Source organism: Zingiber officinale, chromosome 2A (assembly GCF_018446385.1).
Source record: "Zingiber officinale cultivar Zhangliang chromosome 2A, Zo_v1.1, whole genome shotgun sequence".
NCBI lineage: Eukaryota > Viridiplantae > Streptophyta > Magnoliopsida > Zingiberales > Zingiberaceae > Zingiber > Zingiber officinale.
Window position 1 is genome coordinate 154839820 of NC_055988.1, and position 140657 is coordinate 154980476.

The following is a 140657-nucleotide window of genomic DNA, read 5'->3' on the forward strand; positions in this document are numbered from 1 at the left end:
TAAGAATTTAGCATTTGATTGCCACCAGGAAGTATTTGGTTGCAAATCTGGTTATATTCGTGGATTAGGATTATGACCCAAACCGTCACGAAAGACATACAAGACTTTGACATCTGCTATTTCTACATCATCTGGTACACAAATAGAGATGGATGTTATGCGAGAAACAATTGATATCTGAACTGAAGGCGCAACAAGTCCAGACATAAAAAATATTACAACAGCTATGTACACGACAAGAAGTTGTTGATTACTGGAACAGTCTGAGTCTACTCCCATCATGAAAAAGAAGATTATCTAAATATTTGATGCTCTAATTAGATATTTTATTGTAGCAACTTTTATCAGTTACTTTGCCATTTGCTCTCTTTTTAAATTTTTAGATAATTTACTAGTATGGTAAAATTTATCTTTTTATAAGTTATTTAATTAGTGTTTTAAATTTTTTCAATTATTATTTTGTGGAAACAATTCGATAAAAATGATTTATTTTTTCTTTAAATTTAGCAATCAAATGTATTTTTTACTGGTAACTGAATTGAAAATACTGACCAATTAGTTGATAATTTTTTAATATGTTACCAGCTATATATATTTGGTAGTTATTTAAAAAAAATTAATGGCCATTTATTTCAAAAAAGTTGTCGGATAAATTTGTATTTAGCCAATAGTTTTTAAATTTTACATTAAAAAAATTTACCAACCATATGTTTGGGTAAAAAATCTAACCAAATATATATTTAACATTTTAAAAAAAATACTGACCATTTGTTTGGACAAAAATACCACCCAAATATATATTTGGATGTTATTTTTGAAAATGTTTATCGGCCATTTGTTTGGCCGATAATTGTTTGAAAAAATATCGACCAACATAATGGTCAAGTACCCCTATTTAACAACCATGAATTACTGGCCAAGCCCCGGTGAAATATATTTGGAGTAATCCATATTACCGACCAAAATACTATGATTACCATCCATTTTATCTCATCGATAAACCCAACTTTTTCCACATGCCATCTCCTCTCTTGAGCACTCGAAGTCTACTCTCAAACACTTTCTAACTCCAAGCTCGATCAGTCAACGACCCACTCGGACCCGGCTTCCAACTTTGCACTTGAGCACACAATCTGCACTTGGGCGGAAATCGACAGTCAGGCACTTGGTTTCCCGACTTGCATCCCTTTCCTGACTCAACACTTGACATTCCACACAGACTCGAGAAACTATAGTACTCTAGATGTTATATTACCCACAAAGTTACGGTATTCAGGATGCTTAAGTACCCGCGAAGCTATGGTACTCGAGAAAGCCATTCTGGGTCTATTCTCCCGAGCACTTGACATTCATCTAGCTATTTTCCATTCGGACTCGGGAAACCCAAAAACTCAAAGACAACCTCCAACAACTCCCAGCGGCCCAACAACTTGTCTGCCAACGACCTGATAATGTCGGTATACAGTCTAAGGATTGTCTCCCTTGATCCACCAACAACCCGACAATGTGATGTACTACGTGGAGATTCCCTTCAGTTGGTTATATAAGGATCGAAGGATGTAAGTAAAGGAAGATGATTTTCTTCTCACATGTGGAGACAACTCTTCTCCACTAAGCTTTGTCTGTAACCGCTTCTAATTTATTTTCTTTCTTTTGCACATCTCTGTGAGTCCCCTCTTTCGACTCGATTATGATTTGAACGTCAGAATGACCACGTTAGAAATGTTGGCCAACCCTAATATGATTTGCCTCACATGCCACCAAATTTTAACCAACTAGGAGACAAACATAATCTCGACCCAAAAGTAGTTTGTGGGAGGAATCCGAGCCCGAGCAAGCAAAAAGAACACCATCTCTCACCAATGTCAACTATTCTCTCACAGTCCTAACTGAGGGTCGAGCACCAAAGGCAATAATACGAGAAGGTTGATGGTGGCAGCAAAGCAACAATGATATTAGGATGCGCGCACGCTCGTATGTAGAACTCACATCCTAGTGTTTAAATTTTTACTCTTCTTTTGATTTATCTATGTTCATATTGCTCCAATCTATTTGATAGATTCTCTTTCTAAAGCTAACATTTCAACTATTGAAGATTGATTCTCTTCCTTCAACAATGTTGAGTCTTCGTCGCCTTTAATTTTCTGGAGATCGCTTACATCCATATTGTAAAATATAACAATAAATAAAAATTTAATAATAAGGTTTAATAGCCGAATAATTTTATTGGAATTCTTAGGAATTTTTAGAAATTTTCTAAGAATTTTTCGAAACTCGTATGACGAATTTAAGGGGATCAATTATTAGATCACAGGAAAATCTATTTAAGCTACACATTTTAAATGAGGAAAAATTTTATTATTCTTCTCCCATCGTCGTGTCGTGCCCCATTTCTTCTCCCCTCTTCTCTTCCTCTTCGCTGCCGCCCCTTTCTCTCCCTCTCCCTCTCGTGACACTGAGCAACGTGGCGCCGGCCACTGCTTTACCTTCCCCAACCGTCGCCGCGCCGCCTTGTTCCTCCTCGCGTCTCTGCCCTAGAGCGATCGTCACCGATCCTCCCTTCCCTCTGTGTTGCCGCCGACCATCCATCTCCTCCTTTCCGATCAGCTAAGCGTCAACAGGAGCTTTGGTTTTGGAAGATCAACAGCAGCTGGTCTTCCAGCAGTTGTCTCCGGTAGTAGGGTAAGGGATCTTTGGTTTAGGGTAAGAAATGCTTGGCTTCAATCTGATTTCATATTGCAATTTTGAGATATTGAGGTTAGTTGTCTGATCCAGCCATTGTAGCTCCGGTTGTGAGCAACAGCACGACCGAATTAGCTTTGGTTGGCCGTGCTGTTAAGGAGGTTTTTCCAACAGTGGGCTGCTTCAGGAACAAACGGATTTGGGTAAGTTGTGCTTGTATTTATTAGGGTGAAATCGGTTTAACTCTAGTTGAGATGGGTAATCAGTAATCGTATTCGATTATAGTTATCCTAAATAGGTTTTGGTATGTGAATTTAGCTAAATAAAATATATACATATTGATTGATGCAGGACTCTGATTAGAGACGGGCGTCTCGACGTCGGATTGGTTTGATACGATCTCCATTTTTGAGGCGGGTACCATTAACTTATCTTTTGATATTGTCATTCTTATATGCTTAGTAGGTTATAACTTACAGTAATAGTTATGTTGATTTCTGTTTGGTATGTCATTACATGATACCTATTGCATGCTTTTTATCTGTTCTTATTTATGTTTTATACCCTCTTGATTATTGTCATGTGTATTTATGTTCATGGAGGTAGTGACATACCATGTCTTATTGTGTACCGGACTAGTTATTTGTCATACTATTTACCTTTTTGTACATACTTTATGGATGTGGATATGGTCAAGATTTACATGCTTAGTGTCATGCACCATCTTGCATGATTGCATGCTGAGCAATTGGTAGCTCCATTATTGTTGAGCTCATCGCCAGTTACATGGATCAGCACACACAACCACTCATGGGTTAGTGGTACATCAGGCAGGGTGTGTGGCAGTTTGCTCTGTCAGTGCTCCATTGGTCCACTCATGGATACCGTAACGCAGCGTGGTAGCACGACAGGGGTCCCTCCTCTGGATTGCCTCAGGGAGATGAGAGCATTGAGCTCCCCCACTTATGATTTGGGATAGGAGGATAGGTATACTCCGACAACATCCTGTCCACTCGGTCACTTATCAGGAGCAGTGATGGCAAAATGCACAGTTGTCATAACTTTACCCACTCGGTCTCACCATCATGTGTGAGATGGTTGACTGGCGTCAAGGTGACCAAGACATGTCATTTGCATCATATGCATAATTGCATTTATTGCTTGTATTTGCTGCACTATGTTTACTACATATTTGGTGGATGCATATGATTGACATGCATACATGTGACATTTTGTATTTGGTCTGACGACCCTTATTATCTTGATAGGAGGTCTCGGTGAGTACAGTTTCTCCCATTTCCTTCAGTTTTACATTTTTCATTATTCCAAGAGACTGTAAACATAACTGTTACTATTGATTATTTCTACTATACATGTCAGCTTGGGTATCCGCTGAGTGTTGGACTCACCCCGTTGATATATTTTTTATTTCAGGTTGATGATGTCAGGAGATTTCAGTCCCTAGTCCCCATCCTGAGTCACGACGATTTTCTATCTTTGAATTTTTGGTTTCCTTGTTATGTTTCTACATACTTATGATGTGTGGTTGTACTCGAGGATTTTTATATCGAGTTTTGGTCTACTACCTTTGTTTTTCTGTTGCGATGGTTTTCCGTTGTGGATTGTGTTTTCCTCAAGTAGTGGTATAGGTTTATTAAACTGCGTGGTTGTGAATTGTTGTGTAGTCGAAGGCTGAATTATATAAACTGCGTGGTTGTTTAAATATTTTATTGTATATGTTCCAGCAGTGTTGACCGAGGTTTGTGTAACCCTAAGGGCTTTGTAGATGAGTTCCATATTGTCACCCGTACAGAGGAGATGTTGTAGAAATTTTTTCGGACGGAGACTCCCCAGGACGTGACAGATATCATTTCCTGCCCCCATTTAATGGCAGGGGTAGGAGAAGTTGAATGAAAGCTGACACAAAGATGGTGAGAGGTTGGAGAGGCACAATGGTTGAACCTTTTCCCAAGATCAGCATGATCAAAAATGTCATCGACCTAAATTAGGCAATTTATGGAGTCATATTTTAAAAAAAACAAAACAAAACAAAATAAACTTCTTTCTCATTATTTCTTGAGTGTTGAACAGTCAGTCTAACAATATTCTCTGTTGGCACATTCAAAATTTTCAAGACCTGTAAGCTCAAAATTTATATTTGCCGTGCCTACAAAAGATGAAGGCAAACCATGTGTCCCATAAAATTATGGTGAAACCCCACCAAGATGTAATTGAAATTGAGAAGGAATTCGTAGGCTTGGAGTTCTAATATTCTTGTTCCAATTTTGCCAAGGTTCGACTGATCACAGAGCAAAGATAATCACATGTTGCACAACTGCATGATGCAAGCTCAATGAAACTCTGGCATCAAAGGCTCTCATCGCTCATTAATATCCATACACAAAGCAAATCCCGTTGTTTCAAATAAACTGGAGGTATTCAAAGAAAAATCACAACCTTAACCATCCAGATATATTGATAGATCTCGTGGCCAATACAACTATTGAAAATAATTTAGTTAATGCAGTCACAGACCACAACTTGGTGCATCACTAAAAACATCTCTCTTAAGTTGTCAGGCCGTCCGCAAAGGTGGAGAAACTAAAATAACTCCATCACCTCGAACAAAGAGAAATGGCACCGTTCGCCTGGTTGTCTGTTTTTAACAAAAAGGTAAAAAGTTAATTTTAAGGTTCATAGTGCCTTGGCCTCATCAAAAGTAACAGCATTTACGACACATAATAATGCAACATGGATTATTTCAGAAAGTCGAACCTACATGATCCATGACAGTCCAGAATTACTATGTATAATATACACTACAGACAGAAGAAGACAGAAGAGAAAACTAATAAAGGAATTATAATTAACTTGAGCAGTTGAACTTGTATTTCCAATTCAAAATTTGGCCTCCTGAATAAGAAGGCAGTTCTTTTATTTGGACTGGCTGTTGTATACATCTAGTCTTGAACACGAGTTGGTGTTCCAATTAGAAGAGCTGCTTGTTATGATGAAGCCACCGTTGAATAGAGTTTCTTATTCCTACAATTAGGAATAATTATGTGCCACACTATATGAATGGAACTTTGTATTCATAGAGATGCCAACCAATGTTTCAAGTGAGGAAATTGTAATGACCCAGTTTTCAGTTATGAGTATTTATGTATTTCCTCTACCCATATTTAATACCAATGTTCTAAATGCCTAAGCAGCCGCCAGCCACACCAGAAAGGTGGAAGGTGGCTAGCCTAGACGGCTTGGGCGCTGCTAGGCGCATCACGGTACACTACGTGTTTTGGGCTTTTAAATTTAAAAGTCTGATATCACTAAAGTCATAAATCATTAATTGATCTGCCTTTTCATTTTCTCACCGCCATGGAAGGTCTGCATCTTTGTCTTCTCACCGCGGCGGAAGGTCTGCATTCACCTATTCGTCTCTAACTGGTAAGTTTTTTTTTTAGTTTTCTGACATCCCGGATGTTGTGGGGCATCTCTAGCAGCGCCGGACGCGTCACAAGAGGAGTCTGCAGCCGCCAGAAGCATCACAGGACATGTCCGCAGCCACCGGAAGCATCGCAAGACACGTCCGGCGACATCGGACGCGTCTCGCGACAATTCCGACACCACCAGAAGCTTCACAGGACATCAACGGACTCGTCCGACGCCACTTCCAGTGCGGCCGAACGCCTCCCGTGACACGTCCGCAACCGCCGGTGGCATAGGGTTTACTCGAAGCTGCCAATCGATCCAGCTTTTCCCTAATCAATTGTCACGTCAGCATTCGACCGTTCACCTGCAAACAACTCTTTTTCCCCTAATCGATTAATGAACCATACCAATCGATTCGGCAAAGCCTTAATTGATTACCCAATCGATTCCCAATCTTTCTATTTCGTGTAAAACAGCTCCCAATCAATCACCTGATTGATTGGCTTTCGGCTGAATCGATTATTTAATCGATTCACCAACTTTTGTTTTTGTGAGGAACCTCCCAATTGATCAGCTATCTATTCTCGCGAAGAGGGCTTCTCAATCAAGCAGTCAATCGATCTAAGAATCTTCTGTTTTCGCGAAAAAGCCTAATTGATTCACTAAGCCTTTCGCGACAAACCTCCCAATCAATTGGGCACCTTCCCAATCGATTAGCCCAACCTTGTCTCACTTATCCAAGTCTAGTGTTCCCTTAGCCCAACAACTAATCAACCATGATCTGTCGGGTCTTCCCTTTTCTCGTGACTTTCATTTGTCTAACCTCTAGTTAGAACTTCTCTTTGCTAACTTGCAATCCTTCTTGATCCACTTAGACTTTCATTTGCCTAATTGCAGTTAGGGCTTCTATTGCCTAGCACCGCTAGGACTTTCACACCAAGTATCCGATTTTCCTTAACCTACTTGTATTTTCCGCATGTCAACCTTTCTGTTAGACTTCCCCTTGCTTAACACTCGAATTAGGACTTCACCATGCCTAACCTCCAATTAAGAATTTGTCAGTCAAGTCTCCAATCAACCTTGACATCATTGATTTCTCATTCATACATATTGTCCAAACATCAAAACTTAAGCTCAAGTCAACTCGAGCTTAGTCAACCTTGACCAAAAATAGATCGCGCTAACAATCTCCCCCTTTTCGATTGATAATATGTTTAAGTTAGGCAAACTCATTAGCCCAACTTTCATCTTCATCTCATATCAAAGCATAAATGAGAGTTTTTAACTTAAACCCCATGTTTTCTCCCCCTTTAACACTCATCAAAAACTCTCACCGAGAGTCGATTTATTCAAAGGGACCCAATAAAAGTCTCACACCTTTCATTGTATCCTATACTTAACCTTAAGCATATAATCCGTTACAATAAAGGTTTCAAACATTCATTTGTCTACTAATTCTTAAAAAAATTATGTCTTTTAGGAATACCTCTCCCTTAGAGCATACTTTAACTTCCATCATTACACCAAGAATAATTTTGAGTTCCTACATCTTAAGGAAAACTCAACACCAAGTCATGAGATTTAAACATTCAATCTTAAATCTAAACCTCCCTTTAACTCCACATATTTCACCATAAACCTCCCCCTTTTCATTTTCACCAAGAAAATTACCCTAATATACTTATAGAAATATTTTAGAGAGTTAGGGAATGTCAGGTTAACTAAACATGGGTTAATGCACTGAAAGCAGACTATTTCAGTCGAAAATAACATTGTCAATCGATTGGTTTCAGATACCAATCAATTACAGTCATGCTAATTGATTGGAGTTGGGTTCCAATCGATTATGCCCCTCTCAATCAATCAACTAATCCAGCGAGTTTCGGTGAGTCAAAAATCCATTATCAATTGATCACCCAATCGATTAAACCATGTCCGAAGAACTTGATCGATTTAAGTTTCTGATTTTCTAAATTCAATTTCATATTCAATTACAGAAACTCACAAATAATTCTACGATTTTCGAAAAGACAAAATGTTACGTAGACACTACTTATGTTGAGGAAAATAATTTTTTATGAAAACATATCTCATTTTCAAAGATTGACACAAAATTGGAAACTATTGAAACCTTAATGTTTCACTCTGAATTAGTGTCCACTTAATCAATGGTAACTCCTATCAAAAGATAGACTTCATCAAGATTTTCCAAAATGATTTTGAAATGATTTGAAAATAATTTTCTAACCATGATCTTTGGGCTAAATACACATGACTTGTATGCTTTTCCCAAGATTTAACTTTACATAATCATTTGTTTTGTGATACTAAAACTTAAATAGATGCACCAAATTAACATCTTAAATTTTGTTCATCTTATGAGCATCTCACTTATATCTAATGTGTCTCAAAAACACATTAAAGTCAAGTATATAGTCTTGTGAGATGTAGAATAGTTTTTCCCTAAAACTAAAAGATCATGCATATCTAACTAGGCAATTTAGCTTTGATCATCCTACCGAGGATGTCAATTAATGTAATTGTCCTTTATTGCAAGGAATTAAAAATAATACGTGATAATGATCATAACATACATTAAATATATATTTTCAAAAAGAAATCTATCATATCTTTGACCTAAATGATGTATAAATGATATGTATCATTTTCCATGCAAGATATATGAAATGATGACATGGCAAGTTTAGCATAAAAAAATACCTAGATTTTCTAAGTATCATTATTTAATAGCTAAGTTAAAAATAACCTAAGTTATCCTCATCTTCAAAAAAAAAATGTCAAAATCTCAACTTTACATTTCTTTGAATTCAATATTATTTGTGTCAATTTAATCAAGCTCAATTCTTCAAATTTTATTGACACTTTCTTACTCTTTTAAGAGAAAATCTACTTCTCATTTTTAAAGTGTCGCAATACCTTGAAAATTCCCGAAAGTGTCAACTTTACCGTGGTTGAGTTAATTACCCTTCCAATTAGAGTTGGCACACTCTAAACTCATCTAGGGTGAACACACTCATAAGAACCCAAAATCTATTGGCGCTCCTTGGATGTTCTAGGTATTTATTTGAGATAACTTTCCTTGATACCTTCCTAATGACTTTCCTTGATACCTTCCTAATGACTTTCCTAGACTTCTTCTAGAACACACACGTAAGAACTCAAAATCAATTAGTGCTCCTTGGATGTTCTAGGTATTCATTTGAGATAACTTCCCTAATACCTTCCTAATAACTTTCCTAGACTTCTTAGAAGTGTTAGTCACACTAATGTCCTCTAGGTCAACTCTTGGGATAACTTCCCACTTTCATAGGCTTCTTAAAAGCCTTAATCATGTTAGTCTTCTCAAGGTTAACTTTAGGATAACTTCCCTTGAAATCTTGACATGACTCCTAAACCTTAAGTTGGTTCCATAACTATATGGAACTCTATGGTATGAGAGCACATTCTCCTTGGCTTTTGGTTTGTATCACAAATCTCTCTGGCGATTGAAGAACTCGTCTATTTTGGCGTAGGTTTTGCTTCTTTGATCCTATAACTTTATTTGTCATTTTCTTAAGAGTTTTCTCTAATTTATCAAGTCTTGATGTTCTATCCTTAAACCTTCAAATTTGGATTTTTTTTTTTATTTTTGCCATAGATATGTCCTTTTAGGTATATATATAGATTATTTTGGTTTCTTACCTAAACCATTTTCTACCTTCCTATTCTTGGGTAAGATGGTTCTAGCATGAAATACTTTGTAATTTTCCCTAGGATGATTATGCTTCCTATTTTCATGGTAACATGTTCTAAAATCTTAAAATTTATTTCTAGCATGCTTGTTATATTGAAATGAAGAATTACCATTAACTAATGGTACCTTAATTCTACTTATAGAAGCTCCCTTTTGATTTGAGCTTCCTCCCTTGTTAAGCCTTCGCTTTGGACATTGATTCTAGTAATGCTCTTTAGTTGCATGTGAAGCATACAATGTGCTCCTTGCCTTTGCATATCAAGATTAAGGCTTCCTTTGGCTTCTCCCTTCAATTTGGGTGTCACTTGAATCTTCTTCTTCTCCAATTTAGAACACTTGCTCTTATAGTGTCTTTTTTCTCAACACTCAACAAATAATATAATTTTTACTTTTAATGTACAAAATTGATATACCTTCACAATTTATGCTTTCTTGACTTGCAGAGATGGCACCATCATCTTTCACATTGATTACGAATGATTAGGCTTCTTCTTGTTCTTGTCCCGATGTCAAAAATCTCTCCCCCTCAATCCTTGAGGTGGATGTTTCTTCAATTTCCTCCTCGGATATTAAGCACCTCTTAACCTCCAAATCCTCTTGTATTTGAAACAAAAAGTTTCTCTCTTTGTCTTTCTCGTTACATTCCATTGAAGATGGATCTTCATGGAATTAGTGTTCCATAATTTGTTTGCACTCTTGTAATCTCCTATTTTGCACAAGATATTGTTAGACAATAAATTACCTAAAATTTTAATTACCTTATCATTAGCCTCAGATTTTTTTAGTTGCTCCTTGGCTTGGTCCAATTGCTTTTATTGAGGAGCTTCCCTTTGCTATTCGTTGGAGTTTGAAATTCCTCTATTAGAACAAATCATTGCTCTATCTCCATCATGAAAAAATTTTCAACCCTTGATTTCCAAAGGTCGAAACTTACAATTCCGAATGGTGGAGGTGCTCTGATGTCGTATCTGAATCAATCTCTAAACTCCATTTTGAACTTGAATTCCCTTGATGATTAGTCTTTTAACTCGTTGAAATTAGGGCTTAAATCTTTAACTTCTTCTTCCTCTAGTTCTTTGTTCCTTTTAGCGATTAGTCCAAATAAGAAAGGTCTCGCTCTAATACCACTTGTTAGGACATGTAGAGAACTAGAAGGGGAGTGATTAACTTTAATCGCTTCGCTGATGATTTGTTATAGTGGAAAACTCGAAGCAATGTTAATACCTTCGTTTTACTTGGTATCCACCTCCTTGAGGTGAATAATCCAAAGATCCACTCCTCACACTCAGCTCCTTGAGGTGAATACCTCCTTGGAGGCAGAAAGCCTCATACAAGCACAAATACGAGAATACACCAAGAGAAGAAGCAAATACTGATCCTGTCCGAACCAGGCTCAATGGACGCTGGGGATGTGACGCTCCATGCTGGATCCTTGAGTGCTCCGGCGAACCTGCAACAAAACCGAGCCGGGGGGGGTGTCCCGGCGACGGCTCTCCGACGCTCAAGTTAGGCGAAGGAATAAGAAAGTGGCTGAGAAAATGGAGACTTGTGTACCTCTGGTTGAAGAAATGGAGGCCTTATATAGACCTCTCGAAGGAGCCTGGGCACACCAATCGAAGCGATCACCTGCTTTCGACCATGCCTAGGGGTGGGCTTGTCAGAAGGGCATCCATAAGACCATACTTCTACTTAATCACCGCTTTCGACCATGCCTAGGTGTGGGCCTCCCGGAAGGGCATCCATAAGACCATATTGCTCTGTATCAACCTTTCCGTGACGTGAAGGTGGGGCCTTTAATAGTGTCATCTTGCGTACAGTCTAATCATCACGCCTTTGCTGACATATCATATCCCGAGCCGAGCGAATAGCCGCTCGGCTCTGCTCCCTCACCACGATTCCGACCGAGCGGACACCCCGCCGGCCATTCTGTCCTCCCGACGGACACCTCCGCCGCCACTGGCCCGGTTCTTACCGCTGGCGTAAACCCAAACCTTTGGTGGGTAATCTCTTCACGGACGGAACCCCATCTCGGGTCCCCATTCTTACCGCGGATCACTTGCCTCCCTTCAAGTCTAGTCAAGGAGGAGTCCGACCGATCGTGTCCGAGCGGTCGCCGCCTTTATCGCCGACATCCTTGAGTCGCTCGCCCTCATGCAAATTTAGCCGGCTCTTCGCTTTGTATGCCTTGGCGCCCAACGTGGATGTTTGCTTGTCTAAATCCTCTCGAAAATCGTGCAAGTCTTTTTCATTAAGCCGAAGCATGCGCGGTATGGGCGCATTAATTGCGCTTGGTGACAGAGCGCCACGTGGCTTGTCTCTAGTGGCGGTGACGTTCCGTACGATGGGACGCCCTTTGTTTTGAAATAAACGGCTAGATGATAACCTCGTCTCTGGTGCCCTTCATCCGACGGACGAGGCTGAGCGGTTTCGATTGTATAAAGCCCTCGTTGTGGCCTTCACGCCGCACTTTCTGTTTCATCGCGCGTCCTCTGTGCCTGCTGCTAGCTTACTCCGGCGACTCCCAGTGCTTGCTTTCCGGTGGTTTTCGAGTTCCTGGGCTTCTTTCCTTTGATCTTCCCTAAGTAAGCTTCTTCTCTTCTCTCGTCCCCTTGCTTCCGAGTATTGCTAGGCTTCCTTCCCTTCTTTAGTCATGGCGAGCACTTCTGCACCCGCTACCGAGGTTTACGGTCCGTGGTATATGAGTATGGAGAGTAGGTTAGATGAGGAGCACGCCCGGTGCGTTGTTAGGACCTACGGGATCCCGCACGACCATGAAATAGTTATAGCCGGCTCGACCGACCGGCCCCATAACCCGCCGATCAGTACTATTTGTTTTTTTCTGGACCAATTCCAGGGCGGCCTTAGATTTCCTACTCATCCATTTATTTTGGAAGTTTGTAATTATTTCCGCATCCCGCTCGGCCAACTTGTGCCGAATTCCTTTAGGCTACTGAGCGAGATTGTCGTCCTCTTTAGGCTGCACAGTATCTCACTTGACCCCAGAATATTCCACTACTTCTTCTACCCCAAACAATCCGAGTTGGGTACTTTTATTTTCCAAAGTAGAATAGGCTTCAAATTTTTTGAGAACATGCCGACCTCCAACAAGCACTGGAGGGAGTTCTTCTTCTATATACGGCTTCCCGAGCGGCCAGATTCGAGACGAATGGCGGATCAGGCCGACCAAATGAGCTCAAATTGAATCTGTACAATCCTACCTTCATGCGGCAAATTGCTTGTCCGGTCAGCGGTACAAAATCGACCATTGCTTCTCAAGGGGTGTTGTACATTTTGGATTATCTCCCGTTCGGGTCAATCTCCCCACCGCACGGGTAAAGACTCTTTACTCCCTTCGCCTTTTTGTCTAACTGATTTTAATTTCTTCCACTGCAGCTGAAGTCATGTGGCGCCAAGGCTACCAATCATCTGAAATCAAGGCCGTGGAAATCGAGGCGGCTACGAAAAGAACTCACGAGCGGGTCTTATCCCCACCGCCCTGAGATACAGAGAGGGGACGCATCGCCAAACAGCAGTTACCCAACCCGCCTAACGGAGGTTGAGGCGGATCATGTTTCTCGGCCCCCGCCGAGCTGGGAGTCCCCCAGGTCGAGGATCCACCACTGGAACTTCGGCCGACCTCAGAGGGCGAACCGCAGCGCCGATCGAGATCGCTTCTCCAGATCGCACGCAGATCAGGACCCCGTGGCCTCGCCCACCGCATGCACCTCGGCTCTCCTCCGAGGACTCGTCGTCGCCACGACGGTCAAACTTCAACCATGGGGAGTCCCTGCCAGCGATCGGGCCGAGGAAGTGTTTACTACCACCCGACCATCAAGACTACCCTTCGATTCCCGTCGGAGGAATATTTATTGTCTGCCGATCGGCCATCAAGCCCCGTTCATGAAATAACCTCGACGGGTCCGCCCGCCAAACTTTTCGAGGACGCCCAGATTGGTGGCCTCACGACGCCCAAGCTCGGCGATAATCACACGCAGCAGCCACCGGTGGGTTCATTTTCTTCCCGCCACGCCACCTCTGTTCTGATTTTATTATTTCCCTTACAAGATCAATGAGCAATCTAGCAATGTGCTGGCCGAGCTGGAGGATCTTATGGAAAAGCTCCAAGTCTCGGGGTCCATCGGCCGAGCGGGAGAAACAAGCCCGCGAGGCCGAGCAGATGAAGGCCGCCGACCTGGCTTGAAGGCGTGGTGAAGAAGCGCGACGAAGACGTGAAGCGCGCCAGTGGCCGGAAGAAGAGGGCGATCGCGATCGGACAAGATGAAAGTTGAAGTCCGAGCCCTAGATCAGCGATCTAAGGAGCTAGAAGCCCAACTAACTACCGAACGGGATGGGCGCTCAGCTGAACGCACTAAAGCGGAGGTGGACCAGAAAGTTCTTCAAGATTCACTAATTGCCTCCCGGGCGGCGCTCAGAAAGTACAAGGAAGGGGAGCCGAGTCGTCTGGCTGCTGCACGTCAAGATTACCTCCGCTCGGAGAGGTTCGGCACGAAATTTGGCGGCAGCGTCTCTTCAACCTTTGCCGAGGCCGTTAAGGTCACTATGGCCTACTTAAAGAAGGGTGGCCACCTTCCTGCGGGAATGCACATTCTCGCCTCCGATCTGGCGGCCATGACAGACGACATTCCGGACAGTTTCTTCAACTTCGAAGACCCCGAGTGAATAGTGTTCCTCGTCTCTATCTTGTTTTTGCGTTTCTTACGCCCAGCGCAACTTTTTGTACTTGCCGTCCGGCATGCTTTCCCTTTAATGTAATTATGTCTTTGCTTGCGTCTTTCTGATCATTATCCATAATATTCTTCTGTTTGCTTAATGTTTATGCTTAGAGTCAGTCATGCTCTAAGTGTTCTTCGTCACGCAGCCAATCAGCTTAACCCATTAAACAAAGTCCGAGCGGGAGGGCCTACTCACTCTGCACGTATCTATCCTGTGTGAAGTCAACAAACGCCAAGTATCGAAGGATCAACGCCTGAGCGGGCCTTAATGTTTTAATACTTGTGGTTTCCGCGGTTTCTTATTCTCTGATATTCGTTCGTCCGCCCGGGGTATTTATAGTCGCCGGACCGACTCTCGATCTTTAACGACAGAGCTCGTCGGCGCGGATATTTATAGCCGGTCGGCGCGGCTCTCGATCTTTAACGACGGAGCTCGTCGGCGCGGATATTTATAGCCGGTCGGCGCGGCTCTCGATCTTTAACGACGGAGCTCGTCGGCGCGGATATTTAGTGATCCGGCGCTGAAATCTCTTCTCCTTTGTTTTACTGGCCGAGCGTCCGGCCGAACGTGAAGCTTATGTTGGGCTATGCTAGGGGAGACACCGGGCAGCTCATGCGTCGACCAAGCGAAGACGTCATGATGCATCTGGAGGCATTTGACCACTTCTTCTTTCTGTTCGTCCTCCAGGTCGGCGGCAATAAAGGTGGTAGCCTCCGATCGGCTCGGATGGATCTGAACCTCCTCCTTTTCATCATAAATTAAAGCAGGAGGTTTCTCGGTTATGGCGTGTACCTCGATCCGTGGAGCCTTTCGCGCGACGCTGGATTCGGCTCGGACCATTTCCACATAGCATTTCCGAGCGGCTAACTGATCTCCTCGTACTTCACCGATTTTGTCCTCGACCGGGAATTTGATCTTCTGATAGAACGTCGACACAGCAGCTCGGAATTCGCTTAACGCCGGTCGCCCCAGTATCACGTTGTAGGATGAAGGGGAGTCGACCACCACAAAGTTTGTTGTCCTCGTTCTCCGGAGCGGTTCTTCCCCTAAGGAGATAGCCAGTCTTACCTGTCCGACCGGAAGAACCTCATTGCCCGTAAACCCGTAGAGGGGGGTTGTCATGGGCAGCAGCTCGGCTTGATCGATTTGTAGTTGATCAAAGGCCTTTCTGAAGATGATGTTGACCGAGCTGCCAGTGTCAATGAAGATACGGTGGATGGTGTAGTTGGCTATCACCGCTTTGATGATAAGGGCATCCTCATGCGGCACTTCAACTCCCTCAAGATTCTTGGTCCCGAAACTGGTCTCGGGTCCGCTCGCCTTTTCTTGGCTGCAACCCACCTCATGGATTCTGAGCTGCCGGGCGCTTGCCTTTCTCGCCCTGTGTGAATCTCCTCCGGTCGGCCCACCCGTAATAATATTGATTTCTCCCCGGGATGTGTTGTTTCTGTTCTCTTCCCGAGCGGACTGCCTAGGTCGCTCATTGGACCTTCGAGAGCGATCTTCATGCCTTGGAGGAAAACGCTGTTCGGGAGATCTTCTATATGTTCGCCGACCGGACTCTTGATGTCGCTGCCATCGGCCGGGTGAAGGCGATCGACGAGGGCCACCCCGTCGTACGGAATGGGTGATTGAAGGCAGGCCCCGACAGTCGTCAGTATTATGGAAAGAGCAAAACATTGGGGTCCATACCCTCTTTTTCTTCATCTTAGACCGCTCGGCTGCTACCTCTTGGACCACCGGGGACTTCGCATGATGTGCCCGGGATGCCTCAACTCTTGGTCCTCTTGGTGGCTGATGGGCAGCGAGCTGCTTCCGTTCGGCATAGGCCGGACGTTCGGCATGAGTTTCCTTCTGTCGGGCAGTCTCCGCCTCTTCCACATTTATATACTCATTCGCCCGGTGTAGCATGTGGTCGTAGTCTCTGGGCGGTTTGCGAATGAGCGCGCGGAAGAAGTCCCCTTCCGCGAGGCCTTGCGTGAAGGCGTTTACCATTGTCTCCGAGGTGGCTGTGGGGATATCCATCGCTACCTGATTAAATCGCTGTATATACGCCCGGAGAGATTCTCTTGGTTCTTGTTTGATGGTAAACAGGTTGACGCTTGTCCTTTGATAACGTCGGCTGCTCGCAAAGTGATGAAGAAATGCCTTTCGGAACTCCTAGAAACTAGTGATAGAGTCGTCCAGCAGCCTCCGAAACCACCTATGTGCAGATTCCGATAGAGTGGTGAGAAATACCCGGCACTTTACGCCATCGGAGTACTGATGCAAGGTGGCGATGCTGTCGAACTTCCCCAAATGATCGTCGGGGTCGGTCGTCCCATTGTAAGCTCCGATCGGCGGTGGTGTATAGTATTTTGGTAACGGATCCCGATGTATGGCGTCGAGGCGCCGTGGTGAACACCTCGAGCGGTGCGTTAGCAGGGAGCTTGCCCATGATCGAACGGAGGCTCGTCGGATGAAGATCCTTGCTCCCGTGCGGGCGCGATTATGGGGAGTACGGAAGAGTGCCTCAGAACCCTCTGTTGAAACATATTCCGGCGGTGCACTTGCCTACCGCCGAGGTTGTTTCTTTGTCGCTCGCTCGACTGTGCTTTCTCCTTTGCGCCATTGTCTTAGCTGCCCTCGCCTCGACTATAGCGTCAAACTCTTCTTGTGAGAGTGCCACGGTATGTAGTCTTCCAGCCTCTCCGTCTCGGATGTAGGTGCGTTCACAGACGGCGCCAACTGAAACCTGAGCTCGATGGACGCTGGGATGTGGCGCTCCTGCTGGATCCTCGAGTGCTCCGAACTCGCCAAAACCGAGCGGGGGTGTCCGGCTGACGCCCTCCGACGCCAAGTTAGGCGAAGGAATAAGAAAGTGGCTGAGAAAATGGAGACTTGTGTACCTCTGGTTGAAGAAATGGAGGCCTTATATAGACCTCTCGAAGGAGCCTGGGCACACCAATCGAAGCGATCACCTGCTTTCGACCATGCCTAGGTGTGGGCCTGTCAGAAGGGCATCCATAAGACCATACTGTTGATACAATCACCTGCTTTCGACCATGCCTAGGTGTGGGCCTGTCAGAAGGGCATCCATAAGACCATACTGTTGATACAATCACCTGCTTTCGACCATGCCTAGGTGTGGGCCTGTCAGAAGGGCATCCATAAGACCATACTGCTACTGTATCAACCTTTCTGTGACGTGAAGGTGGGGCCTTTAATAGTGACATCTTGCGTACAGTCTAATCATCATGCCTTTGCTGACATATCATATCCCGAGCCGAGCGAATAGGCCGCTCGGCTAACCACTGTTCCCTCGCCACGATTCCGGCCGAGCGGACACCCCCGCTCGGCCATTCTGTCCTCGGCCGAGCGGACACCTCCGCTCGGCCACTCGGCTCCGGTTCTTCTGCTTTGGCGTCGGAAACCCAAACCTTTGGCTGGGTAATCTCTGGTTCCGCTCGGATGGGACCCCATCTGTGGGTCCCCCATTCTTACCAGATCCACTCCTCACACTCAGCTCCTTGAGGTGAATACCTCCTTGGAGGCAGAAAGCCTCATACAAGCACAAATACGAGAATACACCAAGAGAAGAAGCAAATACAAATCAAAATCAAAAATGATTTTACAATACTTGAATCTTGCTTTGCTTGCTTTCTTGCGTGAAAAATACTTATGGAAAATGTCACTTAATGCCTTGAAAATGCAACAACACTTATCTCCGAGAGCTCAAGAACTGGTAGTCAAGAATCGTGTTTCAATCCTTCGCAAAAAACCTTTTCTAGGATTTGCTCAACGCCGCCAATAGATCCAACGTTTCCCCAATCAATTGTCACGTCAGTATCCAATCGTTCACCTACAAAATGACTCTTTCAAACCCCGAATTGATTGGTGAGTCATACCAATCGATTCGACAAAATTTTAATTGATTACCCAATCGATTCCCAACCTTTCTATTTCGCAAAAATAGCTCTCAGTCGATTACCTAATCAATTGGCTTCCAGCTAAATCAATTACTTAATCGATTCACCAAGCTATGTTTTCACGAGGAACCTCCTATTCGATCAGCTTCTCCCAATCGATTCACCAAGCCTTTCATGACAAACCTCCCAATCGATTAGCCACCTTCCCAATCACTTGGCTTAGGACCAGCCCTAGCTCACTTATGCAAGTCTAAGGTTCCCTTAGCCTAGCATTTGATCAACCATGACCTGCCGAGACTTCTCATTGCCTAACATCCGGTCAACCTTGACCTGCTAAGACTTCTTTACCAAGTGTCCGGTCAACCCTTGACTAACTTGGACTTTCCCTTGCCTAGTTCACAACTAGGTTTGACAAGTCCCACTAGGACTTCACTTATGTCAAGTGTTTAGCTTCTAGCTAACCCACCTTCGACTTAACTTAGTTCCGAACTAAGTTTGCTTCCAACTCCACTTATGTGAAGCAAGTGGAGCGGATGAAAATCTATAATCCAAAGAAGCTCTAGAGTGAAAGAACTTCACAAGAATAATTTTGCATTCGAAGAAGAGGATCACAATGATAATATTAAGTTTGTCCGATGAAGAACAAATTGTTGAAAATTATGGAAAAGAAGTAGAATAAATATGTGATGTTTTATTGGTTGTGTAAATTTGAACTCATTTTAAATTTGATGCTATTGTGTTGGAATTATAGTATATGATTTATTATGTAATTTATGTTGATGATGTGGAATCCGCCTAGTGGAATTATTGTGTTGATATTGATTTCTCCACATATCCAACAGCATGTCTTGATTGACCACTGAAAGTTGAATTTGAACTGGCACCACTGGAATTGGAACTGGTACCGACATAGGATAAGAATAAACATACGTCCCTGAACTCTGATATGATGGATCACCATATGATGCATCAGAAGTAAATAAGAAGGTTGAGAGTATAATAAACTTCGATCAAAATCAATCTCAGATAAACTCTCTCGCATATCTTGATAATTATGAGCTTTCTTTTGTTTGTCACCCTTAAATCGATGTTGATGCTGAGTTTTAATAATTCTACCTCCATGATCATCATCTTGGGTTGTATGTGTGTAATCTTTCTCACATGTCCAAGGCTCCGGTACAGGAGTAGGGGGAACATAAGTGCTACAACCACCAGATGCATCACTACTGCCATCACTTCCATTAGTAATTGCACTGCTATTGACATCACTATCATCATTTCGAACTTCTCATCGGACTATAATGTCAGAAGGTGGTGATATTTCATCACTATCATCATATTCTTGCTCATCGATTGCATTGAGTGGTTTTAACTTTTCATTTCTATTTAGTAAAAATTGCAAGAGTTTTACCTTTGTCTTATCTACGGACTTTAGTTGAGTTTGAGGTTAAGATGTTTGAGAACGTCACGATCGTGATCCGGAAAATCGAAATTCTTGGTCAAAAACCTCATCATTATATTCTTCACTTGACATCTCCTCTAGCTTATATTTTTTCAATCTCTTGAGTAAGAAATTGAGATGGTTGTGGTGGATCTCTAGTTTCATCAAAGGATTGTCAGCCTCAACGGCGCTCCACCAATCAATCATTGGATCATTCTCAATTTGGACAAATCCAATATCAAATGGATCTACATCACTAAACTCTTGTTTTTCCTGTTCTTGTTCTTCGCTTTTAATTGAAGACACATATTATAATGAATGTAGACCATCTTCTCCAAGCAACAATAAGAAAGACAATTGCGTACTTTTGTATGAATGAGAGAAAGTTGACTCATTTCTTTCACAACCACTTGAAGACGTCTGTGAGAGAATTTGTACTTGCAATCTTTTTTAAATTTGGGGTTGATCCTCCATATTATAATCATCACTCAACTGTAAGATAAATAAGAATAAAATTAAAATAGTATTTATATTTGTTGATAATAATTAGTAAAAAAAATTTCTATATTTACTTGTATCCATTTTACATCTGCATGACATTGCAAAAGAATCGCTAAAAGAATCATATCCCTCTCGAAATAATCAACTTTCATTAATAGCCTCAACAGCTAATTCTCTATTTTTTTTTAATCTTGATATTACATTTCTGAGGGCTACTAATAGATCTTCATTTGTGGCAAGATTATAACAATATTGATATGTTGGATTGAGATAATAACCTAAAACAATTAAGCATATATAATTATTAATAACAATATTAAAAATTCTTTATCATAAAAAATACGCACCTGCCAAATAAATGTTTCCCCATTTGGTTGTCCCATCTTGTAGTGACTATATCAATATAATATTAAGGATTGATAATTGTAGACTCCTCTTAATTTCCTCTTTTGCTTCATGAATTAGACGGTAGACGTTACCCATTTATAGCTTCCTGTCCATATCGACTTTCCGTAGAACGACATACAAGGGTTCTACTACTATAAGAATATCTTAAATATAGTCCCAAAATCTAGCTGATATAATAATTTTTTATACCTCCCTTTGGTAGAACTAGAGTATCGAGAGGTTTCCCAATCTTTAAAAGTGAACATGGCCTTCAATCCGACTTTTTTCTGAAACAATGATTTTAATAGGAGAAAGTAAGTTACAAACCTAGTTGCTCCTGGTTGTAAAATCTCCCCATTAATAAATTTCCTCATTGATCCATGAACTTAATGATGATTATAAAGAAATTTTGTTAACAATTGACGTTTTTTTGCTACCTTCTTTACTATATTGAGTTTACAAATATCTGTCATCATCAAATCAATAGTGTGTTACACATGGTGTCCAAAATAATGTTCAATATTATTGCTCAAATGATTTTCCAGCCCTTTTGAAGTTGACATCATTGTTTGTAATTACCTACACTATATAATTTGCACCTATCTCTTGAACTACGTTATTCATTAAATGATATATATAAGATGCATCATGATAATCTGTAGTTACGTCAACATATTTATGAAAAATCACCTTTCTATTGCAGTATAGCAGAAAATTAAAAATGTTTATCCGTGTAGGTCTTGTCCAACCATCACACATTAATATAACCCCACATAAGCTTCATTGCTTCTTGCATGATAGGATCCAAGTTTTGATTTCCTCAACTTGTTCATCTAAATACAGACCAGCAATTTCTTATGCAGTCGAAGGTTGAATGTCAGGTCTAGATTTTTGAATGTTGGACATCATGCTGAGGTAGTATGTGTTATTTGCTGTATCAGGAGGAATTCAATTGAAATGAAAAAAAATTTAACAATACTTTAACCTATTGATTTCGTATTCTTCCTCGTATAAGTATTATCAATACTAATCTGTTTGCTAACTTGGTCTGGGAATGCTAGTGGATCAATATTAGCAGTATCAACTGCACGCCTTCGTCCCATAGAAGGAAAGAAATAACCAATACCACCTTGTGTTGAAGTAACATGAATACTTTCACTCCTCCCCAATGTTACTACAGTAGTTGAGCCACTTCCACTAGCACCTGAACCATTTCCAATAGCACCAATTATAACACCACTATGTTGCATATGCCGCTCATATTCATATTGAGTTCGAAAGGCACTACGAGCTGCTAAAAATTCATCATCATTTGGATCTTCACCACAACCTTCAAATTCATCAAAGACTGGTTCTTTAGAGCTCCACCTATCAAGCATTTCACGTTGTTGTTGTTTATACTTTAATTCTTTTTTGCAATCAAGTTCGTCTTTAATTGCACGACGAATTTCTCGAGAAACTTTTAGGCATTTAGACATCCAGATATCCACCAGCAAGATGTTGTTTTAGGCATGTGATTCTACCACCACATCCAACCATATCACAATGCAAACGTTGTCAAAGAAATCCATTTCCTAATCAACGTGCATGTCTCCAAGCTAGATCATAAGACTATTGTTTTGGTGTCATTACCTATGCGTTTTAAAATTTTAAAAAATCATAACTATAGAAATTAATAAAATTAAATTTTTAATTAATAAATATGATAATTATATTATTAATTATCAATTTAATTAATTATCTATTAATTTATATAATATATATCTACATAGTTAGTGTTTATATATTTTGTAAATATATAATAAAAATTACTATTTATATATAATTTTAAAACTAAATTTATTTAAAACATCTAAAATTATATATTTTTAAAAATTAGTTAATAAATAAACAATTTAAATTATTTATTCAAATAATAAACCGTTTAACAATTTTTCTTATAAAATTTTCTAATATATCAAAAATTAAATTATTTAAGTAAACCTAAAATAATTAATTTGGATATATATAGAGAGAATAATTAATAGATAAAATTTACTATAAATTGGTTAATAAATAAAAATAAATAAATAAATTATTTATTCAATTCATAATCATTAAACAATTCTCCTCATAAAATTTTCTAAGAAATCACTAATTAAATTATTTAAGTATACCTGTAATAAAATATTTAGATATTTATATAGAGACATTAATAGATAAATTTTACTAAATTCCTGTGATAGTTTATAATAATTTCATAGAATTTTTTCTTATTTTTTATTTTATTTTATTTTTATTTAATATAAAAATAATTTTAAAATATTAATTTATATATAATAATTATATAAATTAATTATTAGTTCACTTAATTAATTAATTATTTATTTATTTATTTATAAAAATACACTAAATGATTCTCTTAGAAAAAATGTATTACAGTTTAATCATAAAATGTGAAAAACTAGTAAAAAAAATGACTAAAATTATGGATAAAATAAGTAAAAATAAAATGCAAGTGAACTATAACATGCGTAAATAGATTTTAGATCATAAATGATCAAATTGTTAATATTTGACTAATTTAAGTTAATTTACTTAAGAGAATATTAAGGAATTAATTAAACTTCGATGCATGAAAAATAGCCAAAATTAACTAAATTAATTTGGTAAAACTCCAACTCATATACAGTAGAAAGGAAATTGGTCATCTATTGATATTATACTATCCTTTATATAATTCTATTTATAAACATTCTATAAATTTGTATATTAAATACTATAATTTATATTACATTGAAAAATTAAATTTATTTAAAAGATTCAAATTTATTTTAATTTTTGAATCATTTATAAAATATTAAAATTATTTATAGATTTTTAAATTATTTTAAAATTTTAAACTATTTTTATTTAGAAAATTAATTTAAGATTTAATTTTGAATAAATTAAAAATTCAAAGTTCTTAATTAAAATATTTTATTTTTTTATTTCTACTAATAATAATAATAATATGAATTTATATGTCATAATTATATTAGTTAATTATAATTTATATAATAATTAATTAGCAATTATATATATTTTAAATAATATATTACATATTTATGTATATAATTTTAATTTGATTTTTAATAAATTACAAATATGAATTTAAAATTTAAACACTTTTATTATTAATAAAAATAAATTTATATATTATAATTATATTAGTTAATTAACAATTTATTTAATTAATATTAATTTATATATATAATTATCGTTTATATAATAATTAATTAGAAATTAGAAATTATATATATATATAAAAAAAAATTAATATAACATGCTAAATAATTATAACAGTTATAACATATAAATAAATCTTTTATTTCAATATAACAATTTAAATTAAAATCATTGTATTAATATACCAATTTTAATTAAAACCATTATATTGAAGTTTTTAATAAAACTCTATTCACTTCTTTCATGAATCCTGATTTTCGCCGATTCGTCATCCGTCATCCGTCATCCCCCTCCTTTGCTCGCGAACTCACCATTCAGATCGCAGTATCTCTTCAGTTTCTCTAGTTAAATTGAAAATTTACTATGGTACCTGCTGAAGAAATATGATCACCACCTCGCTGCCACTACTGAGCCGATTGTCCTCGCTGACACTGACCTAATCTCCCTCGTTGATGCTTCCAAGCAAGTCTTCATCGTTTATATAGTGTTTTCCCCTTATTAAAGTGATCTCGTGATCGACAGAAGGAATCAAATGGATTCCTTCTGTCGTACACTATGCCGCAAATGGTGCACGCGAAGACGCACGTGATGACGATCCGAACTTCACACACGTGTGCTATGTCGGTCGCATGCCAGTTGGTCCCCAGTCAGAACGGTAAAAAGCATGAGTTTCAGGCCAAACGGCTCGGTATTTTAAACCATGGTAACGACTAATGTCTAATATAGTGATTACAATGTACTCATATATATGTTACATTACACCCTTATCTTATCCAAAAACTAATAATTACTTTTAAATGCTTTAAATATTCTAATAATACTCAAGTTATTTCTACTCATTTTTATATTTTTTTTTATTATAGCATAAATGAAAACAAAATAATTAGATAGGATAATGCATCAAACAATAATGCTGAAATATTTAGTTTAATATAATAATTTAATCCTGACATACTAGGCAGATTTTTTTTTTCATATTCATTCTACGTCACATCTTAAATTGTTGAGTTTAAAAGTATTTTATGATAATGATAATGGATGAGTAAAGTAATTCTAGTTATCCAATCATCAATCTTTTCGAATCAAGATTTTAAAAATTGTATAAAGATATGAATATGCAATATAAAAAATAGTCATTGGTGTGCAAAATAGAATTTCACATACCAACTTTAGAATTTAGCGATTGTTTGTCAGACCTATATGAATGATGGATTTAATACAATCTCACTACTAGAAGAAGATGATTGAGAATGCATGCAAACTTTTACAATTAAATTTAAAAAAAACAATTGTGTAGTTTTGGTCATGTCTCAAGCTATTTGAACTATTTGCAAATATGGGCGATACCTAAATTTTAGGAACTTCTGACACTGATACACTATCACGCAACAACTATTAATTTGTTTCTGAGGAATATAATACTATCAACTTTGGATTTTGTAAAATCATAAAGCAAACTAATGATGCCAATTAAAAACTAAATTTTTCATGATTTTGTTCATTTCTGGCTTAATATTGGCTGCTCCTAATCCAGCACTGCTTTATCAAAGCAAGTCTAACAAGGGAAATCAATCTTATCAGATCATTTGTACAATGTACTTAATTCTCAGTCTTCCTCCACTCCCTCGCTCTACTCTTTACTTCGTCAGCAACCTACTATGCTGCCAACAAATGCAACAAGGAGAGAGTAGCGAGAAAAAGGCGGGTCCTAAGTTAATCCTGTACCAGCACAATCTTTGATCTCGATCCATATGAGTCCAAGTGTGTCCTCAGAAGAGGTAGAGGTTTGTCTGCATAGCTATCATAATCTTGCTGCTACGGCCAGGCCTCAAAAAGCATTATGCATCAACATTACATTCTATCTTCTAGTCTATTTCCAACTTTCATGTTTCTTGTTATTTGAAGTATTGACACAGTATATAAGCAGGTAAAGTATAACAAATCTGTCGCTTTCAACTTTAGACTCTCTTTAAACTATCTAGACTTAGTCTCACCAGTATATTTAGCACAGGATACATTACTATCCTTCTTTGTTCCCAAATCATTGTGCATGTAGATAGGCATGCACTATTGCAATGAAGTATATCTGATAAGCTTGGACAACTTTGTCCATTTGCAATACTGAATCATATAAATAGAAAAATGATACTGGAATAGTTATTGTGCCATTGTATGAAATGAAGAGGAAGAGAGGAAAAGCTAGTAGAAATTTACCCGAACAATTTCTTCATAGGTCTCATCATCAATTTCCACCGTAGTTAGTATCTCTTCAACGTCACCAAGAATCATGTTTAAATGTTGGTCATAAGCCTGAAACAGAATGTAGAAATCTCACAGGTTTCAGTATTTAGATCTTAAAAAAAATCTCGAACAGAACATTATGGATTACAATAGAACTACAAAATCAGGGTAAAGAGGCAATTGACAGCACATAGTAAGAATATTCTATTTGAATAGTCAATTGGGAAACAAACTCTAACTAAAATATCCACACAATAATCTCTTTAAAACAAAAGGCAAGAATAATACGGGAACATCATGTAACCTATGATTATTTAAAGAAAAAGAAGAGTTTTGTAATCTTGGATATATTTGATTCCTTTCTACCTACTGTAATGGCAACCTATAAAACATCTAAGCAAGCACATAATTACATTTTCCATAAAGAACTACCATAAACTCGAAATCATGCGCCTTAACGGAATTTTTAGGAATTTTCTAGGCATTTTTCAGAACTCGTATGACATAGGTTAAGGGGATAAGTATCGGGCCAGGGGAAAGCCTGTTTAAGGAACCCAATTTAAGTAGGAATTGATTAAGGAATTAACTTAGCTTTAATTAAACTAACCCTAAGTTATAAAAGGAAACCTAAGTTTTCGAAATTGATTAATCGATTCCGGTTATTAATCCCTATTCTTCCTCCTCGTTGCCGAACTCCACCACCTCCCCGTGCCCTAACTCACAACGCCGAACTCCTCCTTCCCTCTCTTCCTCGCGAGCGCAGCCCGACGTCGCCGGCCTCCCCTCCTTCTCACGCGGCCACCACAGCTGCTGCCTCGCTCCCTCACGCGGGTGTCATCGTCGAGCACAATAGCCCCAGTGATCTCCTCCTCACGCGAGCTCCCTAGCCACCGAGCCACCGTAGACGCCAGCTCCTCTCTTCCTCGCACTCGACGCCGCCGACCCTCCTCCCTTTCCCTCTCGCGGCGTTGTGCCCTAGCAGTAATTTCGGTGGTAAGTGGTTAGATATGGTTATGAATTTGGGCGTTCGCGTTTGATCTTATTTTTGTTTAGTTTTTCGGTTTGAGTTCTGGCCATCTTGATGGATTCAACTAGTTCTGTTTTTCAGTTAGCAATGGAATTTTGGGAATTTATTCGATTCAAGGGTAGGGAGCTAAATGTGATCAAAAACTTGGTTGGTTGTTTTGCAAGGATTCGGTGTTGATGGAATTGCTGGTTTCCATGGATTGGTTGTGAGGCAGTGGACGGAATTTGGTGGTGGTGTATGGTTTCGATTTTTGTTCATGTTGTTGTGATAGTTTGATTTTGTTTTGGACAGATTTATTTTGGGTGTGAGATGTTGGCTTGATCTTGTATTCTGGTCTTTTGAAGGTTCCGAGTCTTAAGGTGGAAGTCATATTGTTTTGTGATAACTTCTGGTTCCTTGAGATGGTGCTGAATTCACGGGTCAAGGGAGTTGGAGAATCTTTGTCCTACTTCATGTTATCTCTTGTGAAGGTTGATTTCAGTTTATGGTATAGAGGATTTGAGTCAATGACGTTCTTTGTTCTTTAAGTCACTATGTTTTTTTTGGTGAACAGATTTAGTAGGATGGAATGTGATTGTAATGGGGTTTCTGGTTCTTTTGGATGACTGTGGATTTGTTTGGACAGATCCAAGGGTTGTGAATCGATCTTGATGTAGTTTTTGTTTGGCAAGACAACTTTGGATTTCTAGGCAGATTTGCATATTTTGAATCAACCTCAATATTATTTTGGTTTTGACAGATAGCCTTGAATTCTGGATAGATTTGGAATTTTTTATTTGAATTGTCTATTTGAAGTCGAGATAGATTAATTAGGGTTAAACCAATTCGATTAAGGATTTATTGATTGGATTAATCGAGGTAAATCGACGATTAGTCTTGATTAATAATCATTGCGATGGAGGGTTACCTTATCGGTTTTGGGAACTAGGCTTAGTTAGTTGATGTATAACATGATTAACTAAACTGTACATTGTGTGATTTGCAGGATTTTGATTCGAGACGAGTATCTCGATGTGGGATTAATTAGCACGGTCTACGTATAAAGGCGGGTACTTCTTGTTTTGTTTCTTTTAGTGCTTTAACCTTGGTGCATGAATTATTTTGGATAAGGACTGTTTACCTTGACTCCATTCTTATTTTTCCTGCGCTTAATACTTCCATGTGATCTTTGAGATATTCGTTTCCATATCTATACAGTCTCTTGTTGTTGTCCATGATAAGTACCCAACACTAGATACCATGTTTGTATGCTTTGACTGTTGTTTATTTATGTACTATATTGAGCATACTGGCTTCATGTAACATACCTGTTTCTGTTTATATATATATGATGACTGTTGCATTGTTCGCATCATGTCATTGCATGCATGTCAACGACCAATTCTCCCTTGCGGTCGAGAGAGTCGTTGAGCTGCATCCTCGGTCACTCGAAAGAGTGGTAGCTGGAGTTAATGCCGCTTGTCCTGTCGTGCCGCACTCGGCCACTCATGGAGAGTAGTAGTTGGAGTACGAGCAGCAGGGACCCCGTCGCAAATGTAGCTAGTTAGCTACTATACAACTGTCCCCTCGGCCACTCGTGTGAGTGGTAGCTAGAGTGGTGTACAGTCTGTCACTGACCCGGCCTCTCGACCATACAGGGGTCATGGTGCAGAGGGGTGGGCGGGAGTGACCATCCGTGCATACGCTGTTATTATATTTGCTTTGGCTGCTGCTGTCTACATATATGCTGTTATTGCTTACTTACTATTGTTGTTCACATATGCTGATATGCTTACTTATGTGGAGATATATTCTCATTGTAGATGTTTAGTTATTGGAAATTTGTATATACCTTGCTTATTACCTCTATAGTTATGAGCAATACTATAGCAGATTAGTACTAGTTCTGACCTACTATACCTAGCCTAGAATATGGTTTCAGGTATGAGCACTTATTTTGATTCTATTGTAGTATCTGTTATTCTTCTTATGAGACTGTATTTCTTTTGGCATTCTCTATTGGTTTATTTGTTCATGTACTATTTTCCTTTACCCGTTGAGTTCCAATACTCACCACCTCACAAATTGGTTTTCTTTCGCCATGTAACAAGTAGATGAGTCATGGATGCTTGGAGAGTCCCGGCTACCAGTCCCACGTCACACACGAGGATAGTTTTCTTTTTGGATTTTGTTACTGTTTGGGTGACATGTTAATCTCGCGTATTTTGCTTTTGAACAAGTCACTGTGGATTTTTGGAGTTTAGTCTGGTGGTTGCAGGTATTTTTGTTAGTGTCGTTGTTGGTCTTATGTTCATATTGTTTTGTGTTTTCCGCTGCGTTTACGTTGTTGTGCGCTTATTTCTAATCGTGTGGGCTGTGATATAACTGCGTGGTTATGTTTATTTCATTTTTGTCCAGCCGAGTAGGCTGAGTATATTAAACTACGTGGTTATGTTGTTTCCATTTTATATATGTTCCAGCCGAGTGTGGCTGATGTATATTTTGTATGTAGTAATGCTTCATATTGTCATCTGTACAGGGGAGATGCTGTCGGAGTTTTGTCTGGCGGGGACTCCTTTGGGGTGTGACAATTACCTTCTTCAAAACTCCTAGTTTACAGTATTTTTCTCCAATTCCCATCCTGAGTTAGCTTTAACAAAATTATGAACAACAATAAAAGTTCATCCAACATACAAATCCCAAGCAAGGTTTTCAAGTTAAGGTTTGTACCATGAATAGTGTTGTTAGAGGCGCGAGGCGCACCGAGGCGCAAAGGGCTCCTTTAGCCTGAGGCATGAGGCGCGCCCAAGGCGCGTACCTCTTGAACATGAGGCTGATTACTAAACTACTGACACACTCATATAATATATGATAACTATTAATATTCCACGCACACAAATATCGAACCACTAGCCATAATCCACATAATATGACAAGCAAAACAATACCATGGTAAAATTAATAAAAGTTTCAAACTTTCAAGTTTCAACTTTCTAATCTAAACTAACAAAGATCATCAAAATAAGCGTAATAAGTCAAATTAATCATCAAGCTCAAGATCATCATCGTTGTATGCTTCTTCTTCTTCTTTATCTTCATCTTCTTCAAATTCAATTTCTTCTTCTTCTTCTTCTTCATCATCTCTAGGCCTAGCATGTGAACTAGAGGCCATGGATGCAATATTTTTTCCTCTAGTACAATATTCAGGCTCTTCAGCTCCACTAGCCCTAGCAACGATATCTCATGTCAAGTCATCACCTTCAAAAACTAACTCATCTTCTTCATTATCACTTTCTCCATCTATTCTACCCATTAACCATTCATTACTATCATCAATATCTATCAAAGAGATGGAGTAAATATTATCACGTGCATCATACCGAAGTTTTAAGGCACGATTGTATTTCACAAATACCAAATCATTTAAACGCTGTTGAGCTAGCTTTTTTTTTTTTTTTTTACTGTGAATCTACAAAATATCAAAAACCACAATAAGTATAATAAAATAGCAAAGAATATTTTCTACTTATAAAGGTAACATACTAATAGTATTATACATTTATATTTATTACATACCTGCTCAAATATACTCTAATTGCGCTTACAGCCGAAAGCACTACAAGTGAGGCTAATCACTTTAATAGTAAACTTTTGCAATTCTGGGATATTTGCTCCGTAACATTCCCACCATTCTGTTGGAGATAATACTCTTCTATGTCTAATTGTCATATTTCTCCCAAATAGCCCTTCTGTCTTTCGATATATAGAGAGATGGGTAGTGATTTTATCTTACTCAGTAGCGCTTGAAACCAATCTCTCCATAGTTTCAAACAAATCATTCACCACTTCTCCATAGATATTTGAATCTGTGTATGAATAAAAAAATTCTAGATTCAAACAATGTCCTGCAGCATGTAGACGTCTCTTATCAATATGATCTCAAACACTTCTTTGTATTTCTCTTCTTTCTCCTTAAAAGCTTTCATAATTGTTTCTTTTGCTCTATCCATAGCCTCATAAATATAGCCTATTGCAGGTTTTCTTTCACCATCAACCAGTCTCAGAACACGGACTAAAGGGCCATATATTTTTAAAATATGTGCAATACTGCTCCAAAATCTAAGTGTCATGGTGACTTTAGCTACCTTCTTCCCCGCCGCTTCTTTTGCTCATTTACTCTCTGTCCAATCCTTTGAAATGAACATTTTTCTTAAATTTTGTTTCTATAGGTGCATCCTTTCAAGAGTAAGAAAAGCAGTAGCAAATCTTGTTACATCTACCCGACAAAACTCTTTTTGTCTTGTGAATTGCCTCAACATATTTACCATGCCTGGGCGAACATAAATGTAAGCATTCACACTCATTGTCTTCTTCACTGTTGCTTTAAAATCAAGCAATTTCTCAATATCTTCTAAGATCAAGTCGACATAGTGAGAAGCACAAGGAGTCTAATATAGGTGTGACCTTTTTGCTTCTAATAATTTTCCTACAAAAGAAGTTAAAAAACTATAAAAGTTTAACATAAATAAGAAAAAACATATTGGTAAGAAAGAATTAAATAGATTCTTACCTGCAAGCACATTGTTACTTGCACTATCCATAACAACTTGAACAACATTTGCTTCTCCTACACGCTCCACAAATCGATCAAGCAACTAAAATATTCTCTCCAGTCTTTGCATAATCAGAAGCATCAACCGATTCGATAAAAATGAACCTTTAGGAGAATTCACTAAAAATTTAATCAATGTCCTCTGCCTTTTGTCTGTCCACCCATCTGCCATCAAACTACAATCATACTTGGCCCATTCTGTTTCACACGACTTAATGTAATCATTTGTCATACTATCAACAGCCTTTTTAAAAAAAAAAAACTCTCACCTCATGATAACTAGGTCCTTTTAGACCTACACCATATTGGCTACCAAGTCCAACATCCTTTTGAAGCTTGAATAGTTAACGGCATTAAAAGGAATTACCGCATCATACATCCACTCAATTATAGTCATACAAGTTTTTTCCCGCAATTCTTTATTGTGTGCCTCATTTATTGTAGTTTGCCTCTCTTTACCCTTTCTACTTGCAGCATTTTTTTACATATTAAAAGCAAAATACGTATCCATTGGACCTATTATCTTGGCCTTTTTTGCATATTCACTGATCTAGAACTTGTACTTGTACTTATAGGCGGCACGGCTTTAGCTCCAATATCATCCATATCAATATCATCACCAAAAGGGTCTACATCCTCAAAGTCCAATGTCGCAAGTTTAGAAAGATTGCTTTTCTCCGCCTTTTCTCCATGAAATTGTTTATTTCTTCACGTACATGAAGCGAACATTTTTTGCAAGTCGTAGTATTTCGAAACCCCCCAACAAGATGTTGTTTTGCACGATAAATACCGCCTTTTGTAATTTTTTTGACAAAAGTTACAAATCAAATCATTTTTATTATTCGGATTAACTCTTTGAAAATAATTTCATGCCGGATCTTTATATATATATATATATATATATATTGGAGTATCACTACTACCTTCCATGATAATTGAATAAGAAAATAGCCGGAAAAATCAAAACAAAATAAAATCAACACTGTACCAACAATAGAAAAATATTGTACTATGCTACTAGCAATAGAAAAACATGACAAAAATAAAAAAAATAGAAAAAAAAAAAGGACAAAAAAAGCAAAATCGGACAGTAGTAAGAACACTGAACACGAACCAGCAAATTATCCTTCTGATTGAAAAATCTTTAGTTCGCAAAATATGCTTCTATAAGTGGAAACAAAGAAACATTACTTTCCAGTATAAATGGTAAATTAAAAAGGATGGATTAGTAAATCAAATTCTACATAGGGAAAATTTTCAATTGCAAAGTAATAACAACAGAAATATTACTTTCCAGTGTGAGCAAGTAATAACTAAGTAAAATAGACAAAATTTTCATACCTCTCGCTTATCAACAAATGTTCTTTCTGTGATCTTGTTTAGTTTATTATCACATCTACTATTATAAAAAACCTAAAATGCAAAAAGAACAAAAAGAATGATTTGAATATTGAACAAATTTTGGTCATCTATGAGTATGACAAACTAAGTAAAAGAAAATGGATTATGTTTCTTAGCAAACTTGATATCATGATCAATGTAAATGTGAGAAGGTAGACAATGTATTTGCAAATTGCATCATATCTATACTGTACCACTGTACAGCACTAGAAAAATAGGACAAAAACAAAAAGAAAAACAGAAAAAAAAAAAACAGAGAAAAAAAAAGCAAAACCGGCAAGCAGCAAGGACACTGGACACGAAGTAACAAAAATAGAAAATCAAGGGAAAAAAATGTAAAACCAGACAGAAGTCAGCAGCCAAAAGGCCCAGGAGAACCTGGAAAAACAGGGAAAAAAACAAAACAAAAAGCAGCAAGAACACGGAACTCAGCAAGAAGAAAAAACAGAAAAAGGAGAAGAAAAGAAGGTACTAGAACAAAGAGAAGAAAAGAAGGAGAAGAAGAAAAGAAGAAAAACTGAAAAGTGAAAATGAAGAAGAGAAGAAGAAGAAGAAAAAAAATCCCGGAAGAAGATAACAGAAGAAGAAGAGAAGAAGAAAAGAAATAACGGAAGAAGAGAAGAAGAAGAGAACAGAAGAAAAAGAAGAAGAAGTGAAGAATAGAAAAACAAAAAAAAGGAAAAAACATATACCTGGGTACGACGGCGGGACTCAAGCAACAACAGCGGCGGACGGAAGGCTCCAGGAGCGTTTAGGTTCAGATTTCTTCTTCTTTGCATTCTTTTCTTCTTCCCTTTTATCTTTTCCTTCTCCGTGCCCTAATTCCAAACCAAATCAAATGCTTTTTTGGTTAAAAATCTTCACGATAGCGCCTCGATCGTGCATCAGTTGAGATGCAAAGGCGGCCTAGGCACGCCGAGGCGCGCGCCTGACGAACAACGCCCTCCTCGCGTGGGAAAAGGCTTTTTCCCGACGCCGTGTGCGCCTGACGCCTCAGGCGCGCCTTTAACAACACAGACCATGAATCATTTTGGTAAACCATTTTGGAGAATTCCCAAATGAGAACAACAAGGATTAGTTACAACTACAATATGAGTTAAAAAGTAATTCTACTTGTCCAGAATAATTTTGATATTCTATAATGTATAAAATAATCTTATATTCCATTTAACACCATAATAATATAGATGAAGTAAATTGAATTTGACTCTTAATATGATTATAGCTTACATCAATCACCATGCACAAATTATTGTTATTTAATTTTATTAAGAAAATAAATAACCAATATAATAGAAAATGTCGTCGTCAAATTTTTTGACATAGAAAGTGCATTGTCAACTGATCCTGCCCTGAAGCTGAGTAGATGGCCACCGGGGAACAACGCTGAGGCGGCTCTTCGTCTGTACTGATGCTCCCTCGCTCCTGCAACCACAAGTCGTTAGTGCCAAGCTGGAGGAGGTTCCCGGTGACGGCCCTCCGACGCTCAAGTCACACACCGGCAAGGGAAGAAAACAGAGGCAACAAAGAAGAAGCAAATGGTTGTTCCAGAGGGCGTATGCGCGTACCTCCGCGGATGGCTGCTTCCCTCCTTATATAGAGCTTCGACGGGTTGACTACACGCTTCCCGGGCGGATGCGCATCCCCAAACTTTCCCCAAAAGCTAACATCGAGAAAGGATCCCTGACATCTTACCATAACGGGGCGAACGCATCTCTGCCAAGGCGGTGGAATCTTCTTCCGTACGATCTTATGTCCATCCGCGCCGTCAGCCGGCGGTATCGACTCCTAAAAGGATGTTAGCACGTATTCCCCATCTTAGTTGTCGGCTGTTAGTCTGATTGGACTTTCCTTGATCGATCCGGCCGGCCAACTCTTTGACCTCATACGAGTATATCCAGACCGATCAGCATGAGTGCCCCGGTCTCGGTGCGTTGTAGGCTCAGCCAATCCTCTTTGAACTCTTCCGGCCGATCGGGTTGTAGGCTTGGCCCACCTTCTACGAACTATTCTGACCGATTGGGTTGCAAGCTTGGACCACCTTCTACGAACTATTCTGACCGATCGGGTTGCAAGCTTGGCCCACCTTCTACGAACTATTCTGGCCGATCGGGTTGTAGGCTTGGCCCACCTTCTCCGAACTCTTCTGGTCGATCGGATTGTAGGGACTTCGGCTCGGCTAGTCTCTTAGTTGACCACCTCTTGACTTTGACGACCATCCAAGCGTTGAACTTCCTTAGAGGTGGCCCTCCTGGGTTATCGCCGGATCATCAACTTTACCCTCACTGTCGATCTCAATGCAATTGACCATGTTGTGTAAAGGGAGGAACGAAGACAACTGACCACGCAGGACAAGTGGATGGTCATTGCATGTAGGGTTGTAAATGAATCAAGCGTTCGTGAACAAGCTTAGTGTTCGGCTTGGTAAGAGTTTGTTTATGTTCGTTCAATATACACAAGATTAATTAAACAAACAAGCTTGAACAGCTCGTTAAACTAAACAAGCAAGCTTGAACAGCTCGTTAAACTAAACAAACAAACTTGAACACATATGTGTTCAGCTCATTAACATTCGTGAACAACGTTCGTGAACAATGTTCGTGAACAATGTTCACGAACCATATTCATTAATAAAACTCTTTTCAATATGCTAAATAAATAATAAAATAAAATAAAATAAAATAAACAAATAAATTTAAATTATCAAACTCAATAACCAATCAAATAACTAAAAGTTCCAAACAATCAAACAAACTTGAATTGAGAGTTCGATAACATCTAAACGAACCAAACTCAAGTCAAGCTCGAATCAAGCTCAAGCCAAGCTTGAATTGAGAATTCGATAATATCTAAACAAACCAAGCTCAAGCCAAGCTTGAACAATAATTTCAAAAGTTTGGTTCATTTAAAGCTTGGCTCAATTCTTACCTTTAAAAAAGCTTGAACTCCCCAAAGCTCGACTCCGCTCATTTACATCCCTAATTGCATGGGGTGTTGCCATCAAAAGGTCTGGAGTTCAATTCCTGACAGCGAAATGCTTGTCAAGTTCCTGCCCTCCCCCTTGCAATGGTGTTGTTCAAAGACAAAGTCACCCATGATTTACCTCTCTATAAATGGTCATGGGGCCGATCGTGTTGGACGTCCGAAGTCAGCATGTGACCTTTTGCCACTAAGAACGAAGAGAACTTTGACATGATATAACTTCTATCTTCCACCCTCATTGTCATCTAGCATATTGATGTGATTGATGTGGCAAGACTTGTTCTTCTTAATCCATATGGGGTACCTCATATAAAAGAACCATATTGAATCCTATTGAATTAAACAGAATCCTCCTAATTCATTTAAATTCAAGTTCATATGTAAGATTTATGTCATTTTACAAATTTGACAACTATGACGCAAAAGAGAAATATCCATCAAAAAGGTAAAAAAAGGAAAACATTAAATTTGAAATAATGGGATCCTACAATAATAGGAACTAAGGGCACAATGTTGCTTTTACAGTTGAATACCCCAACATTAATAAAAAAAAGTGACCAATCTAACATACATATGTTTCATCAAACAGCAATCAGCATTACTTCTAATTTCTAGATATTAGTTGAACACTTAGGAATTTTTTTTGGACATGGCTAGATTAATATAGAAATCCACAGATACCCGAAACATTTCAGAAGATTATAGAGTTACACTCCCCTTTTAACATAAGTAGCTTCCTAATTGTACTCTAAGAAGCCCAAATGTAGAAGAAAGATGTCAATCAGCCATACAAGAAGGCATAGAAGTCCAAAAACATTAGCTTCCAGGGGTAGAATATTATGCCATGATTTTCATCCAAAGGCCAATGCAGTCACAAACAAATTCTTCCATCGATGGATAATAGAAGAACATAACGCAGTGTGGCAAAGGAATCAGTTCAATCAGTTGGAGAAAAGAAAATTTGAGAGAGAGAGAGAGAGAGATGGTAGAGTTTTTTACGAACGTGAAGCTTTCCTCGAAGTTCTCGGTCGGATCGGAGCTTGACGTAGATGCGCTCGTCTAGGCTTAACCTGATGAGATCGAGAGGCTCCTTGACCGTGCTCTCCTCTTCGGTCGCCATGTCACCCGACGAAGCCCTTCGTCGCCCTCTGTGGCCGCCTTCGCCTTCGACGATTAGTAATTAGGGTCTGCTGTCTCCGCTATCGATTACAGAGGGAAATGTTCAAGTTGGATCCGTGGCGGATTTCCTTTCCTCCCACCCCTTCGAACCGAATCGAACCGAACTACAGTCTGGAAAACCAAACCGCATCAATAATGTACCAATAAATTAATCCTAAATATTTTATTTTTAAGGTAAAATTCCGCTAATAAGTTGTCAAGGGCTTGCTTGTTCACTAAAAAGTGATGGGTAGATTTATATTGTTTAAAAAATAATATAGCATTATAGATGTCTTTCTTAGATTATTAAAAATCCACCTAGGCTCTTAGTTGACATTTTTCACTAAATAGGTCGTTAAGTATTTATCTACTAAAAGTACTCAATTAATTTATATGATTCAAATTAGATAATATCTTACCATAGGTATCTTACTTGTCATGGATGTTTCCTTGAAGCTCTAGGAGTCCATATATATTCTTAATCTATATTTTTCATTTTATATTAGTCGCGACTCGTGAAACACTTGTCTAAAGTATTTGATGGATATCTATATAATTTTAGTAGGTAATGTGTCATTGTGGATATCTTAAAATTTTAGTAGTCCATCTATGCTTTCCTTGACATTTTCTACTCTATATAGGTCATCAAGCTATTTATCCTCCAAAAGTAATTGATGGAGGTATTTTTCACTAATATAGGTCATAAGCATCTGTCTATTAAAAAGTGCTTAATAGACAAACCTAGCTACATTATTCAAATAAATAGTGTCTTTTTTTTAAAGATGTGTTTAATTTAAGTTTGTTATATATAATCATATGATTAAAGCTATAGGAATAAAATATATCCTAATATTATTTGATTCAATTTTTGAAATATTCATTTTGGAAAAAAAATGTTAATTTCAGAATTACGTAAAATCTCACACTTTTAAGACAATCATCGCATCCCGAGTTATATCTCACATTTAGGCTACATTTGGTAGGGTGTAATCTGCCTTGTAATGTAATCAGGATTACATTACAAGGTTGATTATTTTGTTTGGTTTAATTTTAAACTTGCAATGTAATGTAATCTGGATTACAAAACGTAATGAAGTTTTGTAATCTGGATTACAAAACAAATACTATGTAATTTGATTACAATACGAGGTCACCATTTAACCAAAATTTAAATGTCGAATATACCCCTAGTCCACGACGGTCGCCGCTCGCCACCACCCGCTGCTCGCCGCCAGCGACCACCGCGCCCGTCGTCGGCGACCGCCGCCGGCCGTCTCCGACGACCACAGTCGGTTGCCGCCGATGACCACAGTCGGTCGTTGTCGGCGACCATCGCCACCCCCCCTGTCGTCGCCGCTGGTTGTCGTTGTTGTGGGTTGCCGGCAGGCGACGGCGGTTAGCGGTTGCTGATGGTGGCGGCCGGCGGAGGAGGCCAACGGCGGCGGCCACTGGTTGCGGCAAGCTCCGGTAGAGGTGCGATGACCGTCGGTAGAGGTCGCAGAATATTTTTGTCATTTTATAATATTACGAATCACATTGCTTATAAAAAATAATAAATACCAAATAAAAGAATGTAATCATCCTTGTAATCAAAGATTACATACATTACATTACCAAACGTAATAATGTAATCAAGATTACATTACATTACAAATTTGATTACGTACATTACAAGTTACATTACATTACACCCAACTAAACGTAGCCTTACTGACATGATAAGCATGCTCAATTATCTAAGAATTACTCATTACTTGAACCAAATATGATTAAATAACATAATCTTTAGTAGATAATCAAGATTATCAATAACAACCTTCAATTAAACATATCCTAAATGTCTCCCTGAGAATCTAGAAGTCTATCTCTGCTCTCATCAAGTACAATTGTCAACCAACATTGTTAGTAAGCATGCATCACTCAAATCAGGTCATATCACGTATGTTTGTAGACCTATGCTCTTAGTTAACATTTTCCGGTTCATATAGATTATTAAGAACTCATCCACCCAAAGTGTTTGGTGGACTTGCACTACTCGGATAGGTAATAACTCATCAAAGCTGTCTCACTAAAGTGACTAACGAAGAGAATACACAACATCATTTAAGGAATTTTACTCAGAGATAGCCATTATTCACCCAATGACTACACCCTACTAATGTCAATCCAATTGTGTAGTGGAAAACAAGAATTGCATATTAAAAGAAATGGCAAATGATAAGTTGGGTGCTAACCTAGAACTTGTTGCGGAAACTATCCTCTCAATAAACTATATTTTGAATAAGGTATCCCATTGAAGTAGAGATGAAACTCCCTATGTATAGTTGAAAGGTTGAATTTTTTTTTTAGGCTAGCACTAAGAAACAAAAAAAGGTTGAATGTGTTTGGCTAAAGTATAAATACCTATACCTAAGCAAATTTAAATTGAGCCTAAAATAGTTGACTAGATATTTATTAGATGTACAGGTAATACTAGTGTGTATTGCTTTCTAGTACACAAATTAGAAATAATTGGCCTACATAAAGACATAATTTTCAGGTGAAGAGTATGATATTTTTTAAGGATATATTTTCATAAAATATGATAAGAGGTAAAGCATATGAATATACTTTTAGTAATCATTATCTGCCGAGGAACTAAGATACAATAAAAGTCCCGAAGACCTTAGGACAGTGGTGCAGTGATAAAGGTTTTTTAAATTTTTTTAGACATTTAATAATCAAGTTTTAATTTCAGTAAATTAACAAATAAATTTTTCAAAATGAATAATTGATCTAAAAATGCTGAGCTGATGAATCATCTGTTGTAAGTACTTTTCGATTTATTATGGTGGTCGTAGAAAATTTTCACAGTAATATCAAATTGACCCAGACTTTCCAACTAGATTTTTCTAACGATAATAAATATCGTTAAATGAATCTAACTATCTAAGATAGTGAAATAGACATGGTCTTGTTCAAAAGCTTTATTGTAGGAGGCTATAAATAGCAATATAAAATCCTTAATGCAAAACTATATCTAGGAATTCAGAGATATATCACTAAGAAGTAAGTTGTTGGAGTAAAAATAAATTCTTAAAAAAAAATACAAGGATGATGAATCAATTAATAAGTACAAGTTTTACTTGTAACCTTTTGTGAGATCGAACGGGTCATCTCAAATTAAACATTACTTGACCTGATTAATTAATTTTTTATAAACTAAAGGAAGGTCTTCACAGTTTCAATACCTATTGATCTACGATTAATATCATGTTGATTTACGTATTGATCGTCATTGTAGTGATACCCGATCTCAAAATTCACCAAGTGGACATTAAAATAACAATTTTAAATGAAAAAAAAAACATAAAGGCGATATGTATATAGAACAACTTGAAAGGTATATGATTATGGATCAAAAGACCAAGTTATACATACATATTGCATTACTAATTGAATCAAACATACAACAAAAGAATGGTACATGAAACTTAACAAATTAATAATGTCAAATGTATTTCAAATTAGTAAGTGTGATAAGTATGTCCCTTCCAACCAACATACTATAGATGGTCAAGCCGCCGGTCAATAAATTTGTTTACTTTGTTACTTCTTGGAGATCATTGGGAAGATACAGAAAAGACCTCTCTCCGCAAAGGACCACCAGTGAGGTGTCGATGATGTTAACAAAGTCGTCATGATCTAGGAGAAGATGAGACCATCGAGATTTAGCAATGGTCGCAGATCGTGATTGTGCCTAGCGATGAGCCCGGCGATGGCGGAATCCGATAGAGCAAACTCCATCGACGATTCCTCCGACGATGAATAGATGCATACCTATTAAATAGATCTACTAACATATCTTGCACAGATCCTTTTATAGTAACATAATCTATAAGCATAAGAGATCTTATGCTTCACGACAACATGATTATATATAGCAAGTAGAAAGATCTATCATGTATTCAACATTTGCTCTGATACCATTATTGATCTAAATGCATGAAATACAAAAATACAAAATATGTAAAATTCACAGTGATTTCCCGTAGTAGATTTTGATGTTCGCTTGTCGTCGAAAGAACGATCACGAACGAATCGAAAAACTCTTCAAAATTTCATGAACCAAATCTCTTTGTGAACGGAAGAACAAAGATATGTTCTTCTCCTTTTCTCCTTTCTTTTAGATTGCTTTGGATGACCTTATATAGGTATAGAGGTTTCTTCCCCTTTCTTCACTGATAGAGGAAGGTAAATGAATTGGAAGAGGAAGGGGAATGGGAATGGGTGTTTCTCACCTTCCTAACTCCAATACTATAATCATATGTTAAAGAGCCAAGTGAAAGGCCCCTTGGAATTATTGACAAGTTTTTGGTACCATAGATACCTCTTTAACAAAAGATATTGTCAATTATCTATTTAGATATTCCCTATTACTTGGGTAGTTATTGAAGGAAAGAGTTACAATATATGAACATGATTTCTTCAAATGTTGTTTAAGTAAATAGCTGTTGGAAAAAGTTACGCGTCATTTAAAATTGTCACTTATATGCTTAATGTTTAAGCAATTCAATTTAATGGAAATTCATTTGTTTCATAGTCAATATATATTTAAGTAATTAGTTCGTCAAATTGAACATGAAAATTGTAACATATATTTATATGCTAAAATATTTTAGAAAACTATCAAAAGTATCATAGGGTTTGAATTCCAAAAAATAATACAGAAAATTTGATTGTATAATGAATTTATAAAGTAGATTTGTGAAAATTATAATTTATAAATATTATGATGTTGAAGCCATTTGATAAACTTTGTTAAAGGAATTTAAGAAGAATAGGTTGGCTTTGCAAATTTGTTACAGCATGAGCTACAAGACATGCTTCCTTTTTTGTTTTTGTTTTGTTTTTAATCCAAATATCTAATTCTTTGAATCAACTACTATGTAATTAAAATTCAACTCTTAGATATTTCATTAATGATTTGAAAGGCCTAACTGTTGCATCACGGATGACAAACTCATGGTGAATTTGACATGTGAGACTTATTTAAGCGATCAATCTAACTAGCATTCCTTCAACAGACACGTGACAAAGATATAACAGTTGCATTGGTTGGTAAAATGTGAATGACAATTGCATTTTTTTTTTATTAATTTGCGATGACTCGTAATGATGTTTGGTAGAGAAAGAAAAGAGACAAAGATGAAACAAGAGATCTAACGTTATTGTCTAGATTAAGTGCACATGGACTGGCACACTTATAGGTAAACTAAAAGGCATGCATAGAAAGAAATCAAACCCACTTTACACCAAATGATAATGTATGTATTCATTTCATCACTATCGTATGCTTGTCGTGGTGTAATTAACTAACTAAAAAGTTTCATATTCCATATATCATAAGCAGTGGGCAAGAAGTTAAAGTAGCCAGAGGTAAGAAAAGACAAGAAGCAACATCGATGAGAAATAAGTCACAGTAGTAAATGATTCTATAGTTTCCAGTAATATCTTATAATTTTATCCCAATACTCTTTATTTCAGTTAAGTAAATGACCTTCACTTTTTTGCACATGATAGATAAATCATACCAGCAATCTTTCTTATGCTAATAGTTTGCATGATTAAAATGTCTTAATCACAAGTTACACATGATTTTATTTTTTAAAAAATACAGCAGTATATACAAATTAACAGATATATAAGCAGCATCTAAATAGCATTTCTATTTAATATATGTAGATCTGATCAGTCGCTTGTTGGTAGTTCCAAACCAAAAAACAAACTAACAGAATATCAATGGATTTAAATGCTGTAATGAAGTGAGAATATAGGCCTGAGATTGATTCATGCTTGATGATGACAGTATTTATTAGGATAGTAAATTACAACTTTACAAGACTAACAGAAGCATCAATCGTTGTTTTCTTCAGCAGCATACAGCGCTTTAATCTCCTCAACATCATCGTAGCTGCCTAGAAATATGGGTGACCTCTCATGAATTTTTGTAGGAACTAAGTCAAGAGCCTGCACGAAAAATGGGCACTTCAAATACCATGTTTGATCAATATATCTCTATCGACTAGAACAATCCTTTTGCATACTTTGTAAGCTGACTATAAATAAAGCATGGCATGAGACTGGCTTCAAACACCAAAACAAGGCAAAACTAACCAGATGTGTTCAAGGTTATTGTAGTAATGTTTAACACAAATGTCCTGATTTTGAGTGCTAAGCTTTAAGCTAATGGTTTGTAATTACTATGTAGATAAGTGGCAGTTTCACAAAAGAATAGTTGATTATGTACTGCAAAAGTGAAAAAAACATGGATACTCTACGTACCCGTTGCTTTCCAGTGAAAGATTGACCACCTGCTTGTTCCATCAAGAATGACATGGGGAAGACTTCATATAAAACACTGTTAGGGTAAAGGATTGCAAAAGGAATTATGCATCAGAGTAATGTAGAAATATGTTATTGCAAACCTGAATAAACGCATACCGTAATTTCCCATCAGGACTCTTCTTGTCAGAAGGGTATAAAAAGATGCCTCCATAAAGCAGGGTTCGATGTACATCAGCCACCATGCTGTAGTGAAGATCATGAAACATAACCAAGTGATAATAAAAAACAGCATTTATACATTGTATAACCTATTTTCTTGCTTATCAGAAATATACAGAAATTAATATGAAAGTTTCTTGTCAGAGCATGTCATATTACCTAACTATATGACATAAAAAAAATATTATTTCCTATAACTGTAATAGTATCATCATTCAAGTCAGAAGTGGATGTGCAAAAGTTAAAACAATAAGTGTGTTTTTATTGTATAAATAAGCACAACCACTGTGACAAATCTCTGATGCGGCTACATCAGTGAAGTATTCGTATGAAATTAAAAGAGAAAATCATAATCTTCAACTTTATGAAAATATATCAAGACAGCTAAAGGGATCATTCACCTTCCAACGTATCTCAGAGATTTTGGTGAGGAGCCATCATCGGGGAATTTGCATTTTTCCACATACCTAAAAAACATGGAATGTAAAAAAATTTGTGGAAATTGAATAAATAGATATACACACTTTGTTGTAGGTCGATCCCAATTCTTGGCATTGCCTTCATTCACTGAATATATTTTGCCTTTCTTTGGTATCTACAAGAAAAATCAACTGCATGATTAGAAAATCTTAAGTTTTAAAGCACTTAATGTAACAATTACAAGAAGACAATTCCGGGAATTGATAGAACCTGTTTATACATAACATAAATACAAACTTTTGAGTAGCATAAATTATAATGGTCTAGTTCAAACTCTACTGGTACTAACCCCTTCAAAATCTCTTTCCTATACCCCATAAGCATTCAATAACATATACCTTCCGGATCTATCTGCATAGCTCAAATAATTGGTTCAACCACTCAATCTACTCCATAAATGTCACAGAACTGTTATAAGTTTACCAATCCTTGCATACCTTTCAGCCCCGTGACTCCAATGATTCCATCTTTTGGAATCTCTCCTCCAATAACCTTGAATTACTTGTCAAATCCACCTACAACCTCATATTCCAAGGTATATTTTATCACTGGTCTACAACCTTGTTTTTTCTGGACTCCTAAAAAAGTTAAACTCTGGTATTTGGTTGAACGTAGCATGCAACATGAATCAAAATAGAGTACATATAAATATTTTAAAAAACTTACAAATAATTTTAAAATACTAGATTTTCAAGTTTGTGTTACTTTCCATATGCAGAGTAACCATAATTATTCCTTTGCACATATTACATCTTGTAAGAGAAGATTATTTACTATATATTCCTTTTACTCATTTGCTTATTCATTATATTTCAATTGAAAAAATAAATGCAAACTTGGCAACCATCTACTTCATATCTAGTATATCTCGAAAAATGATATAGGTAAGACAAGTGCAAACTATAATAATATGCAACTATGAAGTATAATGCATATGCGAGCATATGCAGTGAAATGAATATGCAAATATGGCCACAGCACATTTTGTAATTAGTGATTCAAGTATTCTACTATTGGGTAGTCTTCAAATTCGTCTCCACATTAAAGACCTTTTTCGTCAACACAACATTTCATCATCTGACCTTGTTCTCTTTACTCCTCCTAGCATGAAACTACAACTTCCCTACTTTTCATCTGCCACTTCAGCATCATCATTTGGTCGAAGATCCTCAATCACACAGACAACCTCTCAAACTCTTGCTGAAGTCATGTTGAAGAATCATCTCTCTCCTCTAAATCTCTAAGAATTGGACTACTTTCATTTCTCATCCTTGGTTGGGCTTGGGCTATTTGGTGCAAGTGTAAGAAATGACCCTTCCTCTCGGCCATCATTAATAGTTCTCGGCGACCATTAGAATTATCTTCATTTTGGGCTCCCTGCAACTTTTATTCTCCATAGGATATTTATTTATCTTAATTCTGTGTAAGTTTATCTCTGTAGAGTTTGCAGGACTGTACAATACCTGTAGTTAATTTATTTCATGGGCATTCTAGTGGAGTAATGCTCCACCTTTTACTCAAAATAACATATCAATTGACAATATCAGATGGTAAATCAGATTACGATAACCTTAATATATGGATGTGTAAGTATGAACTCCCCAAGAGAAGGATCAAGAGTGAAACCATTCACGCCACTTCCAGTGCTCAATACAAGCTGCATTTTAAAGATAAAAGTTTGAGGATAATAATTAAGGTAATATGATACTGCAGGAAACATAGGGACAAACAGAAGACTATGAATATGCCACTCAGCCTATGCTGAATAAAGCAATTTTCCATCAAGTTAAATTATAAAAGTGACAAAAGATTTTGATCCTACTTATTCCCAAGCCTGAAGTGCAATGTAGAGGAAACATAGGGACAAACAGAAGACTATGAATATGCCACTCAGCCTATGCTGAATAAGGCAATTTTCCATCAAGTTAAATTATAAAAGTGACAAAAGATTTTGATCCTACTTATTCCCAAGCCTGAAGTGCAATGTAGAAGTATGTTGAAAAGTAAAGTCAATTATGTCGATTTACCATGCAAGAACTGCCGTACATGCAATACCCAGCTGCTAGCATATTCTTCCCAGGTTGTAATACATCATCTATAGTCACATTCTCCTTGTCTTTAACCATGTAAATGCCAAAAATCTAGAGAAAGAAACAACCAGTGAGAGAAGGAAGTTTGCATAGATCTCGAACTAAAATAGGATAAAAGTTAACTAGTTGCATGAGGTAATATCAAGACAGAACAATCTTTCGAAATTACAAGTCAGTATAATTGTATCTTTAGTCCACCAAAATCCAACTTTTATGATTTAAATTAACAAATAACCTACTCCATGTTTTGCTGAATGATGAAGCACTTATATCAGTAAAACCAATTTATATGATGGAAACTAATGATGATTATTCTTTTTATCACTCATTGAGATTTGATAATGAACTACAGCTTTAAACAAAGGGCTTACTAAACATTAACATGAAGTTGACAAGAACATTATGAGTGTAAAAGTAAAACCCAACTGTTCCAATAGAGACACCACAGTCGATGTTTGAGGAACCATCCAGTGGATCAAAGACCACACAATATCTGCAAAAGCACAATAAACCACAAAAAATGTTAAGGACTAAGATGATTCACCAATATTCAATAAGAGGAATGAAGTACACACTTTCCGCGCAGAGATGGATCTACAAAAGTAGCCTCTTCATCCTCTTCCGAAACTAGAATGCACTGAGAGTCACTGAAACAGGATTATTAATCATATACCAGGCCAAATAATCAACGAGTTCACATAAATCCTTGAAGACTCACAGTTCTCCCACTGCTTATCAAAGCTTTGACAAAGACTTCGTTGGAAAGCACATCAAGCTTCTTTTGCTCTTCGCCCTGGAAAGATGCACAGAAACACCAAAAAAAAAGTTCCTAATCTTGTCTGAAATAAATAAATTAAACAGTAATTAAAAGGATACTTTAGGTCAGAAAATGCTCACCTGTACATTCGTCTCCCCAGCAAATCCTAAGAGCTTAGCAAGCCCGGCCTGTTACAGAACAAAGAAAGAAAAAGACAACTTTACTAATGTATATTTATGTATGTGTGTATGTATAGCGCAAACCAAAATCGTGACATTCTCCAATTGAAACCATATTGTAGTGTTTGGAAGGGACTGAGTTTTCTTTTCTTTTTTTTTTTTTTGAAAAAAAAAAGTGAAAGATTTTTCTTTTGTTTCTGAAAATAAGTAGTCAAATGTAGAATCTAATCAATTTGAAACGCAATCCAAAAAACGTTTTTTTTCCCCAAAGACGAATGAGGGGAAATTGTATGAGAGCGGCAGAAATCGTCCATCTCCTTGTTCTTGTATTTGAACATGAAGAAAACCCTAAATAAAACCAACTATTATCGAATGAAATGAGATGGAGTTGAGGGAGAAAGGGCAAAATAAACAACTAGAATCGGTCGATCAGAAAAAGGCTGGCCTTGTTGACGGTGGTGCAGACGAACTTGCAGCCGAGGACGATGTGCGAAAGGAGGATGCTGAAGTCGCCACGCGATTCCGGGTACCGCGACTGCTCGTTGAGAACGTACCTGGTGATGGTCATAAGGTCGGTCCGGTGCGCATCCGCCTCGTGATCCATTGCGCTAACCCTCTTTCTCTGCACCGAGCGACTGAGGTCGATCTCTCAAGCCTTACCTTTAGAGATGCATACGCTTGTACATATAGAGAGCGAGAGTCGATTGGAAGAAGAAGAAGAAGAAGAAGAAGAAGAGGCGGATAGAAGGATAGAAAATCGGCGGTTGAGGTGCAGATAACGCCCCTCCGGTAGCCGTTTCCGGTCTCTCTCTCTCTTCTCTCTCTCCCCCTCTGTCTCCCCTTATTGGCAGAGACGTTCCAACAGTGGGAACCGTGTTGGAGGTAAAGCCGTAAAGGGATAGCGACGGAGCGATCGGCGTCAGCCCTTAGTCATATGCATATTATCTATTAATCGTGCCTTATAAGCCGCGTTTGGGTTTGTTTAATAGATAGATGATCTTTAAATAAACTGAAAATATATAAAAAAAAAGAGAAATGATATTTAGGGGTGTAATCGAGCCGAGCCGAGCTGAACTCTTGGATGTTTGAGTTTGGCTCGTTTATAATCGAGCCGAGCTCGAGCTTTATTTAACGAATATACTCATGGCTCACGAGCTTATTCGAGCTTTTATCGATCCTAAACGAGCTTAATAAATATAAATTATAAATTTAAATATTCATTAAAAACTAAATTATATATTTTTAAAAAATTATAATATTCTTGTTAAAATTTATAATTTTATTCTAATAAATAAATTTAATATATTTGTCTATATTTTTAATAATTAGAGTGTAAAATCTATAAATTCAATATCAAAACTATTATTTTTTTATTTAAAAGTTGATTTATGAGCTTAACAAACATGTTCACGAGCTAACGAGCCGAATATTGTAAAGCTTGAGCTTGGTTTGTTTATCTTAACGAGCCTCATTAAAAGAGCTCAAACGAGCTTTTATCGAATCGAGCTTCGAATAGCTCACGAGCGGCTTGGCTCATTTACACCCCTAATGATATTCATCTAGAAATTTCATCTAGAAAATTTATCTAGATAGACACATAAATGATGGGACCTATAAAAAGTAAAATGGTGGGTCCCATCTTTATGTGTCTATCTAGATGAATTTTCTAGATAAATTTTTTAGATGAATACCATAGCTCTAAAAAAAATATTTTTAACAATATTTTATCATGACATCATTCCTATGAAGATGTACAACTTATGTCTACGTACAATTAATTCACTTGATTATAATCTACCATAAATATAAATTTAAATTAAAACCATTAAACTACCTGATATTTTCAAATTATCATCATGTTATTTCTCACTACTAACGCGCTTACTTGACTTGACCCAAAATAAATAATAAAAATATGGCTTCCAAATTAGTAGCCTCATCATTTTATTAGATGGATTAATATTAATAATAACTAAAAGATAAGAGGACAAGAGTTGAAAAACTTTTCTCGTGGTGTTAAATAATTGAAATAGAATCGGAATAGTTATCTTTATATAATTATATTTTAGTGTTTTGATGACAATTTGAGACGGAATAATTTAAATTCTAAGAAACATCTTATTCCACTCAATTATTCTATACTTTATCATGAATTAATTTGCTTCGGCGGGAAGATGGTCTTGGAATGATGGTTATGGAGCGATGTGCCATTCATATCTCCAAATTTATTTTGATAATTAATGAAAAAATTCTTAATTGATTATCTCCAAGATTAATAAGAGTTATATATCTCTATTAAAAAATGGATAAAATCACATTCCACCTCCCTAGTAGAATAAAAAATTTATTAAAAAATAATTATTTTAAAATAATTAAAATGAGTTAATTAAGCTAGATAGAAAAGTTTGTGATTTGCTTGATTTATACCGTATGCTTATTTAATACGTAATAGAAAACCTAACATAAAACATAAGACAAAAAATAAATATAGAGATAGATTTTACATAGTTTGAAATCCTTAATTTCTATTCCACTATCTATCATCCTAGTGACATCACCAATATATCTTTTTCCTTATCAGACACTTTCGGAAGGTGAAGAAATTTTTTTTAGAGCATCTGCGATGCTATTAGAGCACTGCAATGTTATTAACGTGGGAAGCGTTAATACATTTTTTTTATTTTTTTTAATGAATCTATAGTATTAACGTGTTCAAAGTTTTGAATGCGTTAATGCTATAGTGTTCAAAAAAATCGTCACGTCGATGTTAATACCTTATGCATTAACGTCTTGTGTGGATGCTCTTAACGTGGAAAGCGTTAATGCATTTTTTTTATATTTTTTTAATGAATATGTAGCATTAATACGTTCAAAGTTTTAAATGTGTTAATGCTACAGTCTTTGAAAAAGTCGTCACGTCAACGTAATACCTTATGCATTAATGCCCGTTGTGGATACTCTTACCACACTTATGTTTACAAACAAACAAGCAAAATACGAAGATAGAAAGAAAAATTAAATGCAATGTAAATAATAATTTCCCAAATTATCCCTCTTTTACGCATTGTTTGATTGTTTTGAATTTGCTCCTTAAAGATCTAGAATACAACAACATTTCCACTCAAGAATTTTATTCTGAAATTCTTCATGTAACCTTCCTAAGAGGTGATTTTCACTCCCCTGACATACTGTCCTCCTCGGCTCCACCTTAAAATTTAGTTGTACACTTATACCCTTTTATACTTCTACTTTTTTTTATTTATTGTTTTTTTTTCTTAACCAGTTTTTTTTTTATCAATTTTTTTTTTATCAGTTTTATTTTTCTTTTTGAATAATGTTTTTATTATATGTTTATAATTTTTATTTATTTTTTACCGTAAATTTTAGGAGTTATTGTTTATAAAAAATTACAAAAAGTATAAAAATATGAATAAAAAATTATATATATATATATATATATATATGAAACTAAAAAAAAAATACTAATAATTAAGAGTAAATACATTTATAGCTTACGAACAAATATTTTTTTTTCAAATGAAGAGTACATGTAATAATACATAAAAAATATATAAAAATAGAAATTTTAATAAATATTGTCTCCAAATTCTACTCTCGACGCGTTTGGTGGTGTACTTATTATTTCGTACCACAAATAAACACGTGCCCTATAACGAATGACTCATCCTTTAGCTTCGTACGATGAATGTTGCCACCACCACGTTGGAATGGGTGGTATAAGGTAATGAGGGTATAAGAAAACTTGCAAGAAGTGATTGCCAACATAGACAATAGTTATTTCTTGATGTTCTTGGTTTGGAACTAGAGGAGTTTGTTGGTACAAGTTGTACAAATAATCTAATTTTGATGTATGACAAATAGATTAAAGTTAGATGTGTTGGTTGTCTAACCTGTCTACCAAGTATGTAGGAGTTGACTGATCTGAAGGACCTAACACCAGGCTGAAATCAAGCTAGGTCCGTGAGACTTGATAGTTGGTGGGAAGTCTAGATAGGTCCGCGAGGTCTGATATCTGGCGGGAAGTCTTATTGGGTCCGCAGGACCTGACAATCGGCCGAAATATAGTTGGATCTATGGACCTGACAACCAGCAGGAAGACTTGGTGGGTCAAAGGAAAGTTAAGTGACTGCAGTTGGTAAGTGAAGGTAAGCAATTGGAGAAGAGATTCAGTAAGGACACGTTCCTCATTGAGGGAACTGTAGGCATTGATCAACTTAAGTCCATTTGGAAAACCTAAATCGAGATCTTGACTAGATCTGGTCTTGACGAAACATGATTTAATTACTACTCCTATCTGCTGAATTGTACTAACTCTGTTTTTTAGGATGAACCTATTTTTATTGCCCAGGACTAACCCTTTTTTTGTAAGAGAATAAGTGTTGAAGAATGGGGGGTCCGAGCACCTGGAACTGGTCTGGGCACCTGGACTAGTTCACCCTGGAGGCTGCCTCGGGCGCCCGAAGTTGGTCCAGGCACCTGGACTGTAAAAATCATTCAAAAGTTGATGTGGAGCACGTCGACTGGCCGAGACAATTGGTCCAAGCGGCTGGAGGGGTTCCAAGCGCCCGGAATGGACCTATTTAAAGGCATTCGACCAGGAGCTTCAGAATAACTACTACAAGTTTCTCTCCTGCGTGTTGCTCCAAAAAGTTTCGACAACACCGAAAGGCTGCTCCGAAGTTCGAAGAATGAAGAGTCTTTCATATTTCCTTTCTGTGTTGGTAACATTATTCTTTTTAGTTCTTGTAACTAATTCCTATAATACTTTTATGATCTGATAGTGGATTGGCCAACGAAAGCACTCGTCGAGTGTGGGCCTTGTAGTAGGAGTCGTCGAAGGCTCCAAACCATGTAAAACTTGGTTTATTAGCATTGTTTTCTTTTCTTCCGCTGCGTACTTGTTATTAATTTACTATCGATTTTCGACGATCGCTATTCACCCCCTCTAACGTCTTTCCGATCCTACCAAGTTCTTAATGGCAAGTGAGTAAAACAACTCTCAACATTCTCATAAAATGTATGCAGTACAAGATTGTACCTTGATGCGATGACAATTCCTAAAGGCATAGAGTTTATCCAATATATTTCTGGTGCCCACGGCTTGAACCAATTCAATGAGAATAATAGATTAGCTACCAAACTTGGATCTGGATAAAGTTGATCATATAGATCATTATTTTGTTGAATCTCTTCTAGAAGCTTGAATCATACTTAAAATCAACCTTCTTAACCATACCCAATTAGTGCAGCTATTGCCTTGAATCCACAATGACCGTCAGGTTGAATGCCAACAGTGTGAGAAATATAATGCTACAGAGGCATAGGTAATTTCTAAATATAAGTATCATGGATGGGTGGAACTGGAGAGTGATCATGGGTCGTTTGAGTATTGCGAACCTTCGATCTGTTAGTGCAGTGAGCACCAGATGATCGAACCTGAGTTTTGATTATGGCAAAGGGTTCAAAGTTAAGCTGTGGTATTATCTAACAAGGTTCATGGAGCTTGTAGGAAAGTCCTAAGTGGTACATAGGCAAAAGTCCTAGCTGCGGTTAGGCAGGTGGAAAACCCTAGGGGGTGGTAACCCTAGGTCATAGGGGGTGGTAACCCTATGCGGAAAGTCTTGGCAGGTCGAGAGCTTCAGGCAAAAGTCCGGGGGTAACCCTAGGTGGAAAGTCCTGGTGTCGCGAACCAGGTGAAAGATTGGACTAGCCAGGAAGCAGAAGTCCAGCAGAAAGTTCGGAAGCTTTGAACGCTGAGCAAAAGCCCAGTCGATCTGGAAGATCGCACTGGCAACAGGTAAATCTCCTGAGTGGAGTAGGTGAGGACGCGCTCCCCATAGAGGGAACAGTAGGCGTCGGGTCGACCTAGGGTTTTCGGTTGAAAATCTGAAGTCAGACCCAGACAGTCCGATGACTGTCAATTATATCTATCATATTGTTTCTTGTGCTAACTTTGTTTTGCAGGGTTTGTGTTTGGAACTAACACATTTTGCAGGAACAAAGAAGCAACTTAGACCTCGGATGAACAATGTCCGAGGCGCCTCCATGGGGCTTGGAGGCGCCTCGGGTGCAAGGCAGAAGCTGGCTGCGCAGCAGGCTTGGAGGTGCCTCGGACCAGAGGTTGGAGGCGCCTTGGAGTGGCTTGGAGGCGCCTTCAACAGATAAGTTGCAACCAGTTCTGTGCTGATCCACGCGGGCGACTCGGGAGGCCTGGAGGCGCCTGTCCAAGGCGCCTCTAGCAGTGTATAAAAGAGGTGTTCGAGCAGCAGCTTGAATCATCAATCAAAAAAATTGTCCTTCTTCAACGTGCTGCTCAAGAAACATTCAAGAAGTGCTGTAGCAACATCCCGACAACCCGGAACTTCAGATTTAGCCTTTTGTTGTCGGTATAACTTTTATTACAGCTTTCAATTATACTCAACTTGTAATAATTTTCTGATATTATAGTTGTTGCCCAACGTAAATGCTCAACGAGCGTGGGCCTTAGAGTAGGAGTCGCTCAAGGCTCCGAACCAAGTAAATAGCTTGTGTTCGTGTGTTGTTCTCTTTCTAATTCCGCTGCATTTACTCGAATGTTTTTACGAATCCGAAACGAGTGAAAGCCACAAGCGCTATTCACCCCCCTCTAGCGCTTCTCGATCCAACACGATCCCCTTCCACGACTTCCTCTTCCTCAAGATGTTGCAGTCGGTTGAGTGACCCTAGATCCTAGAGTGGATGCATTTACAAAAGAAGGAATGCGACGTCTACTTTGCTCATCTCTACACTACAAAAAAATACAACTTTGGGGACAAACGTTTGGAACGAAAAAAATTCGTCCCAAAATTGGAACAAATTTAGGGTCGAAAATAAATTTCGACCCAAATAACCAACAAAACTTGCAACAAAAAAATTTCGTTTCAAGTTTGCAACATAAAAATAATTCGTTGCTAAATTCGTCCCCAAATCTGGAACGAAAAAAGAATTTGTCCCAAATTTAGGAACAAATACTGGATTCGTCCCAAATTTGGGAACGAATCGAAGATTCATCCCAAATTCTGGGACAAATCTAGGATTCGTCCCAAAATTTGGGACGAATCTAGAATTCGTCCCAAACCTAAAATTATTTATAAATAATTAAAATGAAACACGTAATGCTTAAATATGGACCTAGAGACCTCGGAATTTGATGAAACAAGTTTCTATGCATTCGTATCGTTGAGCTGATCGTAAATATGTCATCATCCATAATTTTTAAATATTATTTTCAGTGATTTGAATTTTTAACACCAAATTAGGTCAAATTGGGATTAAAAAATTCCAAATATATATATATTTGGTTAAAAATATTTTTATTGATAGATTTATGATCATGACAATGAGACGAGCACATAGAAACTTGTTTCATCAAATTCTGATGTCTGTAGGTCCGTATTTAAGCCGTCCAAGTTTTTTTATTTTTAAAAAAAATGATTAAATTTTTGGGACGAATCTCTGGATTCGTCCCAAAATTTGGGACGAATCCAGAGATTCGTCCCAAACTTTGGGATGAATTCCTGGATTCGTCCCAAAATTTGGGACGAATCCATAATTCGTCCCAAACCTAAAATTATTTTTAAATAATTAAAATGAAACACGTAAGGCTTAAATATGGACCTATAGACCTCGGAATTTGATGAAACAAGTTTCTATACATTCGTATCGTTGAGCTGATCATAAATACGTCATCATCCATAATTTTTAAATATTATTTTCAGTGATTTGAATTTTTAACACCAAATTAGGTCAAATTGGGATTAAAAAATTTCAAATATATATATATTTGGTAAAAAATATTTTTATTGATAGATTTATGATCATGACAATGAGATGAGCACATAGAAACTTGTTTCATTAAATTCCGATGTCTCTAGGTCCGTATTTAAGCCGTCCAAGTTTATTTATTTTTTTAAAAAAATGATTAAATTTTTGGGACGAATCTCTGGATTCGTCCCAAAATTTGGGGCGAATCCAGAGATTCGTCCCAAACTTTGGGACGAATTCTTGGATTCGTCCCAAAATTTGGGACGAATCCAGAATTCGTCCCAAACCTAAAATTATTTTTAAATAATTAAAATGAAACACGTAAGGCTTAAATATGGACTTAGAGACCTCGGAATTTGATGTAACAAGTTTCTATACATTCGTATCATTGAGCTGATCGTAAATACGTCATCATCCATAATTTTTAATTATTATTTTCAGTAATTTGAATTTTTAACACCAAATTAGGTCAAATTGGGATTAAAAAATTCCAAATATATATATATATTTGGTAAAAAATATTTTTATTGATAGATTTATGATCATGATAATAAGACGAGCACATAGAAACTTGTTTCATCAAATTCCGATGTCTCTAGGTCTGTATTTAAGCCGTCCAAGTTTATTTATTTAAAAAAAAAATGATTAAATTTTTGGGACGAATCTCTGGATTCGTCTCAAAATTTGGGACGAATATCTGGATTCGTCCCAAAATTTGGGACGAATCCAGAATTCGTCCCAAACCTAAAATTATTTTTAAATAATTAAAATGAAACACGTAAGGCTTAAATATGGACCTATAGACCTCGGAATTTGATGAAACAAGTTTCTATGCATTCGTATCGTTGAGCTGATCGTAAATACGTCAACATCCATAATTTTTAATTATTATTTTCAGTAATTTAAATTTTTAACACCAAATTAGGTCAAATTAGGATTAAAAAATTCCAAATATATATATATATTTGGTAAAAAATATTTTTATTGATAGATTTATGATCATGACAATGAGACGAGCACATAGAAACTTGTTTCATCAAATTCCGATTTCTCTAGGTCCGTATTTAAGACGTCCAAGTTTGTTTATTTTTTAAAAAAAATGATTAAATTTTTTGGACGAATCTCTGGATTCGTCCCAAAATTTGGGACAAATCTAGAATTCGTCCCAAACCTAAAATTATTTTTAAATAATTAAAATGAAACACGTAAGGCTTAAATATGGACCTAGAGACCTCGGAATTTGATGAAACAAGTTTCTATGCATTCGTATCATTGAGCTGATCGTAAATACGTCATCATCCATAATTTTTAATTATTATTTTCAGTAATTTGAATTTTTAACACCAAATTAGGTCAAATTGGGATTAAAAAATTCCAAATATATATATATTTGGTAAAAAATATTTTTATTGATAGATTTATGATCATGACAATGAGACGAGCACATAGAAACTTGTTTCATCAAATTCCGATGTATCTAGGTCCGTATTTAAGCCGTCCAAGTTTATTTATTTTTAAAAAAAAATGATTAAATTTTTGGGACGAATCTCTAGATTCGTCCCAAAATTTGGGACGAATCCAGAATTCGTCCCAAACCTAAAATTATTTTTAAATAATTAAAATGAAACACGTAAGGCTTAAATATGGACCTAAAGACCTCGGAATTTGATGAAACAAGTTTTTAAGCATTCGTATCATTGAGCTGATCGTAAATACATCATCATCCATAATTTTTAATTATTATTTTCAGTAATTTGAATTTTTAACACCAAATTAGGTCAAATTGGGATTAAAAAATTCCAAATATATATATATTTGGTAAAAAATATTTTTATTGATAGATTTATGATCATGACAATGAGACGAGCACATAGAAACTTGTTTCATCAAATTCCGATGTCTCTATGTAGATATTTTTTAAAACATCTATAGATTGATACTAACTAAAAATGTGTTGTGTACTGAACGTTTGTAAATTAGTGTCCGAAAGCTTAAATAAGGACCTAGAGATCTCGGAATTTGATGAAACAAGTTTCTATGCATCCGTATCATTGAGCTGATCATAAATACGTCATCATCCATAATTTTTAAATATTATTTTCAGTGATTTAAATTTTTAACACCAAATTAGGTCAAATTGGGATTAAAAAATTCCATATATATATATATTTGGTAAAAAAATATTTTTATTGATAGATTTATGATCATGACAATGAGACGAGCACATAGAAACTTGTTTCATCAAATTCCGATATCTCTAGGTCCGTATTTAAGCCGTCCAAGTTTGTTTATTTTAAAAAAAAAATGATTAAATTTTTGGGACGAATCTCTGGATTCGTCCCAAACTTTGGGACGAATTCCTGGATTCGTCCCAAATTTTGGGACGAATCCAGAAACCTAAAATTATTTTTAAATAATTAAAATGAAACACGTAAGGCTTAAATATGGACCTAGAGACCTCGGAATTTGATGAAACAAGTTTCTATACATTCGTATCATTGAGCTGATCGTAAATACATCATCATCCATAATTTTTAAATATTATTTTCAGTGATTTGAATTTTTAACACCAAATTAGGTCAAATTGGGATTAAAAAATTCCAAATATATATATATTTGGTAAAAAATATTTTTATTGATAGATTTATGATCATGACAATGAGACGAGCACATAGAAACTTGTTTCATCAAATTCCGATGTCTCTAGGTCCGTATTTAAGCCGTCCAAGTTTGTTTATTTTTAAAAAAAATGATTAAATTTTTGGGACGAATTCTGGATTCGTCCCAAAATTTGGGACGAATCCAGAATTCGTCCCAAACCTAAAATTATTTTTAAATAATTAAAATGAAATACGTAAGACTTAAATATGGACCTAGAGACCTCGGAATTTGATGAAACAAGTTTCTATACATTCGTATCGTTGAGCTGATCGTAAATACGTCATCATCCATAATTTTTAAATATTATTTTCAGTGATTTGAATTTTTAACACCAAATTAGGTCAAATTGGGATTAAAAAATTCCATATATATATATATTTGGTAAAAAATATTTTTATTGATAGATTTATGATCATGACAATGAGACGAGCACATAGAAACTTGTTTCATCAAATTCCGATATCTCTAGGTCCGTATTTAAGCCGTCCAAGTTTGTTTATTTTAAAAAAAATGATTAAATTTTTGGGACGAATCTCTAGATTCGTCCCAAAATTTGGGACGAATCCCTGGATTCGTCCCAAAATTTGGGACGAATCCAGAATTCGTCCCAAACCTAAAATTATTTTTAAATAATTAAAATGAAACACGTAAGGCTTAAATATGGACCTAGAGATCTCAGAATTTGATGAAACAAGTTTCTATGTATTCGTATCGTTGAGCTGATCGTAAATACGTCATCATCCATAATTTTTAAATATTATTTTCAGTGATTTGAATTTTTAACACCAAATTAGGTCAAATTGGGATTAAAAAATTCCAAATATATATATATTTGGTAAAAAATATTTTTATTGATAGATTTATGATCATGACAATGAGACGAGCACATAGAAACTTGTTTTATCAAATTCCGATGTCTCTATGTAGATATTTTTTAAAACATCTATAGATTGATACTAACTAAAAATGTGTTGTGTACTGAACGTTTGTAAATTAGTTTCTGAAAGCTTAAATAAGGACCTAGAGATCTCGGAATTTGATGAAACAAATTTCTATGCATCCGTATCGTTGAGCTGATCGTAAATACGTCATCATCCATAATTTTTAAATATTATTTTTAGTGATTTGAATTTTTAACACCAAATTAGGTCAAATTGGGATTAAAAAATTCCAAATATATATATATTTGGTAAAAAATATTTTTATTGATAGACTTATGATCATGACAATGAGACGAGCACATAAAAACTTGTTTCATCAAATTCCGATGTCTCTAGGTCCGTATTTAAGCCGTCCAAGTTTGTTTATTTAAAAAAAAAATGATTAAATTTTTGGGACGAATCTCTGGATTCGTCCCAAAATTTGGGACGAATCCAGAGATTCGTCCCAAAATTTGGGACGAATTCCTGGGTTCGTCCCAAAATTTGGGACGAATCCAGAATTCGTCCCAAACCTAAAATTATTTTTAAATAATTAAAATGAAACACGTAAGGCTTAAATATGGACCTAAAGACCTCAGAATTTGATGAAACAAGTTTCTATACATCCGTATCATTGAGCTGATCGTAAATACATCATCATCCATAATTTTTAATTAATTTTTTCAGTGATTTAATTTTTTAACACCAAATTAGGTCAAATTGGGATTAAAATATTCCAATAATATATATATATATATGGTAAAAAAAAATATTTTTATTGATAGATTTACGATTAGGACAACGATACGAACGCATAGAAACTTATTTCATCAAATTCCAATGTCCCTAGGTCGATATTTTTTAAAACATATATAGGTTGTTACTAACTAAAAAGGTGTTGTGTACTAAACGATTGTAAATTAGAGTCCGAAAGCTTAAATATGGACCTAGAGACATCGGAATTTGATGAAATAAGTTTCTATGCATCCGTATCGTTGAGCTGATCATAAATACGTCATCATCCATAATTTTTAATTAATATTTTCAATGATTTGAATTTTTAACACCAAATTAGGGCAAATTGGGATTAAAAAATTCCAAAAATATATATATTTGGTAAAAAATATTTTTATTGATAGATTTACGATCAAGACAATGATACAAGTGCATAGAAACTTGTTTCATCAAATTCCGATGTCTTTAGGTCCGTATTTAAGGCGTCCAATTTTGTTTTATTTTTTTAAATAATTAATTTTTTGGGACAAATCTCAGGATTCGTCCCAAAATTTGGGACGAATCCAGGATTTGGGACGAATCCAGGATTCGTCCCAAAACTGAATTTATTTTTAAATAAATAATATCAAACACCTAAGGCTTAAATATGGACCTAGAGACATCGGAATTTGATGAAACAAGTTTCTATGCATCCGTATCATTGAGCTGATCATAAATACATCATCATCCATAACTTTTAATTAATATTTTCAGTTATTTAAATTTTTAACACCAAATTAAATCAAATTGGGAATAAAAAATTCCAAAAATATATATATTTGATAAAAATATTTTTTTTGATAGATTTACTATCAGGACAATGATATGAGCACATAGAAACTTGTTTCATCAAATTCCGATGTCTCTAGGTCCGTATTTAAGGCGTCCAATTTTGTTTTATTTTTTTAAATAATTAATTTTTTGGGACAAATTCCTGGATTCGTCCCAAATTTGGGACGAATCCAGGATTCGTCCCAAAACTGAATTTATTTTTAAATAAATAGTATCAAACACCTAAGGCTTAAATATGAACCTAGAGATATCAGAATTTGATGAAACAAGTTTCTATGCGTCCGTATCATTGAGCTGATCGTAAATACATCATCATCCATAATTTTTAATTATTATTTTCAGTGATTCAAATTTTTAACAACAAATTAGGTTATATTTGGATTAAAAAATGCTAAAAATAAATATATTTGGTCAAAAAATATTTTTATGGTTGTATTTACAATCAGGACAATGATACAAATGCATAGAAACTTATTTCATCAAATTCTGATGTCTCTAGGTCTGTATTTAAGGCGTCCCATTTTGTTATATATTTTTTTAAAATAATTAAAATTTTGGGACGAATCCAGGATCCGTCCCAAAACTGAAAATAATTTTTAAAAAGGTAAAATCATACACCGAAGGCTTATATCTTGACCTAGAGACATCGAAATTTCATGAAATAAGTTTCTATGCGTTTGTATCGTTGACCTGATCATAAATATGTCTTCATCCATAATTTTTAATTAATATTTTCAGTGATTCAAATTTTTAACAATAAATTAGGTCAAATTGGGATTAAAAAATTCCAAAAATAAATATATTTGGTTAAAAATATTTTCATGGATATATTTACGATCAGGACAATGATACAAACGCATAGAAACTTATTTCATCAAATTCCGATATCTCTAGGTCCGTATTTATTTCTTCTAATTTTTTTCCTCTTTTATTTAAAAATAAATAAATTCTGGGACGAATTCCTGAATTCGTCCCAGATTTTGGGACGAATCCAGGGATTCGACCCAAAATTAGGAACAAAAACATATTTGATGCTAATAACCCTATATCTACATCTCATCCCGATTCCTATGTTCTTCCCCATTTCTTTCTCCCCCGTTCCCCCTTCCAACATGCGATTTCCAGGGTTTCGGCCACATCTCCGACCGACGACGGCGTGATCTGCGACAACCGCTTGCTCTCCAGAGGTGGAAGGTTTTCGATTGGTAAGCCCACTGCTCTCGGATCTCCCTCTCTCGGCGACGGCGCGGGCCTTGCCGTGGCTGGCCGAATATTGTCCGCGTCGCGGGGCTGCCTGCCGTCGTGGGCTGTCCGGCGCCAGGCGCGTGCTGGCCACCGCCAGGCGCGTGCTGGAAGCAGAGAACGATCCGTTCTGTTGTTGGCGATCAGTCGAGTTTCCAGAAACAAAATCGAAGTCTCCATTCTGTTGTTGGCGATCAGTCGCTGGATCGTGGTCGAATCCGGTGTCAATTGATGGTGAGGAAGCCCAGCAGCAGTTGCTGCGCCATCTGCGAGGGTTCAAATCTTGCATCAATTTGTGCTCCCTGCGTTAACCACAAGCTAGTGATTTCTTTTGATCATCTTTGATATGGAGCTGGATATGGGCAATTGTCGGTATGTAGTGATATAATTTCAGAAATTTCAGGTTAAACGAGTACAACCCTCTGTTGAAATCTCTGAATACCGTCTGTAAATCTCATTATTCGAAGCTGGACGATTTGCTCGCCAAGAAGGTTAGTGTAAAGCCCGAAAAATTCTCGAATTTATTTTAAAATTATTTTAGGATTTTTGTGGAATTTTTAGATATTTTTCCGGAATTTTACGAGTATCGGAAGTAGCAAAAAGAATTGAAACGAAAACGGCCTAAGCGGGAATCGAACCCGAGACCTATGGTTTAAGGGATAATGTTAGTAACCAGTGAACCCAGCAGGGCCGTGCTGAGAGAAAGGAGAAACATTTATATTTATATTAGAGTTGGACCGGAATTACCACATGATATAAATAGGAGGTTTAAGTGGGTTGGTTTATTTCTAATTGGTTCGTGACCTTCTCCAAACCCTCACCGAGACCCTCTCCCTCTCCCGTTTCTTTCTCTCGGCGCAGCAAAACAAAGCAAGGGAAACCTAGGGTTCCTTCCCTAGGATCGTGTGTTCACTTTCCGGCGACAACACCCGTACGAAGTCGGTTCTTCTCCGCGAGAGGAACGCGAGGACGTAAGCGGTTCGTCGAACGGAGCAGTTTTCCGGAAAAACCTAGCGGATAAATCGTAAGAAAACCTTGCGATTGAGGTAAGAAACCCCTCACCTGCAGTATAATTGCTCTCGCTTGTTAGTTTTGGCATTAGTTCAGTAATTTTACTTTTAGGGTGTGCTTTTAGTGCACACCAAGCGTTCGATAGAATGCTCGGTTCCGAAGGATGCACCAATAGGCGTCCTAACAGAATGTAAAATGAATTAGAAATATTTTACTCGGTTTATTATCAGTTATTACAGCTAATGGATCAGATATCCATTGGGTGGGCTCCCACAGAGCCTCTAGGTTCGGATAACCTAGCTCTAGGTTCGATAACCTAAACAAAGAAAGTAAAATAAAAGCAAGATTCATTGATTTTACTTTTGTTCACTTGGATCGAATATCCATGGGCGGACTCCCACCGTCCCTAGGTTCAGATAACCTAGTAACCTTGGATTCGGAACTTGCAATCCCGGGTCTCGTAGGGATGCGAGCACAGTAAGTGTTCTGCCATGTTTAGTATTTTCATCTATTATATATAGTTTTCAAATTTGAAACCAGTGATGAGAACACTAGTTTAGCTCGAGTTCGAGTTCGATTTACATGATTCGAGTTCATGTACAGATTTAGATATATGCATGATTAGTTCAGTTTTATGCTCAGTTTATAAGTATGCCATGTTCAGTTTAAAGCATGTTCAGTTTTTATGTTATGCCATGCTTTGTATGATACCATGCCATGCCATGCTTGCATATTCAGTATGTTTTAAACAGCATGATTTAAAAACATAATCGCATCGTTGCATGTTTTAGTGAGGTAGATGGTTTCTTACTAAGCTTTAAGCTTACAGATACTATTTTCCTTATACTGCAGATACAGGTAAAAGGAAAATGGACTAGCAGTGGAGGCTGGAGGTCAATGCAGATGAGGATGTGTGTGGAAGGAACTGGAATAAAAGATCCTCTGGGGATTTAGCATTTACTTAGGCACTTTTCAGTTTATTAGTTCAATTTCATGTTTTAAGCAATTAGAACTTTTAGAAATTCATATCTTCATGCACTTTAAGTTGTTAAAATGCCATGAACCAGTAAACCTTGCTTTAGCTTAAGTTAGAATTGTTACTACATGTTGTTAGAATGTTTATTATACATTAGATAGTTGTAGTGGGAGGTTTTGGCACGAACCAATGCTGAAATCAGAGTTTCTGATTCGAAATCAGAAACCCTGATCGGTCAGCCGACCGATCAGGAATGAGTTGGTGTCACGGGATCGGTCAGCCGACCGACCCAGGCACAAACAGAGAGTTGGCAAGGGTTATGGATCGGTCAGCCGACCGATCCCGTAGCGAACAGAAAGCTAGGAAGTGCACTGATCGGTTTATCGACCGATCAGGGCGCTCCTGGATCGGTCGGTAGACCGATCCAACTGCGTACAGAACGCAGCAGAAGCACAGAGGCTCACCGATCGGTCTCCCGATCGATCAGGGTGTTCCTGGATCGGTCGGTAGACCGATCCAGTTGCGTACAGAAGCGAGGTAAGCTTATGGATCGGTCAGCCGACCGATCCAGAGGGTGCCTCCGTGCCAGTATCAGCTGGAACGATCTGTGAATCGTTCCGACGGCTCAATCGACTCACGGATTGGTTGAAATGTCTGATTTCAGTTAGCAGGACATTCGAGAGGCATAGATTGTCTCTCCTAGCATGTGTGCAACACTTAGATACTCTTAGAATGTCAGGTTAAGACTTTACAGTAATTAGTTTAGCAAATTTTAAATTAGCTCAGTTTCCGCACAGTCGGTATAGCAGTATTGTAGCGATTCGCCTTACAGCCTAGTCAGTAGAAGGCGGGTCGTTACAGAGTGGTATCAGAGCAGTGTTCCTTACTTCCTACACACACATCAGCATTGTGCCTACAGCTTCCAAGTAAGAGTATCTCTCACTCAGTTTTGTTTTCAGCTTTCATATCAGTTATATGTGCTTTCATGTTTGCTCTCATGTTGGTAGTTAATTAATTCATGTTTACAGTAATAGTATTTGACATTTTACCAGTAGTTAACTATGACATGATAGCCTAGTTATATTTATGTGTTCTCTGCTATTTAGAAAATGGTACGGGGACGTCCAGCTAAGAAAGCATCAGCGGCTGAGCCCCAGCATGAGGCAGGCAGTTCAGTGCCTCCCCCAGACCTTACAGCAGGAGATAGCCTCCTTAAAGGCTAACCAGCAGACTACTCCCCCAGTCACTCCAGTACCAAACCTCACAACTCCAGTAATCACAGAGGTAGTACCAGCTCAGCCTGCAGTACCAGTCCCAGTAGCCCCAGTAGCAGGGACTAAGAAAGAAGCTTACCTTATCCAGTGGCAAAGAATTAAGCCCGAGAATTTCTCAGGCACCAGCGAACCATGGGATGCTCAGGCATGGTTTAAAACACTGGAAAGCACGATGGAGCTTCTAGACTGGCCAGAGCACGAAAAGGTGAAGTGTGCCTCCTTCTGTTTAACAGGAGATGCACGCATGTGGTGGGAGCGGATTAAATCGAAGTGGCCAGTAAATCAGATGACATGGGCCAACTTCGAGAAAGAATTCTTCGAGGAATTCTTTCACATGCAAGTCACGAACCGACACTATGACGAGTTTACAGAATTTCGTCGGAGGCCGTGAAGAAATTCAACAGGTTGGCCCGTCTGTGTCCAGAACTAGTCAGCTCAGAGAAGGAACGAGTACGCTTGATGCTGAAGATGCTCAGACCAGAGATCGCAGTGAATGTGGCTGGTGGCGTTCATAGGCCACAAACCACAGAGGAGCTAGTGAGTAGTGCTCTGATCACCGAGCACTATCAGCACAATATCTTCCAGCAGAAGCAGGTTTCCACAGAGCCCAAGGGACAAGCTAGCTCAGGTACTCAGCAGAAACAACAGGGACATAGCTCCAACTGGAAGGGGAAACGTAAGGCAAGCAGTGACCCAAAAGGAGGACCAGCTGGGAAACATTCCAGACACCCCAAGTGTGCTACTTGTGGGAAACATCATCCAGGAGTTTGCCGCAAGGGTACGCGAGGTTGTTTTGAATGTGGACAGGAAGGGCACATGGCTAAGCAGTGCCCGAACAAGAACAGTCTTCCTCAGCCTCAGCCGATACAGTATGGAGCTCAGCCACCGCAGCTACACCAGATGTATGCTGCCTTAGATGGTCCACAGATCAGTCAGGGCAGATTAGAAGCCCCCATAGCTACCACGAATGCCAGGATTTTCTCACTGACCAGAGAGGACGTAGCAAGGCGGTTGTCACAGTCGATCGGTATATTACGACATGATGCAACTGTTGTTTATTCGATCGGGCAACCCACTCTTATGTATCTAGGGCGTTTGCCGAAAAATTAGCAACACCTCCGAGTACTCAATAGTCAGTTTCGACAACACTACCCTCAGAGACATTATGGCATCTACACATCGGCTCAGAGCAGTGCCGGTCATTATAGCAGAGAGAACTTTTTTCTGATAGTGCTAGAAATGAATGACTACGATGTCATCTTTGGGATGGATTTTCTAATCAGATACGGCGCTTGAGTGCCGTAAACAAAAGGTTATATTCCAACCTGAAGAAATGCAGTTTGAGTACATAGGAAAACCAAAGAGAAAAGCGAAGAAATTCTCTCAAGCACAGCAGCTAATGGATTCAGGATGCATGGGATTTTTAGCAAATGTAGTCAACACCAGCCAGGACAAGAACCAACAGCTATCAGAGGTTCGAGTCGTTTGTGACTACCCAGCAGTCTTCCCTGAAGAGCTACCAGGCTTAGCACCAGACAGGGAGATTGAATTTGAGATAGAGCTCATTCCCGGCACAAATCCAATTTCCAAGGCACCGTACCGCATGGCTCCAGCAGAACTGAAGGAACTTCAGGAGCAATTACAGGAGCTTCTTGACAAGGGTTTCATACGCCCTAGTCACTCACCATGGGGAGCACCTGTGTTGTTCGTGAAGAAGAAGGATGGAAGCATGCGTCTATGCATAGACTACCGTGCCTTGAACCAGGTCACAATTAAAAACAGGTACCCTCTCCCCAGGATAGATGACCTGTTTGACCAGCTAAAGGGAGCCACAGTGTTCTCTAAAATTGACCTCAGATCAGGATATCACCAGGTTAGAGTCAAGGAAGGTGATATACCTAAAACGGCTTTCAGGACCAGATACGGACACTATGAGTTCGTAGTCATGCCTTTCGGCGTGACAAATGCTCCAGCTACTTTCATGGACCTCATGAACAGAGTATTCAGAGAATACTTAGACAAGTTTGTCATCGTGTTCATCGATGACATTCTTATCTATTCAGGCACTCAGGAGGATCATGCAGAGCATCTGAAGACAGTTTTGCAGATCCTTCAGCAGAACCAGCTGTACGCCAAATTCACGAAATGTGAATTTTGGCTGGATCAGGTAGCCTTCCTAGGTCACATCATCTCCAAGGATGGTGTTATGGTAGATCCAAAATAGAAGCAGTAAGTAACTGGAAGAGACCCAGAAACGCCAGTGGAAGCTTTACGGGATTAGCAGGCTACTACAGAAATTAGAGGACTTCTCGGATAGCCTCCCCAGCTGCTCTCACCAGAAGAACAAGAAATTTCGGATGGAGGAGGGCTGCGAGCGACTGAACTAAAACGGAGATTGACGGTGCTCCTATTTTAGCTATACCGGAAAACACAGACGGCTTCGACATCTACAGTGACGCCTCTAAATGGGATTAGGAGGCGATGATGCGGCGAGGCAGGTGATCGCCATGCCTCCGGACAACTCAAGGATTATGAGAGGAACTATCCTACTCACGACCTTGCAGCAGGGGTGTTCGCTCTCAAGATTTGGAGACATTATTTGTGCGGAGCTCAGTGGAGTATATACAGATCATCAAAGTCTGAAGTATTTCTTTACTCGAAGGATCTGAATATGCGACAACGGAGATGGTTAGAGCTGGTCAAGGATTATGACATAGATATCCTCTACCATCCAGGGAAAGCTAATAAGGTAGCAGACGCACTCAAAGTCCAATGCCACCTTATTATCTTTAGCGACTATGTCACCACCCCTAAGGAAGGAGATTACAGATTTTAGTCTCGAGCTTATGGTTGGGCAGCTTTCCACTATGTCCTTAGCATCTACCTTGCTTGATGATATCCAGACAGCTCAGGAGCAGGATCCCGAAATCCGAAAATCAAGCAAGGGTTAGCGGAATCAGAAAGTGGAGAGTTCGAGTGTCCGCCAGTGGGGTAGTGTATTTTGGTGACAGACTCTGTTCCGGATCGAGCTACGAGGCAGATTCTAGACGAGGCTCACGGACTCCCTATGCGATGCATCCCGGTTCCACCAAAATGTATCGGATCTAAGGAAACGATTTTGGTGGCCTAGGATGAAGCGAGATATCGCCAGATACGTCAGCATCTGTCTAACCTGTCCGAGGGTTAAGGGAGAATATCGACCAGGAGGAGTTTTGCACCGATCCAGATTCCAGAATGGAAGTGGGAGGATATCTCTATGGACTTCATAGTGGGATTACCCGAACCACGAATGGTTTGATGCCATCCGGGTAATAGTCACAGTTGACTAAATCACCCACTTCTTAGCTATCGAATATCCTCCATGGAGCGACTAGCTCGGTTATATCTCAAGGAGATTGTCAGGCATGGAGTCCCACGAACCATTATATCGGACAGAGACAGAGATTTACATCACACTTTTGGAAGTGTGCACGCTATGGGCACCCGATTAAAATTTACACCTTCCATCCTCGCAGACGGATCGGAGCGAGTAAATCAGTACTCAAGATATGCTCGAGCTTGTGCCTAGATTTCAAGGAAGTTGGTGCAAATATCCGAGTCTAGCGGAATTTGCATACAACAACAGGTTATCGTGCCACTATCGGCATGGCACCTTATGAGGCACTCTATGGGCGGAGGTGCGGATCACCAATCTCTGTATGAGAGTGGTGAGCAGGAAGGAACTAGAGCCTATGCATCTAGTAGCAGATACCACTGCACCCATCTGATGATTCACGGAGGATAGAGACAAGACAGAGTCCGTAAAAGCTATCTGCCGATACACGCACCCTAGAGTTTTCAGTTGGGGATACAATTTTCCTCAGAGTAGCTCCCATGAGGGGAGTCATGCGTTTTGGGAAGAAGGGCAAGCTAGCTCCCAGATATGTGGGACCATACCTTATCACGAAGAGAGTGGGCAAGGTAGCATATGAGCTAGAGTTACCTCAGGAGATGTCAGCTGTCCACAATGTATTTCATGTCTCCATGCTGAAGAAGCATATTCCAGACGCCACCCAGGTGATTGAGCCCCAGTTGGTACAGGTCCGTGATGATCTCAGCTATGACAGTCGGCCTATTCAGATAATAGACCGAGCAGTAAAGAAGTTACGGAACAAGGAAGTACCATTAGTCAAAGTCAGTTGGCAAAATCACACAGCCGCAGAGGCGACATGGGAGACAGAGGCCAGCATGAGACAGAAGTACCCAGAATTGTTTTAAATTCGGGGACGAAATTTTTATAAGGTATGGGGGATTGTAAAGCCCGAAAAATTCCCGAATTTATTTTAGAATTATTCTAGGATTTTTGTGGAATTTTTAGATATTTTTCTGGAATTTTACGAGTATCGGAAGTAGCAAAAAGAATTGGAAACGAAAACGGCCTAAGCGGGAATCGAACCCGAGACCTATGGTTTAAGGGATAATGTTAGTGTCACGCCCCAGAGGAGTCTCTGTCCGAAGAAATTTCGGCAGCATCTCCCCTGTACGGCGGACAATATGAAACTTTCTACATATCACATATACATCAGCCACAGGCGGCTGGAATGATAACAATAAATAAAAACAAACACCACGCAGTTTATAAAGATATTCAGCCTCTGGCTGTCACAACCACGCAGTTAATAGTAGTAATCAATAATAGTAGAACTCTGACTCGAAATCCACCCTACTCCACTACACTCGTAAAGCTCAAATCCAACGAACTCACCTCTTCTGCCGTCCAGGCAGGCATATAGTAGAATAAAAACCAAACCATCCAAAAGACCATCAAACGGTAACAATCCGTACAATATCCATAAATAAAATCCAAAACAAAACTAAAACATAGTCTGATGGAAGAAAAACCAAAATAAAGCAAATAACAACCTAGTAGAGAGCTAGCTCTACGTGCAGATGGGGGGCCAGCGACTGGAACTGCTTCGGACAATCTCAACCTGAAAATATCAAACACTCAGAAGGTACAACTGATATGCATAATAAAACAAATAACAGACAACACTAATCATGCGTACAGTCTCCTGAATATGAGGAGGATAAATGCAACTGAAATGAAATCAGAAGATAACTGTACTGACCGGATCAAAGTATAAAGGTAACAGGTCGTCAGACCGAGTGAGTCATAATCCTGTATGCATGTCAATCAATGCATCCAAACAAATGCAGCATATAAGTGCAGCAATCACAAGCAAATAAAATGCAATAAATGCATATGTCAACCCCATACTTGAAATCAATGCTCCGTGCAATGACAGAGAAATGCTGTCGGAGTACTCCTCTCCTGTGACCCCAAATCATAAATGGGGAACTCAATGCTCTCATCTCCGGTACACGATGACGGGAGGATATCTCACTACCATGAGTCCGACCAACGGAGCCAAACAAAGTCCACCATCCGCCGCCAGCTACCCTAAATGCCAGAGCAAACAGAAGGAACCGGGCTACCAGCCGAGTCACGACCAACAGAGCAATGAGAACCGCCACACACGGATATACAAATCCATGGGTGATGTGTGCGACATATGGCGGCGATGAGCTCAACCAAAGTAGAGCCGATAATCGCGACATGCAATCATGACGTGATACTGAACATGGCAATCTCATGAATAACATGGCATGATCCATATAAATAGATACAAAGTGTGTACCACAAGAAGACGTATCAAATAGAAGGTACACAAATCGAAGAGGGTATCAAATAAACCCTAGGTCCAGAATATAACAGAGCATGTGGTTAGGTCACTACCTAAGGCATATGTGATCAGGTAGATAATATGCAGTGCAGAATAAATAAACAAACAACATGTACTAATCATGTAGTGACCAACCGAAATAAACAGGTAACACAATTACTGTTATATGTTAAACATATTATCATGCATATCAAAAGACATAAGTCAAAGTACCCGCCTCCGAAAATAGAAAGGATCGTATCCGGTCCAAATCTGACGTCGAGATATCGTCTCGCGTCAAGGTCCTGTGACAAACAAATAAATCTTTTTATTTAGCTACACTCCTATAAATAGCTAAATAAAAACCTCCTACACTAGATTAGGGCAATAACCCAAATCAACAATCACATAAACCTAACCCAAAAACCTTACCTCACTTCTCACAGCAAGAATGTTACTGGAAATTATGGCCAAAACAATCACCGCTGCTGTGGAACCCCGATCCTCTACCAGCGCAATGAACCTACAATTATAGATCACTATACTCAATGAGCATGATCTTCCACCCAACACAAGTGCTGCTCACAACACGAATCAAAGCACAAAACCAAAAACCAAACCTTAAACCCTTACCTCCAATTCACAGTCGTTACAAGAACCAATAGCCACTGATTCCAACCACAGCACAACCCCACAGCAAGTTCCTACTGCTGGAATCACAAAATTGCTGCCCAAATTAGAGTTGTTGCTGCCGGAATCAGAAACACCCCACAAAACGTAAAAACCTCACCAATCTGTGACCTCCAAGATCAATAAGGCACGTGGCTGGAGGCTAGGGCAGAAGCAAGGAATCGGCTGGGGAAATTCGGGATGAAGGCAGTGGAGAGAAGGTCGGCACTGCTCGGCGTCGGCGGAGATGCTAGGGCACAGAGGGAAGGCTCGGCCAAATTTAAACCAGACACGGCACAATAAAGGAAAAAATGGTGCTCTGCCGTGGGGAGGAAGGGAGGCTCGGTCGCCGGCACAGAGAATTGGAGAGGGCGATGGCGCTAGGTTAAACCTAGTGGCCGGCGAGGTATCGGGAAGAAGAAAAGAGGGAGTCGCGGGGGCCGGCGTTGCTTCGATCCAGAGAGGGCAGCGGTGCAAGAGGGCACAGCGGCTTCGGCAGGGCTCAACGGCGGCCGGTGGATCGTGTGCGGCGTCGGTTAGGGCTCGAGAGGGTGCGGCGGCGTCGGGGAAATAGGGAAGAGATGCGGGAAATGGCTCGGGTTCGGCGACAAAAGAAAATGAAAGAAATAAAGAAAATGAAAAGGAAAAGGATATATATAAATATAATCTTTTCCTCGCTTAAATCGGGTAGCCTAAACAGGCTTTTCCGGACCCCATTTTTATCCCCGTCAACTCGTCCGTACGAGCTCCTAAAAATTCCTGAAAAAATTCCAAAAATTCCAGAAAAATCCCTTATTAATATTCGCCTATTTTCCGGTATTTTACATTCTCCCCCACTAATAAAAATTTGGTCCCCAAATTTCAGTATCTACCATCAGCAAGTACTAATAACAGATATAGAGTATAAATGCTGAACGGTAAACAATTTACATCCTCAAGTGAAAAGATGGGGATATCGAGTTCGGATCGTATCCTCGAGCTCCCAAGTAGCCTCCTCGTCCGAATGATGCTGCCATCCGACTTTAACCAGCCGGATAGTCTTGTTCCGCAACTGACGCTCTTTCCGGTCCAGAATCCGTACCGGAATCTCCTCATAAGTAATGTCAGGCTGAACTGGAACTGGAATATCTGTCAGCACATGCGTCGGATCAGGTACGTATCTCCTCAGCATAGATACGTGGAATACATCGTGGACGCCTGACAGGGACGGTGGTAGTGCCAACTAGTAAGCTACTGCTCCAATCCTTTCCGAGATCTGGAAAGATCCAATGTACCGCGGAGCTGGCTTACCTCTGAGGTCAAATCTCTTCACCCCTTTCGTGGCCGAAACTCGCAGAAATATATAGCCGCAAATAGAGAACTCAAGGTGTCTCCGACTCGGGTCAGCATAACTCTTCTGGCAGTCTTATGCTTTTGACATCCTCCGTCTGATAATATGGACCAACTCCGCCTCACGTTGAGCCCTATGAGGTCCCAACAACTGGGTCTCTCGGATTCTCGTCCTGATCGACGACTGAGCAACTATGGTAACAAGAATACTCTGCTCTGTATGTCCCTGCTCCTCAATGTCTAACTCAGAGAAATCCTGAATCAAATCTGTGACCACAACTCGGTGGCAAGCTAAAGTCCCTCTGGACCTCTAGCTAAGTGCATCGGTAACCACATTAGCTTTTCCCAGGTGATAGCTAATGGTACAATCATAATATTTCAGGAACTCCATCCATCTCCTCTGTCGGAGATTAAGCTCCTTCTGAGTGAAAATATATTTGAGACTCTTATGATCAGTGAGAATCTCAAATGTGATACCGTATAGGTACTGCCGCCAAATCTTCAGGGTAAAAATAACAGCGGCCAACTCCAGATCATGAACTGAGTATTTTCTTCTCAGGCCCCTCAACTATCGAGAAGCATATAAGAATACTCTACCGTGCTGCACCAGAACAACACTCATACCCTGTAGAGACGCGTCGGTATAGAGGACAAATTCGTCCTCTCCTGAAGGTAAAAACCAAAAATCAAAGCAGACACTAGTCTCCGCTTCAGCTCCTAGAAGCTGGTTTTGAAATCCTCAGTCCAAGTAAACTTCACGCCTTTCATGGTCACACGTGAAAGTAGCATAGCTATGCGGAAGCAACCCTCGACGAAAGATCTATAATATCCTGCGAGTCACAAAAGACTGCGGATCTCCTACACTGATTTCGGCTGCTTCCAACGGTAACAACCTCTATCTCCTGTGGAACCACGGTACACTCCTACTGGTGACCGTGTGTACCAAACATCATAACAAAAGACAATCCAAACCAGCACTACTGATAATCACATATAGATGTTCTTGTCGAATCATCTCTAGATCTATGCAAAGGTAGTGTACGTGACTCACCGCGGATCCGTAATAGATCACAATATCGTCCACAAAGATAATGGACACCTATCCAAACATCCTCGACATACTAGGATCATCGAGTCCCTGAAAACATCTAAGGCACTGTAAGCCTATATGACAAAAAAACCAAGACACATAATGTCCATATCACAGACATTCCTATCCATAAGATCTCCAATAATAAATCGAAAAAAAAAATATGATCATCAATAACATAAATCACCAAAGAATAAATCCTCCAGGGTGAGAGCAACGCTCCATCACAGGAAACACCACATATGTGGGAGCAACGCTCTACCACAAGAAATCCTCAATATGTGGGAGCAACACTCCACCACAAATAATTTGAAATATGTATCTGCAATAAATATAGGAGCAATGCTCCGCTACCAGCAATCCGTGATATGTGGGAGCAACGCTCACCACAAAATAATACATAAGTACCCCAAGGCACCTAACTATCCAGCTAGAGATTGTACAAGATCTCTTTACCACAAATCACTGTGGTTAGCCTAGGCTATAACTACCTAGTAACTAATCAAATCCATCATCAACTCTATCAGCATCCTAGTGGGTCATCCACTGATAGGAAAATTAGTTGATGGGTTAATCCAACAAACGACATAATGCAGTCACTCCACATTCTGCATTCAGTATAAGTAAAATCATCATACTGCTACCAATGTATACACCTCGCACACATGCTCACACAACATATGTATGATCAACAAAATCCTCCAATTATTATACACCAAACATACAACTCAGGTTTATTCAGTATGATACCTCTAACAATACATACCGAACACGTGTGCAAAATCAATATAGGTATAAACGACAATACCCCTCAAACAACCTCACATGGCATATATACACCTATGCCAAGAGTATAACCAACATATACTTTCAATAAAGCATACTAAACCCAGGTGCACTCAAATATCAAACATAATCAAAAAAACAATACCTCAGATACCACACCAAACACATATGTACATATCACAACTCAGATTAAATCGACAAAATGCCTCCAACAAAACACCACCGATGTACATATACTACATCTCGGATTTAATCAACAAGATATCTTCAATAATACCTCCAGATACATACACCCAACTACATATCTATGATCCACAAGGAACCTTCAAACCATATCAGAACATGGATACATATACTACTTACAAATGGACAATCTACCACAGGACTCCTACAACCCAAAATAATCATGATATACATGCAAAATCAGTATACCAGCTCAATCAAAGAGACCAACCTTATGCTACCAACACTCATGGGTTACCGGTATATCTAAACAAAATTCATGCATATGTATCAAGCATGAATACATCAATCAAAAGCAACCCAAAATAAAACAGTCTAATCATCCATTAACAACCCTGCTATAGGTTCAAAGGAACTAGTATCGGACAAGAAAGATATACACACCGTGGTATAACATTGTCAGTCAATGTCATACACTACCAAGACTATATCCAATGGAAAAAATTTTATCCTCATAAATCCAAAATGTACTCTCCCAGTAAACCCTAATAACGATTTTATCCCATAAGTGTTAAGCAATTAGCTCTACACTTCCTTACATCAGCGGGGTCGCATATTCCAATGCACCCTCTAAATTATCCCACCAGGTATATACAGTCCACGGTCAAAGTTTTCATGGAATAGGATACATCGATCCTTTATAACCTATCCAAGCCGACAATGATATATGGCTAAATCAGTCCTTTCCACGCCAGTACAAAACATGTACTCAAATGTGCTCTAGATATATAACTAAGCACAAATAACCTAAAGGTTCGAACCTCTAAAAATAGATCATGGCAATCCTCTACTGATCAACCAACAAAACTAAATCATTCATCTACTAACTAATCAAGAATACCTTAATCCTCCACAAGCAACTAAGGTATATCAAACCACAACTACCCAACTCGACAAACATAAATCAGTCTTCTACTGACCGATTTAACAAGTGTAAATCAATATTTACTGACGAAAATTAACTAAGATAAAATGGTATACAATGTTGTTAAATAACTAAATCAGTTCATGGGTCAATTCAACACTAATTACATCAACTCAAAGTAGAAAATGTCAACCCACATAATATCATATGTATAAATGTGTACGACCCAAAAGACAAAAGTCAGAATTCAAGAACATCAAAACACCCTCATTTTTTTTTATCCTCAAAAATAACAGCCCAAACCATATATCAGATGAATAAATCTCTACTCCCCATGAGGGCAAGTTAGCATTCAAAAACATCAATCATTATTTATCCACATAGTCCCATATCAGAGGAAGCATATATCATTTTTTTTTTTTATAATCCTGCTAACTATCCATAACCAACCAGATTTATTAAAATCTCATAGGCACATTCAACCGTAAACTCTTCAGCACCAAATTTATAATCTGATCACCAACCATAATCATCAAACCTGTGAATATCAACATGACACTCACTATGTCACCATCAACGACAACCCCATATAAATCATCAAAATAGTCATCTACTAATAGATCATCAAAACCAATATCTAATAATAGATCATCAGACGACCACATAACATTTACTCCAATAAATCATTAGAAATCAACATATCACAATATCTGATCTCACAATATCCCTCAACCTCAAACCATTCTCAACAATGATCAAACATGGTAACTCCCCTAATGAACAATTTTTTCATCATATCGGGTATCCTAATATCCAAAAGATATGAGTATCAAACCTTCACTGGCTAAAACAACATAAATATGTAGGTATCATCCACTACCCAGTTATCAATAGCAGAGGCTGGTATGTGCCTCCATTTCCTACTAGTAGTAACAGAAGCTAACACTACTGATGGTATGATAAGAAAAATCACCATAGATTATAATCCTTTATCTCTATTAAGGTCAATCATGCTCAATGGCTAATCCATCACATGTAATATGTGCTACTACAATCAAACAGGTACTACATAAAGAATGCTAATACCTATCATAAACTATAAAACTAAACATCATACCTATATGCCGTCTGGAGATGTTCCATCGCTGTCCAGTCCCCAAAATGACCTCGGAATTCCGTACGAGAAAAACAAACACCGGAAATCCATATAAATCCAAAACGGAAGTCCATAACATAATCGAAACGGACAAATCCGTGCAACCGAAAATAACTGCCCAGACTAATCTGTCTCACAACTAGGGCAAGTATAAAAATGTCCCAAAATACCAAACGCAGGTATCACACCCTGCTCTGATACCAATGAATTGGTATCAGATAAATCTCAAAAATCCAACACGCAGAAATCAAACAAATATCGCCAAACTTTGGCGCTCTGATACCATATCAATTAGTATCAGGTTATATCAACTATCCGAAATACGAAAACAAAGATCGTAAAACTTAAGCTCTCAAAATCCAGAACACATAGCAAGTATCGTATACCGTCTGATACCACTTAATTGTCACGCCTGGAGGAGTCTCTGTCCGAAGAAATTTCAAAGCATCTCCCTGTGTGACAATATGAAACTTTCTACATATCACATATACATCAGCCCAGGCGACTGGAATGATAACAATAAATAAAAACAAACACCACGCAGTTTATAAAGATATTCACCTATTGTCACAACCACGCAGCTTAATAGTTCAATAATAGTAGGACTGACTCAAAATCCACCCTACTCCACTACACTCGTAAAGCTCAAATCCAATGAACTCACCTCTTCTGTCGTCCAGGCATATAGTAGAATAAAAACCAAACCATCCAAAAGACCATCAAACGGTAACAATCCGTACAATATCCATAAATAAAATCCAAAACAAAACTAAAACATAGTCCGATGGAAGAAAACCAAAATAAAGCAAATAACAACCTAGTAGAGAGCTAGCTCTACGTGCAGATGGGGGGCCAGCGACTGGAACTGCTCCGGACAGCTCAACAATGGAGGCGGGTGAGTCCAACACTCAGCAGTACAACTGATATGCATAATAAAACAAATAACAGACAACACTAATCATGCGTACAGTCTCCTGAATACGAGGAGGATAAATGCAACTGAAATGAAATCAAGATAACTGCATTGACCGGATCAAAGTATAAAGGTAATAGGTCGTCGGACCGAGTGAGTCATAATCCGTATGCATGTCAATCAATGCATCCAAACAAATGCGCATATAAGTGCAGCAATCACAAGCAAATAAAATGCAATAAATGCATATGTCAACCCCATACTCTGAAATCAATGCTCCTGGCAATGACAGAGTAAACGGATGCTGTCGGAGTACTCTGTCCCGTGACCCCAAATCATAAATGGGGAGCTCAATGCTCTCATCTCCCGACACGATGACGGGAGGATATCTCTGCCGGCTACCACGAGTCTCCGACCAACGGAGCCAAACAAAGTCCACCATCTGGCTACCAGCTACCCTAAATGCCAACGAGCCAAGCAGAGCGGAATCCGGCTACCACGCCGAGTCACCGACCAACAGAGCTAAACAGCAGAACCGCCACACACCAGCCAGATATACAAATCCATGGGTGATGTGTGCAGTACATGTAACTGGCGATGAGCTCAACCAAAGTAGAGCCGACAATCGCACAGCATGCAATCATGATGCATGATACTAAACATGGCAATCTCATGAATAACATGGCATGATCCATATAAATAGATACAAAGTGTGTACCACAAGAAGACGTATCAAATAGAAGGTACACTAATCGAAGAGGGTATCAAATAAACCCTAGATCCAGAATATAACCGAGCATGTGGTTAGGTCACTACCTAAGGCATATGTGATCAGGTAGATAATATGCAGTGCAGAATAAATAAACAAACAACATGTACTAATCATGTAGTGACCAACCGAAATAAAATGGAAAACACAATTCTTGCTATATGTTAAACACTTTATTATGCATATCAAAAGACATAAGTCAAAGTACCCGCCTCCAATAGGAAAATAAGATCAGTCCGGTCCAAATCGACGTCGAGATATCGTCTCGCGTCAAGGTCCTGTGACAAACAAATAAATCTTTTTATTTAGCTACACTCCTATAAATAGCTAAATAAAAACCTCCTACACTAGATTAGGGCAATAACCCAAATCAACAATCACATAAACCTAACCCAAAAACCTTACCTCACTTCTCACAGCAAGAATGTTACTGGAAATTATGGCCAAAACAATCACCGCTGCTGTGGAACCCCGATCCTCTACCAGCGCAATGAACCTACAATTATAGATCACTATACTCAATGAGCATGATCTTCCACCCAACACAAGTGCTGCTCACAACACGAATCAAAGCACAAAACCAAAAACCAAACCTTAAACCCTTACCTCCAATTCACAGTCGTTACAAGAACCAATAGCCACTGATTCCAACCACAGCACAACCCCACAGCAAGTTCCTACTGCTGGAATCACAAAATTGCTGCCCAAATTAGAGTTGTTGCTGCCGGAATCAGAAACACCCCACAAAACGTAAAAACCTCACCAATCTGTGACCTCCAAGATCAATAAGGCACGCGGCTGGAGGCTAGGGCAGAAGCAAGGAATCGGCTGGGGAAATTCGGGATGAAGGCAGTGGAGAGAAGGTCGGCACTGCTCGGCGTCGGCGGAGATGCTAGGGCACAGAGGGAAGGCTCGGCCAAATTTAAACCAGACACGGCACAATAAAGGAAAAAATGGTGCTCTGCCGTGGGGAGGAAGGGAGGCTCGGTCGCCGGCACAGAGAATTGGAGAGGGCGATGGCGCTAGGTTAAACCTAGTGGCCGGCGAGGTATCGGGAAGAAGAAAAGAGGGAGTCGCGGGGGCCGGCGTTGCTTCGATCCAGAGAGGGCAGCGGTGCAAGAGGGCACAGCGGCTTCGGCAGGGCTCAACGGCGGCCGGCGGATCGTGTGCGGCGGCGAAACCGTGCGGCGTCGGTTAGGGCTCGAGAGGGTGCGGCGGCGTCGGGGAAATAGGGAAGAGATGCGGGAAATGGCTCGGGTTCGGCGACAAAAGAAAATGAAAGAAATAAAGAAAATGAAAAGGAAAAGGATATATATAAATATAATCTTTTCCTCGCTTAAATCGGGTAGCCTAAACAGGCTTTTCCGGACCCCATTTTTATCCCCGTCAACTCGTCCGTACGAGCTCCTAAAAATTTCTGAAAAATTTCCAAAAATTCCAGAAAAATCCCTTATTAATATTCGCCTATTTTCCGGTATTTTACAGTTAGTAACCAGTGAACCCAGCAGGGCCGTGCTGAGAGAAAGGAGAAACATTTATATTTATATTAGAGTTGGACCGGAATTACCACATGATATAAATAGGAGGTTTAAGTGGGTTGGTTTATTTCTAATTGGTTCGTGACCTTCTCCAAACCCTCACCGAGACCCTCTCCCTCTCCCGTTTCTTTCTCTCGGTGCAGCAAAACAAAGCAAGGGAAACCTAGGGTTCCTTCCCTAGGATCGTGTGTTCACTTTCCAGCGACAACACCCGTACGAAGTCGGTTCTTCTCCGCGAGAGGAACGCGAGGACGTAAGCGGTTCGTCGAACGGAGCAGTTTTCCGGAAAAACCTAGCGGATAGAATCGTAAGAAAACCTTGCGATTGAGGTAAGAAACCCCTCACCTACAGTATAATTGCTCTCGCTTGTTAGTATTGGCGTTAGTTCAGTAATTTTACAGTTTTCAGTTTTAGGGTGTGCTTTTAGTGCACACCAAGCATTCGGTAGAATGCCCAGTTCAGAAGGATGCACTAGTAGGCGTCCTAACAGCATGTAAAATGAATTAGAAATATTTTACTCGGTTTATTATCAGTTATTACAGCTAATGGATCAGATATCCATTGGGTGGGCTCCTACAGTAGCCTCTAGGTTCAGATAACCTAGCTCTAGGTTCAGATAACCTAGAAATAGCAAAATAATCAGTATTTTACTTTTGTTCGGTTGGCACTGTACTTGGATCAGATATCCATGGTTGGACTCCCGTCGTCCCTAGGTTCGGATAACCTAGTAACCTCTTGGATTGAACTTGCAATCCGGGTCTCGTAGGGATCTTGTGCGATATGTCTGATTGCAGGGCCCAATGATGTTTAGTATTTTCATCTATTATATGTATAGTTTTCAAATTTGAAACCGATGATGAGAACACTAGTTTAGCTTTCAGTTCAGGTTCAGTTTACATGATTCGAGTTCATGTACAGATTTAGATATATGCATGATTAGTTCAGTTTTATGCTCAGTTTATAAGTATGCCATGTTCAGTTTAAAGCATGTTCAGTTTTTATGTTATGCCATGCTTTGTATGATACCATGCCATGCCATGCTTGCATATTCAATATGTTTTAAACAGCATGATTTAAAAAACATAATCGCATCGTTGCATGTTTTAGTGAGGTAGATGGTTTCTTACTAAGCTTTAAGCTTACAGATACTATTTTCCTTATACTGCAGATACAGGTAAAAGGAAAATGGACTAGCAGTGGAGGCTGGAGGTCAATGCAGATGAGGATGTGTGTGGAAGGAACTGGAATAAAAGATCCTCTGGGGATTTAGCATTTACTTAGGCACTTTTCAGTTTATTAGTTCAATTTCATGTTTTAAGCAATTAGAACTTTTAGAAATTCATATCTTCATGCACTTTAAGTTGTTAAAATGCCATGAACCAGTAAACCTTGCTTTAGCTTAAGTTAGAATTGTTACTACATGTTGTTAGAATGTTTATTATACATTAGATAGTTGTAGTGGGAGGTTTTGGCACGAACCAGTGCTGAAATCAGAGTTTCTGATTCGAAATCAGAAACCCTGATCGGTCAGCCGACCGATCAGGAATGAGTTGGTGTCACGGGATCGGTGCACGAACCAGTGTTGAAATCAGAGTTTCTGATTCGAAATCAGAAACCCTGATCGGTCAGCCGACCGATCAGGAATGAGTTGGTGTCACGGGATCGGTCAGCCGACCGACCCAGGCACGAACAGAGAGTTGGCAAGGGTTATGGATCGGTCAGCCGACCGATCCCGTAGCGAACAGAAAGCTAGGAAGTGCATGGATCGGTCAGCCGACCGATCCAGAGGGTGCCTCCGTGCCAGTATCAGCTGGAACGATCTGTGAATCGTTCCGACGGCTCAATCGACTCACGGATTGGTTGAAATGTCTGATTTCAGTTAGCAGGACATTCGAGAGGCATAGATTGTCTCTCCTAGCATGTGTGCAACACTTAGATACTCTTAGAATGTCAGGTTAAGACTTTACAGTAATTAGTTTAGCAAATTTTAAATTAGCTCAGTTTCCGCACAGTCGGTATAGCAGTATTGTAGCGATTCGCCTTACAGCCTAGTCAGTAGAAGGTGGGTCGTTACAGTTAGCCTTCAAGCCTGTTGTCTGTGGCGTTTTGACTTTGTATTGTACTACACTAGTGACTTTCAATTTCAAATTTTCCCGAATGGTACCACTGTATTTTCATCTCGTTTGAAAAAAAAAACTTTATTTCGCTCAATTGTTTTTACTAATGGATTTTTCTTCGACAGCTTTTATGCTCTTTCTTTTAGGTGAAATGTAAGTTTATTTTCGTTAAATGTTTTGCTGTTTGTGTTTTAGAGGAAAGCAGATCAGCAGATTAACTGGAGAGTGATGCAAAATGTGGAACTCAAGGCATTGAAGGAACGGCTAACCTACTTGAAGAAGAAACTTGTTGAAGGTTTGTTTCTTTGTAGGTAATGCAAGTTAAAGCATCCCTTCTTGCAGCAAGGATGCTTCATTATGTTGCGGTTCGATTTTCTTGAAACTGATATTGCTCTTGCAGATAAGGCTAAGGTTTCCAAAGAATCAAATGATCTGAAGTTGAAATATGGGTCATTGGAATTAGCATTTTCTATAGTGAGATAATTTTACTTTTATACTCTTCCTACACTTATTCGTCCTTTCTTTAATTGTATGCTTCTAATATGTCTGAACTTTTGTTAATTATTCATGTTTTAGATGAAAAACAAGCAAATAGAAGTATTAGATAAACTCAGTAGCGATCTTATGTCCAAAATCTCAAAATTATTTATACACATCTGAATTGTAAGATAATATAGCTATGTAAAAGAAACCAAAAAATATACCAATTAAGATTTTCAAAATTAATTGTACACATCTTAATTTAGAACTATCAAACCATAAATCAACTTTTTTTCATGATATGCATCTTTTCCGTATTAAAAGGCAATCTAATTTAAACAAAGCCAAGTCCCTTCATCAGCCTATCTTAATTATTAGTACCACATATACAAGATGTCCACATAAAAGCATAAAAGAGGAGAGGATTACAAGGAGGATGTGAAAAGAATCAATTAGGCGAAATTAATAAAAATGATCAACAAGCATCCAACAACTTTTGATGCCATCATTTTGCTTAATTTTTATAGTTTGATAAATGAGCTCCGAAAATATATCCTTTTTGGTCGTCCTAACGTTTTGTGACACTTTACAATTAATCATATTTGCTTAGCAATAAGTAAACTTTGTACCAAAAGCAAGTGATTGAACTTACTAGAGAAAAGAACTAGTGTAAAGAACAGTAGTTGTGTCTTAGACTCCTAGTCCAGGATCTATAGTAAGTTTCAACTAAAATACATAGAAATTAGCAACTGTTTCACTTAGATGAGGATCAGGTGCATGAAAGCTAAAGGAAGAAAGATTTGCATATTCACCATGAAAACCATCTTTAGTTTACAGAAATTATTTGCATATTCACAGAAAATATTTTAAACATTCTTTAGTTTACATTAAACACCAAAACACAACCAAACCAAGGACAAAACTATAAATTCAGCAAATTAAAATGAAAAATAAAGTGAACAAAGTGAGGAAATTTGAACCCTAATACCATACTACACAAGATCTCTTTCTCTCTCTATATATATGATGTGCCAATTATATTAGGTTGTATCATAGTTACGATACTTGTACTTAGCTTCACGATAATTCTTATACTTTTATTTACCGTTGCTATCACATGGATGGTTCATATCGTTGGTAAATAGGGCATTTATTTGAATGTTTAAGGAATTTCACAGTTATGTCTTTTTTCTAATCGTTCTTGTTACATGGTCATATCGTATCATATTTACAATCTTTCTTGTTACACATGATCTGGTTTATTTGTTTGTTGTTATGTAGGCAAAGGAGATTTGATGGGGAGCAAAGCTTTTGTGGCAGACGAAGATGACTTGATGTATTATTAGTTTATTTACCTTCTTGATGGATGATGAACTTATATAACATTGGGTTGTTGAACTTTGTATAATATTTTCTAGAAGCTTGAACAAGATTATTGAGATCTTTATATTTGTTGAATTATGAGTTGAGTTCAATTATTAATACTGTATGTGAAATTAGGATGTGTTAAATGTATATTATCTGTTATTTGAATTTGGTGTTTATGTATCTATGGATTGAATTGTAGAAATAAATTGAATCTGGAAAAAATATTTAATATAGGGACGAATTTGGCGACGAAAATGATTTGTCCCCGTTCTATCATAATTAGGGACAAATTTATTTCCGTCCCAGATTTCGTACCAGAATCTGGGACGAATTCTGGATTTGTCCCAGAATCTGGGATGAATTCTGGGACAAAATTGAATTATTAATATTTTCATGAAATTTGGCAATTTTTGTTGCCAAATTTGTTGCCAATTTTGCAACAAATTTATTATTCGTTGCAAATTTAGGGACAAAAATGGCAACAAAACATATTTTATCACCGAATTTGTCCCCAAATTCGTTGCAATATTAGGGACAAACTTCGCAAAAAAAAAAAAAAATTGTCTCCGAATTCGTCCCCAAATTTGTTGCAAAAATAAAGACAAATTTGGCAACAAAACTTATGTAAATTCGTCCCCAAATTCGTTGCTAAGTTTGCAATAAAAAAATTTATTCGTTGCAAATTTGTATGCTTTTTTGCAACGAATTTGGGGACGAAACTTTTATTCGTCGCGAATTTCGTCCCCAAATTCGTTGCCAAATTTGCAACATACCATTATGTGAATTCGTCCCCAAATTTGTTGCTAAATTTGCAACAAAAAAATTATTCGTTGCAAATTTGTATACTTTTTTGCAACGAATTTGGGGACGAAAATATTATTTGTCGCCAATTTCGTCCCCAAATTCGTTGCCAAATTTGCAACAAACCATAATTCGTTCCAAAAGTTGGCATCAACCATTTTGGGACTAAAAAATTTTCGTCCCTGATTTCGACCCAAAAAATTTTGCAACGAATTATTTTTTAAAATTCGTCCCAAAATTTGTCCCTAAAAGTCTTATTTTTTGTAGTGCTACCTGTAGGTCGACCTCTATGTTCTATGTTGTATGAAAGGACTCGAATTGTACTTTGAGATGAATCTACCATATCGAAAAACTTGTCTATCATATGCTCTTGCATATGTGGATACATCCCATTTAATATCTAAATAACGTGGGATGTCATGTTGGGTTGTGCTCCCTCGTCATTAAACGAATGTACGTGTATTGACAATCTTCTCCAATGAACGTTGATACTCTGTAGTGGAATTGGAATGGAAAAGTAACAGTAATATGCAAGATCGTGCTCATGGCAATCTGTATACAATTTTGATAGAATAGTTGCATTTGCCGGCTAGTTGGTGAGATGCTTCCTCAACATATTTTAGCTGATAAAAAATCAACTCCATTGCTTTTAATGAAATTTGACACCTTATTTAACTGAAAATGTCATCATGTAAATGTTGATGGCACAGAATGTTGAGAGATCTCTCCAACGACTTCTTAATATTTCCGAACTAAATTCTCAACATCTTATGTATTTTTTTCAAAAGATATTTGTAGGGATGACATGATATCTCCCAAATATAACTTCAGTGTTGCATGTACAAACTCTGCCCTATAATAAAAAAAAATACATTGTATTTTAATAATGAAAAGAATTGAAATAGTGCAATAATGAATAAAATTGAAATAAATAAAGCTATAAAGTGACTATACCTTTTACTTGAATTACTTCCAAAGTGCATACATGTATCAACCCATGCTAAAACAAACTGCTCTTTGTAAAAGTCTAACCATATCTCCCAAAGCTAATTTAGAACATCCTCGAATCATTGATACTCCTCGCACATGACATTCCACTTCTGTTGGTAAAACCACTGTGTCGATGAATTAATGAGTGAGTGTCATGACACACAAAAATGTTGTCACTGCAGACCAAGTATAGGGGTGCATTTCTTTATTACACACTGATTTATGTGCCAAATGCAAAGGATGTAATGTGCATTAGGAAAACATGTTTCAATGGCATTAACAAGCGTCAAATCCTGATCTAAAACAAACACCAATGACAACGATGCCTCCTTTTCAACCATCCACTTCTATAATTACTAAGATATGCGAACATAAGTGAGTAAGTTTGCATTGTGGATGTGATACTCACAACCTCCAATAGTGGTATCCGATACTCATGTCAGTTGCTTTGCCCTCTAATTACTAAGATATGCGAACATAAGTGAGTAAGTTTGCATTGTGGATGTGATACTCACAACCTCCAATAGTGGTATCCGATACTCATTGGTCTTGTATGTGGCATCAATGATCAACAGAGACGAAAAGCTGATAGACAGCTCTAGACTTTTTATATAAGTAAGTTTGCATCTGTGATTTCGTTGGTGTCTAGATTTGTACGATAATTATGGAGGTATTCTTTCTTGATTAATTGCTCGAAGACATACTAAATAGAATTTATGCTGCCTCGTTTAGCGAATTTGTTTGTGAAAAATGGTATTCCAAATGCTTTTGATCCCTGTAGTATTTGACGGGTCTCTTTCCTTCAAAATATTAAGAATTTTATGAGATGTGATATTATTGGCCATGTCGAACACAAATTCTTTCTTTATTGGTTTTAACCTACACGAGTACCCATGGACATCAATATATTCTGCTAATTGATGATTCTGAAAACCATAGACAACCCTTAAACCCCACATCACACCATCTGGAGGTATTGGTATACCTCCAATTCAAATGGGCATTCATATTTTTTAGTCCCATTATTTTTTTAAGGATTACTCATCAATTAGATATCGTGACGGTTTGTACTTTCCACCTCTTTCACACATAAGATGACACTTTGACAGCTTGCCACCTTTTAAATTAGTAGAATTTTTAATAATCACTACAATATCATTTTTTAGACCAACTATCTTTGCCCAATTTATCATATCTTCTTGACTTTCATATATCTATATAAAAAATATAACAAAGATGTATAAGTATGACATTATCTAATCTTAACATAATTTTTCTACTTATAAAATAAATAACGAATATGCATAAAATAACGATAATAATTAATCAGATCTGTGATAAATTCTGCTATATAATCACGACTGTTGTTGGAGATTCTCTCTCCACTGGGAACATCATTCTCAATTGACCAACTATCTGAAAATAAACCCAAATAGTCATCTATAATTTTCTTCTATGAATTACAAAAAGTAATGGCTAAGAAGATAAATATGTTCTAGGAAGAGAGAAGGAGAGGCTGAGAGGGAGATAGTAACAGAGGGAGGTGCGACTGAAGAGTGACTGAAAATGAAATGTGAAAAGAGGATTTAAAAGAGGAGGTTCTTGTTGTGCGGTTAACACTGATGGTTTAACTCAAATTTTGATGAATGATAAAATAAGATTAAGTTAGTTTCATAATGATCTAACACTTTGACAAAGTATGCAGGAGAAGCCCAGCTAGGTCAACGAGCTGACCTGATAGCTGACACGAAGTCCAGACTAATCGACGGGGTGCCCGGATGTTTGGCACGAAACACAGCTAGGTCGACAAACTGACTTGATAGCTGACACAAAGTCCAGACTGATCGACCGGCTGACCGGATGTCTGGCACGAAGTCTAGCTAGGACGACGGGCTAACCTGATAGCTGACACGAAGTCCAGACAGGTCGACGGGCTGACCGAATGTCTGACAAGTTAGTTAAGGTAAGTCACTGGAGGAAAGTGACTTGATGAGGACGTGTTCCCCCATTCGAGGGAACAGTAGGCATCGATCCAACTTAGAACCATTTCAAAAATATAAGTTGAGATCGTGACTAGATTTTGGTCTCGGTGAGATGGAATCTAATTACTACTCTTTTACTATAATTGTGCTAACACTTTGTTTTGTAGGGTAGTATAAATTTATATTTTACCTCGAACTAACATTTTCTTGTAGGAAATGGATTGCTGAAAAATGGTGGTCCGGGCGCCCAGAAGGGATCCGGGCGCCCGGAGTCCATGCGTCCTGAAGGGATCCGAACGCCCGGAGTGAAATTCTTATCTCGACAGCTTAGAGAGCGTTGATTGACTGGCTGACGTCACGGTCTAGACGCACGGAAGGGATTCGGGCGCCCGGAGCATACCTATAAAAGAAGGCCTCCACGGAGCATCAAGATAGGAACTGCTTCTACGACTACTCCATTGCGCTTTACTCCTGCGACGCTGCGAAGCCTCTCTGACGACCTGTGCTCGATTTTCTTTTCTTTGTTGTCGGTATTGTTTTGATTATTCTTGTACTTATATTTGTAATATCTTGTGAATTATTAGTGATTGCCCAATGAAATCATTCGACGAGTGCGGGCCTTGGAGTAGGAGTCGACGAAAGCTCCGAACCAAGTAAAAACAATTTGTGTTGGCATTTTCATTCATATTTCCACTGCGTACTTAATTCGAAATTTTAAATCGCTATTCACCCTCCCCTCTAGCGAGCTCTACGATCCAACATTTCTAACATGTATAAAGAATTGAAGGGTGGGTAATTTAAAGAGAGTGAGAAGTTCTAACATATGTCAAGGGTGGGAAAGGGGTAATTTAAAGGGAAAAGAGGTTTTGACATATATCAAGGGTTAAAAGGGGGGCAAATTAAAGGGAGAGGAGGTTTTGACATATATTAAGGGTTGGAGAGGATAATTTAAAGGGAGAGGGATGTTTTGACATGTGTCAAGGATTGGAGGATGGTAATTTAAAGAGAGTGAAAAGTTCTGACATGCGTCAAGGGTTGGAAGGGGGTAATTTAAAGAGAGTGAGGGTGTTTTGACAATTGTCAAGAGTTGGAGGGTGGGTAATTTAAAGAGAGTGAGAGGTTCTGACATGTGTCATGTGTCAAGAGTTGGAGGAGGTAATTTAAAGGAAGAGAAGATTCTGACATGTGTCAAGGGTTGGATGAAGGTAATTTAAAGGGAGGGGATATTTTGACATGTGTCAAGGGTTGGAGAGAGGGTAATTTAAAGAAAGTGAGAGGTTCTAGCATGTGTCATGTATCAAGGGTTGGAGGGGGTTATATAAAGGAAAGGGAGATTTTGACATGTGTCAAGGGTTGGAGAGAAGGTAATTTAAAAAAAGTGAGAGATTCTAACATGTGTCATGTATCAAGAGTTAGAAAGGGTAATTTAAAGGAAAGAGAGATTTTGACATGTGTCAAGGGTTGGATGAGCTAATTTAAATGGAGGGGGTTAGGGATTATTTAAAGAGATAGGGAAGTTCTGATTATGTCAAGAGTTATCAAGGGTTTAATGAGAGGTAATTTAAAAGGAATTAGAGGTTTTGACATGTGTCAAAAATTAAATTAAATAAATAAATGGATAGAAAAAACAACAATAAAACTTATTAAAAACAAAACTAATAAAAAACAAAACTAAATAAAAATTAAATAAAACTAGGAAAAAAATATACGAAATATATATATATATATATAAAAGTAAAGTGTCGAATTAGAAAAGTAATTTAAAGGAAGAGAAATTCTGACATATATTAAAAATTATATAAAATAAAAAAGTTGATAAAAAAATAAACAAAATTAATTAAAAAAATAAAACTAAATAAAAATTAAATAAAATTGAAAAAATATAAGCAAATAACTTGTTATTTTAAAGAAAAAAGAGGGGTATAAAGATCATTTAAAAGGGAAGTAAAATCTGTAAAATGATATTGTCAGGGGAGAGAAGTAATTTGTCCTTTCTTTATAGTCTTTCGATTAAGATTATTTTTATCTAACAGTTGACTAATAACACTTAATAGTTGATTGATAATGTCAATCAGTTGATTGTTATGCTAAATTCAAACTCTTTTTACTCGTGGAATGTCATTTTTGAGTTCTAAATTTTTTTATTTGCTATAAAAAATTAGTCGAGTTGAGCAATGAATTCCAAACTTTCTAAAGCTAGGAGCTATAGCCTAAAGTAAAAGATTTGTGTCAATGTCAAATTGATGCGTAAATGTATTCATCGGGTCCCTTCGGGATAGTATAGTGGCTAGCGCATGAGGTGTTGCCACTATAAGGTCTGGAGTTCGAATCTCGACAAAGTTGAGTTAAATATCTCCCTTATATACTAGTCATTATTCCCAAGGCTAGTAGTTACTCGTGATATACCTCCTCCGTGTTGGCCCTGGGACAAATTGACGGAGACGCTAGGGGTGAACGTATTCATTTTTTACCACCGTAAATACATCTATTGGAAACAAAGCCTAGTCACTAGTAGCTAAAGATAAAATGCATCCTGTGATAACTTTATATAATGCATTATTCTAAAGTTAGCCTAGTTTCAATTTCAAGAAAAAAATAAAATAATTATATAAAATAGTAATAAAGAAAAATCCTATTCTACCCAATACATTCTTAATATTATTTTACCTAATTATATAAAAATAATAATAATGTGCTTAATCATGTATTCAATGATAATACATGATTTAAAATTCTATCTACATCACTTAATTGGCTAATACTAAATATATTAAGTCTAAATTTCTCAACAAATATAACAAAAAGATAATTATATTCATTCTAGACGTCCCTTATAGTCTATTCCAAGGTTATATAAATGGAGATAAATTATAATGTTAGCTTATAGTCGACTGTTAAGTTGACGAGCTTAAACTCTAAATCCTAAGTCCAATTGATTAACAAGCAATACGAATATATTAATATTCCCTCTCTCTCTCTCTCTCTCTCTCTCTCTCTCTCTCTCTATATATATATATATATATATATATATATATACCCAACTCACTTTTTTGAGTCGGGGTGTCCGAACATGTGAGGGCGCCAAGGAGTGTGCAAGCTAAAAACTCTTTCTATATATAGGAATAATTTTAATTTATGGACATATTTATTAATTGGTCAAAACTATGAGAGTAATAAATGAATTAAATAAATTAATTCTAGGATAGCTTAATATATTGCTTAAATTGATTAATTTGATGCTTCCATAGGGTGCTCACTTGATTAGAGGGTGATAAATTTACTACAATGGGGTAGGGATCAAATCCCAACAAGCACATAGCCTCGGGGAAAAACTCTCTCATCCTCTAACTACTTGGTGATCAATTATAAGTTGATCTCGTGATTTATCTCCCTTCACATAAACTGGGGCTGAGCTATGAGGGGGGGGGGGGGGTCTAAAATAAGTGTAATCACCTTTTTGCTATAATTAAATTAATTAATTTGAAATTATTTGGCTAAGGTAGTTTGATCTTGTATTAGATTCAAACTTAATTTTGGGTTCGTCAAACAAGTATTTTTAGAATAAACTTTCAAACTATGGTGAGTCACAGAAGATATCATTAAGATAACCACGTGTCTTAGATAAAATTTTTCCAAAACGTCTCACTAAAGGAACTTAATACTAAGTCTTGGCCTAACTAGCCAAGATTAGACTAAGGTAGCTTCAGCTATATCTACAAAGTCAATTGCACTAGGTAGAATACTCATTATTTATCATAGACATGCATTGATAGAGCTTCCTTAACCTATATCGTTGATTAAGATTAAATATCTTTTTCCCTTTATTTGCCCTATCTATTCATTCTAAGTTATCTAGTTAATTAATAGAATAATAAAAAAATGCTCCCCCTAGATTAATGTTTCACTTAATATGATTATGAAATAAAATTTTCTTATCTCCTCCTAGATCACAATTTTGATATTTTCTATCTAAATAATGAATTTATTCTTTAGGAATCCAGTATTGGTTGTAACTTATTTTGTTAATTTGACATGATTTAGGAATCCAAACTTTGACTGCTTTATTTTTCTAACTTGCATGTTTACTAAAGAAATGTATGCTCGATGATTCATTTTTAACTTATATCAAAGTCTGAATTTGTCATACACAACTCGTTGAAATCCAAGTATCATATCTAAATATTTAGAGTTTGATGTGAAATTTTCCAACATAACCTTAAGCTCTTCAACTTGACATTTCAAGAGAGAATTCTCTTTCTCAAGTTTTTGATTGAGTTGAGCTTCCTTCTTAAACTTGATTAGTTGAAGAACTAAGGTTGATCTCCCTCTTATAGACTTTTACCTCCTTAAGGAGTGACCTAACCCATTCTTTAGATTTAGCTAATTTGTTAGTTAATCATGCAATTATAGTATATAAGTTTTCTACTAAAGGAGATGGTACCTCATCGTCAGAGTCTTGTTGATTTAGATATAATTCTAGGCTGGACTCTTGTTCTGACTTGGACTCGAACTCACACGTAGCTGCATCTTTCTTAGCTATTAACGTCATGAAGCTAGTCTGATCTGGTTCATCTAAGTCTGATTCTTTTGAAGATAACTTGTCCCAAGTGGCCTTGAGTACGTTCTTCCTTCATTATTTCTTGGGTTTCTCCTCCTTCGTTGATTCTTTTAGTTTAGGGCACTCTAATTTGTAATTCCCTTTCTCATTCATCCATAGCAAACTACTTCCACTTTTGATTTGCTTGTTTTGTTCTGAGTTGCTTGCTTGCTTTTATTTTGTATCACTTTCTTGATATTTTTCTTTGTAAAACTCTTATTTTTCTTAATCATTTTTCAAACCAAGTTCACAATTTCCGAAGTTAGCTTCTCATCGACTTTGTTTGACTCTGATTCATCTTTCAATTCAGGTTCTAGTTGTGATTTTGATTTTGTCTCCTTATTCCTAATTTGACCTACATCCAAAGTAATATCTTTCTCCTTTGGATTCAAGTTAGTCTGCTCATGCAATTATAATTCATAAAATAATTCCTCCAATTTAATGATAAATAAATTCCTAGACACTTTGTATGTATCTGTCATAGATACCCATAAAGTATTTCAGGAAAATGCTTTTAAAGCATACTTGATTGTGTCTTTGTTTTTGACTTTTTGCTTATCACATGGAGTCTATTTAGAATGTTCTTGAATCTCGCACATAGTTGACTAACGAACTCTCCATCATGCATTTGATACTTAAATAGTTGATTTAGCAATAAATCTCTTTTAGTTATCTTCGTTTCATTGGTTCCTTCATGGAGCTCGATTAGTTTGCCACAGAGATCCTTGACATTGTTGAATGGACCTATTCGATTGAGTTCTTAATTGCTTAGGCCACATTGTAGGGTCATCACTACCTTAGCATCAACTTCGGTTCTTTTCTTGATGTTGGAGGTCCATTTTCCCATTCTAAAGGTTCTCCATGCTCGCCGATTGGTGGAGTGATCACAACTAATTACATTTCAATTTGTGTCTTCCAATAATATTTCATTAACACCTTTTAGTAGTTGAAGTTATTTTCACTAAATAGTGGGGGCGGATGTTGTATGCTTCTTGATGGGTCATTACTATATTCACAAAACTTTAAAATTTCTCCAAGATTTTTAAGGTTTTGCGTAAGTAGCATAGATGAAAAATAACAAAATATTAAAGAAATAAAATCAAAATTTGATTTTCTAAGAATAGCAATAAAATGGATTTGATATCACATGTTTCTAAAACTTATTTTTCTTTTCGAAATACAAAATCATATAGCAACGGAATGAAATATAACATAAGGATTTACTTGGTTCACACTCCAAGAGTGCTACTCCAAGGCCTATGATCCGTAAGGTGGATTGTTCCCTAAAATACCACTAATTTTTCTTCTTTTTGAGACAACTTTGGTAGTGGAGGAATTTCTTACAAGTAAAGAAATTCTAGTAAAGAGTTATTGTATATCTAGAAATGAAATGCAGCAAGGAAAAATTATCAAAATAAGGATACAAAATAGTACAAAACTCAATAGAGTGAAATGAGCTTGAAATTCTTCGAGCGCAGAGAAACAAAACTTCAGAAAACATTGGATGCTTGAATCATTGATGATTGCTTGAAAATTGATTCACGAAGTCTCTACATCAAACTATTTTTATAGCCCTTTCTCGGTCAATTGAAAAATCCTATCCAATCAACCAACCCATAGTTTATCCCACTCAATCCGCTAATTAGATCAGCTTTTCAGTCACCTTGTCAATAGTACCAATCGATCGATCCTTGTACACTTTATCTTTCTATCCAAGTGCATGTGCTGATTAGATAAACCCAGGCACCTTATCTGCTTTCGATCGCTTGATATCCGGCCACATTAGCACTTTGAGTCTTATCTTCTGCCACATTGGGTGCTCGAAACTTATCTCTGGCCACATCATTTGACATGTCAAGAAACTCATACTTTCTTTATCGTGTCAGTTTTCTAAAACTTATCTTTGATTGTGAAATCTGCAACATCAACATTGTTGTATTTATCCATACCATGTCAACTTCTCGAAACTGATCCATGACACATCATCAACCAACTCAACATCCAGTCTAAAAAAACATATTTGTTCGGTCACTTGAACTGTCCAGTCGATCATACCACCCTTTCGATAAATTGAAATTCTATTTTCTACCAAACAGAGTTAGCACAATAAAAAGTATAACATGTATAATACATGCTCTATTTTGTACAGTTAACACTGTATAATCTCGACTTTGAAACTCATGTTGGTTTCTTAGTCGAATTATCACCTAGCTGCAGAATTATCCCCGTCCCAAGGTTTAAGTAGCTCCTCACAATCTCCGTTTAGAAGGACCTCTCTCGAACTTACCTTGGTTTTCCCCTATACACTAAGGCTTCTTTTTACTTGATGTCTAGTCCTGTTGATTGATAACATCTCGTATGTCATACTATAATTATAATTCTATATATCAAACCCCTATACACTAGTATAGTATAAGGAATGACCGAGATCGTCTCTCTCAAGGAATGTAGCTGGCAAGTGATAATCTTATGATAAATTTATTTGTAAATGGAGTTTCGATTTTTGAGGTTTTTGATATTGTAAATGGGGGTTTGTTGGTTGAATCACTAAGACTAACAAATGAAAAGCATCCTAATCTAACGTAACCTAGCTAAACTATGAAAAAACATCACAATGAAACTAAACCTCTAGAATGTTTTCCCAAACTAAGTTCCTCAACCTCTCTCTTTACTTCTCTTTCTGTCAATCTACTTCTTTAGTGCAAGATTCTCAACCAACGTTCGTTTAGCTAATTTGTCATGATTGATCTTTAGTACTTATATCCAAGCCTCATCGGATCAATAATATTTTATTACTTGACGATAATCGTGCACTTACATATTGTACTATAACAAGTGTTTTGCGCTGTTGTCGAGAAACTATGCTTATAACATTAATAGATAATCACTTGCGTTAGACTAGACATTGTTTTCTATTTTTGTAAATATTTCTGCACTTTTGTTTTTCTTATATCTTTAATTTTTTTATTTTATTTCTGTAATTTTCTTTCTGCACTTTAATTCTACACTTTGTTTTTTTTTTGTTTTAAATATTTGCAATATGTTTTTCTATAATTTAATTTCTACATTTTCAAAACTCAGCAAATTTGATTTCAAGTATCATATTCTTATATGCGAAAATCTAATCCTACAAGAGATTTATTGCCACTTGACCTTGAGATAGATAGAATGTTTCAAAGAAGAAGAAACTTGCAGAGACAACAAGAAGAACAAGAAATACCTCAAATGGCGAACAAACCTCTTAAAGATTACGCAACACCCTATGCACGTGGGCTTTGGTCTAGCATCACCAGACCACCTATTGAAGCCAATAATTTTGAGATTAAGCCTGTAATAATCACAATGGTATAACATCAATTTGAGAGTGGTCCGCATGAAGATCTAAACTAACATTTGGAAGTCTTTTATGAAATATGTAGGACTTTAAAAATGAATGGAGTCCCAGCGGAAGCAATGAAATTAATGTTATTTGGGTTTTCTCTAAGGGATAGAGCCAAGATGCGACTCACTTCTTTGCTGACCAACAGTATTACTTCATGGGAGTAATGTGAGCAGTTATTCCTCGATAAGTTATATCCACCGAGCAAGACAACGTACATGCAGAATCTTATAACTAGCTTCAAGCAAATTGACACAGAATCTTTATATGAATCATGGGATAGATTCAAGAACATACTCATAATGTGTCCCCACCATAGGCTGGAAAAATAGTTAGTGATCCACACATTTTATAAGGGCATCAACTATCAAACTAAGGTGTCTCTAGACTCTGTAGCTAGAGGGGCACTAATGAACAAATGTTTAGATGAAGCCGAAGAGATTATTGAAAGTGTGACACTTAATCATCATCAATGGGCATCTGAGCGAAGCAGAAACTCCTTCCTTAGAAACCCGATAAAATCATCGAGCAAGTTTGATTTTGATGTATTTACAATAATGTTAACCAAAGTGGATGCATTAACAAAGAAGCTTGAATCAATGGGAACTGATACGGTGAATACCATTGTAGGAATTTGTGATTCTTGTGGTAATACAGAACATGTACACGAAGCTTGCCCACTTTAAACAATTTGAGCAATGTGATACTATAACAAGCTTCAATACAAAGAAAAATAATCCTTACACCAACACATACAATCAGGGATGGAAGAACTGTTGAAGTGTATACTAAAAGCCTAGCTTTTGTATAAACATTTATAAGAATCACATTGGTCAAGTGTCTACATTTATATATACCAAATGTAGATGTTCAATTAATTTATATTGTAGATAACATGGTGTGTGGTGTCACACACAGACGATCATGTTATCAGTACCTTATAAATTATAAACAGTAGCTTACGACCAAGATGGAAAGGAACAAACCATTGGAAGGTCGTAGTGTAATTAGGTATTAGTTTATCTTAACTATATAATTATACTAGTACACTTAGAGTGTATTGAGTAGGACCATTAGAGGTCGTTTCTTTTTATACTGACTTTATAAAGGAACAAAGACCTCAGTTATTATGAAAGTGTGTGCTCTTAATCCTAATATAATAACAAGCACATATATTTGATATTTATTTCTTTAATTTATCAATGAGTGAGATTTAGTTCGATAAATCAATAAGTCCGATAAGTTGGGAAATGATATCACTTATAGTGTGTGTTGTTGATTATAGAAGGAAACTGTGTCCTAGTAATCTAGGTTGAGAATCACCCCAAGAGGAGCTTATAAGGATTGTCATGTTAACCCCTGCAGGTGGACTTAGTCCGACATGACGATAAGGTTGAGTGGTACTACTCTTGGACTAAGATATTAATTAAGTGAGTTGTTAGTAACTCATTTAATTAGTGGACATTCATTATCTTAAACACAGGAAGACTAACACACTCATAATAAGAAGGAGCCCAAAATGTAATTTGGGATTGGTGCGGTAGTTCAATAATAGTTCTTTAGTGGAATGAATTATTATTGATGAAATTAAGTTATGTGTTCGGAGCGAACACGGGATGCTTAATTTCATCGGGAGACCAAAATCAATTCCTCCTCTCGGTCCCTATCGTAGCCTCTTAATTATAGAGCACTATACCCACCTATACCCACCTTCTTGCCCATCCTATAGGGGGCCGGCCAAGCTAGCTTGGAGTCCAAGCTAGGGCCGGCCAAAGGCATGGTTCATGGGTTCATGAGGTGGTCGGCCCTAGATTGAACCCAAGCTTAGGTGGTCGACCCTATTAAAATAAAAAGGAATTTTATTTTTAAAATTTTTCTTATGTAGATTTCATGGTTTTAAAAGAGAGTTTAAAATTTAAATCTTTCCTTTTATAGCTTTCTACAAAAGATTAAGAAAAGATTTGAAATCTTTCCTAATTTGTAGATTGAAAGGTAGATTTTAATTTTGAGAAAACTTTCCTTTTTTAACCATGTTCATGATTTAAAAGAGAGTTTAAAAATTAAATATTCTCTTTTATTAGTTGCTACAAAAGATTAAGAAAAGATTTGATATCTTTCCTTATTTGTAGATTGAAAGGAGATTTTAATTTTTAGAGATAACTTTCCTTTTTGAAAATCATCCACATGTTTAAAAGAAAGATTTTAATTTATAAAATTTCCTTTTTATAATCCACCATGAAGGAAAAAATTATTGGAGAAATTTTTTATAAATTTCCGGAGACAAATTAGAAAGTTTTAATTCTTATTATAATTAAAACTCTCCTTATTTATAGCTAAAGAGGTGGCCGACCATTGTAATTGAAAAAAAATTGTTTTTAATTAAATAAATTTTCCTTCTCATGGCAAAAGAATTAAGGAAGTTTTTATTTAAATTTCCTTATTTGCCAAGACCAAGGATTATAAAAGAGTGGGTAGAGGTGCCTTCATAGCTAACAACTCTATTCTATTTTCTTTCTCTCTTTTTCTCCTTGGTGTGGCCGGCCCTAGAGGTTTTCCCTCTCCTTTTCTCTTCTTCTTTAGTGGCCAGTTTATCCCCTCTTGGAGCTCTTGATGGTGGCAGGTTCTAGCTAGGAGAAGAATGAGAGAAAGGAGGTTTTTGTTTCTTGCATCCCTTGGAGCTTGGTGGTGGTGGCCGGACCTCTACTTCTCTTGGAGAATTATGGTGGCCGAATCTTGCTTGGAGAAGATGGCTTAGGTGGATTCTCATCTCGGTAGATCGTTGCCCATACAACATCTGGGATTAGAAGAGGAATACGGTAGAAGATCAAGAGGTTATTTGTTTACAAAGAAAGGTATAACTAGTAATTGTTTTTCGCATCATACTAGTTTTCTTTGTGTAGTTATTTTTAGAAATACCAAATACAAGAGGCATATGATTCTAGAGTTTTCGGATTTGTTTCGAAGTTGTGTTTCTTTTCTTTTATTTTTCGAATTTGTGATTCGATTGTTCTTTTTGGTTAACCTAGAGTTATTTAAGAAAATTAAATATTAGCTTTCCTTAAAAGGCTTTGTCTAGGCGGTGGTGGTTGCTCCCATATCCAAGAAGACCATGTGCCTCGCCATGTAGTCCTGGAAGCCAATTTTGGAAATTAATATTTAATGAAATTAATAACATAGGTGGATTTGAATCAATAGTGTTAAGTTCTGCTTGCAATTTAAATCTAAACCATTAAGAACAGATAAGTTAAATTTGGAATCAATGATGTTAAGTTCCGTCTGTGATTCCTAATTTAACTTCTAAAGGACACAATAGGTTATTTAAGGAAAGGTTCGACACTGGTACAAAAAAAATTTGTACAGTGGAATTAGTACGTTTTCCTAGGACTAACCAACAAGAACCACCCAAAATTTTCCTACAGAAAGAACCAAGAATAGGGGAAACCTATTGGACAATGGTAAAGTTACCAACCGAGGCAACAACAGAGCAATCAATAGCAACAACTGCAACAACAAGGCTATCAATAATCTTGATTAGAAAATTACTTGAAGAAGTCCATGCAACACAAAATGAAGCTGAAGAATGACATCAAGAAACTCACTCAAAGGATGAACAACTCTGAAAAATACCAAAAGATTCAAGATAGTCAAATTGCACAGATAGTCTCATCTTCTTCCAGAGCACTAGGAGCTTTTCCAAGCAAGCCCGATGTGAATCCAATTGAACACTGTAACAGGATTGAGCTTCGGAGTGGACGGACCTTGGAAGATCCCCAAGTGATTGCTCCTAATGAGGGAATTGATATTCTTAGAGAGCTCTCTCCTTCTTCATCATGATCGAGTGGTACACAAGACCATGAGGAGAGTATCGAGAAGGTTTCCTCCATTGGAAATCCAAAGTCAACCAATTCCTTTCCCCCAAAAACTTTCCATCACTAAAAAGGATGAAGAGTTTGATAGATTTTTAGAGAAGGTTAAAGAACTTTGCATAGAAGTCCTACTGATTGATGCTCTTCACCAAATGCCAAAGTTCGCCAAATTTCTAAAAGAAATCATGCCCAACTGAAGGGAGAAAGAAGGATTCAAGACCATGGCACTAACAACACTTTGTTTCTGAAGACTATTCCCCCAAAGCTTCAAGATCCTACAGGAAGCTTCTCAATTCCTTGCACCATAGGGACTGTATTCATAGATAAAACTTTTTGAGATTTGGGGATGAGTGTTAGCCTTATTCCTTATTCAATTTGTAATAAATTAGGTCTTAAAAACTTTAACTTACTATTATAATACTACAAATAACTGATCATTTTTATAGGTATCCCATGAGTATCATTAAAGATGTGTCGGTAGAGGTGAGTGGTTGTATCATATCCATCGTAGACATGAAGAAGGATCCTAAGATCCCATCTATTTTGGGAAGACCCTTCCTTGATACTACCAGAGTCATTATACATGTTAAAAATCATAAACTTTATCTGGTAATAGGTAAAGAGATGTTAGAATTTGATTTATCTAACTCTCTTAACTATGTCTCTCTTTTTCTGAGTGATTATAGCAGGATGGATGCCAACAAAACTAAGAAATAGAACTCCCATCCTCATGGGAGGCCGTCAGATGCTGTTCACGATCTAGCAAGTATTGGGAGAAGGCCCTCAATTAAAAATGAAAAGTACATTTGCCCTGTCAGAGTAAAAAAGAAGAAAAAAGAAGAGGCACAAACTTCTGGAGGGGAAAGCCATCCCTTCATGGATGAAACTCCAACATGATTTGAGACAGGGTCGAGCTAAAGACTAAAAACAAACGTTGCTTGGGAGACAACCCAAGAATTTCTTTGCTTTCATTTACTTATATTTTGTTTTCTTTGTCAGTTTATCTAATACATTTTTAATTTTATTTTTAGATTTATTATGTCCTCCATGAGCTGGCCATGATCCTCTCATGGGCGTGGAGGCACTAGCAAAGATTGAAAAGAGGAAGGCCTAGGAGAAGCAAAACCACTCACACACCTAAAGACATGGTCGTGTCTCTTAGACACGTTCATGTCTACCCTCTAGAGGAGAAGAAAGGCATGGCCGTGTCAAATGACACAGCCATGCGAAGCTGGCTGATGCGAAGCAAGCCATGGCTGTGTCATTTGACATGGTCGTGCCAATTTAGCATAGAGGAGGCAAGGTGAGGTCGTGTCTTTTGACACGACCATGTGATGTTAGCCGAGGAGAAGAAGACTATGGCTGTGTCTTTTGACACGACCGTGTGGAGCCACAACTATGTCATTTCGACATGGTCGTGCCTAAACCGTGCTTCAAAAAAAAAAACTGAAGCACGGCATGGCCATGTCATCTTGACACTGCCTAGCCTAAAAGGCACGACCCTAGGTGTGGCCATGTTCACTGCCACACCACCCCTCATTCTCTTCTTCTTCATCAGCTCTTTCTCCCATTTTTACACCACAACTTTCTTCCCTCCTCAAGCCCAAGCAATCCTCTTCTACTTCTTCACTCTCATCTCAAAACCTCTCCTCTAAAATTCTCCAATCTCTTTTCCTCAAGATCTAGATCTAGATCTAAAATCCTTCTCCCCCATCAAAGCTTTCTTCTCTTCCAAGATCTTTTCTTCTCCATTCAAGATCTTCTCTTCTCCACCTCAGGATCTTTCCTAACTTCTTCAAGAGCACCCCCTTTCCTTCTTCAATAATCACTCTTTCTCTCACTTATCTTTCAATCATGTCTCATCTTTTGAAAAGATTCTTATGTGGAAGTGGAGGATCCAACAGAGGAAATGATCGGGGGAAAGATAAAGGCAAAGAGAAGGCTACTTCCAAAGGAAAAGGTAAACGGGTCGCATGCGACAAAGGTAACGACAATGAATATGACATTATTTTTAGAAATAATCAGCAAAAATCTAGATATGATTCTCTCACTACCCATAAAATTGTTTACACTAAATACTTAGACCCTACTACCATAGAAGTTTTAGGAATTAAGAAAGATATAGATTGGTTGATTAGTACTTTTGATTGGAATGATATGATGTACTCCCATCAACCGACATATACCTGCCTTACTCTTGAATTTTTAAGTTCCATAAAGACTCATTTTACCACTCATGAAGTTATGTTGGCGATATCAGTTTTAGATTGATGAATAAGGAGTTTCAGTAGACACTTAATGACTTTAATAATTGTTTTGACCTACCTTCAAGGGGATCTCGTAAATTTAATTATAGTTTTAATAGTAATTCCTTTTAGAGTCTAATTACCAGGTTGAGTGAACCTTATGACCCTTCTAGATCTAAAATTTCTAACATGCAAAACCCCATTTTCTGATACCTCCACCAAGTAATGAGTAAAACTATCTTTGGTAGAGGTGAAAGTGACGGGATAGTTAAAAAATGGAGCTTTATTCTTTTTGGGCTATGCTTCATAAAATAAATTTTGACACCGGATTCTTATTTTTACAAATACTTATGAAATCCGGGAAGGTAGCCTCGGGATGAATTATTTTTGGTGGTTTAGGGACCAAAAGCTATAAATTTGGATTGTAAACTAGATGACCTAGAAATTGTTCATGACAATCATAAAATCAATCTTGATACATATCTTACCATGAGAATAATTTGCCAGAATAAGAACGATTTTGCCTTTCCTAAGAGGGATGGTTTTCCATTATCCCTACCTTGCCCTGAGCGTACCACAATCCGTAAGCCTGCCAACTCGATTATCATGGACATAGCCCCCGAGTTTGCCCCAACCCCTTTAGAGTATAATGTGCCCTCGTCATCTGGGCACCCGCAGCCGTCTAGACATATGGACCTTGCTAGGTATTCTTTTACCTATGATACTAGTTCTTCTAGATTTGATTTCTCAGATGTTTGTCCCTCTTTGGATTCTGTTCATGAGAAGTATAGTACCCAACAACAAATGTTGGAGGCTCACTACAAATTATCGGATGACTAATTTCAAAAGGTTCGTGATCACTTTCAATTCACGAGGAACTTTCAAGGTCAGGTGACCGAATTTGTTCAGGACTACGACACTGAGCAAGGGAGGATGAAAGACCTTAGGTGCTCCATGGACATCACTAGACAACAAGTGACTACTCTTTTTCAGTATGATGAACATCTTAACCAACTTCCTAGAATGCCTACATTTTCTCTTGGATAGCGTATTGCTCAGTCTAAAGATCCACCTCCCTATTCTTACCGTCCCCCTCCTCGAGGTCCTCTTTTTCTCCCTCCTCCACCATATTGATTTAATCGAGATGATAAAAAATTTAAGTCTAGGAGGTATTGTACATAGTATCATTTTCCTTGTAATTTAGTTCAGTTCAGTTTCATTTTGCTTGTGTTCATGCTAGTTCTTATTTTGAGTACTTGTTTAGTGCTAGTATGTTTAGTAAATTTTTTTCTCTATATCTAGTAGCGTGAAGTGAGCATTGCATTGTAATGAGATAGACTTGAGTGCTAGCTTGATCTTAAGGATCTTATTTTCACTTACTTAAGCTTAAATAGTAAATAACTCTGAAATAGTCATGATTGATCCTATTTATTTAGTACTTGGATTTCTATGATAATTTCTTATACTACATCTTAGTTACTGGATGATGCTCGTATCATAAAAGCATGTTTGAAAAAATCCAAATATCCCTATGGTTGTTAGTGCTACATCTAAAGCACAAAAAAAAAAGAGAGAGAAAAATTTAAGTGTTGCACAATGCAATCACTTTAAGGAAAAATAATAATAATAAAGGATATAAAAAATAGTTTTACAAGTGAAAACTAGCAAGTTACCTCTTTAAGATCGAGTTAGGTTACTAGAGAAATAAATGTTCTGTTTCTCTTGATGTCGAATATGCTTTTGAGACCTTGGGTGGACTAAGAGATATGAACCAAGCATATGGTAAACAAGTGTCTATCGATGGGAACACGAGAAATTTATATGGATGACGACTTGACTAGGACTAGGTCTTGAAACTTGAAGAACTTAAGTCACTTTTTGAACTTTGCAAAAGAACTTATGGTTAGGTCATTCTTAGGTTACTCTATGATCATGTTCACCAATGAAACTAGTAGATTGAGTTGGATTGATTCATTAGAGATTATGATGCATTATGTGAACACATGGATCTAAATTGCGACAGTTTGCTTAAGGACAAGTAAAGATTTTAGTCTGGGGTGTGATATGTGTAAAATATATCTATTTTTATGCAGGCTTTAACCTACATTCACTTGTTTTCCTTATTTATGTTTGATACATTTTCAACCCATAGTTGTCATATTTTTAGTATAATTACACTCTTTGTTGAAGATCTGCTATTGTTTGGTTTTCTATTAACAAGATGCATATTTATAGCAAAAACAATGCTAAACGTGCTTTAGAGAGACAAAAGAAGTAGAGTAGAGTTCTAGTTGTGTGAAACTACATGGTCGTGTCCCTTCTCCCATGGCTAAGCACAGCACACGGCCGTGCCAAAAGCCACAGTCATTCCATTCGTCCAGAGGAGAGGATGAACTTGGCTGTGCCAAAAGGCATAACCATGTCAAGCAAGCAGAGAAGAGGAAGACCTCGACTGAGCTAAAAGGGCATAGTCATGCCTCCCAACCAAAGCGGTAGCAGACCCTGGCCATGCCAATGAGGTACAGTCATGCCATAGGTCGTGCCTAGCTTGTGCCCTGTTCTATCTAAGGAGAGTTCTTCCTCGTCTTTAAGGTAGGAAGGTTATCCCCTTTAGGAGACCAACTTGATTCCGATCCACACTCTCTCCATACTCCGTTTGATGATCTGAAGTCATTTTCATCGTCTCCTCGACTTCAGAAGCAAAGGATTGGATCCGAATATCACTCAACACATCAGATAAGCTTCTTCTCTCTTCTTCTCTTAGATTGGGTTTGGATGCTTATAATTTTATTGTCTTTGGATTCTTGCTTTTTTATTATAGAGTAGATTGTATTGTTTTAGGATTAAGAGAGTAATTGTGATATGTAATTGATGTATACTCTTAGATTTTTTAATTTTCTTTCCATATGATATTACTTATGCCTTGTATTTATTTGATTAAATGTGTGTGATGTGTTTGAGCATAATTATCATGTTTGGTTGAATGTGTTGAATCATAGAGTTTGGTAGAGGGGGGGTGAATAGTGATTGTTGAGAATTCAAAAATCAAATAGAGTACGTAGTGGAAATAACAAACACAATGCTAACAAAATCAATTTTACTTGGTTCGGAGCCTTCGTCGACTCCTACTCCAAGGCCCACACATGAGAGTACTTTTGTTGGGCAATCACTAGTAGTTTGTAAAAGGATTACAGATTAAGTACAAGAATTTGTAAAATGAAATTATCGACAACAAGAAAATAAGGACTGAATCGTTGGTTGTCTGAGAAGCCTCGCAGCGTAGCAAGAGCGTCTTGGAAGCAGCGCGCACGAGAGCAATCATAGAGAGAAGGTGTTGTGTTTTGCTCCAAGTAGTGGCCTCCTTATTTAGGAAGCTCTGGGCGCCCGAATCTCTTCCGGGCGCCTGGACTGTGACGTAGGCCCAGTTAACCAGCGCGCTCCAAGTTTGCGTCGAGATAGAATTTTGCATTCCGGGCATCCGGATCCCTTCCAGTCGCCTAAACCACCATTTTCCAGCAAATCCTTTTCCTGTAAAAAAATATTAGTCCGACGTAAAATACAATTTATACTTCCCTATAAAACAAAGCGTTAGCACAATTATATTCAAACAGAGTAGTAATTATATTTCGTCTCACCGAGACCAGAATCTAGTCACGATCTCAACTTAGATTCCCGAAATAGTTCTAAATTGGATCGACGCCTAAGTTCCCTAACTGGGAACACGTCATCACCAAGTCACTCTCCTCCAATGATTTACCTTAACTTACCTGTCAGACATTCGGTCAGCTCGTCGACCTGTCTGGACTTCGTGCTAGCTATCCGATCAGTCCGTCGACCTAGCTAGGCTTCATGCCAGCTATCCGGTCAGTCCGTCAACCTAGCTAGACTTCGTGCCAGCTATCCGGTCAGCCCGTCGACTTATCTGGACTTCGCACTAGCTATCTGGTCGGGCCGTTGACCTAGTTGGATTTCTCCTGCACACTCAGTCAAAGTGTTAGATTACAATAAACCTAACTTAACCTACTTTGTCATTCATCAAAACTTGAGTTAGACCGTTAGTGCTAACCGCACCAACATAATGATTATGTGAATTTGTTCACTTTGTAGAGGGAATTTTCTAGATCGTATGACCGGGGGCCCTAGTGATAAGAGTAACCCTTTAACCAGACATTTAGAGCATCTCCTTGAAAAAAGAAGCAATTATCTACAAGGGGTATTGAATTAGGCTTATTGGGTTGTTTCTATATTCATATTATCTACTGTTCAATGTATTCTTGTGGATGTATGACCAGAGGCTCTAGTGACAAGGATAACCCTTGAACCAAACTTCATAGAAATCACTTCCATTAGGTAGCATTGGATGTTAATAGAAATCACACTCTGACATAACCACTAGGGGGAATTGTTGGTAATGAATTAACCCTCCTACATGTACATAGGAATAGAGGATTGGTAGTTGGTGATTCTTAGTTCATTGATTAGCATCACAATGAAACTGAACTCCTAGAACATTTTCCCAAACCAAGTTCCTCAGCCTCTCTCTCTTTACTTCTCTTTCTCTCAATTTACTTCTTTAGCGCAAGATTCTCAACCAACGTTTGTTTAGTTAATTCACCGTGATTGATCTCTAATGCTTATATTCAGTTCTCATAGGATCGATAATATTTTATTACTTAACGACAATTGTACACTTTCAGATTGTATCACATCACGCTATCATAGCCACTTTCATCCACCATCTTATTCATATCCTCTTGCAACTCCATCGTCAACTAAAGTCATCTTTATATCCATCTCCATCTCACCCCGGTTGAGAAGGTTCTCACATAATGGAGAACACCACTTTTAGAGGAGGAGAAGGTGTGGAGGTCTTCCACCTTCTTAGCTTCCATAAGTTCATCATCCGAATGTCTCCATCTCACCCTAGTTGGGAAGGTTCTCATGTAAGGGAATGCACCACTTATAGAGGAGAAGGTGTGGAGGTCTTCCACCTTCTTAACTTCCACGAGTTTATCATCCAATCGTCTCTATCTCACCCAAGTTGGGAAGGTTCTCACGCAAGGGAATGCACCACTTATAGAGGAGAAGAAGGTGTGGGTCTTCCACCTTCTTATCTGTCACAAGTTCATCATCTGACCATCTATCATCTACAAGCTCACTTCATCCGCGAGCTCTGGGATCCCTAAACTCCTCCATAAGCTTCTTTCAATACTTAAGAGATTTCTAGTGCTTGGTTTTCATTTAACCGTTTTGTTATAACAAGTTGTTTAATTCCCTTACATTACTTTTACTTCTTTTAATGTTTTCAATTTGTTTAATTCCTGCAATGCTTTCTTTATGTTATAAGTTTCTATTATGTTCTTGGATTGCAAGTTTCTATTATGGTCTTGGACTTTTAAGGGTCGATTTATTAGGAATCATCGAACAATCAATTCGGAGCTATGGTGGGTCTAATTTAGACTTCTCTCATTGCCAAGTATTCGATATTCCCTGACTCACTTGAACTTTATTTTTCATGTCAAGTGTTCGATCCTCTATAATCCATTTGAATTTTGTCATTGTAAATTCTATGTTAGACTTCTAACTGCAAAGTGTCAGATCAACTGTAACTCATTTTGGACTTCTCTTTTGCTAACTCCCTATTGGAGTTCTGACCGTTAAGTATTCAGTCAATTATGACTCGCTTAAACTTCTTCATTGTAAATATTTATTTAACCTTTTGCCAAACCATTCGCATCCAAATGAATCTTGGTCCACCTGACTCGAAGTCAATTACACTAATAATCTCCTTCTATAATAAACTCTCCTTCTATTTGACGTCTCACTTTTGTTAACAAATATATGGCTCATATATCAACACTCAACTCGAGCATATCAACTTTTGCATCAACAATTATATTTTTAAAATATAAATATATAAAATGAAAAATAACTAAACTCTCTACAACAAGTTAAACTATATTATAGAAAATTTATGTCAATACATTTATATATTTAAATCATTACTTTTAAATTTTATTTATGCTAATTATATTTTAAGTATGCCAAATTATACTTTAGTCTTAGTAACAAATAGAAATCTCGAATGAAGGGCTAGCTTCAAAGAGATGACATCTCTGCCGACGTTGACATAAAGTTAATATAATATAGACAATTGAAATGTATTGAAATCGATAGAAAATTATTAAATGCAGTACATATTTTATAAGCTTAAACAAATGTAGCTCCAATTTTAATAATTAGCATGAAAAAATCCAGCTTTCAATTGATAATAAATGTTGCCCACTCTTAAGTCTCTGTCAGCTTACTAATATTTGTTTAAAAAATAGCATTTTTTTCATATCTAGCATAATATTTATAAATCAGGTTAAACTCTAATACCTATTGAATTTTCATTCATTTATCATCAAAATTTAACAGAGTATCTACATAGATTATGATCCGGCAGTAAGGTAGGGGGACTTTCTCTGGAGGGGAGTTAACGCCACGTGGAGGTCAAAAGGCAAAATGGTCAGCGTGAGGCCCATCCGATCGGAGAAGTGTCGGGTCAACCGACCAATCGGGTCCGGGCGAAATCAAAGACAACCCGATGGGGAGTCGGGTTTCCAACGCTCATGGTGAACAGGGTCGCCGGGCTGAGTGGGTAGCCCGCTCGGCCTAGGCATAAAGCATCAATGCTGTGAAGGAACAGTCTCAGCCGAGCACCCGGTTGGACCGATACCTACGCCCGGTCGGACCGATGCCTGCCGAGCGGATGGACGCTCGGCTCAGGGAGAAAGGAGACAAGGACAAAGGGACATTGGGGAACATCATCTTCTGACAGCAGATATATTCGACGACTAGGCCATACGCAGAATCGTACGACGGAAGGTTCTGCTGTCCCATCAGAGAGGTGCTCAGACTGTAGCAGTATGGTATCAGGCATGCTCCTCTGGCAAGCCCATACTAAGGTATGGTATAGGACACGTGTACGCTTCGGTAGGTGTGCACACGCCTCCTCACAGCTCTATATAAGAGCCCTCAGACTTCGCCGGAGGTACGCAATCTCTCATATTCGGAGCCACTTCATCGTTTTCCTCTTGCCTAACTTAAGCGTCGGAGGGTCGTCACCGGGAACCCCTCCCCGGCCCGACTTCCTTGCAGGTTCGTCGGAGAACTATACGGTCGGTCAGAGATCCACATCATCATCTGGAAGAGCGCCCCGTGCCCAGCGTCCATCGACTCAGCGTTTGGACAAGATCAAATTGGCGCCGTCTGTGGGAACACACCTACATCCGAGTGGAAGAGATGGACGAAGCTGGACGACCGCACACCGTGATGCTCTCCCAAGAGGAGCTCGACGCTCTAATCGAGGCAAGAGCAGCTAAGCTCGTGGAGCAACAGAAACAGAAGGCGCAAGCCGAGCGGCTGGAGCAACAAGCGACGTCAACGTCAGGAGGCCGAGCGGAAGCACCGCCTGCCACGGTTCCATTTCATCGGACCCTATTCCGTACGCCTCCTAAAGTCGCAACAGTTAACCGTGATCGAGGATCTTCATCTGACGAGGCGCCCAGGAGAGACAACAGAAAAGGCAAGGCTCCCCGAACGGACGCCTCCCCCGAGCGGATCAACCGGCAGTTTTCAGAGGCTATCCTGCGGGACTCTCTACCAAAGCATTATGTGCCCCCTGCGATCGGGGAATACAACGGAACCACCGACCTGGACGACCATCTAGGTAAGTTCGACAACACAGTTACGCTACATCAATACACAGATGGAGTGAAATGCGGGGTGTTCCTTACCACCCTCTCGGGATCGGCGCAACGATGGTTCCGGAGGCTGCCGGACGGATCCATCACCAGCTTTAAAGAGTTCCGCATCACTTTTCTCCATCATTTTGCGAGCAGTCGGTGTTACCAAAAGACCAATGTTAGTCTATTTGCCATCAAGCAAGAGCCCAAGGAGTCGCTCCGAGCTTACATCCAACGATTCAACCGAGTGGCCATAGATATTCCAACGGCCACCTCAGAAACAATGATGAATGCGTTCACGCAAGGCCTTGTGGACGGTGACTTCTTCCGTTCACTTATTCGAAAGCCGCCCCGAGACTATGATCATATGTTACACCGGGCCAATGAGTACATTAATATGGAGGAAGCACAAGCAGCCCGAAGAAAAGAAGCTCCAACTGAGCGACTAGCCCCTGCCGAGCGGAAGCCGCTCGCTGGCCACTAGCCGCCCAGAGGACCACGAACCGAAGCCGTCCGCCCTCACCACGCAAGGTCCCACGTCGTTCAAGAGGTAGCTGCCGAGCGGCCCAAACCAAAAAAGAAGGTATGGACCCCCATGTTTTGCTCGTTCCACCGGACCGACACGCATAACACGCGAGACTGCTGAAGCCTTCCCCTGATCGCCCACCCCGCTCCCCGAAGTGGTCGTCGTCGATCACCATCATCCGACAGGCGACAACGACACCATGAAGCCGATCGGAGAATATCCAGACAGTCTCCCGAGCGGTATCATCCTCAGAGGCAAGAGGACAATCTCCGGGTATCTAAGGAGCGGCCTAGGTCGTCCGCACGGGAGGAAAAAAATAGAAGCAACACATCCCGGGGAGAAATCAATATCATCTCTGGCGAACCGACCGGAGACGACTCCAACAGAGCAAGGAAGACGAGTGTCAGGCAGTTCCAGATCCATGCGGTCGGCTGCAGTCAAGAACGGGCGAGCGGGTCCGAAATCAGTTTCGGGCCCAGGGACCTTGAGGGAGTCGAAGTTCCACATGACGACGCCCTCCTCATCAAAGTGGTAATAGCTAACTATACTATTCACCGCATTTTCATCGATACAGGCAGCTCGGTCAACATTATATTTAAAAAGGCTTTCGACCAACTGCAAATTGATCGAGCTGAGTTGTTGCCCATGACAACCCCCCTCTACGGGCTTACGGGCAATGAAGTTCTACCGGTCGGACAGGTCCGACTGGCTATTTCGCTGGGAGAGGAGCCGCTCAGAAGGACGCGGACTGCCAACTTCGTCGTGGTCGACTCTCCCTCAGCATACAATGTCATCCTGGGGCGACCAGCGCTCAGTGAGTTCCGAGCGGTCGTCTCCACCTTCTACCAGAAAATTAAGTTCCTGGTTGAAGATCAAGTTGGAGAAGTGCAAGAAGACCAGCTGGCAGCTCGGCGATGTTACATCGAAATGGTCCGAGCCGAAGCTAATTTCGCGCGGAAGATGCCACGGATCGAGGTGAACGCCATAACCGAAAAACCACCCTCTTTGGTTTATGAAGAAAAAGAGGAGGTGCAGATCCACCCGACCCGATCGGAAGCCACCACATTCATTGCGGCCGATCTGGAAGCAAGCCAGAAAAAGGAGGTGATCAAATGTCTCCAGAGAAACTGCGACGTCTTCGTTTGGTCGACGCATGAGCTGCCGGGAATTTCGCCAAGTATAGCACAGCATGAGCTTCACGTCCGACCAGACGCTCGGCCGGTGAAGCAAAGGAAGAGGGACTTTAGCACCGAACAAAATGCCATCATCCGAGCGGAGGTCGAGAAGCTCCTGGAGGCCGGACATATAAGGGAGGTCCAGTTCCGGAGCTGGCTCGCAAATGTAGTGCTACTCTCCAAGCCGTGCAACAAGTGGAGGGTTTGCATCGATTTCCGGGATCTCAACAAAGCATGCCCAAAGGATTTCTACCCTCTACCCCGGATTGATCAACTGGTGGACTCCACAGCCAGGTGCGAGCTGATATGCATGCTAGACGCCTATCAGGGCTACCATCAGGTGCCGCTCGCCCGAGAAAATCAAGAGAAGGTCAGCTTCGTCACAGCCGATGGCACTTACTGTTACAATGTAATGCCGTTCAGACTGAAGAACGCGGGCGCAACCTACCAGCGCTTGATGAACAAGGTATTCAAAGAGCAGATCGGACGCAATTTAGAAGTGTACGTGGATGATATTCTCATCAAGTCCGTCTTAGCGGCTGATCTTTTTACGGACATGGAGGAAACCTTCCAAACGCTGAGAAAGTATGGAATTAAGCTGAACCCTCAGAAATGTTTGTTCAGAGCAAAAGGCGGGCATTTCTTGGGCTATATAGTGACCGAGCGGGGCATAGAGGTAAATCCTAGCAAGGTAAAAGCGTTGCAAGATATGCTGCCCCCAAGAAATCTGAGGGAAGTACAGCGTCTGACCGTGCGGATAACTGCATTGTCAAGATTCATCTCTAAGACTATCGACCGGAGTCTCCCTTTTTTCAAGATCCTACGCAAAGCTACTAAGTTTCATTGGGACGAGGAATGAGATCGGGCGTTTGAGGAGCTGAAGACATACCTGAACTCTTTGCCCGTACTAGCCAAGTTGGCTGTAGGTGAGCCGCTCTGTATTTATTTATCTTCAACCAAGCGGGCAGTAAGCTCGGCATTAGTGAGGACGAGCGGTGAAGAACAACCCGTGTACTTCTTGAGTCATATCCTAAAAGAAGCTGAATCTCGCTACACTGGGTTCGAGAAGCTAGCTTTTGCTTTGGTCCTCGCCGCTCGGAGACTTCGTCCTTATTTCCTAGTACATACAATCATCATCCGGACGAATAGCCCATTGGGAAGAGTGCTGCTAAACCCAGAAGCGTCCGGACGGCTCATCAAATGGACAACAGAGTTGAGTGAATTTGACATTCAGTATTAACCCCGTTCGGCGATAAAGGCGCAGTCCTTAGCAGATTTTGTTACCGAGGTGCAAAATCCCGAGCCTGAAGCAATGTGAAAAATATTTGTGGATGGATCGTCCACTCGGCTCGGGAGCGGGATTGGCGTGCTATTACTCTCCCCCTAAGAAGAACGGATGCACATATCCGTCCGGCTGGATTACAGAGCCACAAATAATGAAGCGGAGTATGAGACCCTCATAGCCGGCTTGCAGGCCGCCCGGCATGTAGGAGTCGGTCGGGTGACACTCCATTCAGACTCTTAGCTGGCCGCCCAGCAGCTCTCGGGCACTTTTGATATTAACAACGCTCGGCTCAAGCTCTACGCTGAGGCCTTTGAAAAGCTCAAGACCCACTTCAGAGAGGTCATCATCCAGAAGATACCCCGAGCAGAGAACCAGGCGGCAGATGAGTTAGCCAAGCTCGCAAGTTCAATATCACCGGTCGTCATCCAGCCGCCAATTGAGCAAGCATCCTTGGTGGCGCACATTGACCGGATGGAAGGCCTTGCATTCCCGAGCAATTGGAGGACATCCATCACGGAGTTTCTGCGCTCGGGTGTGACACCGTCCGATCGGGAGGAAGCCCAGCTATTGAGGAGGAGAGCCGGCCGGTTCACACTCGTTGGAGACCGACTCTACAAGAAGGCTTTCTCCCGCCCACTTTTAAAATGTGTGAGCTCGGAGGACACGGATTACATCCTCCAGGAAGTGCACCAAGGATCGTGCGGAGGACATCCGGGCGGACGATCTCTAGCTAGGAAGATCCTGCTGGCCGGGTACTTCTGGCCAACCCTGCAAGAAGACGCCGCTCGGACTGTCGCGACGTGCCTCTCCTGCCAAAAGTACCACAACGTCTCCCACCGACCGACGGAGGAGATGAAAGCATCTACAGTGTCCTGTCCGTTCGATCAATGGGGAATGGATATCGTAGGTCTGTTCCCTATGGCGACCGGTCAGCGGAAGTTTTTACTAGTGGCTGTCGACTACTTTTCCAAATGGGTGGAGGCCGAGCCACTGCCAAGATCACCGAGCAGATGGTCAAAAGGTTTATCTGGCAGCATATAATCTGTCGGTTCAGCATTCCTCGCCGGCTCATATCTGATAACGGGCGACAGTTCGCCGGGAAGCAGCTCGAAGAATGGTGCAAAAGTTATGGCATCGAACAACACTTTACTTCCGTGGCGTATCCCTAGAGCAACGGCCAAGCTGAAGTAACCAACCGAGAAATCCTCAGAATTCTTCGGGCTCGACTTGACCACATAGGAGGAAGCTGGGTGGACGAGCTGTCGGGCGTCCTATGGGCTATCCGCACGACCCCAAAGGAGGGAACGGGCGTCACGCCATTCCATTTAGTGTACGGCGGCGAAGCAGTTATCCCAATTGAAGTAGGCGTAGAGTCCGTCCGGATCCAGAACTATGATGATAAAAATGTCGAGCGGAGGAAGATGGAGTTGGACCTGATCAATGAAGAGCGAGCCAAGGCGTCCGTCCGGCTGATGGCGTACCGGCAGAGAATGAAGCAGAACTACAACCGGTGCGTGATCCCTAGAGCATTCCAGGTTGGCGACCTAGTGTGGAAGAAAGTAAAGCCGGTTGGGGACGTTGGCAAGCTGGAGGCTCCTTGGGCTGGCCCCTTCAAAGTCATCGAAAAGCTCCGCTCAGATGCCTATTATTTGGAGGATGAAGACGGACGGCAGCTAGATCGACAATGGAGCTCAAATCATCTCCAGCCTTACCGGGCGGGATGAAAGGTGCGCCAATGTAATGTATGCTGTGTACTTTCCGTTCGGCTGTATACTTGAAATGCAGGAGTAAAAAAGTCAGAAAATTAGCGCAAGTATAGGGCATTGTCAGCCGAATCGGAAGACTGTCGAGCTCTGACGTTAAATATCGAGAGTCGAACCGGCGACTATAAAACCTCCGGCCGGAAGACCGTCGAGCTCCGACGTTAAATATCGAGAGTCGAACCGGCGACTATAAACCCTCCGGTCGGAAGACCGTCAAGCTCCGACGTTAAATATCGAGAGTCGCACCGGCGACTATAAAACCTACGGCCGGAAGACCGTCGAGCTCCGACGTTAAATATTGAGAGTCGAACCGGCGACTATAAACCCTCCGGTCGGAAGACCGTCGAGCTCCGACGTTAAATATCGAGAGTCGCGATGGCGACTATAAACCCTCTGGTCGGAAGACCGTCGAGCTCCGACGTTAAATATCGAGAGTCGCGACGGCGACTATAAACCCTCCGGTCGGAAGACCATCGAGCTCCGATGTTAAATATCGAGAGTCGCACCGGCGACTATAAACCCTCCGGTCGGAAGACCGTTGAGTTCTCGACGTTAAATATCGAGAGTCGCACCGGCAACTATAAACCCTCCGGCTGGAACGAAAGACGTTTGAAGATAAGCGGCAAGGGAAAGTAGTGACAAGTCGAATGCCACCTACGCCCGCTCGGGAGGCCTAGTTGTCCGAGTTGTGTGTCATAGGCCCCGACCAGTCACCCACAAGCATGCAAAGTAAAAACGAAGTTGCACAAAGATAAATTTTTCATGGAAATTATAGAAATCAAGGCCGAGCGGCCGAATTACAAAAAAAGGAAGTTTTTTGGCCGAACGACCGAATTACATAAAGACTTCTACTCCAAAAAATCATAAAGGTCCTTAGGGATATTGCTGAGGAGCACCGCATAGTCTTGGGCCGGGATGCTGGCGGAGTCAGGGAGCTGACCCTTGGACTTCAGATAGTCCGTCGTGGCGGTGACAGCCAGCTCAAAAGCAGTATACATCCGCTCGCATACTTTTTCGGAGAATTCGACCGAACGGATGTAATTTAGCCTCAAGGCGGCGACCCGGCTTGGCTCAGCCTCTTGGTATTCTTTGAGGGCCGCTCGGGAGGTGTCGACGGCGGCCTGGTGTTCTTGCAAGGCAGCCTCAAGCTTCATCACCTCGTCCGATCGGGCCGCCTTCTCGCCGGCCAGCTGATCCATCAGCTCTTTGACTCGTTGCTCCAGGCCCCGAGCCTCGACATTCTTCTTCTCCAGGTCAGCAATGGCCGTCTTCTTCTGATCGGTGGCAAGGCTTATCTTCCGATCAAGCGTCTTCACTTGTCTCTCAAGTTCTCCTAGAGTATAGGCCTGATCGACCGTCTTCTTTTGCTCAGCCACCAGCAGATCTTGGGTCTTCTTGAGCTCTTTCTGCAGCTCGGCATAGGATGGACCCTGGGAAGGCGCGCCGCCCGAACTCCTTAGCCTCTTTAGCTCCTCGTCCACCATGGCTAGACGATTGGAAACAGCGATCTCCTCCACCCATCTCTGACATAAGTAAGATTGTTAATGGCCGATCGGAAAGAATGCGTAAAAGACTTCAAAGAAAACATACTTACCCCAGTGGTCTGCTGCATATGGCTATTGGCCAGATTGCTGAGTGGAATCATTACGACACGTGCCCGAGCGTCAGTCCACATTTCGGCTAGGGGCCCCTTTATGGTGATCATGTGCTCGGGCGCGGTTGGCCGATCGGACTCGGGCATCAGCTCTTCGGTGGGGAGATGCAGGGAGACCCTGATAGTACGGTGCCGACCGGGAGTCGTCTGAGCGGAAGCTGGGGAAGGATCGGAGACCGACACAGAAAACTGGGACAAAATGACCGAACGTTGGACTTGGCGGGGAGCGGGCGGAAGGGCGCTGAAGGGAATAGCCTCGAGGGGGTCCGCGGACGCATCCAGCTGTTAGAGTGTATACTAAAAGCCTAGCTTTTGGTATAAACATTTATCTAGAAATAAGAATCACATTGGTAAATGACTACATTTATGATAAATGTAGTTGATCAATTAATTTATATTGTAGATAACATGGTGTGTGGTGTCACACACAGAAGATCATGTTATCAGTACCTTATAAATTATAAACAGTAGCTCACGACAAAGATGGAAAGGAACAAACCATTGGAAGGTCGTAGTGTAATTAGGTATTAGTTTATCTTAACTATATAATTACACTAGTACACTTAAAGTGTATTGAGTAGGACCATTTGAGGTCGTTCCTTTTATACTGACTTAATAAAGGAACAAAGACCTTAGTTATTATGGAAGCGTGTGCTCTTAATCCTAATATAATAACAAGCACATATATTTGATATTTATTTCTTTAATTTATCAATGGGTGAGATTTAGTTCGATAAATCAATAAGCCCGATAAGTTGGGAAATGATATCACTTATAGTGTGTGTTGTTGATTATAGAAGGAAACTGTGTCCTAGTGATCTAGGTTGAGAATGTCCCCAAGAGGAGCTCATAAGGATTGTCATGTTAAACCCTGCAGGTGGACTTAGTCCGACATGACAATGAAATTGAGTGGTACTACTCTTGGAGCTAGATATTAATTAAGCGAGTTGTCAGTAACTTACTTAATTAGTGGACATTTGTTATCTTAAACACAGGGAGACTAACACACTCATGATAAGAAGGAGCCCAAAATGTAATTTGGGATTGGTGCGGTAGTTCAATAATAGTTCTCTAGTGGAATGAATTATTATTGATAAAATTAAGTTGTGTGTTCGGGGCGAGCACGAGATGCTTAATTTTATCGGGAGACCAAAACCAATTCCTCCTCTCGGTCCCTATCGTAGCCTCTTAATTATAGAGTACTATACCCACCTATACCCACCTTCTTACCCATCCTATAGGGGCCGGCCAAGCTAGCTTGGAGACCAAGCTAGGGCCGGCCATGGGTATGTTCATGGGTGAATTCATGTGGCCGGCCCTATTAAATAAAAAGAAATTTTAAATTTTAAAATTTTTCTTATGTGGATAATATAATTTAAAAGAGAGTTTAAAAATTTAAATCCTTCCTTTTATAAGATTCTACAAAAGATTAAGAGAAGAGTTAAAATCTCTTTCCTTATTTGTAAATTAAAAGGTTGATTTTAATTTTGGTAAAAACTTTCCTTTAATTATATTCATGATTTAAAAGAAAGTTTAAAAATTAAAAATTCTCTTTTATTAGTTTCTACAAAAGATTAAGAAAATATTTAATATCTTTCCTTATTTGTACATTGAAAGGAGATTTTAATTTTTAGAGATAACTTTTCTTTTTGGAAATTATCCACATGTTTAAAAGAAAGATTTTAATTTATAAAATTTCTTTTTATTAACCAATCATGAAGGGATTAAAATTATTGGAGAAATTTTTATAAATTTCTAGAAACAAATTAGGAAGTTTTAATTTTTGTTTTAATTAAAACTCTCCTTGTTTTGGGGAGAAGAGTGGTCGGCCATTATAATTTGAAAAGAGAAAATTATTTTAATTAAATAAATTTTCCTTTTCAATGGCAAAAGAATTAAGGAAGTTTTTAGTAAATTTTCCTTATTTGCCAAGACCAAGGATTATAAAAGAGGGGGTAGAGGAGGCTTCATGGTGAACGACTCTATTCTATTTTTCCTCTCTTTTCTCCTTGGGTGTGGTCGGCCCTTTCTTTCCTCTCCTCTCCTTTGTGTGGCCGAAACCTTCTCATGGTGGAGATAGCTTTGGTGGCCGGATCTAAGAAGGAGAAGAAGGAGAGAAAAGAAGCCTCTTTTCTAGCATCCCTTGGAGCATGGTGGTGGTGGCCGAACCTCTTCATCCTAGGAGAAGTTTTGATGGCCGAAACTTGTAAGGAAGAAGAAGGTGCTTGGTGGTTCTCATCTCGGAAGATCGTTGCCCACACAACGTCCAAGGTTAGAAGAGGAATACGGTAGAAGATCAAGAGGTCTTTCTAAAAGGTATAACTAGTAATTTTTCTTTCCGCATCATACTAGTTATTTTTGGAAATAATACTAAATACAAGAGGCATACGATTATAGTGTTTCGAATTTGTTTTCGATATAGTGTTTCTTTGTTTTTTTTCCTTGTGATTTGATTGTTCTTTTCGGTTGACCTAAAGTTATTTTAGGAAATTAAATATTAGCTTTCTATAAAAGGTTTTGTCTAGTCGGTGGTGGTTGCTCCCATATCCAAGAAGGTCGTGTGCCTCGCCACGTCAGTACTGGGAACCAATTATGGAAATTAATATTTAATGGAATTAATAACTTAAGGTGATTTGGGTCGAACGTGTTAAGTTCCGCAGGAGACCCAAGTCAAAACCTAAAAGAACAAATAGATTAAGTTTTGGATCAAACGTGTTAAGTTCCGCAGGCGATCCAAAATTTAATTTAAAAGAACACATGGTAGCTAGGAAAAGGTTCAGACCTTTGTACAAAATTTTTGTACAGTGGAACCTCTAGGTTTTCCGAGTAGCAACCAACACCAGCTGGGATAGGGTCCGATCGGACGAAATCGCCTCAACCGCTGGGGCTTTACCGCGAGAATCGGCGGTGGTCCGTTCGGACGGCTAGACCACGGAAGTGGCCGAGTGAAGTGGTGTCTCCGTTCGGTGCCTCTTTTATCGGAGAGGGCGCTCTTCCTCCTGAGCAGAGTCTTCCTCATGGACAGTTAGCCCCCTGCTAGGGGTGGCGCCTCTGGCCACATCCCGGGCATAGGCTTGAGCGGCCGACTCCTCGTGAGTCCCGCTCTCCCCTTCGTGTGAGCCGACCGGCTCAATGCCAAGCGCCTTCATCTCCTTGGCAGCTGCGGCCTCGAGCGCCGCCGCTTTCCTCTTCAAAATTCTGGCCATCACGGACTCCATGACAATGTCCGCTGCAAAGGAAAAAGAAGAAAATCAGTTAGCAATCAAGGCGAATTCACAAGTAAAATTCTTACCGAAGCCGCTCGGGAGGGGAGTCCGGATCGGGCTCAGACCAAATATGTACATCACCCCTTCGGGTAAGAATTTGTTGATGTTGAACTTCAGACCGGCTAGCATGTTGGCAGCGTGAAGATAGTCCGGTCGGGTCTTGAACCTCTTTAGCTCAGGGGAGATTGGCGGTCCGACCTGCCACTGGGTCCGGAAAGAGGCCCGTTCGGGGAGACAGAGATAGAAGGAATACTCTTTCCAATGTTTATTGGAAGAGGGCAGTTTATTAAAGAAAACTAAACCGGGCCGAGCCTGGAACATGTAAGTACCCAGCTCGGACTGTTTAGGATAATAAAAATAATAGAAGACCTCCGGTCGGAGGGGAATGTTGTGGATTTTGAACAAGACAACAACGCCGCATCGAAGGCGAAAGGTGTTAGGGACTAAACTTCTAAGCGGAATGCCGAAAAAATTACAAACTTCTACGATAAAGGGATGGATTGGAAAGCGCAGACCGGCTATGAACTGGTCGCGAAAAACACAGAAAGCTCCGCGCGGTGGCTTGTGTGGCCGAGCGGAGGGGGAGGGTAAGATAAGTTCAAAGTCAGAGGGGATGTCAAAATTATCCATCAGAATATCGGCGTCGCGCCGATCGAAGCGCGACTCCATGGTGGTATACCACGGGCCGAGGGCTTGGTCTTGAGGTTGGGAAGAGCTGGCCATCAGCCGAGCGGGAAAAGGAGCAAGAGATGGACGAAAGGGCAAAAAGCTTAAGAAAGGAAACCGAATCGTAACCGGGAGACGAGAACGCGAAGAGGAGAAGAAAGCACGAGGAAAAACAGGAAATGAAAAGAAGATGGCAGAAGGATCTTACGGAAGCAGACGAAGATCGAAGGAAGAAGGGGAGAGGTTGCCGGAAGAAGCAGCAGTAGGATCACCGGAGCAAAGACGCCAGAGGAAGATGTGGAGCACGAGAAAGCACAAATGTGGCGAGTAGGGGGAGAAGGTGAAGACTTTATAGGGTTGGGCCCGAGCGGCCTCCACCATCGGATGCAGGTCACGGGAACTGAAGCGTGCATCGGACCGTCCATTTCAAACCGCCTCGGTCTCGTCGCCCGCAACGCCGCCGCCGTAAGATGACGACAGCAGCGCCACATGGCATTCGGCCACTGGAGTGCATTTAATGAGTGCGTGCTTGGCCTTAATGACGGAGATTGGCGCAAATTCCGAGGAGATCCGAGGGAGGGTGACGTTGACTGAGGCCGTATCTACCTCCACACGGGCCGAGCGGAGGATGGTTTCTTGGATGTGTCGCTCGGCGCTACGGGCGTCCAGTCAGTCGGACTATGTGCCTCCTTCGACTAGACTTGAAGGGGAGGCAAGTGATCCGGCAGTAAGGTAGGGGGACCCCCTCTGGAGGGGAGTCAACGCCACGTGGAGGTCAAAAGACAAAATGGTCAGCGTGAGGCCCATCCGATCGGAGAAGTGTCAGGTCAACCGGCCGATCGGGTCCGGGCGGAATCAAAGACAACTCGACGGGGAGTCGGGTTTCCGACGCTCATGGTGAACAGGGTCGCCGGGCTGAGCGGGTAGCCCGCTCGGCCTAAGCGTAAAGCATCAATGCTGTGAAGGAACAGTCTCAGCCGAGCACCCGGTCGGACCGATACCTACGCCCGGTCGGACCGATGCCTGCCGAGCGGATGGACGCTCGGCTCGGGGAGAAAGGAGACAAGGACAAGGGGACATTGGGGAACATCATCTTCTGACAGCAGGCATATTCGACGACCAGGCCATACGCAGAATCGTACGACGGAAGGTTCTGCTGTCCCATCAGAGAGGTGCTCAGACTGTAGCAGTATGGTGTCAGGCATGCTCCTCTAGCATGCTCCTCTGTCCCATCAGAGAGGTATTGTATAGGACACGTGTACGCCTCGGTAGGTGTGCACACGCCTCCCCACAGCTCTATATAAGAGCCCTCAGACTTCGCCGGAGGTACGCAATCTCTCATATTCGGAGTCACTTCATCGTTTTCCTCTTGCCTGACTTGAGCGTCGGAGGGTCGTCGCCGGGAACCCCTCCCTGGCCCGACTTCCTTACAGGTTCGTCGGAGAACCATACGGCCGGTCAGAGATCCACATCATCATCTGGAAGAGCGCCCCGTGCCCAGTGTCCATCGACTCAGCGTTCGAACGGGATCAGATTATAATCAGACTAGTTTGATCAAGGAAATATTTAGCCATTTTGTCTCTTATGTAACCATTTTGAGACAATAGCCTTTGTGTTCTTAACTTAAAAGTTAGTGTTTATTCATGTGTTAGCTATATATTGAAGTTGATTCTAGATTTGTAATAAAATATGTGCTAGATTTAATAATTATGTTTTAAAAAAAGTTTTTCTTGCTTCTTTTTTTCTATCTGTGTGGGTAGATACAACCAATATTAAGTCAAAGCATGCACATCTCATTAAATAAATGGTTGATTCTCGCAACACTTGCACTTTCATGCTCACCACGAAGATAAAAGATCACAACCACTAAGCACGGGAAGAAGATGAAAGCCTTTGCCGTTTAGGTCAAAAGCTAGATAAGGCCATAAGGTCAAACAACACTCTTTTGAACTATGGAATGTTCTCTCGAACCCATTGCAGATATCAAAATGCTAGATCGAAAGTCATTCACAAAAGACATTCGTGGGGTGGACAGGTAGAGAGTTGGAGGCGAAGGGCATTTTCATGATCCGACGACTATAAAGTTAGAAATATCATTTAACTCCTTTAATACAGATCAAAGTATACTCCATATTATCATAGGGAGGGGAAAGTGAATAATGGAAGAAAAGGGGGTTGAAATTAATATGCATTCATATTGTCTCTTCATTCTTAAGTCTTAACGAGGCACTAAATAAAACATTTCATCATTTTTGTTTTTGTTAGATATTATGCTACAGCTAAAACCCGAATTAAGAAGTTTGGCCGGTGAAGATTCCGATGTTGAAATTAAGTATCAAATAGTAAGAGACTTGGAGCGTGCTCAATACTAAGCAACAATCATTAATATTAAACAAACTATTTAATATTAGAAGAATAATTATGCATCATTTAATTTTTATGTATATATGATATATAAATTAAATTTATAGAGATCTCAATATTACATTATATTATATCATAATATTATAAAACTTTTTTATCAAATTAGTATTGGTGTCATTGATCTTTCGTCAAGATTGACTAAATTGACTAAGCTCAGTTAATTAAAATTGATCGGATATTTGATGGTGGAGAAGTTCAAGTGGATTACAATTGACTGGACACTTGGCATGCGAGAGGAAAGTTCAGGTGAGTTATGGTTGAACAGATACCCAGTAATCAGAAGACCAATAGGAAGTTGATATGAGAAGGAAAATTCAAGTGAATCATAGAGGACCAAACACTTGACAATGAGGAAAGTCTAATAGGGAGTTAGCAAGGTGCAATGTTCAAGTAGATCATAAAAGATCAAACACTAAGTATATGGATGAAATCTTGACAGGTCAAGGCTAATTGGATGTTATACAACGATGAAGTCTTGGTAGATAGAGGTTAATCGAATTCTAGGCAATGATAAAATCTTGACAGGTCAAAGTTGATCAATTGTTGGGCAATGAAAAGTCCTAGTACATTAAGGTCAATCGAATACTAAGTAAAACAGAGTTTAACCTTAAAAAGACTAAAACAGAGGTAGCAATTAATTGCTAACCCTAAACCTTGAATTCGGGGTTTGAGGTGAGAACGAAGATTTGCAATGCAACTGCCCAGTTCAATTGATGGCAATTGATTGTTGGAGTCCAGTAATACTACCTAGTTCAATTGATGGCAATTGATTACTGGAATCTAGCAATCAATTGATGGTGCTATAGCAGCAAACAAAACACTGTGAAATTGATTGGACAATTCGACTGCAATTATTTATTGGCAGTTGATTGGTGACTCCTAACAATCTATTGCTAGGGTAAAAATAATCGTTCTACATATTTAAACGATCGAATTACAACAAAATAATCGATTGATAAAGGTAAGCAATCAACTGCCAGACGGAAATGAACCTGAATGCAACCCTATAAAAAGTGGGTTTCGAGGTCATTTGAAGGTGTCAATTCTTGGAGGTTTGAGTATGAAGTGTTGTTGTATTTTCAAATCAACAAGAGGCAAATACAAGCAATAAGAAAATGCCCAAAGCGAGATTCATGTAAAGTAGTTTACTTTCATTGTATTTACTTTTATGTCTTGTTTTTGCTTATATTGTTTGTAAGAACAACTTATAAGAGGCTTCTTCAGCTTCAGAAAGTATATGAGAAGGAGAAGGATAGTAGTGATGTTGTCTCACTGCAAGTTCATGGTAACTCGACAAATAATAAAAATATTGATCCACAAGGATTATTGATTAAGCACTAGTCGATTTTGGAATGCAAGTTATTTAGATGATCAAAAGCTATGTTGGTCACAAACGCGCGCGCGTGTGCGCGCGCAAGAGAGAGAGAGAGAGAGAGAGAATGATAAACCTAGTTGCCTCATTTTTTTTTGATGAAAACCTAGTTGCCTCATTGACTAACCCTGGGGTGGAGAGAGAAAGTGAGCATAAGTGAGTAAAGAGAGAAGTTGGAATTGTGGGAGTGATTCTAGGATTTCAGTTTCATTATGATGCTAGTTAATGTATCTATAAATTATTTATCTCCTTACGTTCATGCTTATACTCTTGTAGAGATTCTAACCAAATTATCGATACTGCCCCCTGAAGATCACACCAAATAGTTTATACCAATTTCTAATGTCATTAAATTAAAAAGTGACTCTAGAAAATCTAGTTAAATAGATACCCTCTATCACTGAGGGCCCCCCAATCATATAATCTCTAGAGTTTTCTCAATTACTTATTAACATTAGATTAATGATATTAAGTAAAGATGTAACATAGAAAGTCCGGTTAAAGGGATACCCTCTGTCACTAAGGGCCCTCGGTCATACAATCTCTAGTTACACAAGTCACTATCTAACATTAAGTCGGGAAAAATCCATTAAGTGCTAACTAGTTAATCCCTTGTAGAAAAATGACTCATGTTTCAAGACGATACTCTAGAAAGTTCAATTAAAGGGATACCCTCTGTCACTAAGAGTCACTCAATCATACAATCTAAAGTATCTCCTCTATATGATAATCAATCCTTTACATCTAAATGCATTTACCTCATACACAATATGAACAAAGTACAACATAATAGAACAAGTTATAAACATATTATTAAATAAAGGAATAAGCAAATTCATAGTTCATATATCAATATCACATTATAATTACTCTCTACATTCTAGATCTGGAGAATCTATTTCATGAAGAAGGAAAACAAAACCAAGAGACGAAGAAATAACAATCCACAACTCAATACATGACATAGAGAGAAGATGAATGCTTATCTATGAATTCCAATGTCGTTAGAGGTGTCTCCAAGCTCTGACGGTGGACAGATCATCATAGCGGCTCTTAGAAGAGGTTCTAGGATTTCCCCCAAGGGGAGAACCCTTACTCCAAAAAAAGGGGTGGAGCCCCAAATCCAAAATACTCTCAAAAGGAGAGAAAATCTCCTTTTATAGCGGGGGGACACGACCCCGGCTCCACACCACACGGTCGTACCTGAGAGGCATGATCGTGATGTGTATACCATGGGAAGGAGGCACGATCGAACCATACAAATTCTAGAAAATGGGAGACACAGGGCCATGGAAATTCTGGAAAATGGGAGACACGATCATGTCTCTTGGGCACGACCTACCTATGGAGCCTGTTGAGATGAATCACTGGTGTGTCCCATGGGCACGACCCCTACGTGGGTTTACTTGGAAAGAGATACAACCTGTAAGTATCCCAGGGTAGCCCAAGCGAGCAGAGCGAAAAATGGTTAACAAGGGAAGTTAATCATTTTTTGGATGAACAGTACTGAAGGCGCCTTCCAAGCCTTTGGAAGGCGCCTTCGATGAACAATGCGAAGATGCCTTCCACCCATAGAAGACGCCTTCTAGTGACCGTTAGCGAAGATAAGGTTTTATCTTCGACGGATAAGACCTATCTGTTAGAAGGCGCCTTGGACCATCCTGGAGGCGCCTTACAGCTTCGGATAGAATTTTTCAATGGCTATAAAAAGACTCCTGAATCTAGGAAATAAATGACAACTTGAACTACAACTCTTGTAACACTTTCCTAGCATTTCTTTGAGCTTTTCAACGATTATAAGAGGCTTCTCCGCCTACAACGAAGGATATCTTTTAGTGTCTTTCACTGCCTTGGATTAACAACTATCTAGGTTGTAACCAAGTAAAACTCTAGCCTCTTAATTTCTTTTAAGTTGCTTAATTCAGTTTTATTATTGTTATTTTAATTGTGCTACTAATCGAGTTCAAAGTAGGAGAAGGGATTAATTTTATTTTACAGGTAATTCACTCCCCTCTTGTCGGCCCACGCTGTTCCAACAAGTGGTAGCAGAGCTAGAATGCCTTAGAAGAACTAACCATCGACTGAAACACCAAGATGATGGCTGGACCGAGCATCTATCCGTCGAAGTTCATGGGAGAATTCACGATATGGAGAAAAAGTATGGAGGTATTTTTTTAAAATAGACTTTGAATTATTTTAATAATTAAATATGCCTTTGTATCTCTCAAGGACCCACAAGGAGGTGAAAAAGAGGAATACCAATAGACCAAGAAGGTGCAAGCAGACATCGTAGCAAATGGACCAGCCGAATTCTATCTGCTGAGTATGCTGCCTCCGTAAGAAGTCAGTCGAATCGTTGCCTACGAATCAGCAAAGGAACTTTGGGAGAAGTTCCTGAGCTACATGAATGTACGTTCAAAGCCAAGCTCATAAAACGGGATCTGCTCTAGAACAAACTGGCCAACCTCCAGATGAAAGAAAGAGAGTCAGTAGCATAACTGCACGCCAAGCTGAAGGAGTTAATAATTAGACTTACAAATCTTGGAGAACAGGTAACAAATCGAGATTCGTTAAGGTATGCCTTAAATACTTTCCCTAGGACACAAGAATGGATGTCTATAATAGACTCTTATTATATTTCAAAAGATCTAAAGTTAAGTACTTTAGAGAGTTTATTTTTAACTTTAGAATTTCATGAATCTAGATGTGCAGAATTGAAAAGGAGCCTAGGAAGGCGCTGGAATTCTGTTCTGTTTCAATTTCTCCTGTACAAAAATTGTAGAAGTGCAGAACTTTTCCTAGCAACCCGCATTTTCGATCAGACATGTGTTTGATCAATCGAGCAAGTACTTGACAGATCAAAATACACCTTGATCGAAATACAAGATCACTGGTCTCTTGTGTTGGTATTCAGGATCGATACAAAGAAAATTAAACTAATTATGTAGCGGAATCAAAGAGCTAGTTGTACATTTCTTTTATAGTGAAAGACCTCTTGATCTTCTGTTATATTCCTCTCCTTTTCTTGGGTATCGTGTGGGTAGCGATCTACCAAGATAACAAACACCCTTCCCTTCGTCGTTTCCAAACCGCCAACCACCAAGAGAATAGCTAGGATGGGGCACCTTCTCCTCTTCTTCTTCTTTTCCAAGCCACCGTCCACAAAGGATGCAAGAGGAGGCGTCGGCCCTAGCAAGGAGGAGGCGCTGGCCCCTAGAAAGGAGGTGGAGCCGGCCCTAGCAAGGAGAAGGAGGTGGCGCTGACCCTAGCAAGGAGGAGGAGGAGGTGTCGCCGACCCTAGGAAAGGAGGAGGAGGTGTCGTCGGCCCTAGGAAAGGAGGAGGCTAACCAAAAACCACAACAACAATGTGGATGGGTGGATGCGAGGCTTTATATAGAGGCTACAACAGAGACCTAGAAGAGAAATTGGTTTAGGCCTCCTGATGGGCTTGGGCTTCCTGTGTTCGGCCCGAACATTCAACTCAAGTCCATCAATAATAACTCATACCACTAAAGGGTTATTATTGAACTACCGCACCAATCTCATATTACAATATTGGCTCTTTCTTATCATGAGTGTGTTAATCTCTCTGTGTTTAAGATATCGTATGTCTGTTAATTAAATGAGTTACTGTCAACTCAATTAATTAACATCTGATTCCAAGAGTAGTACCACTCAACTTTATTATCATACCGGACTAAGTCCACCTGCAGGATTTACATTATAATCCTTATGAGCTCCTCAAGGGGACATCATCAGCCTAAATAATTAGGACTCAAATTCCTTCTATAATCAACAACACACCATATAAACAATATTATTTCCCAACTCATCGGGCCTATTGATTTAACGAATAAATCTCACCCATTGATAAGTTAAAGAAATAAATACTAAGTATACGTACTTGTTATTATATAGGGATTAAGAGGACGTGCATCCATAATAACAGAGGTTCTGTTCTTTTATGTAATCAGTACAAATCAAACAACCTCAAACGATCCTACTCAATACACACATAGTGTACTAGTGTAATTTTATAGTTAAGACAGACTAATACCAAATTACACTATAGTCGTTCCAATAGTTTGTCCCAATCCATCTTGGTTGTGAGCTACTATTTATAATTTATAAGGAACCGATAACATGATCTTCTATGTGGCACCACACACCATGTTATCTATAATATAAATTAAATGGATAACTGCATTGATATATATATAAATATAAAATATAAATATTTGACCAAAGTGATTCTCATTTCAAAATATTTCAAAACATATGTTCATACAAAAGCTAGGCTTACAGTATACATCCCAACAAAGGTCTCTCCACGAGCATCAGGTCACCTTGACTTGCTCAGGGTCTCCTCTACTTTATTCAAGGTTTCACCCACATGGTTCGATCTTGGATTATGGCTCTGGCTCGTGCTTCTTCTGGTGGTTAGTTCGGTGAAGAGCGACCTCGCTCTGATACCAATTGAAGGATCGAAAAGAATTTAAATATCTTCATAATGGTATGATATTATCCATTTTGAGCCAAGCCTTCATGGTTTTGCTCTTGGATTCTATCCAAAAGGCCTCATGCTAATGAAGATATCTTTTTCTTATAAACTCATGATATTTCTCATGTACTTTTAATGTGGGACTACGTTTGCAACCTTGCAACCCCAACACTTTGATCATCTAAGGTGCCTTCATGCTCTTGCAAATTGGAGGTGTCTCTAGTTGCCCTAAGGCGCCTCAATACTATTCATCTGAGGTGCCTTCAGATCTATTAGAGGCGCCTTGAGCATTGTTCATCCGAGAATGAACAACTCCAATCGCTTAGGTGATGCTTCATCCATTCGGAGTTGAGCTCACCCTAATCTAACTCCAATCTTCTCCTTTAACCGACTTCCTCTCGACTTCTCATCCCTCGAACGCTCCACGTTTGTTCTTTTTATCCACCGATGTACTCTTGCATAACTTTTCGTCCCTCAGATGCACCAAGCTAGTCGACTCATTTCCCATTTCATCTTTCTCGCTCACCGTATCTTCTGTTCGACTTCTTGTGTTCCTAAATTTCTACACACTTAGACATAATACATCATAACGACACATGACCTAACTTAACTCGGTTGATTTTATCAAAATCAACATAGGTTCTTACAGTATGTATGATATGAGATCATAACATACGTTAGAGCACATAAACATGATAATTATAGCATAAAGAATATACCTAGATTTTTTATCTAAGTATCATCATCTAATCATTATGTTAAATACTAGATTTGACATAAGCAATTCCATTTCCCTCGAATGTGTCAAAAACAACATTTGACACACTTTATGATTATATTCTATTTGTGTCTATTTTGATCAAACTCAAGACCTCAATTTTGATTAGCACACTATAACAATCTTTCAAGATACCGCTAGTGTGTCCCATTTCCCTTAAATTTCATTTTCAAGATATCGCTATATCTCGAAAGTGTCATAAGATGTCACCTTCACTATGGTTGGATTAACTACCCTTCCATACTCATCTAGTGTGAATAGATCACTCTCTTAGGAATCCAATTTCTATTGGAGCTCATTGGGTGTACTAGGTATTCACTAAGGATAATATCCTTAAATACCTTCCTAATAAATCTCATAGGCTTTTTAATTAAAAACCTTAGTTATTGTGGTCTCATCAAAACCAACTCTAGGGATGACATCCCTTATAACTTTGAATCCACTCCTAGACTTATGATTAGTTCCATGGTTATATGGAATTCTATGATATGAGGGCATGTTTTTCTTGGATTTAGGTTTGTATTTCAAACTTTTCTTGCCCTTAGATGGTTCCTACCTATCTAAGCTAGATCTTGTTTCTTTGATACTTTAAACATATTTTCTATCTTATTAAGAGTCTTCTTTAACTTATTAAGTTTTAACCTAAGGCTTGATTTTCAATTATCAAATTCTTAAATTTTGATTTTTTTTTTCATAATTTCCTCGAATATTCCTTTTTCTAGACATATATCTAAATTTATTTAGGTTATTGCCTAGAATATTTACCACTTTCCTATCCTTAAGTGAAATAGTTCTAGCATGATATGATCTAAAATTATTTTTAGATTTATTTTAATTCCTATTATCATGACAATAAGCACTAAGATCATAACATTTATTTGCTAGCATGTTTGTTGTCATGATATTATAAAATTGTAATATGAAATAATACCTTAGATTTTACCTTAGGAGCTCCCCTTAGATTTAAGCTTCCTTCTTTGTTCTTACTTGAATGTCTCCCCCTAGGACATTGATTTCAATAGTGTTCTCTTTGATTGCACAAAAAACACACTATATGCTCCTCACCCTTTTGTGTCTTGGTAGATGTTTTCTTTTTGGTCAATCTTGGACACTTACTCTTATAGTATCTTTTTTTATACTCAAAATAAATAATGTGATCTTTATTTTTATGAATTGAGTTTGTTATACTTTCACGAGTTGAGCTCTCCATGCTTGTTGAGGTTACACAATCTTCCTCCTTATCGCTTTTGGATGTTGAGGGTCTCTCTTGTTCCAGTGTCAATGGTCTCTTCTCATCAATCATTGAGGTGAATAGTTCTTCAATTTAATACTCAGATGTTGAGTACCTCTCAACCTCTTAATCCTCAAGTTCTTGACTAGTGAGTCTCCCATTGAACTCATGATCGTCTTGTGTAGAGGATACATTTTTATAAAGTTTGGCAAGCTAGCTCCATAGATCTTTGGCATCTCTAAATTTACCTAACTTGTAGTCATTAGAACCACATTAGTCAAAATCTTGGTTACCTTAACATGAGCCTTGGATTTCTTGATTTTCTTCTCGATCCATTTTCTCTTTTGAAAAGGTTTTTCATTTTTATCTTTTGGAGCTTGAAATCTTTCTATTAGAGCAAATCATTACTCTATATTCATCATAATAAAATTTTTTATCATTGCCTTCCATTGAACAACCCCTCTTAGACCAAAAAGAGGTGGAATTTAAGTGTTATATCCAAATTTGTCCTTGAACTCCATTTGACTTCTTCAAAACCTAAAGCTTTATCTTCTACCTCTAGCTTTGTGCTCCAATGGAGGTTAATCTGATGAAGAACCGCCTCGTTCTAATACTACTTATTAGGACCCTACGAGCTAGAGGGTGTGTGCGTCAATAGCTTCGATCAATTCATCTCTATTGCATGCTCATCATTTGAATGCGTAACGGAAAACATGAATTAAACTTGATGTCACATGCACAACACCATTGGTTTTACTTTGTTCACTACCTCCCAAGGCAGCTACATCCAAGGCCTAGTTCTAATGACTACCACCTTATGTATGTAGTTTATATATATTTTTATACATTTTTTGATGTGCATTTACTTGCATTTTATAAGCATGATTTATATTATTAATTTCTATAATAATAATTTATAGATTTTGGAATTTAATTTAAAAAATATTTTGGGACCCAATATAGGCTGGATTTACTAAAAATTTTAGAGGTACATAATTTCTAGGGGCTTTCCGAATTTATCTTTGTTAATTTCTTATGTATCAATTGATTTTTCATAATTTCTAAATATTGATTTTCGAAAATTGTTTGAACATGCATGATCATTTTTCAATTTATATTTGTAATTTTTCATTTTTTATTTTTAAATTATCAAACATGTCTAAGGGGCATGAATTTGCTAAGTTTAATTTTAACCTAGTATTATCTTTTTCTAGTTGTACTATATTCTCAGATAACATTTTGATAAATTTAAAAGATTGTTTGGAAGATAGTATACGTACCTCACTTATCTCGTGTTTTGATGCTCTCTCTTCATCGTAGCTTTCTTCTGAGGATCCTCCTCATTCATCGATATTCATCTCTAAGCTATTTTCATCTTCTCTTTAGTGGTCCGCCAATAGAACTAGTCTGGCGTATTCTTCAATTTCAGCCATGTTGCTTTTAAGTTTTTGTACCTTGATTTGGTTGACTCTTTTTTCTTTTCCTTCATCTTTACCTTTGGGCAATCTTCCTTGATGTACCCTTCTTCGTTGCAGTTGTAGTGTCAGACCTTTCTTTTGCTCCGAAAGTATTTTTTTATCTATGACTTAAATTAATTAGATTTAATAAACTTATTAAATTTTCTTACCAATAATGTCGCTTCATCTTCGTCGATGGATGCTTCGGAGTCTTGATCATCTATTCTTGGCTCCAGGGCAATGTTCTTGTTGGGATGTATACTATAAGCCTAGCTTTTACATGAACATCTGTTTTGAAATATTTTGAAATGAGAATCACTTTGGTCAAATGTTTGCATTTTATATATATGTCAATATAGTTATCCATTTAATTTATATTATAGATAACATGGTGTGTGGTGCCACACAGAAGATCATGTTATCAGTTCCTTATAAATTATAAATAGTAGCTCACAACCAAGATGGATTGGGACAAACCATTGGAACATTTGTAGTATAATTTGGTATTAGTCTGTCTTGACTATAAAATTACACCAGTACACTATATGTGTATTGAGCAGGACCGTTTGAGGTTTTTTGATTTGTACTAACTACATAAAAGAACATAACCTTTGTTATTATGGATGTGTGTCCTTTTAATTCCTATATAATAATAAGCACGTATACTTAGTGTTTATTTCTTTAACTTATCAATGGATGAGATTTATTCATTAAATCAATAGGCCTGATGAGTTGGGAGATAGTACTATTTATATGTTGTGTTGTTGATTATAGAAGGAATTTGTGTCCTAATTATTTAAGCTGATGATGTCCCCTTGAGGAGCTCATAAGGATTATATGTAAACCCTGCAGGTGAACTTAGTCCAGTATGATAATAAAATTGAGTGGTACTACTCTTGGAATCAGATGTTAATTAATTGAGTTGACAGTAATTCATTTAATTAACAGACATACGATATCTTAAACACATGGAGATTAATGCACTCATATTAAGAAGGAGCCAATATTGTAATATGGGATTGGTGCGATAGTTCAATAATAACTCTTTAGTGGTATGAGTTATTATTGATGGACTTGAGTTGAGTGTTCAGGCCGAACAAGGAAGCCCAAGCCCATCAGGAGGCCTAAACCAATTCCTCTTCTAGGTCCCTGTTGTAGCCTCTATATAAAGCCTCGCATCCACCCATCCACGTTGGTATTGTGGTTTTTGGATAGCCTCCTCCTTTCCTAGGGTCGGCGGCACCTCCTCCTCCTCCTTGCTAGGGTCGGCGCCTCCTCTTGCATCCTTTGTGGATGACGGCTTGGAAAAGAAGAAGAAGAAGAGGAGAAGGTGCCCCATCCTAGCTATTCTCTTGGTGGTCGGTGATTTGGAAACAACGAAGGGAAGGGTGTTTGTTATCTTGGTAGATCGTCGCTCACACGACGTCCAAGAAGCGGAGAGGAATACAACAGAAGATCAAGAGGTCTTTAACTACAAAGGAAAGATACAACTAGCTCTTTGATTCCGCTACGTAATTAGTTTAGTTTTCTTTGTATCGATCCTGAATACCTACACAAGAGGCCATCGATCTTGAATTTCGATCAAGATGTGCTTTGATCTGTCAAGTACTTGCTCGATTGATCAAACACATGTCTCATCGAAAATGCAGGTTGCTAGGAAAAGTTCTGTACTTGTACAATTTTTGTACAGGGGAAATTGAAACAGAACAGAATTCGAGCTATGAGTATATTTACTTGATGCACCACAAGTCTGAGTGCTTTGATAAGTTCAAAGAGTACAAGACTGATGTGGAGAAACGTCATGGTAAAAGTATCAAGACATTACGGTCTGATCGTGGCGGAGAGTATCTCTTAGGAGAGTTTAGGAGTTACTTATCAGAGGCCAGGATTCAAATCCCAATTGTCTGTACCTGGTACACCCCAACAGAATGGTGTGACGGAATGAAGGAATAAGACTCTTATGGAAATGGTTAGATCAATGATGAGTTATTCAGAATTACCAAATTCATTTTAGAGATATGCTTTGGAAACGGGCGCGCGCATTCTGGACTTGGTACCTTCTAAGTCAGTACCCTCTACTCCCACAGAATTGTGGAATGGACGTAAACCTAGTTTGAAATATATTCAGATTTGGGGTAGTCCAGCACATGTGCTGAAGGGAGACGCTGATAAGTTGGAATCACATATAGAAGTTCGTGTTGGTTGCTACTCGAAAAACCTAACAGTTCCACTGTACAAAAATTTTGTACAAAGATCTGAACCTTTTCCTAGCTACCATGTGTTCTTTTAAATTAAACTTGTATCACCTGCGGAACTTAACACGTTTGATCCTAAGTTTAATTTATTTGTTCTTTTAGGTTTAGATTTGGATCTTCTGCGGAACTTAACACGTTCGATCCAAATCACCTAGGTCACGAAGACAATTAAATATCTATTTCCAAAATTGGCTTCCAGTACTGCATGGCGAGGCACGTGGCCTTCTTGGATATGGGAGCAACCTCCACCGACTAGACAAAGCCTTTTAAGGAAATTAAATATTTAACCTTCCCATAGTAACTCTAGGTTAACCTCTAAGAACAATCAAATCACAAGGAAAAGAAAAAAAAAACAAAAGAACACAATTTCGAAAACTAATTCGAAAAACTAGAATCACATGCCTCTTGTATTTGGTATTTTTACATGGTGATAAAATTAACATGATGCGGAAAACAATATTAGTTATACCTTGCTTAGTAGATAATAACCTCTTGATCTTCTACCGTATTCCTCTTCTAATCTCGGACGTTGTGTGGGCAACGATCTTCCGAGACGAGGACCACCTAGCACCTTCTTCTTCTTCCTTCAAGTTTCGGCCAAGCAAGACTTCCAAAGGATGAAGATCTTTTTCCACCAACCAAGCTCCAAGGGATGCAAGCTTTCTCTCCTTCTTCACCAAGCTAGGATCCGGCCACCACTTGATCTCCAAGAGAGAAGAGAGTTTCGGCCACAAGGATGGAGAGAAGAGAAAGGGAAGAGCCGGTCACACCAAGGAAGAAAAGAGGGAGAAAAATAATAGAGGTTGTTCACCTTGAAGGCACCCAAAACCCCCTCTTTTATAATCCTTAGCTTTGGCAAATAAGGAAATTTAATTACAATAAAATTTCCTTAACTTTCCTTGACATGAATTAATTAAGAAAAGTTAAATAAAATTTCCTAATTACCCATGTCATGGCCGGCCACCTCATGGAAGAACAAATATGACAATTTTCAATCAACCAATTAAAATTCCTTATTTGTCTCCAGAAATTTTAAAAAATAAAATTTCCTTTTAAAATCCCTTCATGGTTGATAAAAAGAAATTTCTATAATTTTAATTTTTCAACATGTGAATAATTTATAAAGAAGAAAAATAAAATATCCTTTCAATCTACAAATAAGGAAAGAGATTTAATCTCTTTTCTTAATCTTTTGTAGAAACTTATAAAAGAGATATTTTAATTTTTAATCTCTCCAATAAATTATATCTTCCACATAAGAAAATTTTAAAATTAAAATTCTTTTCTAATTTAATAGGGCCGGCCACCTAAGCTTGGGTTCAAGTTAGGGCCGGCCACCCATGGATCAAGGCTTGGCCGGCCCTAGCTTGGTCCTCAAGCTAGCTTGGTCGGCCCCTACAACATGGGTATGAAGGTGGGTATAGGTGGGTATAGTACTCTATAAATAATAGACTACGATAGAGACCGAGAGGAGGAATTGGTTTTGGTCTCCCGATAAAATTAAGCATCCCGTGTGCGCCCCGAACACACAACTTAATTTTATCAATAATAATTCATTCCACTAGAGAACTATTATTGAACTACCGCACCAATCCCAAATTATATTTTTGGGCTCCTTCTTATTATGAGTGTGTTAGTCTCCCTGTGTTTAAGATGTCAAATGTCCACTAATTAAGTGATTTACTGACAACTCATTTAATTAATATCTTAGTCCAAGAGTAGTACCACTCAACCTTATCATCATGTCGGACTAAGTCCACCTGTAGGGTTTAACATGACAATCCTTATGAGCTCCTCTTGGGGACATTATCAACCTAGATCACTAGGACACAGTTTCCTTCTATAATCAACAACATACACTATAAGTGATATCATTTCCCAACTTATCGGACTTATTATTTTATCGAACTAAATCTCACCCATTGATAAATTAAAGAAATAAATATCAAATATATGTGCTTGTTATTATATTAGGATTAAGAGCACACACTTCCATAATAACTGAGGTCTTGTTCCTTTATAAAGTCAGTATAAAAGAAACGACCTCTGATGGTCCTACTCAATACACTCTAAGTGTACTAGTGTAATTATATAGTTAAGATAAACTAATACCTAATTACACTACGACCTTCCAATGGTTTGTTCTTTTCCATTTTGGTCGTGAGCTACTGTTTATAATTTATAAGGTACTGATAACATTATCTTCTGTATGTGACACCACATACTATGTTATCTACAATATAAATTAATTGAACAACTACAAAAAAATGTAGATAATTTGACCAAATGTGATTCTTTATTCAAAATAAATGTTTACAAAAGCTTAGGCTTTCAGTATACACTTTAACAATTCGCTTGTTCATGGGATATCTTAAAGGAACGAAAGGTGGTTTATTTTATAGTCCTAAATATCAAAATGTTATTGTCAGCACCAATGCCCGATTTTTAGAAGAGAACTATGTAATGAACCATAAACCCAGGAGTAAAATTGTTCTTGAGAAAATAAGAGAGGACACTTCTACTTTAGTACTAACGGTACAAGATGAGATACCATAAGTAACTGCAACACGTGTCACAAATGATACACAATTACAGGTAGTGTCTCGTCGTAGTGAGAGGGTTGTTAAACAACCTGAAAGATTCATGTTTTTAGGAGAGTCTTCGGACTTGATCCCTGGTGAACATGAAGTTGATCCCTGGACATATGATGAAACACTCCAAGATAAAGATGCAACATCTTGGCAAAGTGCAATAAACTCTGAAATAGAATCTATGCATTCTAATTAGGTCTGGGAGCTTGTAGAACCACCAAATTGTGTAAAAGTCATTGGATATAAATGGATCTACAAAAGGAAAAGAGGAATAGATGAGAAGGTGGAAACCTTTAAAGCGATGCTTGTTGTGAAGGGGTATACTCAGAAAGAGAGAATCGATTATGAGGAAACTTTTTCACCGGTAGCCATGCTTAAGTCTATCCGGATTCTTTTATCTATTGCTGCTCATATGGATTATGAGGTTTGGTAAATGGATGTCAAGACATCTTTCCTTAACGGAAGTCTTGAAGAAAACATCTATATGAAGCAACCAGAGGGATTCATTGCGAAGGGTAAAGAGCATCTTATATGTAAGCTCAATCGTTCCATTTATGGACTGAAGCAAACTTCGAGATCTTGGAACATCCAATTTGATGAAGTAATCCAGTCTCATAGATTCATTCAGTGTCCGGATGAGTCTTGTGTATACAAGAAAAGTGACAGAAACGTGGTGGTATTTCTTGTACTATACGTAGATGACATTTTACTCATTGGCAACAATGTCAAAATGTTGTCAGACGTAAGAGTATTGATGTCTAAGCAGTTTGATATGAAGGACTTGGGAGAATGTGGGCATATTATTGGGATCAAAGTAATAAGGAATCACAAGAAAAGGATGTTGTGCTTATCTCAAGCTTCATACATCGATATTATCCTAGCTCGTTTTAGCATGCAAAACTCCAAGAAAGGTTTTCTACCTTTTTGACATGAAATACCTTTATCTAAAAAGATGTGTCCTAAGACACCAAAGGAGATAGAGGAGATGAAGGCAGTTCCTTATAATTCAGCTGTAGGAAGCCTAATGTATGTGTTGATATGTACGAGACTGGATATCTATTTTGTCGTGGGCATGGTTATCAGATATCAAAGTAACCCAGGACCGGGACATTGGACTACCGTAAAGCATATATTAAAATACCTGAAAAGGACTAGAGATTATATGTTGGTTTACCAGGCAGATGATTTGCTCCCACTGAGTTATATGGATTGAGACTTTCAATCAGATAGGGACAGTAGTAAATCAACCTCAGGGTATGTGTTTACTTTAGGAGGTGGAGCCATAGTATGGAGGAGTGTTAAGCAGAAATGTGTTTCAAACTCCACCATGGAAGCTGTGTATGTGACAGCCTCTGAGATAGCTAAAGAAGATGTATGGCTCAGAAACTTCTTGATGGATTAGATGTGATTTCTAGTTTGCCCAAAGTTATCACAATTTATTGTGACAACAGTGGTGTAGTAGCAAACTCGAAGGAACCACGAGCCTATAAGGCAAGTAAACACATTGAGCACAAGTACCACCTAATACAAGACATCGTAAAACGAGGAGACGTTGTTGTCACCAAAATTACATCAGCAGATAACCTGGCAGATCCTTTCACTAAGGCCCTTCCGACAAGAGCTTTTGATAGGCATGTTGAGGGGATGAAAATTATATGTATGGCAGCATAATCTTTCAGTATAAGTGAGAAATTATTGGGATGTATATTATAAGCCTAGCTTTTGTATGAACATCTGTTTTGAATATTTTGAAATGAGAATCACTTTGGTCAAATGTTTACATTTTATATTTATATATATATCAATGCAGTTATCCATTTAATTTATATTATAGATAACATGGTGTGTGGTGTCACACAGAAGATCATGTTATCGGTTCCTTATAAATTATAAATAGTAGCTCACAACCAAGATGGATTGGGACAAACCATTGGAACGGTTGTAGTGTAATTTGGTATTAGTCTGTCTTGACTATAAAATTACACTAGTACACTATGTGTGTATTGAACATGACCATTTAAGGTTGTTTGATTTGTAATGATTACATAAAAGAACAGAACCTCTGTTATTATGGATGTGCATACTCTTAATCCCTATATAATAACAAACACGTATACTTAATATTTATTTCTTTAACTTATCAATGGGTGAGATTTATTCGTTAAATCAATAGGCCCGATGAGTTGGGAGATAGTACTGTTTATATGGTGTGTTGTTGATTATAGAAGGAATCTGTGTCCTAATTATTTAGGTTGATGATGTTCCCTTGAAAATCTCATAAGGATTATCATGTAAACCCTACAGGTGGACTTAGTTCAGTATGATAATAAAGTTGAGTGGTACTACTCTTGGAATCAGATGTTAATTAATTGAGTTGTCAGTAACTCATTTAATTAACGGACATACAATATCTTAAACACAGTGAGATTAACGCACTCATGATAAGAAGGAGTCCATGTTGTAATATGGGATTGGTGCGGTAGTTCAATAATAACCCTTTAGTGGTATGAGTTATTATTGATGGACTTGAGTTGAGTGTTCGGGCCGAACAAGGAAGCCCAAGCCCATCAGGAGACCTAAACCAATTCCTCTTCTAGGTCCCTGTTGTAGCCTCTATATAAAGTCTCGCATCCACCCATCCACGTTGGTATTGTGGTTTTTGGATAGCCTCCTCCTTTCCTAGGGTCGGCATCACCTCCTCCTTTCCTAGGGTCGGCGGCACCTCCTCCTCCTCCTTGCTAGGGTCGGCGCCATGTCCTCCTCCTTGCTAGGGCCGATGCCTCCTCTTGCATCCTTTGTGGATGAATACTTGGAAAAGAAGAAGAAGAGGAGAAGGTGCCCCATCCTGGCTTTTCTCTTGGTGGTCGGCGGTTTGGAAACAATGGAGGGAAGGGTGTTTGTTATCTTGGTAGATCGTCGCCCACACGACGTCCAAAAAGAGGAGAGGAATACAACAGAAGATTAAGAGGTCTTTAGCTACAAAGGAAAGATACAACTAGTTCTTTGATTCCGCTGCGTAATTAGTTTAGTTTTCTTTATATCGATCCTGAATACCAACACAAGAGACCAGCGATCTTGTATTTCTATCAAGGTGTGCTATGATCCGTCAAGTACTTGCTCGATTGATCAAACATATGTCTGATCGAAAATACGAGTTGCTAGGAAAAGTTCTGCACTTGTATAATTTTTGTATAGGAGAAATTGAAACAGAACGGAATTCCAGCACCTTCAGCCTTGAGCAGGTCAAGAGTGACTCAATGCTTGAGGGGATCCTGTGGTCCTTTGTTTGAGGGGGGGGAGGGAGATTGTTGGGCTTGCAAGGTTACAAACATAGTCCCACATTGAAAATATATGGAAAAAATCATGGGTTTATAAGAAACATATATCTCCATTAGCATGAGGCCTTTTGGGTAGAGCCCAAGAGCAAAATCATGAGGGTTTAGGCCTAAAGTGGATAATATCATACCATTGTGGAGATATCTAAATTCTTTTCGATCCTTCACTAAGGTGCCTTAGATGAATAGTAGCTGAGGCGCCTCCGATCATCCGAGGGGCCTCCAATGAGGCAGAGCCGTTGGGAAGACCGTTGCAACGTGGATAAAAGTTTATCTAGTTGGAGGCTGCCAAGATCCTCTTGGAGGCGCCTCCAAGCCATGTCAACACAATGCTAACTTTTTTCAGGAGATTATAAAAAGCTCTCTGGAGCTAGAAATTAATCAATAATTCTTGTATTCATTTCTTAAGTAATTCCTTAGCGTTCAAAGTTTGTAAGAGGTTACTCCGCCTTCACGAAGGAGTTATTTTAGTGGAGTTGTTTGTCTTGGATTAACAACTATTTAGGTTGTAATCAAGTAAAATTCTGTAGTCTTCTTACATTTTTTATTTATTTTTATGTTAATATTATTCATCTAATTTTGTGTCCTTGCCAAGTTTAAAAGAAAAGATTTTTTTAACTTAATTTTCAGAGTTATTCGCTCCCCTCTAGCTGGCCTACTTGAAACTTCACATACATATTGACATGATATTGTATAATTGATTTTAATATGTTGTTTGAGATTGATACATATCATATTATACATGCATCATTTGAGTGTATATGAATTTTCTTGTGAAAAATTATGCATTTGATGTATGTCATATTCATTA

At 38.6% G+C, this 140657-nt stretch overlaps 2 protein-coding genes and 1 long non-coding RNA gene across 6 annotated transcripts; 1 reads left to right on the plus strand and 2 right to left on the minus strand.

Moving 5' to 3' along the window:
• Window positions 1-5036: 5036 nt before the first annotated feature.
• On the minus strand, window positions 5037-37525 carry LOC122042842 (sm-like protein LSM3A). Its single transcript, XM_042603174.1, has 3 exons — window positions 37289-37525; window positions 26258-26353; window positions 5037-5338 (listed from the first exon to the last, which is right to left on the minus strand). Exons 1-3 carry the CDS (start codon window positions 37403-37405, stop codon window positions 5258-5260), a joined length of 294 nt encoding a protein of 97 aa, XP_042459108.1. The 5' UTR covers window positions 37406-37525; the 3' UTR covers window positions 5037-5257.
• Window positions 37526-43243: 5718 nt separating this feature from the next.
• Window positions 43244-48407, minus strand: LOC122042843 (fructose-1,6-bisphosphatase, cytosolic-like). 2 transcript variants are annotated; one of them, XM_042603175.1, is made up of 12 exons: window positions 47941-48404; window positions 47457-47504; window positions 47278-47352; window positions 47135-47196; window positions 46986-47052; window positions 46497-46610; window positions 46040-46126; window positions 44514-44584; window positions 44391-44456; window positions 43927-44013; window positions 43768-43843; window positions 43244-43452 (listed from the first exon to the last, which is right to left on the minus strand). In XM_042603175.1, the coding sequence occupies exons 1-12, from the start codon at window positions 48097-48099 to the stop codon at window positions 43339-43341; spliced, it is 1026 nt and encodes a 341-aa protein (XP_042459109.1). In that variant the 5' UTR covers window positions 48100-48404; the 3' UTR covers window positions 43244-43338. The 2 variants fall into 2 exon arrangements, with proteins under 2 accessions (XP_042459109.1, XP_042459110.1); XM_042603176.1 differs by lacking the exon at window positions 46040-46126 and having other exon boundaries at window positions 47941-48407.
• A 13065-nt stretch (window positions 48408-61472) lies between these two features.
• Window positions 61473-84090, plus strand: LOC122042845. 3 transcript variants are annotated; one of them, XR_006129373.1, is made up of 5 exons: window positions 61473-62059; window positions 62155-62178; window positions 82324-82439; window positions 82529-82602; window positions 83890-84090. It is a non-coding gene; the product is annotated as an uncharacterized LOC122042845 (long non-coding RNA). The 3 variants fall into 3 exon arrangements; XR_006129371.1 differs by having other exon boundaries at window positions 61474-61921; window positions 62091-62178; XR_006129372.1 differs by having other exon boundaries at window positions 61475-61921; window positions 62091-62178; window positions 82324-82423.
• Window positions 84091-140657: the final 56567 nt, after the last annotated feature.

Bases quoted from the DNA above. Each gene is read 5' to 3' on its own strand.
- LOC122042842 (XM_042603174.1), bottom strand. From the start codon at position 37,405: ATGGCGACCGAAGAGGAGAGCACGGTCAAGGAGCCTCTCGATCTCATC. The intron at 26,354-37,288 runs GTTCGTAAAAAA...ATTCTGTTTCAG, and splicing joins AACTTCGAGGAAAGCTTCAC to GCTTATGACCAACATTTAAA. The intron at 5,339-26,257 runs GTAAATTTCTAC...TGTTAAAAACAG, and splicing joins CCTATGAAGAAATTGTTCGG to ACAACCAGGCGAACGGTGCC.
- LOC122042843 (XM_042603175.1), bottom strand. From the start codon at position 48,099: ATGGATCACGAGGCGGATGCGCACCGGACCGACCTTATGACCATCACC. The intron at 46,611-46,985 runs GTTGGGTTTTAC...TTCTTTCTCTAG, and splicing joins GTGGTGTCTCTATTGGAACA to ATTTTTGGCATTTACATGGT. The intron at 43,453-43,767 runs GTACGTAGAGTA...TTTTTCGTGCAG, and splicing joins CTTTCACTGGAAAGCAACGG to GCTCTTGACTTAGTTCCTAC.